Here is a 139,616-nt window from a genome sequence, read left to right as displayed (position 1 = left end):
ATGCAGCCCAGAAAGCCTAGTACAATAAAACTTGGGAAGGGCTAGTATGGAAACTTTAAAAGGAGTGGAGATAGGCTCCTTCGGGAAGAAGTGTAGGATATAAATTAAATAAATAAATGCAAATAGAAAGCCTTCCTTTATGCCTTCTTTCTTGGCCCGACCGGAGGGAGCATTGGTGCCAACAAATTCAGCAGCAAACCAAACAGAAACCTGCCAGTGCAAATGTTCATTTATATTCCCACCATAGAACCGCTCTGCAAATAACAGGCGTATGCTATCAGCACTTGCTATCTTGCTGACTGTTGGTAGTTGGTAGGATTGTTGTTGAGAATGCGCAGCTGTGCTTCTGACAAGGGAATAGACTGCAGAAACGGACACTTATCAACTGTTGCCAAGTTGTTAATATTCAGGTGACGGTTCTGCTGTGCGCTGGATAACATAGCGGCTCAGAAAGCTAAAATGAAGGGATCGGCGCATTGGCGAGATAGGGATAATCATGCTTTGAACACTTAGACACATGTCTAAAATACATTGCCTGTGGCCAAAAACTGAATAAAGACAAAATAGCAGAGAGTCACCATTTGTCCTGGAAACCACAGGGTGAATGGCAATTTTCTGTAGCGGCTGAGTATTTAACCCACCTCACAGCCTAACTAGACTATTTCTGAAACACCCTGGGGGAGAAGCTTACCATCACAGCAAACATTTACGGCGCAGACCACATTACATGATTGCATTTTCAGGGTCTGTTGTTGTACAACTTAGATTAGGAGTTCCAAAACTGGTCCATGAGATTAATTTCTTTGCTGCTCAATATGCCTGTGTTAAATACTGTTATTGATTTTCGATACTGTGTATCCTACACTGTATTTTATTATATTGCAATTTGAATTCTATGGAAGGCAAATTGTTACATGTTTCAAATTGCAGTACAGTAAAATACAATAAAAAGCACATACCACACAGCATATGACAATTGGTACAACCTGCAGAAAAATACAGTGGTACCTCGGGTTACATATGCTTCAGGTTACAGACGCTTCAGGTTACAGACTCTGCTAACCCAAAAATAGTATCTCGGGTTAAGAACTTTGCTTCAGGATGAGAACAGAAATCGCACGGTGGCAGCGGGAGGCACCATTAGCTATAGTGGTACCTCAGGTTAAGAACAGTTTAAGATTTAGAACGGACCTCCAGAATGAATCAAGTTCTTAACCCGAGGTACCACTGTATATAAAAACATATACATTGAACTGCATATGTTCATTGAACATTGAACATTAAAAAAATTCCCTAAACAGGGCTGCCTTCAGATGTCTTCTAAAGGTTACTTATCTCATTGGCTCGGGGGTTGCATAACTCCATGGCCTCCAATATTTCTCTGATGAAAATAGGAATGTCCTAAGGAAAAGTGGGACATTCTGGGATCAAATCAGAAACTAGGACGGCTTCTGTAAATCCGGGACTGTCCCTGGAAAATAGGGACACTTGGAGGGTCTGTTGTTGTTGTTTAGTCGTGTCCGACTCTTCGTGACCCCATGGACCAGAGCACGCCAGGCACTTCTGTCTTTCACTGCCTCCCGCAGTTTGGTCAGACTCATGCTGGTAGCTTCGAGAACACTGTCCAACCATCTCGTCCTCTGTCGTCCCCTTCTTCTCCTTGTGCCCTCCATCTTTCCCACATCAGGGTCTTTTCCAGGGAGTCTTCTCTTCTCATGAGGTGGCCAAAGTTTTGGAGCCTCAGCTTCACAATCTGTCCTTCCAGTAAGCACTCAGGGCTGATTTCGTTCAGAATGGAGAGGTTTGATCTTCTTGCAGTCCATGGGACTCTCAAGAGTCTCCTCCAGCACCATAACTCAAAAGCATCAATTCAGCCTTCTTTATGGCCCAGCTCTCACTTCCATACATCACTACTGGGAAGACCATGGCTTTAACTATACAGACCTTTGTTGGTAAGGTGATGTCTCTGCTTTTTAAGCATAGGGTCTGTACAGTATCACAAACCTATTATAACTGAGGAAACAACAGATTAAAGCAGGCAAAATATTATTCTAACGCACAAGAACAAATACTAAACAAGTTACCTCTGTTGCAATATCCCTCATATAAGGAGGGGGGGACAGAAATTAAGTAAATAAAGCAGGAAATTTCAGGACAAGACAGTAGATTTCTGTGACCGAGACCCACACTCAGTCATGCACAGGACCTTGATCTAAAATATACCTGCAGTTTCGAATAAAAAAGCACTTTGAGGACAGATAGGAATGGAGGGTGCAATTTCAGCAGGAAACTGCTGCCAGTTTAGAGACATAAAAATGCTTTTTTATTTTTTCAAAATAAAACTAGCCAGTCTGAGCATGCTTTTTTTTCTCTCCAAAAGCATGAATAACCCAACCCAAGTAAACCACAGCCATTAAAATTCATGATTAAATTTTCTGATGAGCTATTTTATTGGAGGGGGCAGCTACACACCAAACAACATAATGGCACAGTTCAGACGTATCATTAAAAGTTTGGTTTGATGTTCTATGCAACAGCTTCTGGTTTGTGTGCTTTCCCCTTCCTTCCTCTCCCCTGGCTCAGCCTTGAGATGGAGATTGGAAGTATCTGTTCCTATTTTTAAGCCAACCAGCAGTCCTTATGGCATCCGAACTTGGGGAACTGCAAGTTTAGAGAACAAGCCAGGATAATAAACCACAGATTCTGACACATTGTTGAACAATCCATAGCAGCTCCCTAAACAGATACCCAAGTAATGATGGTGAAACCGTAGGGGCTGACAACATAGGCTTTGACAAGAGTTAGCAGAACAACACAGCTCTGGTGGCTATAGGTAAAGGTAAAGGGACCCCTGACCATTAGGTCCAGTCGTAGACGATTCTGGGGTTGCGGCGCTCATCTCGCTTTATTGGCCAAGGGAGCTGGCATGCAGCTTCCGGGTCATGTGGCCAGCATGACTAAGCCGCTTCTGGCGAACCAGAGCAGCGCACAGAAACGCTGTTTACCTTCCCCGCCAGAGCGGTATCTATTTATCTACTTGCACTTTGACGTGCTTTCAAACTGCTAGGTTGGCAGGAGCAGAGACCGAGCAACGGAAGCTCACCCCGTCACGGGGATTCGAACCGCCAACCTTCTGATTGGCAAGTCCTAGGCTCTGTGGTTTAACTCACAGTGCCACAGCACAATAATAATCTCCATTGATTTCCAATAATCTTTAAAAATGCCAGTCCAAGTCCAGGGCAGCAAGTGCCCTTGGGCCTTATCCCTCCCCCCCTTTAGAGTAGGAGGGCACGAATAGGGGCTGGGCAGACCCCACGGCAGGGGAGTCCTTCTCCTGAGCAAGATTGTCTTCACCAGACCAGCTGTTTGTGTTGCAACTGACAAGCGCCATCCTCTGGTGTGTAAAATCCACACATCCCCCAGGAGTTTAGCTGGTTCCAAGGCTGCCTCTCTGCACTGGACAGGTGAGCGAGCTTTCAGTGTCCTCCTGCTTGGGCTCCTGCCTGCAGCTTACCTGTATCCTGGACCAGCCACGGACTACTCACTGGCTGCCACTCTCACACTCCACGGTCACTGGGACCTTGGGCAAATAGTAACTGACTTGGGCAAATAGTAACTGAGCTCCCATTGCTCGGTCCCTGCTCCTGCCAACCTAGCAGTTCGAAAGCACATCAAAGTGCAAGTAGATAAATAGGTACCGCTCCAGCGGGGAGGTAAACGGTGTTTCTGTGCGCTGCTCTGGTTCGCCAGAAGCAGCTTAGTCATGCTGGCCACATGACCTGGAATCTGTGGACAAACGCCGGCTCCCTCGGCCAATAAAGCAAGATGAGCTCCGCAACCCCAGAGTCGGTCACGACTGGACCTAACGGTCAGGGGTCCCTTTACCTTTACTACGTCCATGGAGAGACATCTATTAAACTGGCCAACACTGGCCTCTACCTGCTCTCAGCGCTCACCTTTGCTGGCCTCTGCTACTTCAATTACCACGATGTGGGCATCTCTAGGACCGTGGGCATGCTGTGGAGCCTCTGAGGCACAATACGTCATTCAACGATTGTTCACCGCTGCCTCTGCTTCGTTGTATTATTGCTGAGTCATTGAATGCAGGTATATTTTAGATCAAGGTCCTGTGCATGACTGAGTGTGGGTCTTAGTCACAAAAATCTACTGTCTTGTCCTGAAATTTCCTCCTTTATTTACTTAATTCTGTCCCCCCCCCCTTATAACATATGAGGGATATTGCAACAGAGGTAACTTGTTTAGTGTTTGTTCTTGTGCATTAGAATAATATTTTGCCTGCTTTAATCTGTTATTTCCTCAGTTATAATAGGTTTGTGATACTGTACAGACCCTTCAAGTGTCCCTATTTTCCAGGGATAGTCCCGGATCTACAGAAGCCGTCCCAGTTTCTGATTTGATCCCAGAATGTCCCACTTTTCCTTAGGACGTCCCTATTTTCATCAGAGAAATATTGGAGGGCATGGAGTTATGCAACCCCCGAGCCAATGAGATAAGTAATTATACAACCTTTAGAAGACATCTGAAGGCAGCCCTGTTTGAATGAGGGAGAAATAGCAACAGGGGGTCCCCTGTCAAAGGGCAGCTTGGTTTCAACAGTTGCAGCAGAACTGGTCTTGAATTCCAGTCACTTGGGGTTTTTTTGGTCCTAATATTGCAATGAGTGGATTGTGTACACAGCATCTTGCATGGTGCTCAGGCTGGGCCCTAAGCAATTGCTGTGCAAAAGGGAATTTTTTTTTTTGTTTAATTGATGCACAATAAAGAATTTACAGAATCCTTAAAAAAAAAAAAAAAGCCAGTCCAAGACATTTTGCTGCCTGAGGTGAAAAACAATATGATGTCCCCTCCTGATTCCACATACAAAAGCCTGGAAATGATTGGCAACATATCTGAGGCAGCAGTCACCTTACACTGATTAACGGTAGGGCCGGCCGTGATCCTTAAATTCCATTTAGAAACACCTCCTTTTAGGAGCAATACGACAGTACTTCGTTCTTGTAAAGTTTTGTTTTCAATACTCAGATTAATTTCACACGTAGTTAGAATATATTTGTATGCTGATTTAGCACAGATTCTCTTTCCCTCCAGCAAGGTCTACAATCGTTCAGGTTGTTACGAAGGAGACTTCACAGACACTTGCTGCGTCTGCACTTTTTCCAACCAAGTCATCATCTCTGAGCGGTAAATGCAGCCATCCTTACTGAAAATCTGAACCGCTAGTTATATGTGTGATGAAATTGCAACATAAGCAGTTTTGCCCACTTGCCTTCCTTCCAAACACACAAAGGCAAGCAGACAGCAAGGAGGGTTTGAGAGATAGAGAGAATGAAAATAAGTAAACCTGACTAATTTCTAAAGTTTCTGGGTTTATATCTGGCAGCCTTCAATGCAACCTCCCCCCCCCCCCGTTGTACCAAATCTATTTTATGAAGTTATATGTGCTTACATGTGCACAATGAGCTTTCATCAAACACAACACAGTAGATCTATAGGAGTGCGGCAAGTTGCAGCAGGTAAGAGAAAGCAGCAAAAATTTGGTACCTGCCTTTTGGGAGCAGAAGTGCCTTTCCCTTGTGACACACAACCTATAGAATCAAGATGCTGCTATTATTATTATTATTATTATTATTATTATTATTATTATTATTATACACCACCCATCTGACTAGATTGCCCCAGGCCCAGCCACTCTGGTCAGCTCCCAACAAAATACTTAAAACATGGTAAAACACCAACCAAGGAGGCGGGTGGCGCTGTGGGTTAAACCACAGAGCCTAGGACTTGCTGATCAGAAGGTTGGCGGTTCGAATCCCCACGACGGGGTGAGCTCCCGTTGCTCGGTCCCTGCTCCTGCCAACCTAGCAGTTCGAAAGCACGTCAAAGTGCAAGTAGATAAATAGGTACAGCTCCGGCGGGAAGGTAAACGGCGTTTCCGTGTGCTGCTCTGGTTCGCCAGAAGTGGCTTAGTCATGCTGGCCACATGACCCGGAAGCTGTACACCGGCTCCCTCGGCCAATAAAGCGAGATGAGTGCCGCAACCCCAGAGTCGGTCACAACTTGACATAATGGTCAGGGGTCCCTTTACCTTTTAAAACACCAACCATAAAAAAAACTTCCCTGAACAGAGCTGCTTTCAGATGTCTTCTAAAAGTCAGACAGTTCTTTATTTCCTTGACATCTGCTGGGAGGGCGTTCTACAGGGCGGGCACCACTACTGAGAAGGCCCTCTGCTTGGTTCCCTGTAACCTCAGGGTCCAGGCTGGTAATAATAATAAGAATCTCTCTCTCACACACTCACACACACACACACACACACACACACACACCTGTTCTGATATGGCAGAACCACAGATAGGATAGACTTAACACAAAAAAGGGACAGGTTTTGAATTTCTGCTTTGAAAGTTCAGCTGAGCCATAAATTCACCAGGTAGTCTTGGGCATGCAAGTATCTCTTGAGCTCAGTTAAATATTTTTAAAATTCTTCACAGTAAGGACTGTGGAATGAGTGAGATAAGGGGAAACCCAGCCAGATGGACGGGGTATAAATAATAAATTACTGCTACTACTACTACTACTGCTATTACTACTACTACTACTACTACTATTACTTATTATTGGAGATGCTGTCTACATTGATCAAAGTATCTGTGACACTTTAGATAAACCAAGTGCCCTCCTACCAATAATAATAGTGCCCAATTGAAATAAATAGGGGTTGGCAGATACGTTTCTGGTATATGTTCCTGCACACTGCCCCCACCTTAAGTTTTGCCTGACTGCACATTTGGTGGCTGCAGTTCAGCTAGTGGGAGGTTATTCATTTTGCTTTCCCATGGTTTTAGATGTATGCTTGGCTCTTGTGAACTTTTTAGGGTTGACCGTATCTTTAAATGCATAAAGGCATCGGCCATGTAGCAAACAGGAAGAAAACATTAGCAAAGTAAATAAAAGAGCTGTGATGCATCATATAGAATTACTGCCGCAGATTCCCCCTTACGAAGCTGAACAACAATTCAAGTTCTTCCATTAAAAAAAAAGAAATGAATTGGCGTAGTCGGTCATCACATGTACTGCTTCTAGTTTCTTGTTTAAACATTAAAATTATTCCCACCTACAAAGGCACCTTGCACAGTGAGTCCCTTTTTGACTTTCCAGCATGAGCAAATAGAAAAACAAATCATGAATGTGCTTCAAAACGTGTTAGGTGGGGTAATACTATAATGAATCTTCTGTGCATCAAAACAGCAACGTGACACCCTGGAAAATGCACACGATATTAATGTTGTGTTCTCTGGCGTTTTCGCCTTTCCATATGGGCGAACCACATGATGCCAACTGTTTTGCAACTTGATCTACCTTTACCTCTTGTACCTCTTTACCTCTAAAACAGATGAACCGGGTTTTCTGAATAAAATGTCTTATTCATTATTTATGAAATGGCTTACTGAGTTTCGGTCAAAAGATACCCGGCGTGTTGGAACAACAAGCGGAAAATAATGTGCTCAAACACTATTCGCGTGGCATTCCCAGAAAGATGCTTTCTGGTGTTTTGATTACCGTGTCCAGATGGCAACGGCTTTCGGCCGAGCTGACTTGATAGGGGTTGGGGGGTGAAACCCGTGACCAAGACGTGCTGTGAACCTCTGGAACAAGGTTGCGAAGCTCCCCATTAAAAAACCAACAACCCCCACCCCAAGCTATTAATAAACCATGCATTTGTTATTGAAATGTATTATTCAATTGGTTTGATGTTGTATGCTAAGAAAGATCGTGGATAATTGACACCAGAGAGGTGATTGTGATATGCAACTGGTCAGATAAGTCATGTTACTGATACTTCTCTCTGATTTGGCCAGGGGTTTGAGCAATTCTGACATGACATGATAGTATGTGCAAGGGGCAAATCCATCCATGGTGCCAAAAAATAAAATAAAATTCCAAGAATTAATGTGCATCAAGAAGATTGACGCATGTCCCTTTTCTGCATCTTTTTGCATGTACTTGTGTAAAGGTAAATGGACTCCTGACCGTTAGGTCCAGTTGTGACTGACTCTGGGGTTGCGGCACTCATCTCGCTTTATTGGTCGAGGGAGCTGGCGTACAGCTTCCAGGTCATGTGGCCAGCAGGACTAAGCCGCTTCTGGCGAACCAGAGCTGCACACGGAAATGCCGTTTACCTTCCCGCCAGAGCGGTACCTATTTATCTACTTGCACTTTGATGGGCTTTCAAACTGCTAGGTTGGCAGGAGCAGGGACCGAGCAACGGGAGCTTACCCCATTGCAGGGATTCAAACCGCCAACCTTCTGATCGGCAAGTCCTAGGCTCTGTGGTTTAACCCACAGCACCACCCACGTCCCATTGTACTTGTATACCTGCAGTTTAAAGACGTCTACCAAATAAGTATTATAATAAAAGCATTGCATCAAGTCAGTAGCCAGACTGTTAACTGGGGCCAGACAGCCTGAGGATATAAAACCGATTCTGGGCTGACTGCATTGGTTACCAACTGGTTTCTGGGCTCAGTTCAAAGTGGTGGTAGTTGGAGTTTGCTAAATATATTTCAAAAAGTGTGCAAAAAAAGAAACAGGCTGGTTGAAACACTCTACTGGTTGAAAGGATAAAGAAAACTTAAGGTTTATTACTCATAGCAAACAAAGCCATTCTAAGTATAGGTTTTACATGCAGCCAAGAAGTTGACATTAGCACATGCTAACTCGTTCTTGCACTGGCTTGAGCTGAGTAAATTTGAAGAGGAAGCAGGAAGTAAGTAAACGTCTGAAAGGAAGTAATCTACTTTTCCAACAAGTAGTTACAAAAAGAGAAGGGAAACCTTTCTGCCTATCACCCCACACTGATTCAGGTAACTTGAACCTCTCTTGGAGGTATTTTTTTGGAGGGGTAGCAATATTTTGTACGTTGCTTTGAGACATTTGGAGACGTTTTGTAAAAAGCAATGAACAAATATTATAAAAATAAGTCACGACGATAATAAGCATGCCACCCTTTTTAACACACTTTTGTGCTTTTTGGCAGACTGAAAGCTGTGTATTGCAGACAAAATTGTGCATCTTAGGAGAAATTCCCCCTAAAATGCCAATTTATTTTCACGAGGACTTCTTTAAAGAAATGGCAAACTGATCTGGAAACATGGAAGCCAGAATTTAAGACTGCAAAAATGAGAAACCGAGAGAAACTGAAATCGACAGATTTGGCTACCCCTAGGGCTAGAAGTAGGAACTGGGCAGGAAACTATTTGCATGAATCTGCTCCCCCCATAACTCTAACAGCTTCACACACAATAGTTCAGTCGGTAGCCCATGGGTTGTGGGTTCCTGCATTGCAGCAGATTCGACTAAATGACCTTTGTGGTCTCTTCCAAAACTACTATTCTATGATTGTTCTTCAGTCCACTGTTCTTTTGCTATAGTTCTGCCACACTGATCATCCTATCCTTAAACCTCTGTGAAAGTTTTCCATCATCCATGTACTATCTGTTTCGATTCACAAAGCTTGGAATGCCATTCATGTTCTAAAACTGACAACTACCCTTGGTGGATTTCAGCTTTAAAGTGACACATTGCGAAAACACACCAGCTGGTCACCCTTGTTGCTGCTGCTAGTGAAATAAACAAAAGGCTCTGGATCTGATTCATAGTACTGTAATCAAAAGATCAGTCCTCGGCTCATTACTATGACTGCTGCAGGGAGCAATCACAAGATCACATAGTTCATGGTTCTTCAGGGACACCATTTCAAATTTCACAGTGGGTGGGGCGTGATTCACAGTCGAGTTCAAAGGGCTCTTCTTGGAGACTTTCAAGTAAAAATGGCAAAAAGGCATATAGTAAAATGCTTGGGCGTTTAGTAAAATGCTCTTCTGAGGAATTTGTGCGTTTCTGTCTTGTGATGCCGTCCAAAATTCCAGTAAAGACAGTTGCAGATTATGATTAAGCAATTTATTTTGGAATCCAGGATACTGAAAATGACATTCAGAATGACCCAGAAAAGGATAAAAGCTGTCAGACTGAGAGTTTCCAATATAAGTTATTACTGTCAGGCATCAGTACTTACTAAAGTGGTACAGTGATAAGATAAACTGATGTTTCACTGCCAAGCAGAACAAATAAAAATCCAGAGGTAGTCCGGGTATGTATGCTTAAAATAGAAAAGTGATTTTGTTACAAGCTTTTTTTATTTTAAAAAAGGTAACTACAATAACAACAAATATAGCTTTAAAAAACTGCTTTGAGGGGTTTATGATGTTCAGCACCCCCATGCTGAAATCTGAAAAGGCATTCCTACAAGAACCAGTTCCCAGAAAGTAAAATACAGTTTCAGCACACCATTGACAGAAGCAATTAAATTATGTGTGGGATAACCGACCTCATATGACCAACATGCTTAAGTCTAATTAATGCATGAAGGGGTTAAGGCTTAACTAGGTCACACCCTCTCACTTGGGAGGGAGGTAATCATGTTTGTAAAGAAGTCTGAACTGATTGCTCCAAGTTCAGACCACATGGCTCTTACAAGCCATTCTTTCTTGTGTTCCTACACCAATCATTTAGGAACTTTCAAGACTGTAACTATGCCAAGTTCTACTACGTGTGCAGGTTTTTCTGAATGCTGTATGGAAAAGCACCTGAATCTGACCTTTGGAGGGTTTGCAAGTAAACCATTTTAACAGATGTCAAAGAGAAAAACAACTACCAGACTTTTAGAAGACATCTGAAGGCAGCCCTATTTAGGGAAGCTTTTAATGTTTAATAGACTATTGTATTTTAATACAGTGGTACCTCGGGTTAAGTACTTAATTCGTTCTGGAGGTCCGCACTTAACCTGAAACTGTTCTTAACCTGAAGCACCACTTTAGCTAATGGGGCCTCCTGCTGCTGCTGCGTGATTTCTGTTCTCATCCTGAAGCAAAGTTCTTAACCTGAAGCACTATTTCTGGGTTAGCGGAGTCTGTAACCTGAAGCGTATGTAACCTGAAGCGTATGTAACCCGAGGTGCCACTGTATTCTGTTGGAAGCCATCCAGAGTGGCTGGGGAAACCCAGCCAGATGGGCGGGGTATAAATAATAATAATAATAATAATAATAATAATAATAATAATAATAATTATTCCCAATATAAGGTCTTTTTCTGTGCCACGGGAAGGGGAGAACTTTGGAAGGAACTCAGAAGGGCATGTTTTAAAAGTCTAAGAGCCCATATTTCCATGCTTTACTTTTATGCATATTCTGTAATCTAAAATCTCTGCTGGAGTTCTCTCACCAAAAGAGTACTTTCCCCAAACTTGGATCTTGGAACCCAAGGAATTCATCCTTTTTGTATGCCTACTCTTTTCCTTGTTGGCAACATTATGTACTGGGTGTGCATGCCAAAGGGATATGTGTGTATGATCTATACTGAAAATATTTCCATAATTCTCATTAGGTGCAAAAAGTTGCAGTCATAAATACACCACTGGTTTTTGCCATATATTTGTGTGTGTACACAAAATTAATATATTTAACAGTTTTTCATAACATTTAACATGCAATCGTTGGTATCCAATGTTGTACCATTTAGTTGCTTCTACGAATGTTGTGCTGAAAGTCTTAGTTGACCAGAAATATAGGTGTTCTATGGGTGGAGTGTGTGGGATGGGTTAACATACACAGTAAAACAGAGGATATGGGGAGATATGTCCCCCTGCTTACTAAATGGCACTTCTGGTACCTGTGTTTCTTCCTGAGATTTGATCTGGACTCTGTACCAACCTTTCTCAACCTTGGGTCCCCATATGTTGGACTACAATCCCCATCATTCCTGAGCGCTTCTTCTGCTAGCCAGGGACGATGGGAGTTGTAGTCCAACAATATCTGGGCGCCCATGGTTGAGAAAGGCTGCTCTACACTGCCTAGATCAGGCTCCCTCAACCTCAGCCCTCCCGATATTTTGAGACTACAATTCCCCTCATCCCTGACCACTAGTCCTGCTAGCAAGGGATCATGGGAGTTGTAGGCCAAAAACATCTGCAGGGCTGAGGTTGAGGAAGCCTGGCCTAGAGATCTCTGCTTCTCTGTGTTAAATCTGGATTCCATTGTATTTCATTATAAACTGCACAGTGATGTTAATGAAGCCAAGCCACGCTTTGCTTTGGCCTCACAACCTGACAACATCCCTCTTTCTCTGTGTTATGTACTGAAGTTCTCACCCTGGGCCAGCAGGGGGATACTGTAGATAGTTTTCACTCAGGTCCACATATGTAAATAAGGGATTGAAAGTGACGTTCAGTGATTGGATAGTTACAGAAAGTTGTTGCAGTTGCATTGTACTGGAGCTCTATATAAGCAGGCTGGCTGAACCCTTCAGTTCAGTTCTGTTCTGGCCTGTGAATAAACAAGAGCTGTTTGAAGAATCGCTGTGTCATCTGATATGTTCACCCACAACTTAACACTATGGTAGCGAGGCTGCCCCTTTTGCATTTTGACTCAGCCCTGACTACACAGCATACAAATCGTACCTTTGTGGGCCACCACATTTGAGAGCTGGGCTTGGAATAGTTTCAGGCCACAGCATTAGTTGTATGAGTCAAATTTCCTGTCTGTTACCAGCCACTTGGGTGGGTAGCGCAATTGCGTGAAGAGAGGACAGCTGGGCAGGCATTGCAGCACAGCACAGCACACACATCTTCTGATATTTCTCAGAACAAACAGATTATAAAAGAAACTGAGAGGAGGCTCTAATAACAATGATAATTCTTCCCCCAACCCCAATCTGAAAGAGAGTGGCATATTGAAATATACTCGGAGTCGAGTGTGGATTTCATGCTCTTTATTCAGCTCATAGTAGTGAGGAATGAAAGTTCCCCCAAAATATCTGCTTTATATACATTATTTACACAATGGGTCACACATGATTGGCTAATTCTGGGATTCTCCTGTAGGCCAGTCAGGTTGCGGATTCACTTCCACCTGGAGTTGGATTGGGTGGCTCCTGCAGACCAATCAGACTGCTGCATTATGGACCCTATTGTTCTAGGACCAATCAGACTGCTGCATTCTGAATCCTATTGTTCTAGGACCAATCAGACTGCTGCTTTTAGGATCCTATTCAACTCAGTACATAACACCTATGCCTTGATATGCAGAGATCCACCATGGCCACATCTCCTACAGTTCTGTTATACCTTTCACAACTCTGCTACAAACCCTGAAGATATTCCCCCTGTGTCTTAATTTTCTCATTTCTAAGAGATCCAATAACTTAGACTTCTGCTCACAGATATCCAGTGAGCAAGGCCGGCCGTGTGAATAATGCCATTTCAGGTTTCTGATTCTCATTCTGGAACGTTTTTGCCAATATGTGAAAAACAGGCTATTTTAGGAGCCCTGGCTGTGTGCAGAACTTTTTTCAGACAGAACTTTCCAGAACTCAGTTCTGGCACCTCTCAGGTGGGCACCATTGCCATTATAAGAGAACCAGAAAAATAGAACTGGTTGTGTGGTTTGCTTTACATCTTGAATACCGCATAATGTCTAGTATAAGCGCAGCAAAAAAAAAAAAAAGGATTGCACAACTGTATTCTGTGCGCCTCCAGCACATGGTTGACATGTTCAGTCATAGGTCTGGGCTGTTTGGAGGTGTTGATTCATTTCGGTTTGATTGAGGTGAGGCAGTTACCACACTTGGGGGCTATTCCCTCTGAAATAAAAGGGCCATGCGAGTTTAAACATAGAGGCTGCTACCTCGCTTGTGGCGAGAAGAAGAAGAAGAAGAAGAAGAAGAAGAAGAAGAAGAAGAGGAGTTTGGATTTGATATCCCGCCTTTCACTCCCTTTAAGGAGTCTCAAAGCGGCTAACATTCTCCTTTCCCTTCCTCCCCCACAACAAACACTCTGTGAGGTGACTGGGGCTGAGAGACTTCAGAGAGGTGTGACTGGCCCAAGGTTACCCAGCAGCTGCATGTGGAGAAGCGGAGGCGCGAACCCGGTTCCCCAGATTACGAGTCTACCACTCTTAACCACTACACCACACTGGCTCGCTATTACTCGCTATTGTTAGTATTGTTGTTTGTGTTTTCTATTTTTCTTACCTTTTCCAGGCATCCATATTCTCGTACAGGGTTGTCAGACATGCAAACCTTAGCTTTCAAGTGTGATTTCTTCTGGCTAACTTTAAAGTATTGTCCTGCAACGTGAATGGTTTAAGCACTGTTATTAAATGTGCAAAGGTGGAGTCCCTAATTGAGAAGGAAAGTCTCCAGACTTATCTTACGGCAAGAAACCCATCATAAACCTTCCATCATTAAACTCCTTAACAATTATGGTTTTGGAGCATTGACTACGGGTTCTTCAAATGCTAGGGGTGTGTCTACAGCTCTGGCTTCAAGGTGCCCTTTAGCAGCAGTTGAGACCACTATTTAGGCCCCAATAGGCTTACCTATATGCTCTTGTTAATGGGTCCTTATGAGATAACCAATTTACTCTGTTGTTGTTGTTGTTTAGTCATTTAGTCGTGTCCGACTCTTCATGGCCCCATGGACCAGAGCACGCCAGGCACTCCTGTTTTCCACTGCCTCCCACAGTTTAGCCAAACTCATGCTGGTAGCTTCGAGAACACTGTCGAACCATTTCGTCCTCTGTCATCCCCTTCTCCTTGTGCCCTCCATCTTTCCCAACATCAGGGTCTTTCCCAGAGAGTCTTCTCTTCTCATGAGGTGGCCAAAGTATTGGAGCCTCAGCTTCAGGATCTGTCCTTCCAGTGAGCACTCTGGGCTGATTTCCTTCAGAATGGAGAGGTTTGATCTTCTTGCAGTCCATGGGACTCTCAAGAGTCTCCTCCAGCACTATAATTCAGAAGCACCAATTCTTTGGCGATCAGCCTTCTTTATGGAAGAAGCTATAGACCAAGTCAAAGAGAGACTGATTTAGGTATAGAAATTAGTGAAGAGCAACGGAATGCTATGTGACATGGAAAACTATCTTTCTCTGCCTCTACTTTGTTAAGAGAGTGAGTTCCTAAGGTGATGTAAAGATGGTGTCTGATTCCAGTTCAGATGCATTAGATAAACGATACTCTTCTTAAGGAGATGTAGTGAGAGAAGCATTTTTCTTCACACGTGGTGGCACTGCCCTCAAGTTAACCTTTATTGGTTTCAAGTGTTCCGGACCTTATCTAACATTACTCGACAATCTGTCTTTTATCTATCATTGAGGATGTGAGCGACAAAGTCATACAAAGATATCTGCTTGCGTTTTTCTTAGCATATGTCAGACATGAAATTGCTAAAAATTAGAAGGGAGCTTGAAGATTCTTCATATATTCCATTTAATACAATTTTAAATATATCTTAAGCAGAAAAGCTTACATAACCAAAACATTCTCCAGAAAAGTTTAATCAAGCAGGATTTATTTGTAGATGTTTGTTATATTTATAACAAGTTGTACCAATCCACATGTGCTCTACCTGTTTGGCAGGTCAGATTTAGGTGATCTGCCATTGAATTAAACCTTCTGTAATGTTCTTTATAAGGGACGCGGGTGGCGCTGTGGGTTAAACCACAGAGCCTAGGGCTTGCCGATCAGGAGGTTGGCGGTTTGAATCCCCGCGACGGGGTGAGCTCCCGTTGCTCAGTCCCTGCTCCTGCCCACCTAGCAGTTCGAAAGCACGAAGTGCAAGTAGATAAATAAGTACCGCTCCGGTGGGAAGGTAAACGGCGTTTCCGTGCACTGCTCTGGTTCGCCAGAAGCGGCTTAGTCATGCTGGCCACATGACCTGGAAGCTGTACGCCGGCTCCCTTGGCCAATAAAGCGAGATGAGCGCCGCAACCCCAAAGTCAGTCACGACTGGACCTAACGGTCAGGGGTCCCTTTACATTTAATGTTCTTGATATGTAAGATGAGACATTTTGCCATGCATTCTTCGCCTTGACTTCTGGGATATTGTTTATTATTGATCAATTGCTTTCTTTGTTCTTGCATTGTTAAAAAAAGAAGCAAACATTTCATGCCACTTAGTTTTTATGATGCCAGGGTATTTTTTTGGGGGGTGTTGGTGGTGGCGTCTCCCTCCTTAGGGATTTTCCCTGTAGATTTTTCTGCAGGGCCGGCCATATGATTAGACAAAGTGAGGTGGCTGCTCCAGATTATAGATGCTGGAGAGCTGTGACTGGAAGTGACCTGTTTAAGGACAGAACTCTGTATGCGCCACCTGGTATACATTTCACCCCCTTTCCTAGCTTGCATCTCACAGGTGCAGTAAAGGTCACTGTCCTGTTGTCAGTGCTGAAGTTAAGATTTGACTGCCATTTTAGTTGGCTTTTGTACATGGAATGGAGACGGATGACCTACTGTTATTTGCCTCAGGCAGCAACATTTTTTGGGCCGGTCTTTCCGTTTGGAAGCCCACCAGGCTATAAACAGCCCAGGCCTGTTCTTCTACTTGCTTTCCCCTGCAAAAGAGTCAAAACACAGCAGGAAAAGCCCCGCTGCCCTTCAGCAAGGTTGGAGCTTGTCTCCCCTTGTGAGTAGACAGCAACTGGAGAATATAAATCCCCACTCCATCAGATATTTAGAAATAACGGAAGCCCGCCATCTTGGCCATCTTCTCCCCCTTTCAGACGACTGTCTTTAAAGAAGTGGAGTTTGGATTTGATATCCCACTTTATCACTACCCGAAGGAGTCTCAAAGCGGCTAACATTCTCCTTTCCCTTCCTCCCCCACAACAAACACTCTGTGAGGTGAGTGGGGCTGAGAGACTTCAGAGAAGTGTGACTGGCCCAAGGTCACCCAGCAGCTGCATGTGGAGGAGCGGAGACGCGAACCCCGTTCACCAGATTACGAGTCTACTGCTCCTAACCACTACACCACACTGGCTCTCAGTGAAGCAGGATTGGATTGGATTGATCTTTATTACGGCCATTGGCCCGTCACACGACAGTTTCCCATACCACCATAATGTACTTGAACCTCCAAATTTAAAACTGCCAAAACTTACAAAAAACAGACAAGAACCAAAGCAAAACAACAGTGAAGCACGGTGATTTAAACGTTCGCAAAAGGATCTTGCAGGCTCTCATATATGAAACAGATAAATGCCACCACAGGAATTAAACTTGGAAAGTTAGGAGAGCTGTGGTAGAGCTTGCTTACATTTATGTGCACATTGTATGCTTACTTTGGTACCCAAAGACTCCTACTTGTACTTTGGTTTGAATAACAATATTCTGCAGCAAGGGAAATATAGTAGTATTTCTCTCAACAGGCCAAAGGTCTGCTGCTCATGGAGTGTAACACCCTGTGCTGAGGTTGTATTGAAGTATTTATTAGCTAACGATAAATAGCCTTAGGCAAAGAGTGAGGAAAAGGCTACCTTGTCCTCTTTAAAGGGAGATAAATGGTGGGCTGGAGATGAAGAGGCCAAAAGAACTAGCATTCTCTGCAGGTGTTTTGTTTAATTCCTTACAAATACCAATTGTCCTGGAAAGTCACAGTACCTTTTTTCACCCTTCAGTGTGAAATTTTATGAGGAGACACTTCCATTCCTTCTAGTCATTCACATTATGTTGAATGATACTGTACTGTTAATAGCTTAGTGAAGAAGAAGAAGAAGAAGAAGAAGAAGAAGAAGAAGAAGAAGAAATGAAACCTTTATGACTGTGCAAAAGATGTAGAAACGCAATCCGGCAACATGCCTGAATTTAAGGCAGTCAGTATTAGGCCATTAGTTAAGTTCACAAAGGGACGCAGGTGGCGCTATGGTCTAAACCACTGAGCCTCTTGGGCTTGCTGATCAGAAGGTCGGCGGTTCGAATCCCCGCAACGGGGTCAGCTCCCATTGCTTGGTCCCAGCTCCTGCCAACCTAGCCGTTCAAAAGCATGCCAAAAAGTGCAAGTAGATAAATAGGTACCACTCCAGCGGGAAGGTAAACGGCATTTCCGTGCGCTGCTCTGGTTCGCCAGAAGCGGCTTAGTCATGCTGGCCACATGACCCAGAAAAACTGTCTGCAGACACCAGCTCCCTCAGCCTGTAAAGCGAGATGAGCACTGCAACCCGAGTCGTTTGCAGCTGGACTTAACTGTCAGGGGTCCTTTACCTTTACCTGTTAAGTTCGCAAATGTTTCACTGCCCGTGGAGGCTGGTGCATTAGGGCAAAAAGAGCACTGTCCCATCAACTTCAGTCTGCCCTGCTGCCTGCCCTCTTACAACCCGTCCAGAGGGTGGCAGTGCCTGCTAGCTTCCTCCTAATGACTCTCAGTGTTGTGTTCTTGCAGAATTCAGCAGGGAGGAGGATGGGACAAAACTGGAATTAGTTGGCTGCTCCCATAATTGGTGCTGGCTACACCTGCTTCGACAAACCTAGACAGCATCTTAAAAAGCAGAGACATCACCTTGCCAACAAAGGCCCGTATAGTTAAAGCTACGGTTTTCCCAGTAGTGATGTATGGAAGTGAGAGCTGGACCATAAAGAAGGCTGATCGCTGAAGAACTGATGCTTCTGAATTATGGTGCTGGAGGAGACTCTTGAGAGTCCCATGGACTGCAAGAAGATCAAACCTCTCCATTCTGAAGGAAATCAGCCCTGAGTGCTCACTGGAAGGACAGATCCTGAAGCTGAGGCTCCAATACGTTGGCCACCTCATGAGAAGAGAAGACTCCCTGGAAAAGACCCTGATGTTGGGAAAGATGGAGGGCACAAAGAGAAGGGGCCGACAGAGGACGAGATGGTTGGACAGTGTTCTCGAAGCTACCAGCATGAGTCTGACCAAACTGCGGGAGGCAGTGGAGGACAGAAGTGCCTGGCGTTCTCTGGTCCATGGGGTCACGAAGAGTCGGACACGACTAAACGACTAAACAACAACACCTGCTTCTGTATTACAGTCCCAATGTGGGCAACATGTAGATACATAGGGCAAGGGGGGCAGGAAGATTGTGTTGGACATCTGGCAATAAGCCACTGGGAAGTGACCCTAGCTGTAGAACGGCCTGTCTTTACATGAGGAAGACTCTGTTTTGCTGTTTTCCATACAGTATAAAATACATAATTGGCAGGCATTTGGTTTGTTTACAGCACAATCCTATACATATCTGCTCAGAAGCAAGTTCATGGGGGCTTTCACCCAGGGAAATGGTTACGGGATTGCAGAGTTAATAACTTGGGGGCCGTTTATATAGTTGTTGCTTTTTTATTATTGTGTTCTTTTTGAGTGTTGTATGCCACTTTGAAAGTCGGGAAAGCTGCCTATAAATGTTTTAGACAAAGAAATAAAAAAGATTTTGGGTGCAGGCTGTCTGCACCAGAACTGTTCTGTCTCCTGTTTGCTTGGTGCCATCTGACAGAGAGGACTTTCGTATGCCAGCAGCTGTAAACTCAGGAATGTTTTAATACCCATCCAGGTTCCAGTTGCCTGCCAATTTCCAAGAGAGGACCACCAAAATGATCTAGCCCAACTAATAATTTCAGTATCAAATGAGTGGTTCCATCCCCAAGCCACAGAACACGTAACATTCAGGGGGAAAGGCTTCCATTAACTGTTCAATCGATGCCATTTAAAACACTGGATTTCTCCCCTGCCTCCCCAATTATTCAGCACATATAGCAACTTATAAGCTTGGAACCAGGGAACTGCCATTCTTTTGTGTGAACTTGTGTGTGTTTCTTTCCTTTGTGGAAAGTGACACAATGGCAACACAACCTGCTGCACTGTTAACCTGAGTTCAATGGTTCTTTCATCCTGCTAAGTGCGCATAGCCTTACATTTATATGGTGGAACACTCATAATTCTTTTAAAAAATGAAGCAAGGGGAAGAAAATATAGTTGAAATCTTTACACAACCAAGAAGCTCACTAGGCCAGTTGTCTATTTCTCTCTCAGCCTAACCTGTCACACAGGGTTACTGTGAGCCAGTTACATCCACTGCTGGAAGATAGCAATCTTCCTGCTGTCATTCTCACCTTGACCTCTGATACTATTGTAATGTGCGCTCAGGGAGGTTGTGAAGACGGTCAGGATACTTCAGCGAGTGGAAAATGTGGTCACTCACCAAATGAGGTGAGGCAGGTGGTTACTAGGGAACGGGGCCTTTTCAGTGGTGGCACCTCAGCTGTGAAAAGCCCTCCCCAGAGAAGGTTGTATAGCACTCAGATTGCAGACTTTGGGGCCCTAGTTAAAGAGCTTTTAAATTTTTTTCCCCTTTTTATTTTTAGTTACATGTTTTTAGTGTGCATTTAGTTCATTTGCATTGGTTGTGTTGGTTGCACTGTTAATTTTTAATAATGTTTTAGAATAATAGAATCATAGAGTTGGGAGGGAAAATGAAGGTCCTCTAAGCCAACCCCCTGCAATGAAGGAATCTCTTTTTTTTTTTAAAAAAAAAATATTTATTACTTTTCCAACAATTTAAACACTACAAAAAAAAGAACAATACAATACAATACAGAGACACTACATAACACTAACACATTAAACTAACAAAACAAAACAAAAACAGTTTAAAACACATCAAACAATTTCAATATCTTATCTTTCATTCACTTATTTCCACGACCTCCTCACACCTCCCTTTTTGTATTCCACTTCTGTTACTTGTTTCAGCAATTCCTTTCCATCTTCGTCTGTTTTCTATCCTATAGTTATCTTAACACATTCTAACCTTATTTTTTCCTTTAATATTCTATTAATCTATTTATACTTAATTCCTTATAACATTTCTACTAAAGCCATATAACTTCATTCCAACATTCTTCTAACATTCATTAATTTTACAGTATTTCTGTAGATAGTCTTTAAGGGAATCTCAACACACATTCCCTCATCCAATTTGAAACCAAACTGGACCTTGCTTAGCTTTGCAAATGTGCCAGCAGTTTTATTTCACTATATGTCCAGAGCAAGGCTTTTCCCCACAGCTGGAAGGCACCAGAACGTAGTTCCGGCATCTCAGGTGGGCGCCACTGCCATTCTAAGAGAACAAGAGAGGTGTTCACGGTGAATTCTGGCACCTCTTTCTCTAGAAAAACAGCACTGGTCAAGAGCAGTGTGGTATAATGGTTAGCGTCCAATCCCTACTTGGCCATGTTCACTAGGTGACAAAGGGCTGTTCATGGCCTCTCCATCGTTCCTACCTCACAGGGTTGTTGTTAGGATTAAATGGGGGGGGGGTAAATTATGCACACCACCTTGAACTGCTTGGATGGAAAGGTGGAATATACCGTATTTTTCGCTCTATAACACGCATCAGACCATAACACGCACATAGTTTTTAGAGGAAAACAAGAAAAAAAATATTCTAAACAAAATAGTGGATATATGATTTTTGTGGTTCATGCTGTGGCCACAGACATGGGATCTGACAGTGAGTTTGGAGTAGCCCAATGCAAAAATCCTGAGGATCCATGTGGATCCGTGCTTTGTAACCACGGAGGAGGGAAGGAAGGAGAACCATGGATCCTCTGCTCACGACTGCAGCAGATCCCCCCCGGCCACCCGCAGGCATTCGCTCCATAACACGCACAGACATTTCCCCTTACTTTCTAGGAGGAAAAAAGTGAGTGTTATGGTGCAAAAAATACGGTAAATGCAATAAATAAGTAAAGTAAAATAAGATTTATTTATACCATCTGTAAACTACCCAAGGAGCTATGAAGATGGGTGGTATAAAAGTCAGCTGTGGGTAAGGAGGAGGAGTATCAGGAAGGATGGACTAAATTTAATGATTATTTAGTTAAATATGTTAGGTTAAATTAATTGGAAACAGTTTGCAGATCCTTAATCGGCTTAGGATTTTATATAAGTTAAGTGATGAATTAATATGTTTAATTTCAAAATGAAAAGATCGAAGGATATTCAAGTTAATTTTATAAGAACTGTGATTTGGAAATGCATTGAAATTCAACCAAGGGGAAGCGAGGAAGTCACTTAACAATGTTAATAAGTGCGATTTGTGTGTTTGTTTATAATTTTGTGAAAACCAATAAAAATTTATTTGGAAAAAAAAGTCAGACGTGGGTAAACACAAGTACAAACGAACCATAGGTAACTGAAGTCGGGGACCCCGCCCTAGCGCACCTTCTTCTTCCCCCGCTCAGCGCGCCCTGCCCCGGGATTCCGCTGCGCCCTCCGCCCTCTCGCATCCTGCCTGCCGAAATCTCGCTCGCTTCCACGGCCGCAGCAACCACATCCTAACCCCACACCGCCTCTCACTCACTCACACGCTACCGACGTTAGCGCGCACACGTGTGCCCTCCCCTCACCCCGCTTCCTCGAGGGGTAGGAAGGCAACACGCGACGGAGACGGGGAAGCAAGCAAGCAGGCAGGCGGGCGGGCCTTGCCCTGTTCGGTTCCCCGGCCGTCGCGGGCGCCTCTCTCCGCCCTTCCCCTCAGCGAAACCGACGGGCGCTTCCCCTCCCGGGAGCGGGAAAGCGCTGGCCCGCCCGGCCTCCCTCAGGCTCCGCCTCAGAGCAGCGCCTCCAGGGGCGTTTCGGGCCGCCCTGGAGGCCGCGTCCCTCGCCTGGGGGCAAAAGGGGCGGCCCCGCGAGTGAGGGCGCTTGTTGTGTCAGCGCCCGCCCGCTAGTGAGGCGAGCGCGGCTTCTGAGGGAGCTTCATTTCCCGCCGAGGCGCAACAGGAGGCCGAGCGAGGGAAGACGCCGCTGCTGCCGCCTCACCTCCTTCTCCGTCGCCGTCGCCGTCGCCTCCTTCGTTTCCCGCCATGGCCGAGGCTCCTCAGCCCGTGGAGACGGACCCCGACTTCCAGCCGCTGCCTCGCCCGCGCTCCTGCACTTGGCCGCTGCCCCGCCCGGAGCTCGCGCCGCCCAGCCCGGGGCAGACCCCGGCTCCCACCCCGGCCAGGGCCGCTTCTCCGCCCCGCTGCGGGAGGGTGGCGGCGGCGGCGGCCCTGTGCGCCTCGCCCGGAGGAGACCTGCTCAGCCTGCTGGAGGCTGGCGGCGGAGAGGGCTTCGAGGCGGCCGCCGCCGCCGAGCTAGGCACCCCGGGAGGCTGCCTCTGCGGGGACTTCCCGTGCCTCCAGCACCCGCAGCAGCAGCAGCAGCACCCGCAGCAGCCGTCGGGGCCGGCCTTGGCGTCGGGGCCCCGCAAGAGCAGCTCGTCCCGGCGCAACGCCTGGGGCAACTTGTCCTACGCGGACCTCATCACCAAGGCCATCGAGAGCGCCCCGGAGAAGCGGCTCACGCTGTCCCAGATCTACGAGTGGATGGTCAAGAACGTGCCCTACTTCAAGGACAAGGGCGACAGCAACAGCTCCGCCGGGTGGAAGGTCAGCAGGCGCGCGGGCGGGGGAAAGAACGAGGCGGTTTTATTTATTTTTTTGCAAAAAAGTTTGCAAAGTTTGCTTTGGCGTGCAAGCAAGGGGAAAGTGGCCGGGCTCTGCAAGCTCTGCCTCCCTCCTCGACGGTCCGCGTTGATAGGGCAGCAAAGGGGAGGGTGAAGGTGAAGGAATTGCGGCAGGGTTTTGCCTCCCCTTTTCCTCGCCACCCCAGCAGACCCGGGAATTGCGTCGCCTTTTCCCTCTGCGCCACTTGCATCCCGACGCTTCGGGCATGCCCAGGCCGAGGGGGTTTGGGTTGCCCGTGTTTTCGATCTCTGTTCTGAACCCCCTGGCTCTGGGACGTGGGAGAATGCTAAGCACTCGGTGTATCCGAGTAGACGGCCGGTCCCCAGATAGTTTTCTGCCTTCCTGCCTTTGTCAAAGTTGGTGGAGCTGGATGTGTAACTCGGCGCACAGCTGGCTGCAAGTTCGAGCTGTGTCATTTCCTCTGGCAGATTTGAGAGGCCCTTAAAAGTGACGGTGATTCGATCCTACTTAGGGTAGAGTTTGGGGAGGCTCTGGGGCAGCTCAGGAGGAGGCAGCTTATTGCTCTGTTGGGCTAAAGCCATAGATAGCAGATTGAATGTGTGATGGGTCTCGATGTGTGAACAAATTCGAGGTTAGTACCCTGCTTTTGATTGATTTATTATAACTCTGTGCTGCTTTTCATTCAAATGAACACCAAAGCGGCTTCCAAACAACAACATGATAGAACATCACAAATACAGCACAACTCATATAGAATAATTAACAAATCGTCAGTAAAACAATTGCAATCTATAAAAAGCTGTTAACAAAACTAAAGCTAAACATCAGAATTAAAGCAAAAGTCATAGCACATGATTAACAAATCAATACGGCCTTTATAATATATAAAACAATATTAACAGGGTTAATAATACAGCAACCAAGAGATAAACTAAGTACTGCTAAGTTTATGTATAAACACTCTCCACACCCACATTACTAAGTTGGTCTCACTAAGACAGATGTATACAGCGGTACCTCGGGTTACAGAAGCTTCAGGTTACAGACACCGCTAACCCAGAAATAGTACCTTGGGTTAAGAACTTTGCTTCAGGATGAGAACAGAAATCGCATGGCAGCAGCGGGACGCCCCATTAGCTAAAGTGGTGCTTCAGGTTAAGAACAGTTTCAGGACCTCCGGAACAAATTAAGTACGTAACCAGAGGTACCACTGTATGCTGCTTTCCTGAAATCTGTTCTGATGGTAGCCATTGCCAGGAAATGCATGCTAATTTCTGCACAGCTTGCTTTGAGAGACTACACAGTAGTATAAATGAATAGGACAATTTCTGTCTGAAAAAGTCTAAACTTACTTTACTAAGGAAACAGTTGCCACACACTCATTTACTAATAACGTATCTCTGTGTAGGTATCCCCTGGTATAAAGTAAAACACGTTGGGATACTTAACCTTTTAATCTTCCTTACAGAGGAAGTTGCTGATTTATTTTGTGGCTGAATAGCATCTGTTGGACCCTGAACTGCTCATTGGCTAGTGAGGGATCTATTAAGGGGTTTCTTAGGGAAAATATTTTTGAACAGAGCACAGGTAGTTAAGTGGTTTTCTCTGGCATTTATTTATTGCCAAAATAGGGCAATCTAAATTAATACACTAAGCAAAATTACTGGAGATTGGCAATAGATGTCAGATAACTGTAAATAAAAAAGGATGCATATAACTGACCCAATATGCTAAGGATAAGTAATTGGCAATCTCTGTGCTAATCAGCTCTTGGTTTGTGTTGTGTGATCCTTTCACTTTCCAACCCCAGAAGGAAAGGAGGAATGTGAGTAACCTGCATTTTGGGCAATGAGATTTGGTAGCATTTCATTTGGAAGAGGGAAATGAAGTATTGGACTTTCCACCCCCTCCCCCACACTTCCAGAGGAAAAAAACGAAAACCCTAGTTGCTAATGAGGTGCTTTTCACTTGGTACCCCACATATGAAATTAATTATTGGCTGAGTTAATGCCACGACTGTTTAGCAGTGCATTAGCTAAGTTTTAAAAATCAACTTTCCATTTTCAGATAAGCTAACTGCATATGATTTACTTCTTTTTCTCCAGCAACAGTACTTAGAAATACAATAAATCCTGCCGAAGATTTTCTGTTTCAGTAAGAGGGAATAGGGAAGCTTTGAGAGAGTTCACAAGTGGATATTCAGTGGTCAATATTAAGCTACATATATCAACACTTCTGCGGTTTAATTTTTTTATGTGCAGAGCCCTGAATTTAATTTATTCATCTGTTATTTACCTTACATAACAATGCTGCAAGTATTTGATAGCCAGGTTGGTACATATGAATTTTCCCTTGTGGAAAAAATAGTTTTTACTGGCTTAGGATAAAATGTAGGTGTTTACCCAGGTAAATACTATCATATGGTAAAGCTAAGCAAGGCATTTGCTGCTGATTGCTACATAAGTCAGTGCTTCCTGTGCTGGTAGACTGCGTCTAATTAGGCACAAGTAATGGCCACACACTTTATTGATGCCAAACTAAAGCTGGACTTGGGCTGATTCTACACAATTTGCATTCTGCCATTTTCATCCTTGATGTGAAACCTGCCTTTGTCAAATTGTTGTAGTACACAGACTTAGAAATAATGATGCATTCAAAATAAAAGAAAGAAAGATTTGCGGCTTCTCTCTAGGAGCTTTAAATGCCTGTTTATTTTAATGAAAAATGGGAGTCTTAGGAAGCTATGCAACTTTACTAGACGGATACAAAAATACTTTGTAGTTTTTCTATTGTTTACAAGCATAATGAACCTCCTAACTTAGTTCACAGGAGCTCTGCTTGATGCCTCTAAGATACAGTGCACGTGTTTGCGTGATCATAAACAGCAATTGTTTTCTCCACTGATAGGTGCTTTTTTCCAATTTTTTAAATTGATTTTCCACATTTATAACAAATATAAAAGACACAAAACAAAACACATTACAATACCAAATGAAAAAAGAAATAAAAATAAAAGCACTTATTACTTCCAAAATCCAAATTAACTTTCATTGTTATCTGACTTCCTCAAATCCCCTCTAACTGAATTTCATTGTGACTCCTTTGTAACCGTTCTCCAAGATCATCTTTCTAATAAAATAACTCCTTCAATTTACTATCTTCATCTCTTTTCTTATTGGCTTAAATCCATATTAATATACAACATTCTTATTCTAATCCTAGGCCTATTTGATACTTTCAACTACCTTCTAATTATCTTATATTGCAATATTTAGCCAGATAATCTTTAAATTTCTTCCTACACTGATACGCTTTCAGCAAAGTAGATGTCCTTTGTAGTATTGTCTCATATTTGACCTGGAGTAGTCATTGAGATGGTTGCATTCCTTAGTTAGTCAGAGTAGAATTTGCCCCTTTTTATGATTTTTGATTAGTCATGTACTGGATTGCTTTTCTAATGAGAGCACTGCCCTATCGCTTCCATCAGCTGCTTGCACTTTTATTGTATCACCTGTGGTGTCATCAGTTGAACTTGCCTCGGTTATTTTTCTATTGATGGCAGGTGCCCCCCTAACCATCTGCCTTATATGCCTGTAAGCAGGCACCAACCCATACCTTAATGTGCCCCCCCCCCCGCCCGGAAGTTAACATTTAAAATTTGCATTTGTTTTAGATTTCTGTTAAGCAGTTCCCCACACTTATTTTAAGAAGATTTTGTATACTTTTTTGTTAAGTTCTGCAGTTGTAAAGGGAGGTGGAGAAAGGAATGCTAAAACACATTTGGTTATATACTGTACAGTATATTTTGTGGCATTTTAAAAAGTTAATACAGTGGTACCTCGGGTTAAGTACTTTAGGTCCGTTCTTAACCTGAAACTGTTCTTAACCTGAAGCACCACTTTAGCTAATGGAGCCTCCTGCTGCTGCTGCACCGCCGGAGCACGATTTCTGTTCTCATCCTGAAGCAAAGTTCTTAACCCGAGGTACTATTTCTGGGTTAGCGGAGTCTGTAACCTGAAGCGTATGTAACCCAAGGTACCACTGTAGATGGGATAAGCTTCTGTGGGCCAGAGCCAAAAACAATAACAATAACACATCCCAATGAGAACTGTCTGCTTATACTGTCATACTGTTTGTGAGTTATCTGCACCAGTTGAATCTTGTCAGGAAGTACAGTGATTGAAATCTGCATAGTACTTTTGGTGATTTTACTTACTAAAGTCTAGTCTTAGCAATCCTCTGTGCTTGTGTATCTGAAGAAGTGTGCATGAACACGAACGCTTATACCCAGAACTAACTTAGTTGGTCTCTAAGGTGCTACTGGACAATTTTTTAAATTTATTATGTCTTTTACCATTAGTCAAAAACAATTCTCCATTCCTAGTGGCATTTATTTGAATTCTGGTTAAGTATATCCTAGTAATCTAGTTTTACTTGTTTCTCTGGACAGAAAAATGAGGCAGGATTATAACTGGTTGCCAAAACAGGACTATCAATACCTGAATATTAGTTTTAGGTATTTCTTATTTTTTTTCTCTAAATGGAAGGGAGGTTGTGCAATAAAATCTGTTACTCTCCAGTAATGAGGGCTCCTGACATCACCCTTAAGGAATTGATTCTGTTGCCCAAAAATTTCCATTTTCTCAGTGTTTAGTGGACAGTATGATCCTCCCCTCCCCACAACATTAGAGGCCGAGTTCTCTTCTTTGGTGACTCTTAAGCACACTGACATTTCTCTATTATTTTTTTGAAAGGGGCTAAACATCAGGAAAAGCTACCCTTTTTCATAACCACTATTTGAAAAGAAAAGGGTCCCATTGCTAGAACACACACCGCCCTGGTTATTATGATTTTTAATGGCAATATGGTTGCTGCCAGCCTGGCAGCAATGCTGTTTTGGGAGCCCATAAATGTGTTTGGCAGGTGCTAGCCATAAATCTTAACTGGGCCAGCTGTCTCTGGTTGCCCAACACAAAGTGAAAGTCCTCTTCCGTTCTCTGTGTGTCTCTTCCCACATACACACGACAAATAACTTTAAAAGGCGGAAGAATCTCTCACTTTATAGTGGACAGGAGACACAGACCCTTCTTGTCCTGCGAGTATTCTGACAAACTATTTTTATTTATTTAATAGGTTTTATGGAGAACTTGCAGGAAGGGAGGAGTCAGTCTCTCGCTTCACATCAGGCTTTGGAGACACCTCAAAGTGCTGAGGATCTTCCATTGATTCCAAGTGTCTTTAAATCCCAGTGTGAAGTGAGCAATGAATCCCTTTTCTCATCTGCATGTTTTTCTGCACATGCCAGAGGCATATACATAAGAAAGTGCTCTGCTGATAATTCCTTTGTCTGCAAACTGGGTTTCCTGGTTGCTTTTTGACGCTTTGCCTATATCTCTCATTAGAGTGGAAGAAGTGACAGCTGCTCACAGGAAACAAGGACTTGGCAGTGATTTGGCAGCATTGTTTTCCCCACCCCAAAGTAGAATCAAAGCAATACATTTATACTCCTTCAAACTGTCTTCTTGTATGGGAAAACATTTGTTGTTGTTGTTGTTGTTGTTGTTTCTTCTTTAAAAATTGCTGTGCAAACACGTCTTGTACCAGGAACAGAAAAGTAAGCTGCCCAGTGTTGTTATTCCTATACTGAAGATGAGGGTGAGGCTTAGAGATACTGTCAGTGTTGTAGGTTGGGCATAGTTCATTGTTATCTCCATATTGCAGGCTTGGCTAGTGGGAGGAGGTGTTGAGGGAGTGAGTAGTTTACAAGAACCTTGAATTGTAGTCCGTTAGTGGTCCCTGCATTTCAGGCTGCTGAGAGGGGATGAGATTGATAGCGGGTTTCTAATTAGGGTTTGAATAACTGATATCTACTTCATCTGTACTAGAGAAATACAATTGCACAGTAAGGTAAAGGTAAAGGGACCCCTGACCATTAGGTCCAGTTGTGGCCGACTCTGGGGTTGCGGCCCTCATCTTGCTTTATTGGCCGAGGGAGCCGGCATACAGCTTCCGGGTCATGTGGCCAGCATGACTAAGCCACTTCTGACGAACCAGAGCAGCACACGGAAACGCCGTTTACCTTCCCGCCGGAGCGGTACCTATTTATCTACTTGCACTTTGACATGCTTTCGAACTGCTAGGTTGGCAGGAGCTGGGACTGAGCAACAGGAGGTCACCCCGTCGCGGGGATTCGGACCGCCGACCTTCTGATCAGCAAGTCCTAGGCTCTGTGGTTTAACCCACAGCGCCACCTGCGTCCCATTACAATTGCACAGTACACCTGTGCTATTAACATTAGCAGAAGTTGTGGTGGGGATGTGCTGCTCACCCCCAGGTGTGTCAGTGTGGCTGGCACAATGCGAATACAGGCGCAGGAGTGCCAGATGGGCTTCACCAGCATGCTTGCACCACACTGACCTCACCACTTTATTTATTTTGCCTCTCCTGCACTCTGTCCCAGTATATAGCAGCAACTCGGCTGGAGGGAGGTCAGGTGAGTGGTACAGCTCTACCACACCTTCCTCTATGGTTTATTAAGATGCAGATAGAGCAGTTGCATAACAGGATATGCAGATGTCATGTGAACACGTTTTGCTAAGTGCTCATTGCATAGTCACATTCGAAATAAACTATACAGCAGTAGAAGATGTATCACACAACTCATACCCCAGGTTGTGGGAAGGGCTGCCTCCTTTGCTGGATCAGGCCTCCCCCCCCAACTTGAAAGCAAGATATTGACTGAAGGCAGATGCCTTGTACTCCTTTAACTTGCATGGAGATGTGCTGTGCACATGCTGCTCTTGGAGAAACTGATGGGAGATGACATTAATTTAGAAAGAGGAGGGCATATGGCACCCTGCTTTTTCCATCTCTGCATCTAGAAGGCTTTGGAAAGAGGAGGTTCTGGAAAGGGCAACCAAAATGAACAAGGGGATGAAGGAGCTCTGCTAAGAGGAAAGTTTTAACAACATTTGGGGCTGTAATGTTTACAGAAAAGGCAAAGAGACCTAAGAGAGGTGTATAAAATTGTGGAGGAAGTGGACAGAGAAAAATTGTTCTCCCTGTCTCATAACACTAGAACTTGGGGACGTCTGGTGAAGTTGAATGTTGGAACTTTCAGGACAAAGAAAAGTATAGAATCATCGAGTTGGAAAGGGACCCGAGGGTCATCTAGTCCAACCCCCTGCAATGCAGGAATCTCAATTAGATCATACATGACAGGTGGCCATCCAACCTCTTCTTAAAAACCTCCATGGGAGGAGAGTCCGCCACCTCTTGTGGGAGTCAGTTCCACAGTTGAACAGCTCTTGCTGTCAGAAAGTTATTCCTGATGCTTAGCCAGAATCTCCTTTCTTGTACACTAACTTGAATCCATCGGTTTGGGTCCTAGCCTCCAGAGTGGGAGAGAACAAGTACTTTTTTTCACAAGGGACGTACTTAAATTATGGAATTTGCTCCCGCTAGACATAGAGATTGCTGCCCGTGTGGATAGCTTTAAAAGAGGATTACTGTACACAAATACATCAAGGATAAGACTGTCTGTGGAAACCAGACAGGATGGCTGTGTTCTGTCTCCACCGTTGGAGGCTGGATACCACAATCTGAATTCCCCAGGTGGGAAGAATGCTGTTGCACACAGATTCTGGGCTTCCATAGTCCTAGTCTAGGGATTCTGGACTTAGATGGGCCTTTGGCACGACCAGCAGGCTCTTCTTACGTTCTTACTTGTGTGGTTGCCATTGGTGGTGACTACAAAATGACTCACAACCAAGGCCAACCAAAATTTAGGGAACTTGGTCTACCCACATTACATTGAGGTGGGATATTTATAGTGTAGGATTTAGTACAAAGATAGCGCCAAGAGGAGGGGGTAGTGTAGGGAGTTTTAAGATTTAAAAGCAGAATCTTAGTCAGTTTGAAGAGTTTACTAAGAATGTTCTGGTAAATTGCTTAGCCCTCTGTTGGCAGCTTGTTTGATTTCTGTGCATGTGTGCATGCTTGGGAGCGTGCGCAATGGAGGAATAGACTGCTTTGCCAGTCTTCCCACCAACCCTCTTACTCTTCCTGTGTGGAATTCCATGCACTTCCCTGCAGGCAGTTCTTTGTTGCCTGTGGCTACAAGGCTAATGCTGGCTTACGCACAAGGCTGGAATAAGGAATGTGTTATTAAATACCCACTTTCCTTCTAGATATGAAAAACAGATGAAAAGCAAAGAAGTGTTTGTTTCTGATTTCAGAAGCAAGTAACAGTGTGATGCTTCTTCATTTTAATATAAGTTGTACATCTCTAGAGTTTAATTTTCTTAGACTGCTTTCCAAAGTTACTTTACATCCTCTTTATCGACATTGTAAAAACCACAGAACATTGAATAGGTCTAAAGCTACAAAATAGAGGAATGTTTTCAACTATAATAATAATAATAATAATAATAATAATAATAATAATAATAATAATAATACAGGGATAGTGTTTCTGTATTATTTGCTGTCGTGTTCAAGAATTGCAGTCTTGTTTAGGAAACTGCTCTTTATCTGGAAATCATGATGGAGGGTGTTAATTAGAATGAGGACACAAATGTGATTTTGACACCTGTCTGCTGCTGCACAACTTGAAAAGCTGCAGTGCTAATAGTAGCTTTCATTCTGTGTCATAATGGGTAGAACTGAAGTCAACAACCCAATTCAGGGGCCTTAAATGGGGACAACATAGTTCAGTATGTTCAAGAGACCTTAGAATTTCCCCCCTGCTAATTTCTTTCCCGAATTATCTCCCAGCTTTCTGTAGAAGAGGGTTTAAAACTTTTATCAGTCTAAACTGTAGAGAAAATCTTGAATGGTGTTTTCTGCTTATCTTGATGGCCCTAAATATTCCTGTGACACTGGCTGTTCACTTCTATATGTCCTCTTGTGCAACAGCAGTTAAGTGGGTGGCCTTGAGCAAATCACTGCCTGATATGTCTTGCAGGGATAGTGTTGGGGGTAAAACGAGAGAATCTTGTGTGTACCTTCCTGAACATGTTGTAGGAAAGTTTTCGAACACGTGGTCAACAAATAAATAACAGTGGTTTGTGGGGTGATGAACTGCGTCAGCCTTCAGGCAATGATCTAATCATTTCCAGTTGATGGTGATCTTGTTCTGTATGACATCTTTCTGGTTTTGCCCCGTAGGTTCTTGCAGAGCTCTTCAGCCAGTTATGCAGTACTGATGCAATTGCAAAGGCGAGCACTATTTTATATACACACAAACACACACAAAAACTGAAGAGGTTGTGAACTGGAATGAATACTAATGTCAGCATCCAATAATTGTTCAGAGGCAATTTTTAAACTGTTTTCTTTTTTATTCTTTTTATCAATTGGGAAGTTTTTAATATTTAATGCTGTATTGTTTTTAACACTTGATTGGAAGCCGCCCAGAGTGGCTGGGGAAACTCAGCCAGATGGGCGGGGTATAAATAATAAATTAATAATAATAATATTATCATTTAGTAGACTTAAGTTCTGCCTTTCCTCCATCACGGAACTCAAGATGGCATACATGGGATTCTGGGGTTGTTTCTCATCCAGACCCAGACTTGCTTAGCTTAAGTAAGATGGCTGCATCCTGTGCCCTCAGACCATTTCCTGATTCTGCCTCCACCTTCCCCATTCTGTTTCCTCTGACTGTTCCTCATTTCCCACATGCTACCTACGACTGTAGTGATGCTACCTTTATGTGCCTCCTCAGCAGTTTAGAGCCATTCAGGATAGTTCCACTGCACTGTTTCTAGGGGGGTATATTGCAGTTCTGTGACAACTGCATGTGGTTTCCCTCTTTTCCCTTTCCTGGCTCTGGAGCCAAGTGAGGATTCCCAGGTAAAATCCTCCCTCTATAGTGTGGGCAGGTAGTCCCTCCCCCATCTGGCCTGGTCTCCTTGGCAACGCTTCCCCCAGGTGGGATTGGACAGCTGACTGAGGTAGGCGGAGACCTCCAGGTATCCCACCTGAGGGAAGGCGAAGCCAAGCCTATGCTGATGGAGCCACTCCAGATCCAGGGGCTGCGCGCGTCCACGCAAAGGGCGCCCCCCATTTTTATGCAGGGAGCGGTCATTGCAGTTCTGTGACAACTGCATGTGGTTTTCCTCTTTTCCCTCTCCTGGCTCTAGATATCTGCCAGCCCACGGATGCAGAGTGTCAGAGCCCAGGCACTTGTTGAGCACACGGTGGCAATAGCACTGCTTCTCTGAATAGGAAGAAGGGTCAAGATGGGCATTCAGGTATTGCTGGGTGTGGGGAGAGAGAGAAGAAAATGCATTGTGCCACTTGGCTGCTTTCCTTCAAAGGGCTGGTAACTGCACAATTGTTAAAGTGGATTCTTTAAATAAGGTTAAATGTTTGTACTTTAACCAGCCGTGCTAAAGAAATCCTGCAAATCTGATATCCCTACTATGCATTTCTTTACAAGATCACAATCTGCTTTTTATTGTGTGTGTGTGTGTGTGTTTTTTTTTTGGGGGGGGTTGTCTCCTGTTCTGGGCTGGGGGATTTACTGACAAATATATTCTGATTTGACCCTTGAATAGCTTCTCAGATCCCCAGATGTCCATATTTCTTCTTTGGCATGGTGGGGAGCGTTATTGATCTACCTCTAATTACGGTATATTTTAATGGTAAAATAATGAGAGGAAATCACCTGCCCTCACCTCCACGGGAAAAGAAACTGATATTGAGATAATTATATAGGCCTTTTCAAGGGTCAAATCAGAGGCTATTTGTTACTTATCTGATCTGAATCATCAGGAAGCAGTAAAACCGGCTGAACCTTTCAATGAGATTAGAAGGGACCTTTGTGGACTGGAACTTACTTATGAGTAGACATCATAGAAGGGCCTTGGCTAGGAGAAGAATGTTGGTTGGTGATGTAACAGCATTTTAAATGCTTTGTGAACCCTCCATTTAAATTCCACATCCAGGTAATTTTAGAAAAGCAACTCCTCAGCTTCAGCGAAGAGTTCTAGTACAGAAACTCCTCATGACATTTAAAACATTTCCTCAGTGCAATTAAGCGGTGCTACAAGGAAACTAATCAATGTAGAACACTCCCATTCATTTTGCTCCTCCCTAATAACCAGGTTAGGGACGCGGGTGGCGCTGTGGGTAAAAGCCTCAGCGCCTAGGGCTTGCCGATCGAAAGGTCGGCGGTTCGAATCCCCACGGCGGGGTGCGCTCCCGTTGCTCGGTCCCAGCGCAGTTCGAAAGCACTCCTGGGTGCAAGTAGATAAATAGGGACCGCTTACTAGCGGGAAGGTAAACGGTGTTTCCGTGTGCGGCTCTGGCTCGCCAGAGCAGCGATGTCACGCTGGCCACGTGACCCGGAAGTGTCTCCGGACAGCGCTGGCCCCCGGCCTCTTGAGTGAGATGGGCGCACAACCCTAGAGTCTGTCAAGACTGGCCCGTATGGGCAGGGGTACCTTTACCTTTACCTTAATAACCAGGTTAAATGCAAAGTAAAGACTTGACATAGATATATTTTGAAATTTGTGATTTTAATTGATGTTGGCACAGGGCTATAGACATATAGATACATGGGGTGCTCCAGGTAAGAGACCTGAAAGGTTTGGGGTGGAGCACTGGTGAAGATCCCACAGGAGGACTCAGACAGAAATGGAAGCAGGACCACAAATATAACACAGAATGGTATACAAAGGTTCAAGCTGGGGTGCCCATCTGGAAGAGGCTGGAAGGGACATTCATGGGAGCAGCAAGGAGCCAGGCAGACAAGGAAACTGGAAGTCTGGGAGGAAAACAAGTGGGGAAACCAAAGGATAGATGGCTGGGCTGACTGGTCTTCTAAGACAGTGTTTCCCAACCTTGTGCCTCCAGCTGTTTTTGAACTACAACTCCCATCATCCCTGACTAGCAAGACCAGTGGCAAGGGATGATGGGAATTGTAGTCCAAAAACAGCTGGAGGCACAAGGTTGGGAAACACTGTTCTAAGAGACCAGTCTAGATAGAGAAAGGCTAGATGGATAGATATAGAATTTGGCTGGTACAATTAAGGAGAACCAATAAGTTGTCTGTCTTGGATAGAGCTCTTAGGAGGACACACTGCTTGTTTTTCTTCACTCTGCAATTTCACATAGCTTATCATAAGGGGTAACCTTTTAACAAATAGGAGCCTCCTAGTTTGAGTGGTGGAAGATCTTGATAACTACACAGAGAAGTGGACCACATCCACACTACATGTTTAAAGCACTATTGTGCCACTTTAACTGTCATGGCTTCCCCCAAAGAATTCTGTGGTTTGGTGAGGGTGCTGAGAGTAGGAACGAAACATGCATTTTCCTCACAGAACTACAATTCTTATAGTTCCCTGGGAAGGAGGATTGACTGTTATACAACTTACGGAATTGTAGCCCTAAAAGGGGAACTTAATTTATTTTATTAACGCAATTTATTAGGTACCAGTTGATTGTAATAACACCTCTAAGCGGTTTACGATAAGTATTAAGAATATTAATGAAAACTATTAAAAATATGTGGAGAGCATTAAAATTGTAGAGATTAAAACATGCCAGAAACTATGCATCTGGATAGGGTTGCCTTTTAAAAATGCTTTAAGCAGGCGCTGAAAAGACATATGTCAATAGGCAGGGAGTTCCACAGTCTTGTTGCTGCCAGACTAAAAGTTTGATCTTACAACTGCAAACACGTTTTACGTGGCACCTCTTCCACAGATTGCAGCAGTTGAATGGGCACGTAGGGAGTAAGACAAATAAGCTGGCCCCACACTCTTAATAACACCTTGAACTTTGCGCAGTAACAAATCAGGAACCAAAATGCAGAAAATAAAAATGAATTGATACAAATCAGCAACCGGTGCACATCTCTTAGTAGAGGTGTTATATGTTGGCAAGGTCTCATCCTGTCAGCAATCGTGCTACAGCATCCTGCACTAACTGCTGTTTCTGGGTCAAGCACAAGAGAAGCCACTCAGGGAGGGTATTGCAAGTATGCAGTACAGTGCCTGAGCCACAGTGGTCAAGCTCTCCCAGTCCAGGAATAGTCGTTGTGCAGGCACAGCTAGTAAAATATGTTTTTAGTCACCGAGGCTACCTGGGCCTGCAGTTACAAAGCTGCATCCAGTTGCACCCTCAGATTGCATGCTTGCTCCTTCAGGGGGAGTGCCAAGCGTAGGAAGCTCCCAGAATTCCTTGGGAGAAACCATGACTGTTAAATAGGTATAATAGTGTTTTAAATGCCTGGTGAGGCTGTGCTTTTGGAAATGGATAGTTGTGGTTTCCAAGTAATTACAGTGGTACCTCTAGATGCGAACGCGATCCATTCTGGAGCCCCGTTCGCATCTAGAAGCAAACGTAACCAGCGGCGGCACATCTGCACACAAGCGTGTTGCTTTTTGCCGCTTCTGCACATGCACGTGACGACATTTTGAGCATCTGTGCATGCGCAAGCGGCGAAACCCGGAAGTAACACACTCCGTTGCTTCCGGGTTGCCATGGAGCGCAACTCGAACGTGCTCATCCCGAAGCACATTCAACCCGAGGTATGACTGTACCGGATCATGGCATGGTGGAAACATCTCGTCCATGTCAGTTGTTTTCTTGTGCAAAGTAAAACTCCAATGCAGGATATTAATGTACAGTTGTACCTTGGGTTACAGACGCTTCAGGTTTCGTTTTTTCGGGTTACGGACCGCCGAAACCTGGAAGTACCGGAATGGGTTACTTCCGGGTTTTGGCGGTTGCACATGCGCAGAAGCGCTAAAGTGCGTGTGTGCAGAAGCGCCGAATTGCAACCTGCACGTGCGCAGACATGGGTTGCAATCGCTGCGGGTTGCGTGCATCCCGCACGGATCACGTTCGCAACCCTAGTGTCCATTGTATATGGAAGTTAACCTGTTCTTCATCTGTAAAGATTCCTTGTGTGGTTTACCTTGGATCAATAACAAGTAGGACAGTCCCTTTTCTCAGGCTTGCAGTCTAACATGCATGAAAAAAGGGATGAAGAGGAAAACAAGCAAACTCATGTGCCAGCTCTTAAAGCTGCAAAGTTCTTATAACAACCAGCTTGATAGAAAACAATTGTAGAAGAGGAGCAAAATGGATATGATTTCTCAGCAGAGCTGGTTGAGTGGCCTTGCTTCCTGTCTCTCCCTCTGTTGCAGCCTTAAAAAGTCAAGATTTTTCTGTGTATGGTCATTCATTGGCAGAAAATTACTTATGTCTTACCCGCTGATTAAGTTAGTTGGGATGAATGTATAATAGGAATGCATGTACAGATTAAGGAGACAAATATTCTCATCTGTCCACCTACCACTGGCATAGAAATGATCTGCCATTTAGATTAATTTTGGCAAAAGTAGATATACTTAAAAAAACAACAACCATTTGGCATGATTTTGGGGTGATCTGGGGACATTGGCTAGTAGAACATACTTTAGCTGTATTCTTTCTCTGATTCTCTTACTGCATTCCCAGGATTAAGTTGCCGTAATATTAATTGCATGCAAAGAGATGGTTTCTATAGGGCTCGTAATGAGAATATCTGCACAGGGCACATGCCATAGAGCAGCTGTGCTTTTCCAAAACTCTCTGTATCTACAGATCACAGTGCTTCTGCCCTTAGTTTGTGCTAGTGCCAGGAGAGTTAAAAAGTTATTTAGAAGTGTGGGGAAAGGATGCAGTGTTGGCATGAGGTCTTCTACGCCATGCACAGTATTTTTCCGTGTATAAGATGACCCCTATTTTTTTAAACCCAAAATTAAGAAATTAAGTTGTTTATCTTTTTTGGGGGGCGGGTAACTTCCGCCAGTCGCTCACCCGCCTGCCCACCACTGCTGATCGCTTGGCACAGCCACTGCTGATTGCACACCTCACTGCAGCCGCCAATTGTCTGCCCACGCACTTGCCGCAGCCGCAGCCAATTGCCAGCAGGCCTTGCCGCAGCCACCAATGCCCTGCCCAATCACCGCTGCCAATCTCCTGCTTGCTGCTGCCATTAATCATGCATCACCTACCCCTCTGCAATCACTATGCATCTATAAGAAGACACCCAATTTTTGCCTAATTTTTTAAAGCAAAAAGCATCGTCTTATACATGGAAAAATACGATAATTCTTGCTTGTGGGGGAAGGAGCGGCTCTTTCCATGCTTCCACTTTTATACCATTACTCAATTTTGTGCCACTATTTTAAAAACTTGGATCATTTTGTCACAGTCAGGAATAGCAGAGGGCAAAAAGAAGAGTGGTATCAGGAAAAGTAGTACAGCGTTATCCTTGGTCCTCAGCAGATGCTGCTCACACTTCTTCAGATTTTCCCCTGCAGTCACAAAAGTTAGATAAAAAGACTGAAATCCAAACCTTAGATTTCCAGGAAAGCATATTCTTTGCAAGGTTTTACCCAAGCAGAACTGCCTAGTTTGTTGTTGCCTACAATTGCAAGAATGCATTGATTCTACATACCCATTGTGACAGTAATGGTTTTAAAGAGTAGCTGTTGATATGCACTTCCAGTGCTAGGAAGAAACCACCAAGAATAGTGTTGAATATATTTTATGTGTTTCCACACACTGGGATGTTCAACAGAATTGAAAGGCACTATCAGACGATGCTGGTTTGCACCTGAAAATGTCACAGTTTGCTTAGGCAATGAACATCTAGGCCCTGTTCCTTATCTCCGAGCTACACAGGGTGTGTCTCATAAGAAGGCAGCTCAGTCTACACCGCATCCTGAGACCTGCCACTCTTTGTTCTGATTAGCTCACAATTCACCACCATTTCCGGTTTCATGCTGAAAATGCTGCGCCTCATTAATGAGGTATTTCTGCCATTCGTATGGATGGAAATACCTCCTTTTCTTCGCCATTGTTTCCTTTATTAACTGATTATTTTAGTACATTTGTCTCTGTAAGCCAAGGGTGGACAGCTTTTTTGCTCCTGAGGAGGTGGGGGTAAGCAAGAGGCACGTGCTGGCAGTGGGGGCTGGGTGGGCAGAACATGAGCTGCCTCTCTTGCCCCCCTCAATTATCTCTTGTGCACCCCTTAAATAAAACTATCCACTTGTTTTCCCACCCCCATCTTGGTACATGGGAGATTTAAGGATCCCTTCCCTTTGGCACCACAATTGCTCCATGCCTCCCTGCTGACAGGTTCATAATGTTGGGAACAGCGAAGGAGCCTTCGAATGGCATGGGGGTCAGAATCAGAAGGGAGAGGTTTCATCAGAAGTTGGCCACTGGCTCATTGTGGCCTGTGGGTTGTATGTATGGGCTGTAAGGAGAAGCTGGATCTGACCACTTAATGATCCAGATGACCTGGTATTCACAATTTCTCGTTGAAGTTACCCTGCTATGGCACACTGTGTCTTATATTAGTGGGTGGGTGCTTGCAATAGTGATATTAACATGGTTATAAAATAAACAAATTGAAAAGTCCAAAACCTGCCAGTCCTGGGTAGTGGCAAAAATAAATGTGTACATATGGATAGAAACAAGAATGAAAAATTCCAAAAGCAAAAGGAGCGCTTGCATTGGAACCCACACCAAGCAGATATTAACAAGCTTACTGTGTCCCTTTGTGGCTGGAAAATAACCTTGGCTAAGGTCTCACTATTCCTCCATAGTGGTTTGGGGGATTTCTGTTCTGAATTTGCTTCATTAAATTCAAAGCTCCCAAAATTCAAAATGAGTAATTATCATATACCTAAAATGAACAAATTACCCCAAAACACAATAAGAAAATTATCCAAAACTTTTGACATCGAAGAGCAAATTAAAAGTGTCAGAGCTTAAATGCTAGAGCTCGCTCATGAATATTTTTGTGATTGTAAGTAAAGCCCATTTCTTTTTGAAAATGTTGAAAATATGCAGCCTTCATCACAGTTCATAGTTCCACTTTGAAGGAATCCTTCCAAATATAGGAAGATTCCTTAAGCACAACTGCAAAGCTGGAAAGCACTGCACCTTGCCCCCACTATTCCCCCACAATCTTGGCTGGTACTCAGAGATGGACAGCAACAAACAGTGTTAGAAACTCAGATATGAAAGCTAGGAGCTGAATGGCACCTTAAACCCAGGTTATGGGTGCAACAAGGGAATGTCTAGGCGTGCTTTTTTAATAACAAGAATACAAAACTGAAAATGAATGAACTGCAGCTAAAACATTGTGTTCATTTTTCACATGGTCTAGTCCTTCCCCTGCCCACCCCCCTAATATTCTTAAGGGGGTCTCTTCTCCAGTCTTCAGAGTGTAGCTGGAAGTGAGGAGGCAGAAAAAAGTCCTCTTTTCCTTCCACTCTGCAGTTTTAATCTGAAATCTTAGGTGCAGTATTGCACCCAGAGCTCAGAAACTGCTTGCACTAGTGAAATCCCCTGTTGCAAAATGCGCCTAGAACAATGGGAGTTTCGAACACTGGCAACAAGGTGCAGGTTAAAAGCAACCTCAGGAGGAGGCGAAGGGGGCATTGGGACGTGGAGGAAAATCGCCACCTTTCAGCAATAGCTCTCTAGCGGGAGGCTCCAGCACGGAGGCAAAGCACTGCAGACAAAACTGGTGAGTGGTTGTAACAGGGAGTACAACCCACAGATTCCTGGACAATCCAGTGTTGGAGACCCCACACTGCCCCTTTCCACTGTGGTCCAGGGGATCCAGCTTTGTCTCTGGTTCTGTCCTGCTCACCTGCCCTCTGCATCTGCTGTGCTGCCCGTCCCTTCAAATCTCTCCCTACCTGCTTAACTGGTGGTGTCCCCAGGCATTCCTTTCTCACCTTTGCAGCAAGGATACAGTGAAAGATGGTTGGAGCACTGGTTGAATACACCTTGCATTGGCCAATGCCTCAAGGAACAGCAGGCACTCCAGGCCATGTCTCAATGAACTCAAGAGTACTGCCTGTGTGGGAGTGGGGCGTGTGTGTGTCGCTCCATGCAACTCTGCACTTGACCTGCAAATTTTCCAAGTCTGGATCCTTATGTAGCACAACCCACACATAAGAGGAGGCTTTCAGTTCTGTTGTGTTCTTACGTTCTGTATTTTTGCTGCTTTTCTACTTTATTGAGTGTACTGTTCTTTTCTCCCCTCCTTATCTGCCCTGAGAGCATCGTGGTGTGGTTGTGCATTCCAGTGCTTTGTTTCCCCACAAACCGATTTGTAGTAGCTTTTTTTAGAAAAAGAAGCAAACAAACAATAAACTCATTCTGGACAAACAAAGCAGCGCAGGAGCTTTGAGAGTTACTGTACCTTTAATTAAAGCTTTTGGCTTGCAGGTCCGCCAGTTCTATTGTTTCCTGCTCAGCCTGGCTAGGGAAATAGTGATTGATTGCTGATTAATTAGCCTACTTGGGGGTGGGAGTGGGGTTAAGTACAGTACTGATTTCCTTGTATTTCTTAATTGATTTAAAAGCAAAATAGCATGATTTCACTCTAAAAGAAAATAATAATAATAAAAAACCAGCATTTAAACCCTTCCAAGAGGGAACAGAAGCTGACTAATGGGCTATTAATTGCTATTCTTCCATATTTGTTGAACAGAAATAAATAAAACTGGCAGAATTTGCAGGAGGACACCTTTTAAATTTGCAGTGCAGGGGAACTTTCCAGATCAGGACTGATGTTTAAACATTATAGGAGGCTCTTAGAAGTGGGGAAGCACATTGCTAGACAATATAGTATCATATTAAGGGCTATGTGGAACCAGTTTTTGAGTGTAGACCTTTATATGTCAACTGAAGCAAATATCAGAGTTAATGCAGCAGGTGGATATAGGATTGCATCTTTGATTGTGTTTCTTGCAGATAGAGGAACAGCAAAAGCTCAGCGACACTAAAAGGCCCTACAGTCAAACAGTGTACGCCCAAGCTTTCTCTTAGACATAAGGGACAAGGTGCTTTATAGCAATGGGCTCGTGCAGCCCTGTTTTGCAAAGTTTCTTCCACTTTTAAAATGATTAGCATGCTAATGTTTTCCCTTCTTAAGATAGCTTCCTCCTTAAGTTCATTGAATGTGTTGAAAACATGCTTTTCTTTTCCAGTATGAATTGAAGTAAGAGTCTTTGTTTGACTGCAAGTAGCAAGGCAAACTGATTCAGTTATTTTTACACTTTCCTGTAAAAACAGCATCTGTGAGTGCACCACAATGGGTCGTGATGTATTTCCTCTACCAGGATGGAAAATAAGCCATTTATTATTTCAGCTCTGACTTGCTGGGAACCTTTTGACCCTCAGGCCTTTAAAAGCAAAATAATAGGGGATACTAGAACAGCAACTTGGTTGCCAAGTGAGGGGTTACCTGCTGCTTGTAGTGGGCTACAAACAAGATACTTCTGATTTCTGAAAGGTTGTCCTGACCATCAAATTAAATGACCTCTGTGCAGATTTACTGTACTATAGATAGGCAGGGACGTCATTATAATGTATTTGTTCTTGAAAAGGGTCTTAAGGTAATTTGAAGACTAAGAATCGGACTAGGGAAATGTATGTAACAGTGGAGGAGCTTCTGGGGGAAGGGAATAGGAAGCCTAGTTATAATCACTCTGCTGGTTTAAACAGGTACCACTTTAAGGGAACGGTCCAAACCCAAGATGCTCCAGGATGAGTGAGTTAGGATGCGGCAGATCTCTGGCTCAGCTGTCCAGATCCCAGCAGAACCAGACCATGCCAACTTTAAGTACCACATCCCAGCTAAGCCAGGGCTCATCTGGGTGAGCCCAGAAGAGAGGTGTAATCCTTGAAAAATCAGCAGTCCAGGGAAGGGGTTAGGCAGGGAGGACTTGTGCTGAATCGCATTTCCTTTCAGCGCAGTCATGTGACCTGGCAACCTGGCAGAACTTGCCTTTATCTTAAAGCCTTGTTTTCTTTATGCCAGGCTTAGGCCAGCTCAGCTGGCAGTAGTCACACTCTTGAACAGGGGTCATTTATGCTGCCTTAATTTATTTAGAGGACACGGGTGGCGCTGTGGGTTAAACCACAGAGCCTAGGACTTGCTGCTCAGAAGGTCGGCCGTTCGAATCCCCGCGACGGGGTGACCTCCCGTTGCTCAGTCCCTGCTTTTGCCAACCTAGCAGTTTGAAAGCACCTCAAAAAGTGCAAGTAGATAAATAGGTAGCGCTCCGGCTGGAAGGTAAACAGCGTTTCCGTTTGCTGCTCTGGTTCGCCAGAAGCAGCTTAGTCATGCTGGCCACATGACCTGGAAGCTGTACGCCGGCTCCCTTGGCCAATAAAGCGAGATGAGCGCCGCAACCCCAGAGTCGGTCACGACTGGTCAGGGGTCCCTTTACCTTTACTAATTTATTTATGGTTGTTCTTATGTACCTGAGCTGCAGTGAGCGCTCAAAATAAAAATATAACTTGTCAATTGCTTTGTAGTTCAGGTCCTTTATAATATTTTCCGCTTCACCAAGGGTAATAAAATATGCATGAAATAAAGACAGTAAGTATATATGATCACTACTCAGATTTCAGTCTTTTCAATCTGTGAGGAAATGGAGCAGGATGCCTTATTTATTCAACAGGAGGTTGTCTCATTAGCCTTGGAAAAATCCTGCAAGAATTGGAGGATTGACTTTAGTGTTCTGGCCAAACTTTCATTGAGTAATTACCGACTGACTTCTAAAATTAACCTAAAATTCTAGCCAAAGAAAGCTCAGCTTTGTTTTCTTTCTCATTAAGTGTTAACAATGGCTGCTGATTTCCACTATGGAAGCAAGCAACAAGTTCAAAGCTGGTTTTCAGGAAGAAACATCTTTACTCCTGTCAGATTCTGTGAATGCAAACACACTTCTGTCTTTCTTTATACTGCAGTTTGGTAGAATGAATAGCATTAGTAGTGTAAGTTTGGGTTCTGCAAATGAAGGTTCAATTCCCATCTCAGTTCCCATCATTCCATACTGTTCGCCATACTTCAAGTTCAAAACATCTGGCGGGCACCAAATTTGGGAAAATAGAAAGTCTATGATATCTCTTGAACTAGCCTACCTCATACTTTTATCGACAAGATAAGGTAATACAATGTGAATTAGCCTTGAGCATCTAGGATAGAAGGGACACGGTGGCGCTGTGGGTTAAACAACAGAGCCTAGGATTTGCCGATCAGAAGGTCGGCAGTTCGAATCCCCGCAACGGAGTGAGCTCCCGTTGCTCGGTCCCTGCTCCTGCCAACCTAGAAGTTTGAAAGCATGTCAAAGTGCAAGTAGATAAATAGGTACCGCTTCAGCGGGAAGGTAAATGGCATTTCCTCGCGCTGCTCTGGTTCGCCAGAAGTGGCTTAGCCATGGTGGCCATATGACCCGGAAGCTGTACGCCAGCTCCCTCGGCCAATAAAGCGAGATGAGCACCGCAACCCCAGAATCGTCCACGACTGGACCTAATGGTCAGGGGTCCCTTTACCTTTATCTAGGATAGAAGGAAAGGAAGTTGAAACTAAGAAATTTCCCATTATATTCTGCTGACATCAGCTGCAGGGAGAAATAGCATCCAGAAGGATTGAACTCTCCCATCAGCTGATGAGTGGAGGTTTTATAAGGATAAGCTGATGAGCCGTGTTAAATCCTGTTGTTTTGGCTTCACACACCAACTCCCTGTTGTGAACTTGTGGGGTGCAGACAACACAGAATTGAACCCCACCTATCAACTAATGTCATCTGCCCATCAGAGTAATGTCAGCTGTCTGGCAGGTGGGCATGGTTTTGGGAAAATGAGCTGACACCCCCCCCCCCCCCCCGGTTTACATGAATATAAAAGGAAATCTGCATGACTTCCTTTTGTCCTACCATTGATGCTCAGGATCAGAACAGTAGTTGAAAACGTACTTGGAAAGAGTAGAATGACTTTTATGACCTAGTTTTACTCAAGTGTGAAGACTTGAGTGTAAGGCATTATATGGCATTAGAATGATAATTCTGGTGTATTCTGTGGACATATATGACAAATCCAAGGTACATATCTGCACCTTGAGAGTGTTGCCATCTCCGTGAGAAAAGCACAAAGGGCTTTCATTGCTTATGAATTGCTTCTTGCCTTCTTCTGATGACCTTTGGTCTAGTTTGGAGATACTAGAAGAAGCAAGTATAATGCACCTGCTGTCCTAACTCAGTGGTTCTCAACTTGTGGGATGTTGTTGGACTACAACTCCGGTCATCCCTGACCACTGGTCATGCTGGCTAGGAATGATGGGAGTTGTAGTCCAACAACATCTGAGGAACCACAGGTTGAGTACCACTCCCTTCTGGTTGACCTGTTCATCTCTTCCCTCAAATGACTGTGACACAGATGTTCTGCTACAAAACTAACGTCACAATCCTATGTAGGTTGACTCATTAGTAAATCCCATTGAAATTGTAATATATACAGTACAGTACTTACTTTGCATCAAACCTTAATTGATCTTTCTACTTTGACACATAAAATACATCATTTACAGCTTAGTAAGAATATAACCGGGACGCGGGTGGCGCTGTGGGTAAAAGCCTCAGCGCCTAGGGCTTGCCGATCGAAAGGTCGGCGGTTCGAATCCCTGTGGCGGGGTGCGCTCCTGCTGCTCGGTCCCAGCGCCTGCCAACCTAGCAGTTCGAAAGCACCCCCGGGTGCAAGTAGATAAATAGGGACCGCTTACTGGCGGGAAGGTAAACGGCGTTCCGTGTGCTGCGCTGGCTCGCCAGATGCAGCTTTGTCATGCTGGCCACGTGACCCGGAAGTGTCTCCGGACAGCGCTGGCCCCCGGCCTCTTGAGTGAGATGGGCGCACAACCCCAGAGTCTGTCAAGACTGGCCCGTACGGGCAGGGGTACCTTTACCTTTACCTTTAAGAATATAAAGTGATATTCTTTCACATATTTCTGAAATTTAAACCCATAAATGCCATAGTTTTATAAGCACAGTTCCCCTGTGGGTCTTGGTTAGAGCTTTCAGATTGTTCCTCAGAGGCTTTTGCACCCAGAACATTTTTTTCAGAGTTAGATAGGCTTGCCTTATGTCAGGAAAATTCCTGACATGTCCTGGTTTTCAGGTGCAGAAATGGGATTTTTGTAGAACTGTCAGGGAACCCCTGGATGTATGGCAACGTGATGGAAAAAACAGCAAAAACCAGGTTTGTACCCAAAAAGCAATTCAATTGCTTACCAATTTTGGTTTCTTCTTCTACTACTACTACTACTACTACTACTACTACTACTACTACTAAAAAAAGCTCAACAATCTTGGTGGCTTCCTAAAACTTTGGGGGTGTCAGGAATTTTAGTTTTTGAAATGTGGCAACCCTAGGTTTAGCCTACCTTTGTATCTTCCAGCAAGGCAGGGTAGTAACTAGTTGCTGTTTTTCAGGGTGCCTCTGTCACAGTCACTTGAGGGAAGAGGTGAAAATATAAATCGCAAGGGAGGGGCCAGGTCAAAACATAACAGATGCAGGATGCTGTTTATCTCCAGTCTAGATCAAAGGTCACCAGAAGGCAGAGCAGTACAGTGGTACCTCGGGTTACATACGCTTCAGGTTACAGACGCTTCAGGTTACAGACTCCGCTAACCCAGAAATAGTACCTCGGGTTAAGAACTTTGCTTCAGGATGAGATCAGAAACTGCGCGGCGGTGGCACGGCAGCAGCAGGAGGCCCCATTAGCTAAAGTGCTTCAGGTTAAGAACAGTTTCAGGTTAAGAACGGACCTCCGGAACGAATTAAGTACTTAACCCAAGGTACCACTGTAATTCACAATCCGTTCAGGCTCTATATGCTCCCCACATGAAGAAGGGTACAGAGTACAGAAATGCATCTTGAATTTGTGGGTTGTATACGTCAGAATTATCATTCTCTAATGCCATGGATTATCTTACAAAAACAAATCTTTTAAATCATTGCATTTATTCTAAAAGAGAATAACTCACAAGAGGTTTTTTTGTTCCCCCAAATTTCTAATTTTCATTTGAGAAAAGTCTTTAAAAACGAAATTTCCTCCCCTGAAATTTTCCATTTTTAAAAATGTTGTTTTTTTGCCCAGACCCCTCCATCTTCTCCCCCTTCCCCATTTTTTACCTCACTCATCAAAAAATATTTTTAAATTTAAGGCCTAGCATTTCCCCCTCCCAAGTAACTTACTAGACTGAGCTGTCAGATGACTATGTTTGCTAAAGCAGTGCCGTGTTATCTTTTCTGACTGTTTTACACTCAGGTTTTAGGGAATTTTTAGTAGCTTAATTGCGAAGCTAACTAAGACATTCAGAAAGGTCATGTAGGAATGCAGAAGTAGGATTGCCTTGTTAAATGCTTCCCTCATATTAAAAAACCCAAAAACCAATTCACTGTCTATGTGATGGCCAAACTTGGCCCTCCAGCTGTTTTGGGACTACAATTCCCATCACCCCCGACCACTGGTCCTGTTAGCTAGGGATGATGGGAGTTGTAGTCCCAAAACCGCTGGAGGGCCAAGTTTAGCCTTTTGTTAAGCTGATAGGGGGGGCCTCCTGTTCCTTAGTCCTGAAGCAGCTTGTGAATGACACTAAGGGGACATATCATTTAGGAGCAGAAACCAACTGCATTACAGAAAGCATACAATTCACGAAGGAAATATGTTCTGTATATGTTCAGGGACTCACTGCCCTTGAGTCCATTTTTGAAAAATTCCATTAACCTTGGAAAAACTCTGCACATACTCAGGAGCCCTCATCCATATAATTATTGTAATTGATCTCTCTTTGTTGTAAAAAACCTTGTAATGTTTGACTGGTCAGATAAACCTATTTTTTGCTCTACTTTCTCCTGCTTGCAACTTTGTATTACATGTAGGTTATTATAAAAAATTTTAAGGACTGTATTCCGCATGGTTTGAAATCCAGTGTGTTATTGATCTTAAGACTCAAAGAATAGGCAAAGAAAATACAAGAATGGAAAAAAATAGTTCAAGAAATTGGTAATGGTAACTTTGAAAGCTAAAATGTTAGCTTCTGTAGGGGGGTTACTAGTACAATTCACGAGACTACAGTTCTGTTATTTGCTTATATTATATATGCAAGAGTAATATACATGGTTGGCTGAACAAGGTGAACGTTAGGGTCTTTGACATGCAACAGGAAGCAGATGGAAGATAATTAATGGCCTGTTTAAAGGGTGAGTGACTTTGGAACACCTGTTTTCCTAATTTTAAACCTATTTTGTACAGATTGCCACAGATCTCATTGTTGCCTTAACACTGCGTGTGTGTGTGTGTGTGTGTGTGTGTGTGTGTGATGGCAGAATTAAGTGGTTTGCTGTTTTATCTGAAGTTTACAAATTTAGTGGAAACAAGTACTCAAATAGTGCTTTCATTTTTCCTTAAAATAGTGGAGAAGCCCACTGGAATATACCCTACCAGTGGCTCCTGTGATCACCTCTGTCAGTAGGCTAAAAGATGGCATCTATCCTTAACTTTGACCACTGGAAGGAGCGTAGAGAAAATAAACATTATGGTGCACCTGTAGCAGCAAAATCGGGTGGCTTTATCTGTCCCACCTGCAGTATAACATTTCTCTCCCCTATCAGTCTCTACAGCCACAGCCGGCGCTGTAATTCTCCAATGGTTTGACTTTATCCCTGAAGATATACTCCTCTATTGTCTCTGGAGACAGATGGATGGCAGAACACACACACACACACACACACACACACCCTTCACCTCATTGGTGTGAAAAGGGAAATGGTGTCCCTGAAGTCAACTATTTTGTACTGGTTATCAGTGAAGTTAACTCTCTAGTCTAGGCAACCAGCCAGCTACCTGCCACCCTTGGCTTTCCTCAGTGCAGCACCAGGTGTCCCCTGGCACCTCTTGCACCTTCATTTTGATCTAATGCCACCTTTGCAAAAAGAAGAGGTCTGGCAGGCAGGCTGGTGCATGTGTGAGCTCAAAGACTCAACCATAAAATGCAGTGCATTGTGTCCTTCGGAATAACTCTCTAGTTGCTGTCGTTTGGCCCCTAATCCTGCACATTTGTCTGCCTGCTCTGGGAGTTGAAGAGCTTTCAATCAACTCTCAGAAAGAGAAATAAATACAGTGGTGCCTCGCAAGATGAAATTAATTTGTTCCGCGAGTATTGTCATCTTGTGATTTTTTTCGTCTTGCGAAGCACGGTGTCAGGAAAGTTTTGGAAAAGCTTCAAAAATCACCAAAGTCTTTAAAAACCTCAAAAAAGGCTACCACACCGCGTTCTATAAGTTGCTCCTCGAAGTCAAGTCGCAACTGTATTAACGGTGTTAAGAAAAAGGAAACAAACTTGCAAGACGTTTCCGTCTTGCGAAGCAAGCCCATAGGGAAAATCGTCTTGCGAAGCAGCTCAAAAAACAAAAAACACTTTCGTCTAGCGAGTTTTTTGTCTTGTGAGGCATTCGTCTTGCGAGGTACCACTGTAAAGTGTCTGTGAGTGGGGATGGATGGTGCCAGGGCCCTTGGTCACTTCATGAGACTTCTGTTTTCATGTCAGATGTCGAATGATCTGAAACTAGCTGCTAATGTTACAAACTGTGGTTTATTTTTAAAAAAACCAAATAAATCTGGTTTATTGCAGGCTTAAGCTCTGCTTTTGTAAGCTGCCTGTATCTTATCTTTTTTTGTAGAGGTGCTCTGACCTGCTTTGCCCATGCCCACTTTTGGAGGCTGCCATCATCTTCAAAAGGGTCGCCCGCTCCTCCTCCTAGACCAGGGTTCCAGACTTGGGTCTCCAGCTGTTTTTGGACTACAGTTCCCATCATCCCTAACTACTGCCCCTGCTAGCTAGGGATGATGGGAGTTGTAGTCCAAAAACAGCTGGAGGCCCGGGTTTGGGAAACCCTGCTCTAGATTATGCAGGGTTTTCCAAACTGTTTTCTTCACTTGCCCATGGACAAGAGGAGCTTCTGCCTGGCAAGATGTTGTGTGTGTCTTGCTTACATGCTAAGAGTGCTCCACATGTTTAATCTTACTTTAGGAAGACTCCCAGTGAAAGAGGTTTAGAGCATCTTTTCCTGTTGACAAACACGCAGTACTTTTAATAGAAAAATAAGCTGGTTTCTACAGCTTGCACTTCTGGTGTACTGTTACCTCCTTTTTAAGGGGCACAGACCATCTGAACTTCTAGTGTGCCTATCTACTGAGCCTACATGTAAGCTTAATAACAGCAACTTCAAAGTCTATTTCTTTTCATCCTCTGAAGGACTTCGTTTTTAGGAAATGGCCCATCAGTCAGTGACTGAACTTGGATTTTAAACAGTGTCTCCATATTCCTCCTAATTTGGAAAAAGCTGTTCATCTTTCCAACTCCTTGGCCATGCAAAATTGGTAGATAATACTAGTTCACAAATCTTTTGTGACCATGACTGTTCCTGTGTCCTGGTATAGTTTTCTGTTTTCCAAAAGTTTGATTGTTCTTTCTCATATGGTACTAAAACCTGATAGCATCCAGTTTATCATACATAAAGTATTAAATTGTCTTGTTGTGTTGTTGACACAATAACTTATGGATATCACTACAGCTACTAGCAATGATTGTTGGCGCTGTTGATCAATTTGCAGAAAAACTCATGGAAAACAGCTGATATTCCTAGATTGGTTAAGATGTTTGTGTGCAACGTGGGCTCAAAACTGCTTGATGCTGGGAGTCAACCACAGGCAATAAAAGACACTGTACTGTGCTTAGAAAATTTGGACATGGTCACTACTGATTAGAGCATTGGGCTAGAGCATGGGTAGGCAAACTAAGGCCTGGGGGCCGGATCCGGCCCAGTCACCTTCTAAATCCGGCGCGCGGACGGTCCGGGAATCAGCGTGTTTTTACACTAGTAGAATGTGTCCTTTTATTTAAAATGCATCTCTGGATTATTTGTGGGGCACAGGAATTCGTTCATTTCCCCCCCTTCAAAATATAGTCCGGCCCCCCCACAAGGTCTGAGGGACAGTGGACCGGCCCCCTGCTGAAACAGTTTGCTGACTCCTGAGCTAGAGTCAGGCTAATAACTTGTGAGTTCTCTAGAACAGGCATAGGCGACCTCAGCCTTCCATATATTTTTGGGACTACAATTCCCATCATCCCTGACCACTGGTCCTGTTAGCTAGGGATCATGGGAGTTGTAGTCCCAAAACATCTGGAGGGCCGAGGTTGCTTATGCCTGCTCTAGAATCTTTCATGTCCACTGAGGTGTATTACATTACAAAGCAAGAGTGCCTGCTAAGGATTTCTCCATTAGTTGAGACCATTGCTTTTTTCTGCGGGGATGTATGGTACGCATACCCCTAAACATTTTGTGACTCTTTGTACTTCTGTCCATTTACTGTACTTATTTTTACTGATTTGAACTATAAAATGGTGATTTTCTTGAGTCAAAATGAGAGTACCCCTAAATATTTTTTTTTAGGAGTGAAAAAGCACTGGTTGAGACCTTAGCTAATCTGTTAGCACAGTCTTTACTTGTGTGTAGATGTAGGATTGAAGCCTTTGTTTGTGCTCTTGCATTATAGGTCTACCTGAGGGTTAGATCCTAGTCTAATATTGTTTACTGAAATCCCAGCAGGATCTTAGCTGGTCTACTGAGGGCTGCAGACTGCCTTCTGTCCACCCCAGTGGAAAAAATTGATACTACTAATTTCCTTTTGGCTGCCTGGAAAGAAATTGTGGCTAGGCAGACAATAACTTGAAGGAACAAAAATAAACATTTTGAAGCAGAAAATGTATTGCCTGCCAAATGATTTTATTATTATTACAAAGAAGTGAAAACTGGAGGAAATCTTTTTTAAAAAATGAAAAAGGCCACAAATAACTTTTTAAAAAGCAGAATTGTACTCTTAAAGCAGGCTTCCTCAAACCTCAGCCCTCCAGATGTTTTTGAGACTACAATTCCCATCATCCCTGACCACTGGTCTTGCTAGCTAGGGATCATGGGAGTTGTAGGCCAAAAAAACATCTGGAGGGCCGAGGTTGAGGAAGCCTGTCTTAAACCTTGATGCACTGGTGGGGTGTCATATTTTAAAATAAGCAGGTTAAAAGTATTGATAATGTGCTGTTTTATCAGCAATGAAATAAACACTTTGTGTAAAATAACAGTTAGAAACTACTAATGCCGTATAGAATTATATAGTCTTGTATACACTGCATTGATAAATTCCTAGAGGCAACTTGCAAGCCTTTTGATCTTGGTTGCTGCCTATCCCATTCATATACTTTAAGCTAGTTTTTGTGGTACTGCAGGAAGCCTTCAAAGTCAGCTCTGAGCTCCGTGGAGGATGGGTGGGATAAAAATGAAGCAGACGCTGTCTTTCTCATTATAGTATGTGTAGTGTAGTGTGTGTGTGTGTGTGTGTGTGTGTCGCACTTGGGGTTAGTAGTACAGTACTGGAATTTTTTGAGAACAACTCATCCTGTGACGGGAAGGGACGACGGGGGAGTTAGTGTGAAGAAGGGTGCCTCTTCCAGTGTCATTTCCAGTGTGTCATGCCAGTTTTAGCGTGCCTCCATTGAAAACAATGGAGCTTCTTGGCCCACGGCCCATCAGAAAGGACTGCTGCATTCCTGTTTTATGACTCTGGCGTTGCAGGAAATACTGAATAGCAACAAAGCCTGGGCTAAAGTAGTCTAAGATGTTTTATTTGTCAATGTTAGAAAGGACAGAGTTCTTCTACAAGTGGCATTTTCAAAGTGTTTACATAGGCTAGGATGATAATCAGACGCCAAACTTCTGTAGCCCTGTGTAACCACTGGCTTCCTTGATCCCTGATCCTCTTAATACCTGCAGTTTTAGTATGCTGCTCATTGTAAATGTAAATATCATGAAAAGGTAAACTTGGTTTGTGTGTTTAGTGTGTAAACTGGTGAGGGGTGTGTTATAGAGCGGGTGATGTACAGTATTTCACAAGCTGCACTAGCTTCCCGTCCTTTTTCAGGCAAGTTTGGAAGTGACTGTGTTTCACCTATAAAATCCGTGATAGCTCAGAGATCTCTCATCCCAAAGAAGAGAAGGCCTTTGATAAAATCAGTTGACACCACTTTATTGACTGCTCTCCGTATTGCTTGTCTGAATAATAAGAACATGTCGTAGTGGGTAATTGTGGAATTCCCTCTGCGTAGAAATCCTGTATCTTCCAGAAGCATCTTAGAGTTGTGGGTGGTGTTTAGCTACTGGATAGAGTTAAGTAAAGAGATCTGTGAATCATACGAGTTTAATTGATCAGTTTGTTAATTTGGCATAAGAGTAAAAAAAATTCTAAAGCAAGAACTATACTTGCAGATGTGTATAGTAGGCATCACCTTAGAAGAGACATTCCCTCAAGAGGGAGAGGATGGAGAATCCCTCTTTAAGATATACGGTATATGTTGCCCAATTAATCAGGGGTACCTTAAGGGACGCGGGTGGCGCTGCGGGTTAAACCACAGAGCCTAGAACTTGCCAATCAGAAGGTTGGCAGTTCGAATCCCTGCGACGGGGTGAGCTCCCGTTGCTCAGTCCCTGCTCCTGCCAACCTAGCTGTTCGAAAGCACGTCAAAGTGCAAGTAGATAAATAGGTACCGCTCCAGCGGGGAAGGTAAACGGCGTTTCCATGCGCTGCTCTGGTTCGCCAGAAGCGGCTTAGTCATGCTGGCCACATGACCCGGAAGCTGTACGCCGGCTCCCTCGGCCAGTAAAGCGAGATGAGCGCCGCAACCCCAGAGTCAGTCACGACTGGACCTAATGGTCAGGGGTCCCTTTACCTTTACCATCAGACTGAGTTGCTTTAAATAGTTCTTTTTCTTAAAAAAGAAAAGTGAACTAACATTGCAGTGTTACTTACTGAGAACAGTCATAGTGGGTTTGTTACAATATTTTATACCATTCATTTCCAGGTATGATTTTCTTTCTAAATGGCTTGGGTCATTTGAGTCTCCCCATGCTTGATAACCTCTGGGTATCATGTTGCACTTTCCAGTGTTCCACTTTTTGCAGGAGGTGAAATATTGTGTGGTGCAGAGTGAGATTTTTCCAGAGGAAGCTCTTCTACCAAGAGGCCCACTTACAAATTATCTCTGGGAGTGTGGATAACTGTTTTGCACAGAGTCAGGCCATTAGTATTCTCTACACCAACATTCATTCTCCAGCCTGGTGCTCTCTAGAAGTTTTGGGCAGCCACTGCCATGAATCCTAACCATTGACTATGCAAGCTAGGGCAGGTTGGAGTTGCTGTCCAAAACACCTGGACAACACCAGCAGTTCTGCCAACCTAGCAGTTCGGAAGCACGTCAAGTGCAAGTAGATAAATAGGTACCGCTCTGGCGGGAAGGTAAACGGCATTTCCGTGCGCTGCTCTGGTTTGCCATAAGCGGCTTAGTCATGCTGGCCACATGACCCGAAAGCGGTTCACTGGCTCCCTCGGCCAGTAAAGCGAGATGAGCGCCACAACCCCAGAGTCGTCCACGACTGGACCTAATGGTCAGGGGTCCCTTTACCTTTACCTTATAGACTAACAGCAAGAGACTTTCCCAGCCCTATCTGGAAATGCCAGGGATTGAACTTGGAACCTTCTGCATGGCAATGCTGTGTGCTACCTCTGAGCAATGGGCCCCTTTTCTCTATCGTTCCACACCAAGTTATAAAACTTCAGTACTGCTGAGCTTTCAATTTTTAGCTTTGTTTGCTTTTACTCCTTTTTTAAAAGCCTTTTTATGTTATATAGCTTGAGCTTTGGTTTAAAAAAAAAAAAACTTCCGCAATGCAATCCAATAAATGTATAATTGGAAGTAAGTCCCATTGAGCTCAATGTGTTTTTCTCCCAAGTAAGTTGGTTTAGAAATGGCAACCTTAGCTACTTCCTGGTATTAAATAAATTTCCATTGCTACTTTTTAATTCTCCAAGGCCTTTTGTTTTATTTTAAATCTATTTTCTCCAAGGCCTTTTGTTTTATTTTAAATCTATTTTCATTTTCATTTGAAGTGCCTGGGTAGAAAAAACACTGCAGACATTTTAAAAATGAAATAAAAACTGTAGAATAGAGCTTTCCAAACTTATCATATTGGTGACACACTTTTTAGACGTGCATCATTTCACAGTAATTCAGTTTTACTAACTCCTTTCCAGCCTCGGGAGGAGAGCAGGGATTGTTCTCGTGACACACCTGCACACTGCAGCCGACACACTAACATGTCGCCACACACAGTTTGGAAAGCTCTGCTGTAGAACCTCTCCTGACAATGCAATGTCAGTATAAAGGTAAAGGTAAAGGTACCCCTGCCCGTACGGGCCAGTCGTGTCCGACTCTAGGGTTGTGCGCCCATCTCACTTAAGAGGCCGGGGGCCAGCGCTGTCCGGAGACACTTCCGGGTCACGTGGCCAGCGTGACGAAGCTGCTCTGGCGAGCCAGCACCAGCGCAGCACACGGAAACGCCGTTTACCTTCCCGCTATAAAGCAGTACCTATTTATCTACTTGCACTTAAGAGTGCTTTTGAACTGCTAGGTGGGCAGGAGCTGGGACTGAAAGACGGGAGCTCACCCCGCCGCGGGGATTCGAACCGCCGACCATACGATCGGCAAGTCCTAGGCACTGAGGTTTTACCCACAGCGCCACAGAATAAACAAACCTCCCTACAGTTCTGTTCTCTTGTAATTTCCTATTGCTCCAAATACTACTATAAATAGGACAGAATAATAAAGAATGAGGTAGGTGTTCAACTAATCAGAGATGCAGTTCATAACTGACTTTAAAAGTATTAGACTAATTAGAGGGGTGCTCTTTTAAAGGCATTCTTGGAAACCTTAATTAATGAATGGCCACCTGTGTCCAAAATCTTAATTTTCTTAACTTCGGAGTACCTTTCTGAAAACTTTTTACTGTGCCCTATACATAGTAAATAACAAAGTGAAAGTTTCTAAAATGTGTGTTACAAAGTCAGTATATCCAGTCTAACCCGGAATTAACAAAACTGACAACAAAGCCTGTGGTTCAGTTCGTCAATTAGAATTATTCCAAAACAATACAAAAGGATGACTAAAATGGAAAATGAGTATGCCTGCCTTCTCAGACATTAAAACTTGTTGTTAGCTGGATAACTTCCACCACCCCTAAAAATGACTCACAGTCCTAATACTAATTCTTCTTTGATACGTTATTTGAACATAAATGCTAATATCAAGCTTTGTACTTGATAGTGTATATATTGAACAGTTAAAGTCCCATTATCCCTTTTAAGATCCACATTGAATGACAACATATCGCACAGGTGGAGAACTTAATAACCTTCCAGATGTTGCTAGACTACAGCAGTCAGTCTTTTTGGGCCGCTGGTTATCTGGCTAGGGATGAAGAGCGTTGGAATGCAGCACATCTGGAGGGCCAGAGGTTGCCTCTCCCTTCTTGAATTGTCGTTAATCCCATATCTTCCAAGGTGATTTCCTACCTTCTTCATTGCTGCATTAGCAATAGCAGACCATTCTCTGTAGTAGTTTGCTGCAGCTGTAGGCCATATCTTTTTTCATATATTTCTTTTCTGTTTTTGTTTTTTTAAAAAAAGATATTTATTAGAATTTTACAAAAAGAAAAAAGAAAAATACAAAATAAAAATAGTTAAAAAACAATTCTATCTTTCAATCACTTATCTTTCATTTGCTTGTTTCCTGGACCTCCTCACACCTCCCTTTTTGTATTCCCGTTCAATTTGTTAGTTCAGCAAATCCTTCCCCTCTTTGTTCATCCTAATCTTTAATCTTAAAATAATGTAACATTAAATTTTTGCCTGTTAATAGTCCATTTTTTCCTACTCCTTATAGCGTTATAGCTAAAAACCACATAACTTTTCATCCAACATCATTCTAACATTCATTAATTTTACAATGTATCTGTAGGTAGTCTTTAAATTTCTTCCAATCTTCTTCCACCGACTCTTCTCCCTGGTGTTTCTTTTCTGTTTTTGAGGCAACATTTGTTCATTTCATTTCTTCCCAACTGCCTAGACACCCTTGGCGCAGGAGCCTGACATGAGAAAGTGCTGATTTTGGGATGGGAAGGCAACATTACACCCACAGAGAGCTATGACAGCTGCCACCTCCGTCTATATGAGGAACACAATACTCTTGCCCTCTTTGCTTGTGGTTCACCAAGGGGGAGAAGTGCGACAGATACGTCACTTCATCTGTCTGCTTTTACCAAACATTACCAGGAGACATGAAGTGGTGGCAGCCAGGTTTTTTTTACGTAATGTGTAGTTTGGCCAAAAGTGATTTATGGTACGGTAAGCCTGAGTTTTCTCTCCCTTGGTTGTGTAGTTGCCCGCTGAGCCACATTGAGGCCAAAGTAAATGCACTTAACTCCCATCCAAAGGCATTGCACTGCTTAGGTTAAGCCGAATGCCCTCTTCTCTACTTGAAATGACATACTGGAGTATTCCTTATAATGTTTGACTTTGTGTCTGAGGTAATGGAAAGGTTGAGGACACTGTGCCTTATTGATTTATCTGTCCTATAACTGTGTCTGGGGAATAAGCTTCTTCTTGGCTGTTGGAATATTTTGATACCTGGTGATCATATTTTTTTTAAAATCACTAGTCCATGAAATAAGTAGATTAGCTGCTGGTTTCCTTAAGACTTGAAAGTAAAAGTAAAATTACAGTAAAAGTAAACCCATTGTTCATACTATAAGTGTATTCTACACACAAAATTAATTATACAATTAAAATTCAAGTAACTTTTACTCAGAGTAGACCCCTTGAAATTAATGAACATGATGAAGTGTTTGTCCACATGTTGTCTTTCCCCCGGATTGCTCCTTGTTCCGATCTAAAAAGCAGATTTTCCCTTGGAAAGGAATGGGGAAAACCACTGGGATCCATGCTTTCTAGGTATGGCACAAGTGGAATTATGGATGAGCCCATATTCATTGATTTCAGTAGGTCTACTCTTGAGTAGAACTTACTCAAATACCACCCCAAGTTCTCTGTCTAATACACAGTTGCCTGCTTACATGTTTTGGGGGAGCAGGGAAATTCTTTTGGTGGCTGTGTGGTTGGACAGATAAGTCTGGAGAGATTAGGATGGCAGGGGCAGCGGATAATAGCATTTGGATCCTGGAGCCACATGGAACCAATGTGTGCACCTGCCAAAGCGTTTCCAGCTGAAGTTCACAAAATTTGGAGCCCAAATTACTAACCACTGCAAAGCTTTTTTTAAAAAATGGATGAATTTGTTATACACACTGGAAAGAAGACACTGGCCAATGGAATTAGTCACGAGATTCACAAGTAAATTCAAACTGTGCTATTGCAAGGATGAGCCTAGGGCATTGCTAGGTACTTAAAGCACTCTGGGCACAGGGCCATGACACATCTGCTAATGTATATGCACAGATGTCTTTGGGTAGACATCTAAGGTGGTGGATGGCAGGAGATCTGGGCTCCAGTGCAAAAGACCCACGGCTTGGCCATGCCCCAGCAACTCCCCTGGATGAGCCAACCTCAGGCCAGGGGCAGAGACAAGAAACTCTGGCTTCCATTTTAGATTAGCTGCAGTTTGGGGTTGTGTCCGAATCCCAAACTGTAGTTCATCTTAGTTGCAGTTTGAAACAAGCCAACTTCGTGAGCAACAGCTGAGCTATGCTTTCAGCCCCTTCCATAGTGGGGAGTGCAGGGTAAGCCTGAGGCTTGCCTAGGTTCATTCTTGTAATGCTACAGCAAAGTAGTCTCCTAGGTGTTGTTGGCACCAGCCAGAATGGCCAGGGGACCAAGGATGGTGGAAGCTGCAGGTCAACAAAATCTGGAGGGTCGCAGATTAGCCATTCCTGTGCGAAACAGTGGCTTAGTGTTGCATCCGAAACAGCTCTTTGAGTCCCCCCCCCCCTCCTTGAAGTAAAACTTGAACTTATTTTCAGAATAGGCAGTTAAATGTTTAAAATCCGGCACTTTTCACTACAAGCAGAATCTTTCTAGACACAAAGCAGCTGACAAATGCCGGCCTCTAAATCCTGTGACTGTACTCACTCGTCCAACTGTTGAGTTTCAATGTTTTACGGTGTAGTGTTGTCATGTCTGCTTTTGGCAAAGCTTAATAGACACAACATGTTTGACTAGGCTACAATTTTTTTTCAATATTTACCCCCTCTTTCACACTCCCCCCCCCCCCCCGCAAAGTAGTAAATTATCCTTACTTTAATCTCTCCTGGCTGCGTGAAAAACAGGAATTTATGTAACAGGCACTCTGCTACAAACCTTTTCCTGTTTGGAACTTTGTTGTTGTCGTTGGCAGAATTTGGAGATGGCTTTGCTACTCCATGAGTGACCTTGAATGTCCTCGGTATAAGAATACTAGATTGTAACTTTTCTGATGACTAAGGAAGTCTGAAGCTTCTTTCTGTAAAATCCTAAACGCTTCCATGAACAGATAGGTTTGAAGTTCTGTGTAGACATGTATGCGCACGAGAACTCTTGTTTTCATCATAAACACTTAACGCTCTGGAGTAAGTATGCAAAATTTTAAAACAGCACTCTTATTTATTTTTAATCAGTGGGTCTTACTGCTTTCTTGTGAATTCTTTTCGGGTAGAATAGCAGTGGCCTTAATTCTGAGCAAGCAGCCAAGATAACACGTTAAACTCCAAAGAGTTTTCCAGGCCTCATGGTATATGCATCCTGGATATTCTACAGCACTTTCCTAAGCCGTGGCTCCTTCAGGTGTTTTAGACTACAGTTCCCATCATTCCTGCCTGTTGGCTATGCTGCCTAGACTGATGGGTGTTGGAGTTCAACAGCATCTGGACTCCAGGTCAGCTGCTCCTTTTCTAAGGGACAAACTAGACATGCTGATCAATCTGCACATCTTAAGAACATGTTTGCACCTTTGCATATAAAGCAATAATGGGGGTGTGTGTGTGTATTTCTCACACATGAAGAAGCATGTAGGCATGTGAACTGAACCCTGATCCCTCCCTCTTCCTTACCTTGCGGCGTTCTGTTGCTTTTACAGTGGTACCTCGGGTTAAGTACTTAATTCATTCCGGAGGTCCGTTCTTAACCTGAAACTGTTCTTAACCTGAAGCACCACTTTAGCTAATGGGGCCTCCTGCTGCCGCCACGCCGCTGGAGCCCGATTTCTGTTCTTATCCTGAAGCAAAGTTCTTAACCTGAAGCACTATTTCTGGGTTAGCGGCGTGTGTAACCTGAAGCGTATGTAACCCGAGGTACCACTGTAATCAGATTTCCCCCAATTGAGCTCCAATGACAGCAATAATAAAACTGCTAAAACCAACTACCGTATTTTTCGCCCTATAGGTCGCACTTTTTCCCCTCCAAAAATGAAGGGGAAATCTGGGTGCGTCCTATGGGGCGAATGCAGGCTTTCGCTGAAGCCTGGAGAGCGAGAGGCGTCGGTGCGCACCGACCCCTCTCGCTCTCCAGGCTTCAGGAAGACATCCACAGCCTAGGCAGCCCTGCGGGAGTTCCCTCAGGGCTGTCTAGGCTGCGGATAGTAGTCTGCTTCCCGGAGCGCCGGGCGCCCTGAAAGCAGAGCGCCCGGCGCTTCTGGAACACCTCCACAGCCTAGGCAGCCCTGCAGGAGTTCCCCGCAGGGCTCCCCACGCTGCGGATAGCAGCCTGCTGCCCGGCGGGTGGGGCGCCCTGAAGCAGAGCGCCCGGCGCTTCTGGAACACCTCCACAGCCTAGGCAGCCCTGCAGGAGTTCCCCGCAGGGCTCCCCACGCTGCGGATAGCAGCCTGCTGCCCGGCGGGTGGGGCGCCCTGAAGCAGAGCGCCCGGCGCTTCTGGAACACCTCCACAGCCTAGGCAGCCCTGCAGGAGTTCCCCGCAGGGCTCCCCACGCTGCGGATAGCAGCCTGCTGCCCGGCGGGTGGGGCGCCCTGAAGCAGAGCGCCCCTCACGCCCGGCAGACATCGGCCAGCCCCACAAGCTCGGGGACAGCAGGGAGGCGCAGCGCCGCCATCGTGCTGTTCCTCGACCTGGTTCAGTTTCCCCAACCTGCTTTTGGGGGGGAAATAAAGGAAAAAAAGTTCCCCATTATTTCCCCCCCAAAAAACTAGGTGCGTCCTATGGGACGGAGCATCCTATGGGACGAAAAATACGGTAACTGTAGTTGGAGGAAGGTAGGAAAGGGGCTTGGGGTTGCTCCCCTTCCCAGGGAACTCCTTTTTGTGGGCAAAGCATGCACCGCCACACACATACCTGCTTCATATGCAAACACGCTTAAGATACCCATCTATTTTGATCCTTAACCTATGTGTTTTGCAGTTTGAACTTTAGTAAAAACAAAGGTACTGTTTGTTTGTTTTTGTTATCAGACAGGATATACATTTTATAAACAAAGTTTTCTCTAGCTGCTTACAGGCAGAGAAACACAATTATAGAAAAAACCATGCATAACCGTAACATTTTAAATGCAGAATAAAAAGCACCAAAAATAAAACATAGCAGCATCAAAACTTTCCAATCTTGGACACTAAAAAGATAATTACCCTTAATATCTTTTAAAGTTCATAAGCTTCAAAAATAAAAATGTTTTCACCTGGCTCTATAAACACAAAAGTGTCAGGTAAGCCTCTCTAGGAAGAGCAGTCCATAACTGGAGCTCCACTACTGAAAAGGCTCACTTCAAATCTGGGTTGGTAGGTCCAGGAGGAGGTGATCCTTTAGGTAACCTGATCCTATGCTGTCAGTTGCTTCTAGAGGTTGGGCCCAAAAAGTGTCACTGAATCAGAGCAGATGTGGCTTAAGATGAGAACACTGGATGCTTGCTTCACTGCTTTTGCTTGGGAGCGAACACCTCCGACTCAATATCCTTCCCTACCTCTTAAGGTCGCATATGCCTAAGTCTTCTTCCTGGATGGGTTGACTTCCAGCAGGTGGATTATTCATGGGAGGACCTGCTGGATGTGATCATCATGATCCTGTACAAGTATATATTGTTGTTGTTGTTTAGTCGTTTAGTCGTGTCCGACTCTTCGTGACCCCATGGACCAGAGCACGCCAGGCACCTCTGTCCTCCACTACCTCCCGCAGTTTGGTCAAACTCATGCTGGTAACCTCAAACACTATCCAACCATCTCGTCCTCTGTCGCCCCCTTCTCCTTGTGCCCTCCATCTTTCCCAGCATCAGTGTCTTCTCCAGGGAGTCTTCTCTTCTCATGAGGTGGCCAAAGTATTGGAGCCTCAGCTTCACGATCTGTCCTTCCAGTGAGCACTCAGGGCTGATTTCCTTAAGAATGGATGCGTTTGATCTTCTTGCAGTCCATGGGACTCTCAAGAGTCTTCTCCAGCACCATAATTCAAAAGCATCAATTCTTCGGCGATCACAAGTATATATAGTCCTCCACTAATAGTTTTTGCCACTAGTACTTTTTGAAGCAGGCATTCACAGCTCATCATGGAGCTTGTTCTCCAACTATGCTCATGCAAGAAGAGTGTTTGGCCAGCAGTGTCTATTGATGAAGAGCTTGATGCCCAGACTCTTGGATACTTGTGCTATTTTTCAGTGGTAGTTAAATCTTGTATTCATTGGCTGTTCCTTTGGGATACAGTTGCTGCTTAACGCAGGTGCTTTTTGCTGAGGTATATGCAATCTGTGGTTTTTGCCATCAATGCTCTTGTGTCTTGGACTCCCAGTTCAGAGGCACTGTGAGGTCTTCACCCTATTTCTCATGGGAATCTGCTTCCATGCTTGTTGTGCAGGATGTGTTGTCCTTGTTGTACAGCTGCCTTGCTTTCATTTCAGCATTTCCTTTTATATTGCAAGGATGTGCCTTTATGTTCTTCCTGTATTACTTCTTCTTTCTCTATTCTTCACTCGGTGGTTTCATGGTACACGCTGCCTTTGAAGAATAAATAACAATAATAGTAAATAAACAAGTAACACAATTTACAATAGGAAGAGTAGGGTGGGTCCTTAAAAAAGTCTCTGGTGCCAAAGGCCAGGGCAAAGAGGTGTGTCTTCATCATATTACAAAGCTTACACAATGAGATTTGGGGCCGAGGTTGTTTAGGGCTTTAAACACTAATGTGGGTACCTTGAAATGCTACCAGACAGGTGTGAGGTTGGGTCTTCAGGCCAGGGCTATAGTTGCATGGACTCCTTGCAATATTGTGGGTCTAGTGATTAGTGTTCTTATCCATTTTTTCATGTTGATACTGAGGGTTAAGCACATCTGTCGTCTTAGTATTTCTCCTCTATACTGCCTACAAAATCATCAATTTGATGGAAATAGGTATACTAAGCAGAGACTTATCAAACAGGGCAAAGATGGCTGCAATACACATTTGTCTGTCCTCCATTAACACATACCACAGGAGAAGTTCGCAACACTCTGTTCAGCAGGCCAGGGGCCTCTGGAATGCATGCACACCCCACCAAGCTTTTAACGAAATAATAATGAGATTAAGCTTCCTGGCACACCTAAAGCTTGGCTTCACCGAGACCTAAAGAAGGAAAACACCAAGTCCACTGGCCCTTGCACTCATTAAGGTCAAGAACTTCCTCCCAAAGGGTGTTCACACATCTTTGCACTTGGTTCCCATGGCAGGAATGAGAAAGTCGCCCTAGCACTGTCAATACATTTTCCTTCCTTTGTTTTAGGGGGAAATATCCTCCCACATATTGCCGAGCCTAGAACAGGAATCTCCAGCTAGAACTCTTTCCTCCCCCAGTTTCCCCTCACCTCCTCAATGTGCGTTATTTTTCATTGGTTTTGAAAGGATTCCAAGGGAGTTTGTAGCTTGTCAATGCTTGTGTTTCCTGTTTCACTGCATTCACCCGGGAATATTTTGCATGATGCGAGGCTCAGGAGGGGACCTTGGTCTTCCCTTCATCCCCCTTCACTGCTTTTTGTGTGTGCTTTTTGACAACAATCTACACCTTGTTATATAAGAGCCAGGGTGTCTATAAAGAACAATCCAAACACCTCTGTGTCCTGGTGGAAAGGACGGCAGTCCAGATTCAAATCAGACCCCTAAGGAAGAGGCACCATCTGCCCTCTTGGCCGTGGGAGAGATTGTATTTGTGCTTTGGTTCCTATCTCTAATTCTGCTTCCTTTCTTGCCTCTCTTAACTTGCCAAGCAAGTTAGCTACGCAATTTCAGGCAAAACATCACTTGTATTTGACTCCCTTCTCTAAGCCAGTGTAGCTTTCTGCAAGTCTGTCTGCCATCTATAATTGTCCCATATTCTTATATTTCACTAGCTCCTCTCTCCAGCTTTCGTTGATCTCTCACATTTTGCTCTATCTCTCAGCCATCCTCATCTCCTTCCTGTCCTCTTTATTGACTCGACTGAACAATTGCCAGACAATTCCCAATGATCTGTATATTTTTGGTAATAAACCACAAATTCAGTTTTTCTAAACTCTGTTGTTCCAGTGCTAATTTTCTCTCTTGGAAAGCAAAGGTTTGGGGCATGTTTCACTGCTACTCTTGGTTAGCAATCCCAACACTTATTCCTTGGGTAGCAGTATACTGACTTTGTCCTTGTTTGTTGTCTATTTTAATCAACTGAAAATTTACTTTTTTGACATTGTTTGGAACCCCTTTTAATTGGTATGGGGAAACTTGATCAGTGGAGCTGCAAATTAAGGATCCTTTTTAAAGGCCATTTGCTTATCTTTATATAAAATGCATCGAGGTGTTTTTTTAAAAAAAAACTTATGGGGTCCCTTGCAACTCTACAGTTCTATGATTATAATTTGTGTAAAGTTCATTATTCATATAAGGTGTTAGTAAATTCACTCATACTGTGTGCTTTACAGCAGTTTTTCTGAGGCACTTGCTCTGAAATTCATTATTGCTTACTTGTACACTATGACTTTTGAGAATAATGGCTTGGATAAAGGGGTTACCATTTGTTGGGCCAACATTTAGCACTTTAAGCTCTCTGAACAAAATAATGAAATGGTGTGCATGCTCAGACTTTGGTTTGCTCTGAGAACAGCCTGGGATGATTGGACAGATATTATTATTGGATTACAGATTTTTCTTGAGGTGGCTTTGAGGTTAGGGTTTAAAAATCTTTAAGAACAATACAGCAGTGGTAAATAGAACACCTTTCCTTGAATTATATTTCAAGGTAAAGAACAGGTAACTTTCTTTAAAAGTCCGTTTTGGCAATGGTAGACACACATTTCCACAATACTGGATCCTGGCACAAATAAAGTATAAGAAGTTGTTAGGCATTCAAATTCCAAGGATAGATAGAAACAGCTAATGAGGTTGAAAAACAGATGACCCTGGGGGTCCCTTCCAACTCTACAATCCTGTGAAAACATTTCTATGCGTACAAACCTTAAACAGGGAATGGTTCACAGCAGAGATGTTGGAAGTCTTTCCCCCATTTTACTTAAAAACAATGGGTATTAGGAAGATTAAGGTTTTTTTATGTACGTAAATTTGTTTTTTTCTTTAATTTTCTTTTTGTAGTATGAGATTGTAAATTCTTTGTATAAGTGTGTGTCAGAGCTGCCCAAGGTCCCAGCTGACAAAGGACCAACGCCAGTTCGTTGTTATATACAAAAGTCTTTATTGAAGTTCAGATTCGCTTTCACAGCCGCGGCGCGCAGCTCTACGTCTCAAACTCTAGACCGCCGAAGCTCCGTCTGAATCTTCTCCCCCCAGACACCAGTTTAAGACTCTAGCCTTGCTCCACCTCTTCCTTTGCTCTTTCCTCCTCTGGTTCCGCCTGTCTGCTGGGGTCTTGCCCTTCCTAGACTCTTCTGACGCTGAGTCCCCTGAGTCTTCCCCCTGCCTCCGGCGGGCTTTAGGACCTGGTTCCCAATCCGGGTTTTCTGCTGTCCCGTGCACCTGTACATTCGAACTTGGCGCGCGCGCCCAGCCGGCCACCTTCCTCCTGACCGTTACACTGCTCCTGTCACTGCTTCCCCCTTCGGGGAGGCTAGCTGGACCTGACCTCCCCTCCGTTCCCCCACTCTCCGATGGAGGCGTGGTCAGCCCTGACTCATCTTCTCTTCCTGCTGGAGGAGACGCTGGCCCTGACACATGGGACTCTTCCCCCCCACTACGCTCTGGTGGGGAAGCTGGTCCTGATCTCCCGCTGCTGCTTTGGGAGTCCCCGCTGGCCCCTTGCTTCTGGTGCGTCCCCCCCTGGGACCCCCCTTGCCCTGACCATCAGCGCCCCCTTCTGGGAATCTTCTGATTCGCTGGAGAAGCTCATGGAATCTCTCGGGTCACTGTCATACTCCCCTACGCTGCCCTCAGATTCTTCCCCTTCGCTCTCCATTTCCTCTCTCCCCTGTGCCTCTGCTCCTGAGCCCCTGACAGTGTGTAATTTAAATTAATAAAGATTTATATATATATATATATATGGATGGAATCCAATGTACTACTAAAGGCAATCATTCCGGCAGTGCAAAGATGTCTCCTTGTACAATGGAACACTCTCCTCCCCCTGATGCCCCCAATCTATTCTACTTCAGATTTGGAGAGCACAATGGGGGAAGAAGGGTGGAAACCCATTGTACAAGCAGAAATTCTTGCATTGACTGGACCTATTAGTAGAATACTGCCCCAAAAGAGCAATTGTGTCTACTACGTGGCGATAAGTGAACTCTTGCATTGGGAAATGGGATTTCAGTAGTTTTCATGCATTTGATGAAATGTCTTTCTAATTGAAGAAAAATACCGGAGATAAGTGTGACTCACCTTTTTCCTTGCAACTTTTTTCTCCTTCCCAGAATTCAATTCGTCACAACCTCTCACTGCACAGCAAGTTTATCAGAGTACAGAACGAAGGAACAGGAAAAAGCTCTTGGTGGATGCTCAATCCAGAAGGAGGCAAAAGTGGCAAGTCGCCCAGGAGAAGGGCTGCATCCATGGACAACAGCAGCAAGTTTGCCAAAAGCAGAGGTAGAGCTGCAAAGAAAAAAGCAGCTCTTCAGGCAGGTCAAGAGGGAAATTGTGACAGTCCAGGCACACAGTTCTCAAAATGGCCCGCAAGCCCCAGCTCTCACAGCAATGATGACTTTGATAATAACTGGAGCACTTTTAGACCTAGAACCAGCTCTAATGCTAGTACAATCAGTGGGAGGCTTTCTCCAATTGTTCCAGAACAAGATGACCTTGGAGAAGGAGATGTACACGCCATGGTCTACCCTCCATCCACAACCAAAATGGCTTCAACTCTCCCAAGCCTTTCTGAGATGAGTAGTTCAGAAAACATGGAGAACCTCCTGGATAACCTCAATCTTTTGTCTCCTAACACATCCCTGACGGGATCAACCCAGTCCCCACCCACTACCATGATGCAGCAGTCTCCTGGTTATTCATATACTTCATCCAACACAAGTATAGGTTCGCCCAGTGCAGACTACAGGAAATACAGTTATGCTCAGCCCAGCATGAACTCCTTGTCGCAGATACCTATGCAAGCTCTTCAAGATAGTAAACCAAGCTATGGAAACCTCAGCCAATACAACTGCCCTGTAGGACTTCTGAAGGAGTTGCTTACTTCTGACTCACCTCCACACAATGAGATCTTGGCATCAGTAGATACTCATGTTTCCCAGCCTAGTGGCCGAGTGCTGGGACAGAATGTACTGATGGCCACTAACTCGGCAATATCACCCTATGGCAGCCAACAGGCCCATAACAAACTAATTTCCCCCGGTGCCCACCCACACCAGGGACATGTCCAACAAACACCAGCAGTTAACAGCCATACCTTGTCTCTCACACTTAGCACTGTGTCTCACGCATCGAGTTTAAATCGTTCCTCCGCCGCGAAAAACTCAGTACAAGTGCCTATGAGCCACCCTATGCAGATGAACAGCATAAACCCTTATACCACTGTGAACAGCTGCAATGGCTATGGAAGACTGGGAATTGTCTCTTTCCATCAGGAGAAGCTTCCCAGTGACTTAGATGACATGTCGATTGAACGATTGGACTGTGATATGGAGTCAATAATTCGGAATGAGCTCATGGATGGGGAAACATTAGATTTTAACTTTGACAGTGTGTTGCCTAACCAAAGCTTGTCGCATGGCGTAAAGACAACAACACACAGCTGGGTTTCGGGATAAGGTTGGAAGGTTGGTTCTCGTTTATTTATACATACATGGTTATCAGTTCCTGACTCTAAAAGGATGCTCCTGCCGGTGTATGGCAGGACAGAATTCAGGAGGTGTGACTTCTTCGGTTATAATATTGTGCTAATGGGAGAAGCTATGCATACTGTAGGGACACGGGTGGTGCTGTGGGTTAAACCACAGAGCCTAGGACTTGCCGATCAGAAGGTCAGCGGTTTGAATCCCCGCGACGGGGTGAGCTCCCGTTGCTCGGTCCCTGCTCCTGCCAACCTAGCAGTTCAAAAGCACATCAAAGTGCAAGTAGATAAAAAGGTACCGCTCTGGCGGGAAGGTAAACGGCGTTTCCATGTGCTCCTCTGGGTCGCCAGAAGGGGCTTAGTCATGGTGGCCACATGACCTGGAAGCTGTACGCCGGCTCCCTCAGCCAGTAAAGCGAGATGAGCGCCGCAACCCCAGAGTCGGCCACGACTGGACTGAATGGTCAGGGGTCCCTTTACCTTTTATGCATACTGTACCCTTCTCTGTAATGAAGGTGCAGTGAGGCGGAATGAGAAGTTTTCTAGTGCTATTTCTTTCCATGGGAAAAAAAATCCCTTTCATGAGTTCATTAGTTACAGTAAGCGGGTGGCAAGATTGGTAGTGTCAAAACCTTCATTTTCATTTACTAAACAGAAGTAAAATAAACATGCTAAATCTCTAGGGCATCAGAAAAATTATCTGCAAACTGATAAATTTCCACTGTGAATTACCCTAACTGCCATAGAAGAAACATTTCCAATTCAAAATGGGAATGAAATGGGAAGCTAATATACACCAAAGATAATAAGCAATAATTTGTAGTGTTAGGGATAAGTTCTAGAAGGGAACATTTGACACAGTGCTTTACCTTGTTCAAAGATGGGGTATGATTTTATAAAACAAAGAAAAGTGTTTTTGAAGAGTAATTAAGAGATGAAATGCTGATTCATGTGATATGATCATAGCTTCTGGACACACAAAAAAGATTCAGGGAAGTTATTGAAACTGGAAATCAGAGATAGCCATAGTAGAGTTGTGAAGGCAAAGGTCTTATTTAGATTACAGTGTCTTGCTCTTTATTCTTAACTTTTTAAAAATGAAAAAATGAAATGGGCTGTTCTACACAAGCTGATTCATGAAATCAGCTTGTGTAGAACAAGCTACCACCTTAGGTCAAACCCCACAGTTTGTAGGTGTCCAAGAGATAAACTACAATTTGTGAGGCTGGTCACTATGTCAAAGGAGGAGGTTTTTCAAAGGGCATCATATCGGGTGGCAAATTGTCATGTAACTCAGTTTAAATTTGTGCTCTTTAAAATCTGAGACTATTATGCTAAGAGTGAACGTACACCAATCACTCTGAGGTATGAATTCCTCAATGTTCTCAATTAAAGTTTGTGACCCCAAAGCACCTCAATTTACAATTGAGTCATACTTTATATCAGTAGAGTATAAAAGAGAAGTATGAAGTGTGGGCGTTGAAATGTAAAGATGCTCAAAGCTAAGACATGCATTGACTATCATTTGGGAATTAAAAGCTTGCAAATGTGCCTGCAGTCATGCATTAAGGTGTTCACCCGGGAATGGTCCTTTCCAGGAAAGTCCTTTAAAAGACCAACAAATTCTACAACATTTTATTTAACTTGGATTTGCCAATATTATACTGAAATTGGCTCACATTTATAAAACACTGATGTGTTCCATAAAGCAGTGGACTCTTTGTTTCTTGGTTCTCTTAGGTATTTGGATACCACTATATGCATTCTTGTCTTGCATGCTGAATGTTTTTCTTTCCTTTCCATCATTGTGTATTTTCTTTCCATTATCCTAGGCTGCAATTTAAAGTACTTCAGACATCTCTGACCGCAGGAAGTGAACAAGGAAGTCCAAAGATGTCCTTCAACCTCTTTGCTTTTTCTTTTTGTATTTTATTTTCTCTTGTCAGACTTGGCAGCAGATACATTTTTCCTGTACAGGATGTTTGCAAGATACTTGCATATTATTTGCTGCTATTGGTAAGAAACGTGCCATTGGAAATGTCTTTATTTGGAAGTGCCAAACTCACTACAGTGTCGTAGGAACGAAGAAAATACTTGTGCATCATGTTTTGCATTGACCCAAGAAAAGGTTAAAGCTTTTAATACTGTGATAGTTTTAAACCCTCATAACTTTCATCCCATATATCTTTTGATCTGATGAACTCATAGAGGGCTGCAAACAGCCGGATTAACTGCCTTAAGTGTATTAAAATTGCACATTTTGTATGAGAACACATCGTGGAATATGATCTAACCAAAGTTGTTGGCCATTTGGACTTCCAAATCAGAGATTGAAAGCTTTGCTTTGTCGCCTATGTGTTTGATTATGTAGATTTATTGTGGGGCTGACTTCCTGATTGATTTCAATTTTATTGATCAACTTGAATTTTTGTAATAGGCATATAGATATTTTTCTTACATCTCTACTTTGTTATATGAGCTCCTTAAAAACTTGCAGAATCCAAGATGCCTAATAACATTCATAACATTTTGTATACAGTATTTTAACTAGATTAGGGGGGATTTATATTAGCACTGTGTAATATTTCTAAAGAGAAGACATTTAGGTGTAATTTTTGGTGGGAGGTGGTTTCCTGGCACAAAGGTGATCTCTTGGTCTATAAATGTAGAAAACTTCTATTTCTTATAATTAACACTGACTACCCCCAAGTGTTAAGTGTTGTTAAATGGTTTGTATATTCATATACTCATTTTTGTATTTATTTTACTAGAGTTTTATAATGTTTGTAACTCCAGGAGCAAAAACTTCTCAGCTTAACGTCGCTCTAGCAAATCCATTTTTAGTTTCACTTGTTCTTAATTGTAGGGTCTGCCATTTCTTTTTCCATTGCCTCCTCTTCTTATTTATTCAAAGAGCCAGAAGCTGCTTTAAATTACATTATGGTATAAGACCACATCTTGCAGGAAAGAACCTCAGCGACTAACTTTGCAGTCTCAAATCATAGAAATAACAATCGCTTTAGGTGGTGTTTTTCCTCAGAGCCTTCACAGTTTACTCTCTTTGAAGGGGGTTTAGGAGAGCAAGTTTACAACATAGAGGCGAGCAATTATATAGAGTATAAAAAATTGTGAGCTATCGCTTTGGTGGCTCCTTGGCATACCAACGTCATTGGGTTTATCAACCACCTTTCGTTGGTCAGAGAAGATGGGAGCTGGAGCCCTGTAACACCTAGCCAGCCACTGTGTCCCTGTTTCAGAATTAGATAAGTTTTGTGGAATACTTTGATGTTTTTTAAGAGAGTGAGGGGTGATGAGCATGTGCCATAAACCATCCATGTGGAGGTTAGGGTACAGAGTCCCCAAGGTGCCTTTCAACATGTTTACTGGGTGGCGCTGTGCTGTGGGTTAAACCACAGAGCTTAGGACTTGCCGATCAGAAGATCGGCGGTTCGAATCCCCGTGACGGGGTGAGCTCCCGTTGCTCTGTCCCAGCTCCTGCCAACCTAGCAGTTCGAAAGCACGTCAAAGTGCAAGTAGATAAATAGGTACCGCTCTGGCGGGAAGGTAAATGGCATTTCCGTGCGCTGCTCTGGTTCGCCAGAAGCGGCTTAGTCATGCTGGCCACATAACCCGGAAGCTGTACGCAAGCTCCCTCGGCCAATAAAGCGAGATGAGCGCCGCAACCACAGAGTCGTCTGTGACTGGACCTAATGGTCAGTGGTCAAAACCAGCTTTTGGCCAGGAAGCATGTGTTTCCTTGTCCTTAGCCTCTCTCAGCTTCTTTTCCCCAAGGAACGCCATTGAGACTTAGTGTCCCTTCAAAACATTTAATATATCATATAATATATACCTGGGAGGGGAGTGGGGAGGTCAATGAAAAGACATTCCTGAGCTTAGTTAAACATTCATCCGTCTCATCCAGTCTTCAGCTCAGTTTCCCCTACACACAGTTTAGCATATCCCTGAAAGCAGAAAGGCCGTACTTAGCACATTGGGCACCCAAAATGCTAAGAGTTTGCTGGATCAGGCCAGTGGCCCAACTAACTCAGCATCCTGTTCTCTCAGTGGCCAACCAGTTCTTTATGAGAAGCCTGAAGGTGGGACCTGGGTACAACAGTGCTCTCCCCACACTTGCAATTCCCAATTACGTAGCCTAGTAAAGCTGCTAAGTAGTTTCTAGGGAATCAAAACATTAACGAAGGGGTGGTATAATGCAACAAATCATGTAACCGCGGATTGAATATGCTTCTCGATAGATCTTAATTTCTATAGTACTTTAGATTTAAAAATGTAAACGATGGCTTTGTGGACTGTGTGGATCTTTAATATATACCAAGCAGCCTTGTTTGGGGCTTTTCACACCTCTGTTAGTCTGTGAGAAATGTATTCTGCAACAGAATCTGCTCTAATTCTGTAATATATTGTTTGTGTGTTATATTAATTACCTGCATTACTGAGACCTTGGCTTAGATAAACTGACAAAAGTTGACTAAAATGGTAATCAGATGTATTCTTGAATGCTGACAGTTCAACAGAGCACCCCTAAGGAAAAGGAGAAAAGATGATTAAAGTGGACCAGTTCTTTTACAGTCTTACAGCACAGTTCTGCACAAATCTGCTTGGAGGTACTTCTTTGGGACTTACTTCCATGGCGGTGCGTGCGAGGATTGCAACCTTAAGTTTGCACTTGATCAGTAACTGGATTGGTGTTATTTTGTTAAAATATTTTCAGTTCGCATTATGAAATGTTCAGGCTTGTTAATTTAAAATTAATTTTTAAGTAAGGTAAATTTTCTTTTGTATTTTATAATTACTAAAAGTAATACTGTGGTTCATGCAAGCAAAAAATAAATAAATATGTAATTCTGCATTAAAATGGGACTTTTGTTATAGAGGGGCATCTCTCCCCCACTTTCTACATAAGCAGCACTGCTGACATGAAAATACTTTGCATGCTGTTTGTGTGAATTGTAAGAACATGGAGGATTGTCTATGCTGCAGAATTTCGTTTGGATATTTGTAGGGGGGGAGGGAGTGCCTGATGTTTGGAAAAACATAAAATAATCCTTTGTACAAAGCCATAAATGTGTATATATATTGCTTTAATTGTGTTGTCTTTCATATGAAGACTTGTATGCTGATAAAGGATTCTGCGTCTTTGTTACTTGTGCAAACCCTTCTAATTTATCTCTACTGCAATTCTGTGAGGTGGCTTATTTTTGTATGGTGTCTTGGGCATCTTTCATTAGCAAAGTGACCTAATTTATTTTATAAAGATATAGGTAATTCATATTTTTGTTTGTATATGCGTAGCTGAAGTTAAGGGGCGAGGGACTTGCCAAAGGCTATGCTGTAAGTCAATACTACTTTATTTTTCAGCCCAAGATCTCCCACATTTCAATCCAACATTGCATTCACTGAAGCAAACTTAAGATCGTGTTCCTCTTTCTCTCACGATCCTCCACACTTCTTTCCTTTTTCTCTATATGAGACATTTAGTACCCCAAAGCAAAGGTCTGGAAATCTGTAGAAATCTAGATTGTAAACTGTACATCTGTGCCACTGTGAGTTAACTCAGCTGGCATGATGTATTCCACATGTGAAATCTAGATATGCCTTGTTTTTGGATGCCTTTATTTCAGAAAGCTCCACCACTCAAGCCAGCAGGAACTATTGTTGGACTTAGAAAAATGAAATCACTGAAGAGAAACAAGCCACACAATTCAGATGCGACAGGCCACTCCAACATACCATAGTTTGCATATGAAAGTGCCACAAGCTATAGCTCCTTCCCTGCTCCTTTTGAATGTTCGGCTGCAGAGGAGACTACCTCGCTTCTTAAACCAGTTTCCTATGACATCCACTATTAAAAATCTGCTTAAATTATAGCAGGCATAGGCAAACTCGGCCCTTCAGATGTTTTGGGACTACAACTCCCATCATCTCTAGCTAACAGGACCAGCGGTCAGGGATGATGGGAGCTGTAGTCCCAAAACATATGGAGGGCCGAGTTTGCCTATGCCTGCATTAGAGTTTAAGAAACTAGGAAGTCTCTGTATAAAGACGAGGAGAGAAGTTGGAGGCAGCCGAGCTTGTGATAATTTGCTAGTGTGCAAAATATGGTTGTTGGGAGTAGTTTGTTATGGCAACAACAAGGCCATATGGTTCAGTACCTCTCAACGTATTCTGGATTCTGTTCTTCAGAATAGTGTTTTGCTGCTATTCATGTTGAGGTATTGGGGAAGCAAGCTAGGTAGGAGCACGTTTGGGTGATTCCACACGGCTGGCGTTTTCACAAAGGGAAACCAGCTGTGTGCATGCAGTGGGGTAGCAAGCAGACAGCTAAGCTGAGCAGAGACACAAGCAACGCTTGCCGACACAAATTCCATGGAATGGGAAGCTACCTTTTTATGAGTACGAAAAATATATAATAGTGTTCCTTGACAGCTTGAAATCTGAGATGACTCAACTTACATTTAAATGTACAGTGGTACGCTTCAGGTTACAGACTCCACTAACCCAGAAATAGTACCTTGGGTTAAGAACTTTGCTTCAGGATGAGAACAGAAATCGTGCTGCGGCAGCAGCGGGAGGCCCCATTAGCTAAAGTGGTGCTTCAGGTTAAGTACAATTTCAGGTTAAGAACGGACCTCCGGAACAAATTAAGTACTTAACCCGAGGTACCACTGTATCCATTTGTGTGTTCTTTGAGCTCAGGTAGCTCAGAAACTGAATACAACCATCTCACATTCACGTTTTGACATTTTAAAAGAGATTATTGAACACTACAGAATCGGCCCTAATCCTCAAAAGCTAACTTTAAAAAGAGGTCTGCACCTTAGTTTAAAACCTGAAGGTATTTGCATCCTCGGGGAGCTCATTCCACAACAGCCAAGCAGCAATGGAAATATGCTCTGCTCTGTCCTGCAGCTGATCTACCTTATGGGATTCCCCCCTTGCCAGTTTAAGGAAAGAGAGATCCACAGAGAAGATTCTCCACAGTGTGCATGTCCCAGTCTCTGCATGGTTTTAAAAGACAAAAGCAGCACCCTCAGGCATGAAAAAAACCTTGTGCAGCTGTTGAAAGAGTGTTTTGATATTTCTGTTAGGGAAAGGGCTAAGGAATTCTGCAGCAACTAAGCTGTTGAACAGCCTGTGTAATAAGTTAGTTGTCCAGCCTAGCCATTGCTGGAATGCCTGACAGAGACAAGATCCTTGTTTTCCAGGAGCAAATATAGTCATTTTTAGTGTACCTACCGATAGCTGAGTTCAGTAGCGATTGCCAGCAGGCTCCCTGCTCTAACGGAGTAACCTTTGCTTCATTAATAAAAGGCGAAGTTGCCTCTCAAAGAGCGCTTGGATTTCAAGCTGCCCCCCCCCCATTGCATTCAGCTTCAGCCTGACAAAATAGTAGCTCGCTTCAACTACTCTGTTTAATCTTTGTCTGAAGAAGAGCTCTCTGTGCGGCTAAAGCTTCTCAAACTGAAACCACCCCAATAAAAATGGAAAGTCCAGTGAGAGCCTTTTTCTCTCTCTTACAGCAGACGAAGTGAAAACCTTTCAATCGCAAGTGTGACACACATAAACGTGCCTTGAACAGGAAAATGCAGAACGAAACAACACAAAGCTTCAAGTCCCCATTTACAGGCCAGCCAATTCTGGGGAACAAGATTATGTGCTATGTTATGCTCTTTGGCACGCTGCTTAGCTTAATAAAAGAGAACATCAGCCAGCCGTTCTCAATCTGAATGATCCCCTTAAAGAAATGCAAAAGCTACATATTCTGCAAAATAGGCAGGAATGCAGTGATTTTCGGCCAGGGGTCAGCAGACTATTTCAGCAGGGGGCCGGTCCACTGTCCCTCAGACCTTGTGGGGGGCCAGACTATATTTTTTGGGGGGAAATGAACGAATTCCTATGCCCCACAAATAACCCAGAGATGCATTTTAAATAAAAGCACACATTCTACTCATGTGAAACACGCTGATTCCTGGACCGTCCGCAGGCCAGATTTAGAAGGCGATTGGGCCAGATCCAGCCCCTGGGCCTTAGTTTGCCTACCCATGTTTTAGGCCCACTGTTTACACAGCGTAGGAGTTTACTGTGTGCGAGAGGATATTTTATAAACTGCTAGGGGGTGAATTGACTATACTTTTCCAACAAGCATTCTGCCACCTACAAAAGCTCTGTGTAATGAGCACTAAATAGAATTTAACAAGGAAATGCTATTCTTCAGGGTGGTGAAGAATCTCTTATTAAATTCACTCTTAGTAGGTTGTGATTACACAAGACACCTCTATGCATCTTTCTCTAACCCACTGCCTCTATGCCTTTCCTTCATACATTTTCCCCTATACTTCTAGCTCTTCCACCTCCCCTTCCCTGAGATTTGCCTATCTCAGAGTCAATAATACTACAGGTGATGATGAAGTTCACACCTACAAAATGGCATTCTTAAGCAGGACATTTTGAATTCAAAGAAAAAGCAGCTGGGGCCCTTGAACTGAAATGTGTTCCAATATTTCAGTAGTTTTGTGCATTAAATTTCTCCTCCACTCCAGCTATTTGAGGTCAACGGAGTGGCTTCCATGGACAAATAGGTTTTCAATAGCACAACTAAGCTGCCTACGTGTTCCCTCAGAGGGCAACTCCATCTAGAACAGGCAAGATCCCCCAAATTCTCTTGTGTTATTATTTATTAAGTCCCTTTCACATCCATCCCAAGGCGACACACAAAATCGAATAAGAACAGCTTTAAAAATTTACAAATGCACAGGTTGCTCAGAAGCACCGCCCCCTTTTCTCCCTTCAGTAAATACTGTACATGCAAAAAATAGACAAAATCTGACCAAAAAGCCTGATAGAGCACTATACATGTGCAAGCCTTAAGAATGGGAACTTGAAAGTTCTACGCTGCAGCTTGTCATTAGCAAGGCTTAGCTATGAGCCCAGGTCTGTGTGGTCCCTGCAAGTCACACCTGGGCCTGCCATGTCCTGCAAATCAGACCACAAAGTACAAGGCAGCAACCACTTCCTGGTCACACATCACATTAAACCATAGTTTAACCCAAGCTATGGTTTAATGTGAACAAACAGCATGCTAGTGCATATTGCTCAAAAGTTATTGCTCCACTCTTCCTGTTCCTGCCACACTGCTCAGAAATAGGCGAGAGTATGGCTTGTCATGACGTTCAACCCTGGACTTGTGGTCTGGAGAGAAACCACAAGCTCAAATTTGAATGTTGCCACTCGTCAGGGACCTGTTTCCCGACAATTCAGCATCAGTAAGAAAGGAGGAGCAGAACTTTTCTACAGCATGTAAGTGGCATGCTGAATATTCACATTAAATCACAGTGCTTTTTAACTTATGGTTTTAAGAAAAAATCAAAAGGTGGCAGGCAAACTGGACCATTGTCCATACCTTGCTATTTTGTTTGGTCTCTGGGTGTGGCTGTTATCGATTCTTTGGCTTGGAGAGGTGGCTTCCTCTGAGCATTTTTATCTAACCAGTAGCAGAGCGTTCTCTGCTGGCGCCCGGGACAGGAAAAACCACCAGAGAGACTCCCGTCCACTGGAGCTAAGCGGGGCCACGCTGCGCCGCCTGCCCAGCCAGCTGACTTGGCCGGCAGTGCCCTTCAAGCCCAAGACTGCTTTGCAAGGCTTGCAAAAAACGGGACAGGGCTTGCCGAGTGCCGTGAGCTGTTGTGTCTTTCTCAAGGCACCCACCAGCTGGAGAGCAGTGTGAGAAGCATGCAACAGTCACAGCAGAGCAGGGCATCGTGAGGAAAGCGTCGCCCCCAAAAAACTGCACTTGGGGCAACGGCTCCCCTGCTACACCTCTGTATCCAACTATAATCTCTGATAAATATTTATAAAAATAATTCCAAGGTAATATCCACATTACGCGGATATGGACGTGGATATGGACAGGGACGCGGGTGGTGCTGTGGGTTAAACCACAGAGCCTAGGACTTGCCGATCAGAAGGTCAGCAGTTCAAATCCCCGTGACGGGGTGAGCTCCCGTTGCTCGGTCCCTGCTCCTGCCAACCTAGCAGTTCGAAAGCACGTCAAAGTGCAAGTAGACAAATAGGTACTGCTCCGGCGGGAAGGTAAACGGCGTTTCCATGTACTGTTCTGCTTCGCCAGAAGCGGCTTAGTCATGCTGGCCACATGACCCAGAAGCTGTACGCTGGCTCCCTCGGCCAGTAAAGCGAGATGAGTGCCGCAACCCCAGAGTCGGCCACGACTGGACCTAATGGTCAGGGGTCCCTTTACCTTTACCTAATATCCACATGCAGTTGGTTCTGCAAGGGACCCAGCATGTGGCCAGCTTTCATGGACAATGCATACAGCAAACGTGGGCATTCTACGTTTTGTTTCAGCCACTTGTTCCTGCCTGAAGGGCTGAGTAGGGAGAAACTTTTCCATTTCCCGCTCTTCCACTGTTACTGCATGTGTATTTAAATTAAGACACTTTCAAGGTGAAGAGAGAGCCAGAAGGGGCAAAGAACTGCACTCAGGAGCAGAGGGGAGGAAACAACAATAGGCAAGGGACCTAGCGAGTTGACCTTAGTTTTACCTTTCAGCCGAAAAGCATGATGGGCGCTCCCCATGTCAACAGCCTGCTGGTATCATCTCAAAGTGACTTTTGTTTTCATGAGGTTTAAAGGAACAATGACCTCATTTCTCCACTCACACCCTCTGCTGCACTAAAAGAGCTGTTTACAGAGCTCGGCAAGTCCTGGGGTGTGCATTAAATGCAAACATATACAATCTGTATCACACCAGCCCTGTCTGATGGCCTACCTGGTTTCTGCAGTCTGTCTGGGAGAGCAAAACCAGGACAGGAGATTGACAACTGCCTGGCAAGTCACATAATAGCTAGCCGATGGGCTGCTTTTGCCTCGATGGGTCTCACACACAGAGTGGGACCAATTCACTGTATCAATTACCTATGGGCACAGAATCCTAGGTTTGGAAGGAGTCCCACAGACCATGTGGCCCAGTCCCCTGTCTTATAGGCTAGCAGATTACTTTGTTTTCCCCTCAAATCCTCCCAAAAAGGATACGCAGAACTGCTATATTGAAAGGTCCTAATGGTTTCCATCATGGGGAGGGAAGCCAAGGCCCTCCAGACGCTATTGGACTCTGGCTCCCCTCAACTCTAGCCAAATGATCAATGGTCAGGAATGATGGATGTTGTAGTCCAACAATATCAGGAGGACCACAGTTTCCCTACCCCCTTGGTTCACATAGACCAGTGTTTCCCAAACTTGGGTCTCCAGCTGCTCTTGGACGACAGCTCCCGTCTCCCCTAGCTAGCAGAACCAGTGGCCAAGGATGATGGGAACTGTAGTTGGAGACCCAAGTTTAGGAAACACACAGAAGCATATTCTCGCTGCTTCTTTCCCTGTCTTGACCCTTCACCCCATCTTCCATTTCCATGATTAAAAATTGTCAATATACAGCTGCCTCTCTCTGAACACCTAGGCTCTTCCATCTTTCTCCATGGTCTCTTCACCACCGCCACTCAACCCTAGTGGCTATTATGATGAACGGAACCATTTGTCAGATCGTTAAACTTAGTAGCCCCCCTTTAGCTTCTGGGGTTGCCACTTTTTTTCTGAACAGTTAGCTAGCTGGTGAAGTCTTTCCTCAGATATAACTAAAGGATGATTCACCTGCTAAATCAGAGGATCAGGGCCAGAAAGTGGGGGGGGGGGAGGGAAATGCCACCTCCTATCTAAGCACCCTTTTAACTTAAAGACCTTTGTTTTCTTGCAAGTGAGTCAGCACTACTGTCACGGTGATGACTCATGAGCCACGCACATGACCCATCTGGGGCAACCGGGAAATCTTTGCTTCCATCTCGACTCCAAAGTTCGTTGGCTAAATTAAATAACAAGCTTTGGCTTTCACACCTTGCCAGTGTCCAGTGAGTGAGTCTCCTTCTGGCAGCTCAGGTTAGTTTTAGAACACATCTATTTGTATCTCAGTTTCAAGCCCCTTAAGTTAATAACGCAAAATATATCAGCCATTGTTTTCTTTTGTTATTTAGGAATGTGGCTTTATTAGTTAACTGTGCATAAGGACTTCTTACTGATTTCTCGGAAATGTATCTCATTATATTCTCCTGTTTTGTTTTAATAGAAATAAACCTATCGCTTCCTGCTTTACCAGGGTGATGGAACACAAAAAAGCTGACCCCCCATTTTTAAATAAAATAAAAGCCAGCAGTTCTCTACATCTCCCACCAGCCTTTGGTTCCTTAAGTCAGACACCAGCAAGAAAGAGAAACATGGCAAATTTTTAAATTAGCATAGTTGGAGATGAATTTTAGGTGGTATTCTAAGTGAGGTCCTTAATAAGGATGCAAAGTGGAAGAAGCGTGCCAGACAATGTAATTCAGTGGTTCCCAAACCTTTTTGAGCCTTCACTCACTTGGGTCCATAAATTCATCCTCAGTGCCCCCTGCCCTACCCTATAAAAAGCACTACCCAGAACAGCAGTTTGCACTAAGGAAAATAACAATACAGTAACATCCAGTACTTTGGCCACCTCATGAGAAGAGAAGACTCCCTGGAGAAGACACTGATGCTGGGAAAGATGGAGGGCACAAGGAGAAGGGGACGACAGAGGACGAGATGGTTGGATAGTGTTTTCAAGGTTACCAGCATGAGTTTGACCAAACTGCGGGAGGTAGTGGAGGACAGAGGTGCCTGGCGTGCTCTGGTCCATGGGGTCACGAAGAGTCGGACACGACTAAACGACTAAACAACAACAACAACAACATTCAAAACAGCAACCATTGATTTCACAGTAATTGCACCTATCCCTTCAACTACCACAGATGTTCGGTAACTAATTTATAATAAAATCAACAGCTATTATCAATAATTGGCTATCTTGTGACTTGTGAGAACACAGAATCAAAAGTGACCAACGGAAATAGCTTTAAAAGTGATAAAAGCAGCAAAACTTTAAATATGAAGTGAGGGAAGTATTTTGCTCTAGACTCTAACATAAAGGTAAAGGTAAAGGGACCCCTGACTGTTAGGTTCAGTCGCGGACGACTCTGGGGTTGCGGTGCTCATCTCGCTTTATTGGCTAAGGGAGCCGGCGTACAGCTTCCGGGTCATGTGGCCAGCATGACTAAGTCACTTCTGGCGAACCAGAGCAGTGCACGGAAACGCCATTTACCTTCCCACCAGAGTGGTACCTATTTATCTACTTGTAGTTTGACATGCTTTCGAACTGCTAGGTTGGCAGGAGCAAGGACCGAGCAACGGGAGCTCACCCCGTCCCGCTGACCTTCTGATCGGCAAGCCCTAGGCTCAGTGGTTTAGGCCACAGCGCCACCCGCGTCCCAGACTCTAACATGGTCAATTGTAAATAAGTGATCAATGCACTTATTTACTCATCTGCAATGTCCCCCTGCTGCCCGCTTACCTCTATTCTGCCCCCCCCCAAGAGTGGTACTGTCCAGTTCAGGAACTATTGCTGTAATCTGTCCTCTTTTGCCACACACAGCAATTACTGGTGGATTGTATTTCTATGCCACTTTACATTCAAGTGAAACCTATAGCAGCTTATGAACAATGAAGAGCAACAAGAGCAAAATAACAGAACCTCATAATCACAGCACAGGTTATATAATATAATTAGATGGGAGACTCCTGGATTGCCAGTAGTATCTGTGAAAAGGATTTAGGGATCTTAGTGGACCACAAGCTTAACATGAGTCAACGGTTTGATGCAGCAGCCAAAATGTCTAATGCTATTCTAGGCTGCATCAACAGAAGTAAAGTGTCCAGATCAAGGGAAGCAAAAGTACAGTGGTACCTTGGATTAAGAACTTAATTCGTTCTGGAGGTCCGTTCTTAACCTGAAACTGTTCTTAACCTGGGGTACCACTTTAGCTAATGGGGTCTCCCACTGCCGCCACGCTGCCAGAGCACGATTTCTGTTCTCATCCTGAAGCAAAGTTCTTAACCCAAGGTAATATTTCTGGGTTAGCGGAGTCCGTAACCTGAAGCATCTGTAACCTGAGGTACCACTGTACTGTTCTATTCTGCCTTGGTCAGACCACACCTGGAAAACTGTGTCCAGTTTTGGGCGCCACAATTTAAGAAGGATATTGACAAGCGGGAACGTGTGCAGAGGAGGGCAACCAAGATGATCAAGGGTCTGGAAACCAAGCCTTATGAGGAACGGTTGAGGGAATTGAGTATGTTTAGCCTGGAAAAGAGAAGAATGCGAGGAGACGTGATAGCCATCTTCCAATATCTAAGGCAGATGGAGCAAGCTTGATTTTTCCTGCTCCAGAGGCTAGGACTCGAACCAATGGCTTCAAGTTTCAAGGAAGGAAATTCTGACTATACATCAGGAAGAATTTTTTTAATGGTAAGAGCTGTTCAACAGAGGAACAGACTCCCGTGAGAGGTGGCGGATTCTCCTTCCTTGGAGATTTTAAAGCAGAGGTTGGCTGCCTGCCGTGGATAGAATCATAGAGTTGGAAGAGACCACAAGGGCCATCGAGTCCAACCCCCTGCCAAGCAGGAAACCCCATCAGAGCACTCCTGACATATGGTTGTCAAGCCTCTGCTTAAAGACCTCCAAAGAAGGAGACACCACCACACTCCTTGGCAGCAAATTCCACTGTCGAACAGCTCTTACTGTCAGGAAGTTCTTCCTAATATTTAGGTGGAATCTTCTTTCTTGTAGTTTGGATCCATTGCTCCGTGTCCGCTTCTCTGGAGCAGCAGAAAACAACCTTTCTCCCTCCTCTATGTGACATCCTTTTATATATTTGAACATGGCTATCATATCACCCCTTAACCTCCTCTTGAGATTCCTGCATAGCAGGGGGCTGGACTCGATGACCCCTGGGATCCCTTCCAACACGACAATTCTATGATTCTATGAATGGCAGCTTGCATTCCGAAAGGAGCGTCATTGTCGCGCTAGGTGGCACATTTTCTGGGCACACAAAACGCTCAGAGTTTCGCCATTCCAAGGAAGGGGAGGAATGTGGGGAAAAGATCAAGCTGGGTTTGTTTTGGAGGGGGTGGGGAAGGGAAGTGAACAAAAAAATAAGGGGGAAAGGGAGAAGGAGCTAGACTGCAGGAGGAAGGATCCTGAGTATACCAACCCAGCATTTCTAATAGCCACAAAGGTGTCTTAAACAGAGTTAAAGCAGAGGACGGCCAGTCAGTTACATTAGCCTCTCCTGCGCTCAGGCTGCAACAAGGTTTTCCTGTGAATAAAGATTCCTTCCTGGCCATTTAGCCGGCCTCGACCAAAGAGTCTTTTGTGTCCTTGCCCTTCAGAGCTCGCACAGCAGTGCCTGCCTTTGGCGGGCAGTGGGTAGCCAATTCTGTAAGCTGGAGGGCAGCTGCTCGGGCAAAAACAATGGCCCCATTGAGCCCCCTCCTGGGGGCAGAAACGCCACCCAGACCTGGATGGGCCGCCTGATGCCAGGCAGGGTAGGCGCAGCCCTGGTTGGCCGGGCAATCTTTAGAATTTTTCTGAGCGACTTCCCCCTATTAAAAAGGGAAAGCAAGCTGTTTGCGCGGATCAAAACTGCTGCAAAATAGATAACTTTGCATGCAAGAACTGCAGAAGGCAGGCAGGCAGGCCCAACTATTAAGCATTCCATACCAGAGAGGGAGGCTGCAGTCCATGCCAGAGTGTCTTGGGGCTGCGTTAAACATTACGTGGAAACAGATGTTCTACACATAACGTCTCTCTGCCGCTGTCGGGTTCTCACTTAAGCTTTTGTGGCGAGATGTTTTGAATTTGATCTCACCCCCACCCCCCAAACAAGCATGCCTGGTGTGGCTAAGCAATTTGGTCAGTCTCAAGCAACCACAATCCAATTGGCTGTTGATTTGGGAAGAGCAGAGCTATGACCAATCTGCAAAGTATGCAACTCCTGGAGACTCTCGCTTTGATCTATTTTTGACTGCACTTTATTTTTCATGGGAGCTGAATAAAATCCCCCCCAAGGGGAGGCATTGCTTTTATTACAAAATGTGACCCTCTTTTTTATTTTCTGGGCAATCACATTTTCAACAACATTCTGATTCCCTAAAGCTGATCTGGAGTTGTGAGTTTTTAACTCCACTGGGCCTGAGGAGATCGCCCACTTAGAATAGCCCCTGCACTGTTTAGTTGATGCGCAAGTTCTGCTCTTAATTGTGGTTCTTAAAGCCATAGTTTTCCCAGTAGTGATGTATGGAAGTGAGAGCTGGACCATAAAGAAGGCTGATCGCCGAAGAATTGATGCTTTTGAATTATAGTGCTGGAGGAGACTCTTGAGAGTCCCATGGACTGCAAGAAGATCAAACCTATCCATTCTGAAGGAAATCAGCCCTGAGTGTTCACTGGAAGGAGCTGAGGCTCCAAGACTTTGGCCACCTCATGAGAAGAGAAGACTCCCTGGAAAAGACACTGATGTTGGGGAAGATGGAGGGCACAAGGAGAAGGGGATGACAGAGGACAAGATGGTTTGACCAAACTGCGGGAGGCAGTGGAAGACAGGAGTGCCTGGCGTGCTCTGGTCCATGGAGTCACGAAGAGTCGGACATGACTAAACGACTAAACAACAACAATGAATGACAAGCGTAGATCATAGAACTGTAGTGTTGGAAGGGGCCATGAGGATCATCTAGTCCAACCCCCTGCGATGCAGGAATTTTTCACTCCGCAATTAAGAGTCTCATGCTTTATCCTGGAATCATAGAATTGCAGTGTTTCCCCTGCTGAAGACACTCAGGCTGCAAACATACAATACATTTGATGATGCACACTCACAGCACCCATCTAGCCCAAGAAACCTGGGAATCAGTAAGTGGCTCATGTGGCGGCAAAGGTGGGGTATTGCTGATCTCCCACAGTACATTGCTGGTGCTTACTGGAAGGAGAGGGGTGAGGCGGGAGCAGCCTAGGTATCTAATGGCTGGGACGTTGGATTGACTCCACAGCCCAGTCCTGAGCTCCCTGTGCCTCAAGAGCAGCGGTGATGCATCTATGCTGCTGTACTGGCTGCTACTGCTAGGAACTGTAGTTCATCCCACTACAATTCCCAACACCCTAAACAAACTATGGTCCCCAGGATTATTTGGGGGGAAGCAATGCACTTTAAAAGGGACGTGGGTGGCGCTGTGGGTTAAACCACAGAGCCTAGGGCTTGCTGATCAGAAGGTCGGCGGTTCGAATCCCCGCGACGGGGTGAGGTCCCGATGCTCAGTCCCTGCTCCTGCCAACCTAGCAGTTTGAAAGCACACCAGTGCAAGTAGAAAAATAGGTACAGCTCCGGCGGGAAGGTAAACCATGTTTCTGTGCGCTGCTCTGGTTTGCCAGAAGCGGCTTAGTCATGCTGGCCACATGACCCGGAAGCTGTCCGCCGGCTCCCTCGGCCAATAAAGTGAGATGAGCGCCACAACCCCAGAGTCGTCCGCGACTGGACCCAACGGTCAGGGGTCCCTTTACCTTTAGTAATGACCAGACCTCCAGAATGGACTATGGTTGTAAGTAGAGGTTCCACTGTACAGGAGAGGAGGAGGCAACCCTCTTCATATCAGACTGCAGGTAAGGTATCCATGCATGTTAGGGGAAAGCCAAGCTAGCACAGGGAACCAGGCAGAGGGCCTTCTCGGTAGTGGCACCCGCCCTGAGGAACGCCCTCCCACCAGATGTCAAAGAGAACAACAACTACCAGACTTTTAGAAGACATCTGAAGGCAGCCCTGTTTAGGGAAGCTTTTAATGTTTGATGTATTACTGTATTTTAATATTTGGTTGGAAGCTGCCTAGAGTGGCTGGGGAAGCCCAGACAGATGGGCAGGGTATAAATTATTATTATTATTATTATTATTATTATTATTATTGCAGCACTGTTTGGGAGGGATATCATTAGGGCACCCACATCTTTAATAGCTGTGTAAAAGCAGGAATTTCTGTAGGTACAGCTTGTCATGCAACTATATTAAAGGTGCTGGAGTCCTGTCTTCTTTTGCATTTGGCTACCCTAGCTGCTCCCTTGTACAGCACAAACTCTGCTGTTAATGGTTTTATAAATACTGTTTGATTTCCATGTTAATTTTAACCGTCTGTTTTATGTCCTAAGTGTGTGGGTCACAATGTACAGGCTTCTCCCCCCCCCCATTCTTTCCATATTATATCCGTACTTTTAAAAATTTGCATGTGAGCAAAATGAGGCAATCTGAAAACCCTAACAATAGCAAATATATTAAATAAACTAATAATGATTATGATTAGGTATTTATACTACTATTACTTTTAATTGTGTCTTCCAAAGGGCCGGTTAAAGAAAGATAGATACTCCCTCAAATCATTTATAATCCTTAATAATAACAATAAATTCTGCTATGTTTGGAATATTGTGTTGTTTTTTTCCTGGCATATCACAACCTTGGGACGCGGGTGGCACTGTGGGTAAAAGCCTCAGCGCCTAGGGCTTGCCGATCGAAAGGTCGGCGGTTCGAATCCCCACAGCGGGGTGCGCTCCCGCTGCTCGGTCCCAGCGCCTGCCAACCTAGCAGTTCGAAAGCACCCCCGGGTGCAAGTAGATAAATAGGGACCGCTTACTGGCGGGAAGGTAAACGGCGTTTCCGTGTGCGGCTCTGGCTCACCAGATGCAGCTTTGTCACGCTGACCACGTGACCCGGAAGTGTCTGCGGACAGCGCTGGCCCCCGGCCTCTTGAGTGAGATGGGCGCACAACCCTAGAGTCTGTCAAGACTGGCCCGTACGGGTAGGGGTACCTTTACCTTTACCTTTTATCACAACCTTGGAGTTGAATGTGCTTGGAATCACTGCCACTCCCTGGTTCTCTAACTCACAACTGCTATCATTTTTTAAGAATCCTTGCTTCTTCCAAAGGCGTGCAGAGGTAAAAAGCAAACTCTTTTCTCCTTATTTAATCACCCTCATTTTGTGCCCATCAGCTAGCGGTTAAAAGCCAAATGACCCAACACAGTGCTTGATTTGCTTTTCTGCTATTTTAGGGATTCTGCGCATTCCATCCTTAGGTGTCGCCAGGTCATGGAAAGTAGGTTACTATTCCAGTCTATTGCGAGATCACTGTTAGGTTGTGTAAGTGTGTTTGTGTGTGTATCAAGTGTGGGGAATTTCTGGCCTCCTTCATGACGGTAAACTACAGTTCCCATCATCCCTGTAGTTTAGCCACATCTGCAGGGGGGAAATGTTCCTCACAACTGGTCTATCAGCAGGTACTAAGGCTACAGTCTTACACCCCGAGGATCCAGGAATTAGAAGGGACTCAAACAAGCAGCCTACCCGCCCCAAACTCACAACAATTAAGAGACAATGGAGTGTACCCAGGGGTCAGCAAACTTTTTCAGCAGGGGGCCGGTCCACTGTCCCTCAGACCTTGTGGGGGGCCGGACTATATTTTGAAATTTTTTTAAAAATGAGTGAATTCCTATGCCCCAAAAATAACTCAGAGATGCGGCCTAGGACCCACGTACCTACGGGACCGCCTCTCCCGGTATGCCCCGCAGAGGACCTTAAGGTCCACAAATGACAACATTTTGGAGATCCCAGGTCGCAAAGTGGTTAGACTGGTCTCAACTAGGGTCAGGGCCTTTTCAGTACTGGCCCCGATTTGGTGGAACACTCTGTCACATGAGACTAGGGCCCTGTGGGACTTGACATCTTTCCGAAGGGGCCTGCAAGACAGAGCTGTTTTGCCTGGCCTTTGGTTTGGACTCAGTCTGAATCTTATGTTTCCCTCCCCTTATGGTCTTGATTTATTGGCTACTTTTAAAATGAGGCTGCATTTTAAATTGCATTTTAACCTGTATTTTTATTTTTTTTTAATTTTTCCCCTATTATGTTTTTACTGTGATTTTATTGGTGTTAGCTGCCCTGAGCCTGACTCTGGCCAGTGTGGGCAGGGTATAAATAAATAACAACCCGCATTCAGAACCCGCAGCAGCGCATCTGTGCAAGCGCAAAGTGCGATTTGGTCTTCTGCGCATGCACGACCGCCGAAACCTGGAAGTAACCCGTTCCGGTACTTCTGGGTTTCGGCGGTCCGTAACCCGAGAAAACGCAACCTGAAGCGTCTGTAACCCGAGTTATGACTGTATATTGCAGCAGGCCCCAGGCCCTGCCCACCAGTCAACTTTAGATCTGGCTCACAGAGCCAAGAAGATTCGGATGCAAATAAGTCACAGGAATATTACAAAAAAAGAGAGCCACCCTGAAGACACACCCACTCATTCAGCACTCAGCACATCTCTTCATCCGTAAAATTATCACTTCGGCAAAACTCTGGAACATTAAACAACAATTAAATCAAATCCAACAAGTGAAAAGCCAAAAAAACAAACAAACCACCCTTCCATCATTTCCTCCCAATCGCTCACCTGGGCAAGACAAACACCTTCTCCCATCTCTCACTATTAGGGGAAAGTGCATGTTAAAATGCAAATACAGTGGTGCCTTGGGTTAAGTACGTAATTCATTCCGGAGGTCTGTTCTTAACCTGAAGCACCACTTTAGCTAATGGGGCCTCCTGCTGCTGCTGCGCCGCCGCTGCACGATTTCTGTTCTCATCCTGAAGCAAAGCTCTTAACCAGAGGTAAGCTCTTAACCAGAGGTAACCAGATTTCTGGGTTAGTGGAGTCTGTAACCTGAAGCGTCTGTAACCTGAAGCGTATGTAACCCGAGGTACCACTGTACTTGTCAAAATAATGTACAAAAATGCACAATACAGTGGTGACTCGCAAGACGAAAATAATCCGTTCCGCGAGTCTCTTCGTCTAGCGGTTTTTTCGTCTTGCGAAGCAACCCTATTAGCGGATTAGTGCTATTAGCGGTTTAGCGGCTTAGCGGCTATTAAAGGCTTAGCGGCTTAGCGGCTAAAAGGCTATTAGCGGCTTAGCGGATTAGTGCTATTAGCGGTTTAGCGGCTTAGCGGCTATTAAAGGCTTAGCGGCTTAGCGGCTAAAAGGCTATTAGCAGCTTAGCGGATTAGAAAAAGGGGGGGGGAGCGAAAAAAATCGCAAAACTCGCAAGACGTTTTCGTCTTGCGAAGCAAGCCCATAGGGAAATTCATCTTGCGAAGTGAATCGAAAAACGGAAAACCCTTTCGTCTAGTGGGTTTTTCATCTTGCGAGGCATTCGTCTTCCGGGGCACCACTGTATTGGGGGAAATTGCTTGCAAAAAACGTGTGGATTACGATAGATGCCTCTACTCTCCAGTCCTCGTTGTTTAGCCTGCCTACCGCATCTCAGTTTTGTATTCTTTTTGACATTTAGGCTGCAATCCCAACCACATTTATAGGGAGTACACACCATTGAGCACAGTGGGACAATCCATTCCTAGTCTTATACCGTTAGCATAATTTACGTATCCTCCCTGGGCAGTGATGATGGGACATATTGTGATTTATATGGAAACTGTTGGGTTTGGTTTGTATTTTTCAATGTTTTATTCATTGTTTATGACTACATTTGTTATGCTGCAGTTACATATATATTTTTTCTATGTTGCCAGCTGTCCGAATTGTAGATTGGTGGCATCCAAATTATGGGTGCATGTATGAAATAGGCTTTCCTAGAACCTTAGCATATGAAGGTCAAAATGCAGATATAGACATAAAATAAGATGCACCAAAGGCACCTCCCATAAGGATTGTGCAAGGAATGAAACTCATTATTTTTGTTGAGCAAGAGTTCCTGAAATGTGCACACAGCTTCTTTAGTGCTGAATAAATAGCGAGTCATAAAATAAAACCATAGAACTTTGTTGCTCATTCTTTCAAGAACTGGCTGTGTTTTAATGAACATGGCTTCTGAACAGGTGTGTGTTCTAACAGTGCTTTGCACAATAATATTTATAACATTTATACAGGGCTTCGGAAAGCATGATAATGTTCCATCTTAGGAATGTTTATTCAGAATTAAGTCCCACTATGTTCAGAAGGGGGATGCAGGTGGCGCTGTGGGTAAAACCTCAGTGCCTAGGACTTGCCGATCGTATGGTCGGCGGTTCGAATCCCCGCGGCGGGGTGAGCTCCCATCCTTCGGTCCCAACTCCTGCCCACCTAGCAGTTCGAAAGCACCCCTAAGTGCAAGTAGATAAATAGGTACCGCTTTCTAGCGGGAAGGTAAACGGCGTTTCCGTGCGCTGTGCTGGTGCTGGCTCGCCAGAGCAGCTTTGTCACGCTGGCCACGTGACCCGGAAGTGTCTGTGGACAGCGCTGGCTCCCGGCCTCTTAAGCGAGATGAGCACGCAACCCCAGAGTCGGTCACTACTGGCCCGTACGGGCAGGGGTACCTTTACCTTTATGTTCAGAAGAGTTTACAGAAGGGTCATTGTACTTATATGCTACCTTTCCTCTCAACCAAGTCTAGGGTTGCAGCCACTGGTTGGTGGAGCTGGAAGAAATAATAACCACAATGCTTGAAAAGTCCATTTTTTAAAGGAACAAATTCAAGTTCATCCTGTCCTAAAAGAAAACCGTTCCAGTAGTTCACATTTCTCCTTTCACAAAACAAGATGAACTTTTTTTTTTAGATCATAAAATTTTTTGTCCTTGGTAAAATAGTAATAAGAATAAGAATAACCAGCATTTAGAATGTTAGAAGCTGTGGTGATGAAGTGTAGGATCCAAAAGTAAATCAGGGCCACACGCCAGTAATAAGATGTCGGACATACAGAATATCAGCAGGTGATGCTTTCACCATAATTGTCTTTTCGTACTAGAAAATGCTTATCCTTTTTAATTTGTGCCAGTCACACAGGTGTTAAAAGCAAAATGTGTTTATTTGCTTTGCCCCTGTTCCTCTCACTGCAAGCTGCTCCTGTTGGAAGAGAGCAGGGAAGATACAGGAAATTCTTCACACGTGTTCTTTCTGATTAATTACCAACAGTGATGAAACGACTAAATGTCCTTTGAACCAGCAGCACCTCCATATCTGCCTAATAAGCCTTAGAACGTTGCCTACACAGTTTGCTTTGTTATTATTATAAATTAAATTTGCTTTATTATTTATTAAAAGGTAAAGGTACCCCTGCCCGTACGGGCCAGTCTTGCCAGACTCTAGGGTTGTGCGCTCATCTCACTCTGTAGGCCGGGAGCCAGTGCTGTCCGCAGACACTTCCGGGTCACGTGGCCAGCGTGACATCGCTGCTCTGGCAAGCCAGCGCAGCACACGGAACACCGTTTACCTTTCCGCTAGTAAGCGGTCCCTATTTATCTACTTGCACCCGAAGGTGCTTTCGAACTGCTAGGTTGGCAGGCGCTGGGACCGAACGACAGGAGTGCACCCCGCCGCAGGGATTCGAACCGCCGACCTTTCGATCGGCAAGTCCTAGGTGCTGAGGCTTTAACCCACAGCGCCACCTGCGTCCCTTGCTTATTATTTATTATTATAAATTAAATCTGCTTTCCAACTTTCTTTACAATGTCTGCTCGACTTACTTTTTTAAACAAATGACAGCTGAGTTCAGGTCCCCTGCTTGGAGGAACGCAACCTATTCGCCAAGTGGTTGTTGCCTGTCATAAGGCAAAGTGTGCATAAAAATGTATATTAATTGTGGGGGGAAATAATTTTTTGGGAAAATATGAATATTGGGGAAATATGAATATTGGGGAAATGGATATAATCAGCAAAACTGCATACTTTTATGTTTATCAGGAGAAAAAAATCACACTACAATACTGATGAATTTTCAGTAAGGCTCTAAAAACAAGAAGCCCAAAACTTATGTGGGAATGTGGGGAACTGAGAGAAACAGGAGAGAACAATTTTGTCCATCACTACTTAAATCATAGCAGAGGACTTTAATGTTGTGCCTCTTCCTGTTTTTCCCCAGTTGTGATGTATGGAAGTGAGAGCTGGACCATAAAGAAGGCTGGTCGCCGAAGAATTGATGCTTTTGAATTCTGGTGCTGGAGGAGACTCTTGAGAGTCCCATGGACTGCAAGAAGATCAAACCTCTCCATTCTGAAGGAAATCAGCCCTGAGTGCTCACTGGAAGGACAGATCCTGAAGCTGAGGCTCCAAGACTTTGGCGCCCTCATGAGAAGACTCCCTGGAAAAGACCCTGATGTTGGGAAAGATGGAGGGCACAAGGAGAAGGGGACGACAGAGGACGAGATGGTTGGACAGTGTTCTCGAAGATACCAGCATGAGTTTGACTAAACTGTGGGAGGCAGTGGAAGACAGGAGTGCCTGGCGTGCTCTGGTCCAGGGGGTCACGAAGAGTCGGACACGACTAAACAACAACAACCTTCCCATTTGGAGCGATGGAGAGGAATTCCCTTGCGCCAAGACTCGGGACAGCTCCCCTCATTTAGGAGATGCACTGCCTACTTCTGCCCCTCTCCCCAAGAGTTACACTTTGAGCAACTCCACCTTTTCGTTCTCTCCCTCACCAAATATGGCTCATGCTACAACCACTTTCCACAGGAACACAAACACGGACACGCAAGGGTTGCGTTGGGACAGCCCTATTGTAGTCAGGAGGAAATCCTAGTGTCAAACGTAGTCAGAGCACATTTTGAAAAAGTGCACTTATGATTTCGTATCTCGTTTCTGAATGCGGAAACCTTTTCGGCGCTGCATGAAAGGCACAGAAATAGAATGAAAAGCTGTGCTGCTTTGGTATGATTAGTCCTGAATCACAGGCCCTGCCCCTGAGGCCCTCAGGCACCAGAAAATTCCCTTCCAACGGGTCACAGCTTTCCTGGTTTTACTTTAACCACTTCCTCGCTGGCGGATGAAGTCAGCTTTCATGAAGCAAGAAAGAAACAGGTTTATTATTTGTCGTCAGTGCCAGGTAGGGAAACCCTGGGCACAACAAGGAAGGGATTCCAGTTGTAGGCCAGTTGTAGCACAGTGGTACAGCAGCTGCCTTGCATGCAGAAGGGCCCAGGTCAGGGGTCAGCAATGTGCGGCCCATGGGCTGGATGTGTCCCACGAAGTCCGTCTTACCGGCCCACAAGCTCCCCTTGAACCGAGCTGCTCGCTTGGCGAGTCCCCCACGCGCTGCGCTAAACTGGCGGGGACTCGCCAAGTGGCGTCGGAAATCACATCTGCACAGATACCGGAAATTGCATCTGCACATGTCCGGACGCCAAAAATCGCTTCTGCGCCAGTCCGGCCCACGAACGATCTCCGTGAGAGTGATCCAGTCCATGGCTGGTAAACCTTGCCAACCCCTGCCCTAGGTTCCATCTTTGCCATCTCTAGGGAGACTGAGAAATACCATTGCCAATCAGTTGTCAGGAGCTGGAGTCAGGTGAAGGTCAGCAATAAAAAAACACTGGCGTCCCTGAAGCTAACTTCAATTTTGTGTCTCTTTGCAGCAAATATATACTTTTTTGTGTATTCTGCAATACACAAAATAACACTTGTCTTGATGCATCACCATCTAACCCCCCCACCCAATCAAATCGGAACAAATGCTCAGTAAGTAGGCAACATCATCAAACTTGTTTTTTATAAGATATTTATTAAGATTTTTTAAAGAAATACATAAAAACACATAAAAAATAAAACAATACAAAACATAAAGCAAAGAGAATAAAGAAAACATAAAAATCCCTTTAAAGTTCTGAATTTCTTAACCCTGTTTCTTGGCTTCCCCACACCTCCCTTCCTTGTGTTCCTGTTTACCATCAAGTTCAGCAAATTCCTACTTCCAAATCTCGTTATCTATTAAAATATTTTAGTAAATCTGATTTCCAAACTTTCATCCCTATTACATTCCTTATTGCATCCTCATAACTTATTCACTAATGCCATATTATTTTGTATCTCACATCATTTTAACATTCATGGATTTTACAATGTGTCTGCAAGTAGTCTTTAAATTTCTTCCAGTCCTTTTCCACCAAGTCTTCTGCCTGATCTCGGATTCTGCCAGTCATTTCTGCCATCTCCATATAGTCAATTACTTGCATCTGCCATTCTTCCACGGTGGGTAGATCTTGCGTCTTCCAATGCTTTGCGATAAGTATTCTTGCTGCTGCTGGGCAACATCATCAAACTTGAACTCATCAGCATGGATGCTCAACAAACAACTTGTCTGCAAGCGACCGCAGCATTACCATGAAGCAACATGAACTCCAGACACCAGAGGCGGCACCATTTTCCAGGCTCCAAAACCGACCTCCATTTGCTATTTAGAGTAGGTGGCTCGGAATGGTAGTGTTTTGTTTAGACGTGCCAGACATGTAAAATCTTAGCCGGGTGGTTCCTGGACAACCACCACCGTGAGAGAATATATTTACTCTTCGACATCAGTTCCAGAAGAGGAGATTTCTTTATCTCCCGAGTCCCGCTTTATTCTGCCTTCCTTTTCTTGGTTATCGGGAACAGACGGGCTATTTTGGGGAGCTTACATTTGTGGCTTGCAATACCTTGCCTTTTTGGTGGATTGCTCAGTGAATTATATCAACAAGAATGATATACTGTAAAATCAAACTGCCAAAGGCTGCCTTGTTTGGTCTGGCTGCCTTTTCTCAAGGATTATGAGGCTGCAGTGCTTTGATACGGCAGTTCAGGAGCGTGAGGGCTGCCTTTCTGATCCAGTCCAGTCTTCTGTTATCTACAGCGACCCGTCTGATGCCTCTGTGAAGCTCACGAGCGGAACATGAAGGTGATGACCACCTTCTGATCTCTCTTTGTCCCCAACATATGCCAGTATTCTTCAGAGCCAATGCCCCTCCTGTAGAGGAACATTCCATATGGATGTCATAACGAATACCTGTCGTCCGACACAAATCCATGGAGGATAAAGATTAATCCAGTTTTAAAGCCATCTAAGCCAAAGGCTGTCGCTGCATCTTGTGACAGCAAATTCGATAGGTTTAATTGTACCTTGTATAACGAAGGACTTTCTTTGGCCTGTCCTTAATGCAAGCAGAGGTCAGCCTCATTATGTGAACCCATATGCTACAAAGACAGAGGAAATGGTGTTCTTTCTCCCTCTCCTCTTCCCGCACCATTCATATTATTACAATAATATTTTGTATTGATTTATTTTTACAATAATAAAGTGTAGTGTGCCTGTTCATGGAAGTGAGAGCTGGACCATAAAGAAAGCTGATTGCCGAAGAATTGATGCTTTTGAATTATGGTGCTGGAGGAGACTCTTGAGAGTCCCATGGACTGCAAGAAGATCAAACCGATCCATTCTGAAGGAAATCAGCCCTGAGTGCTCACTGGAAGGACAGATCCTGAAGCTGAGGCTCCAAGACTTTGGCCACCTCATGAGAAGAGAAGACTCCCTGGAAAAGACCCTGATGTTGGGAAAGATGGAGGGCACAAGGAGAAGGGGATGACAGAGGACGAAATGGTTGGACAGTGTTCTCGAAGCTACCAGCATGAGTTTGACCAAACTGCGGGAGGCAGTGGAAGACAGGAGTGCCTGATGTGCTCTGGTCCATGGGGTCACATAGAGTTGTACACAACTAAACGACTAAACAACAAAAGTGTGCCTGTTCAAGGTTCCAGCCAGCCATAACTTCCAGCCAGCCATAACTTTCTTTAAGGATATTCCATTGTTTTCCATCTCCAAAACACAAACACTTCCTCCACCCAAATAGCCAGTCGGAAATTTATGTCCCGTAATAATGCATAATCCTCATTGGAGTCTAATCACACGGCAAGCCCCTGGGCCAGCTCAAAAGGTTTAGCTGCCTGAGGTGACGGACAAGGTAACACCCTCCCCATTCTACATACAGCATCTGCCCAGGTGGGGAGCAACATCCTCCACTATACATGAAGGCATCAGGCTAGCATGGAAGCATAGGAGAGCAAGTTTAAGTGACCCAGGGGGAAGGATGAGGCCTGCTGCCTGAGGTTGCTACCTCACTCTGCCTAATGGTAGGGCTGGCCCTGGCAAGCTCCCTGCCTCTGCTTGTTGGAGTTGGGCGGTATCTGGTTTTCAACATTGTGATATATCAGTAGCTAAATACACTGATACCGTATTTTTCGCTCTATAAGACGCACCCGACCATAAGATGCACCAAGTTTTAGAGGAGGAGAACAAGAAAAAAAATATTCTCTCCCTCTCTGCTCAGCGCCTCTCCAGCAAAGCGGCAGGAGAAGCGGAGCCCCTTCCATTTCTCCTCCCGCTTCGCTGAAGGGGCGCTGAGCAGAGAGGGAAAACTGTGCAACGCCTCTCCAGCGAAGCGAAGCCAGGAGAGCAAGAGGGATCGGCGCGCACCAATCCCTCATGCTCTCCTTGCTTCAGCGAAAGCTGTGCAGCCTGCATTCGCTCCATAAGACGCACACACATTTCCCCTTAACTTTTTAGGAGGGGAAAAGTGTGTCTTATAGAGCGAAAAATACAGTATATCACAGTCTGAAATGTATCAGCCAAGTCTGTGGAGATTGTTTTTGTTAATGTAGAATTAACTCCAACTTTGAGTTGTGCGATTACTGTGCGGCACTGGGACATCTGCCGACTTTTGCATGTGGCCCCCAGAAGGTTGCTCAGAGGGAAATAGGGCCCTCAGGCTGAAAAAGAATCTGCCCCTCTGCCCCTCAGCGTGATGTCCATCTGCATTCGTCAGCTAGAGAAACAGAGCGAGGAGACAGGCTCGATTGCAGACAGAAGTGTTTGTGCAGGAACGTTGCTCCAACGTGAACCAGCCTTAAATTGTGCTTACCAGCTTTTAGCCGCATTTTCCCTGAGTGTGTGAGGGAAGCTACACAGCAATGCACACACCGCAGTGCGTGTGCCAATGTGTCATCAGCATAGTGCAGCCAGTGCACATAAGAATCTGCTCCTGGGAAATTGTTTTCCCAGGCGCTTGCCTGAGTGATCAAAGACGTGTGCCAGCAAGTCGAGAGACAGTTTGCCTTAGGACTGCTAAGTGATTTTTGTTTTGTTTTGTATTGAAGCCCATTTCTTGGGTTGTTCTCCGACCGAATGCGCTTCTTGCACATTTTTGTCGCATAGGATGTGGAGGGTTGGAAGGTAATACGAAACGACTGTACTGTATATACGCTATGGAAAAACACACTGTATTTCCTGAATAACCAGTCTGCTCACATGGATCCAGCAAAACGCTGACGCATGAGCTTTGGTATGTAGGTCAGGATAGCAGATGAATATTCAACATCTGCAGCACTTAGTTATAAATGATACTTTTAAAAAATGGGCTTATGCTGTTTCAAATTCTTCTCTTCACCCATTCCCTTGGGTCCCAGAATGTACATTTTATGGAGTTGGTACTTTGCTGTTTTGGGTTTAATCCCTGGGAGAAGTATTAGGAATTTTACTCCAGCAGCATCGTTCATATTTCCTATGCCACACGTTCGTCACTGCTCTTCGATTCGGTTGTGCTTAATTAGAATTTGATTACTTTATTTCTGAAGGGGGCAGGACTGCATTTGCCGCATAGATTCAGTCTCTCTCTGTGCCCAGCCATCGCTTCAGGTGGGTTCATTCCTTCTCCCTTACTTAAGAAGTGCTGATTCACAACCAGATGCTTAACACGTTTACTCATCAACAGTTAAGTCCCACTGACTGTAAGCGAGACTTACTTTTCAAGGATGCGTGCTTAGGATCAAAGCCCTGGGACTGAGATGATCTGGCAGTCGTGGTTTGATGAAAGTACGAAGGCTGCCAATTTGTGAAGCCTGGACTAAGCCCAAGGGAAGAGATAATAAGGCTGGCAAAAGGGAATGTCATACTTTGTGCCAAAGAGATTCTGATTAAAACAAACACTCTGCCGATTTATGTACCGTATTTTTTGCTCTATAACACGCACCCGACCATAACACGCACGTAGTTTTTAGAGGAGGAAAATCCGCAGGCATGCCACCCGTAGGCATTCCCTCCATAACACTCACAGACATTTCCCCTTACTTTTTAGGAGGAAAAAAGTGAGTGTTATGGTGCAAAAAATACGGTATATGTGCATGTATCTTATGAGATGTATAAATATTATACTGTAAAGTGTTGTATTATTATTATTATTATTATTATTATTATTATTACTATTACTATTACCACCATTTGTATAGCGCCCTTCATTTGAAGATCACAGGGCAGTTCACAACAAAAAAATACAGAATGAGAATACAAAATACATAATAATAAACAAAACAAAACCAACAATCCTCCCACAAACACATTTTCAAAGTCATAGAAGGTTAACCTGCCAACCAATTGGTGGAAGAGAAACATTTTTGCCTGGCGCCTAAAGATATGTAATGAAGGCCCCAGGCGAGTCTCCCTTGGGGCGAGCATTCCATGAACTGGAGCCACCGCAGAAAAGGCCAATTTTCATATAGCCATGCTCCAGACCTTTTGCAGAGGAGGCACATGGAGAATGTGGTGGAAACAGGGCCACGTGTCAGGAGCCACAACAGTTGTGCACTTCCCAAATCCATGTTCCACCCAAGGGTCCATTGATGAACTCCAGAGGCCTCCAGATCTCCCCCTTGCTATTGCTGCCTCTTCACCTGTTCTTGACTACAAAGCAGTAGCAAGATGGGCCCAGGTCAGCTTGGAAATGGACCAGCTGCCAGGTTAAATTTGGTGAGATGTATTCCCACCAATAGGGACGCGGGTGGTGCTGTGGGTTAAACCACAGAGCCTAGGACTTGCCAATCAGAAGGTTGGTGGTTCGGATCCCCGCAACGGGGTGAGCTCCCGTTGCTCAGTACCGGCTCCTGCCAACCTAGCAGTTTGAAAGCACATCAAGTGCAAATAGATAAATAGGTACCACTCTGGCGGGAAGGTAAACAGTGTTTCCGTGCGCTGCTCTGGTTCGCCAGAAGCGGCTTAGTCATGCTGGCCACATGACCCGGAAGCTGTACGCTGGCTCCCTCGGCCAATAAAGTGAGATGAGCGCCGCAACCCCAGAGTCAGCCACGACTGGACCTAATGGTCAGGGGTCCCTTTACCTTTACTTTATTCCCACCAATTAGTCCCAGAGAGTCTCCTTGCAGTTGCATTTGGACTAACTACACTTCTAAACAATCTTTCAAGCAGTACACTGCAGCAGTAGAATTTGGAGCACTGATAACTATGGCCAACCTACCTCTGCCGAAGACAGACTGTGGTTGTTGCACCAGCTGAAGGAAGTCGTCCTGTGCCACATAACCCAATTGGGCCTTTCGTGTTAAATGTACATCGCCTGACACATCCAAGTTGCAAACCCAATCTTTTAGGCAGGAAGAGGGCATCTGACCCGTGGGACAGATTGTAGGGTGGGTTTTGATGTGTTAGGAGAGGATATATTAATTGCAATTTATCCCTCCAAGCCACCCACATGTGTGGGTTCAACAGAGTTTCAAAATGCCATGCTTGGCAGCAAAATTAAAAGCACTAGAATTAGGCTATAATTTTATTTATTTATTTTTTTGAGCAAGCTGCCTTTCTGCTTTTTACCCCACTTAACAAAGAATCAGGCTAGGTTTAAAAATATTTGCTTACTTTATAATCCTGCATTGGTTCACAGCAACAATAGCAGTAAAACTATGCAGGCAAAATACTTCTGTTTATCGTATAACCAGCTTCAGACTGGAGCAAGAGGAGGCATGTCTGCATCCAACACTGCTGAAAAGAAGAGAGGAACATGAAGTACTATATGCTCCTTCCTCTCCAGGAGAGGAGGGGAAATGACATCACACAGAGCCCTCTCTACCAACTGTATTTCTATGGTCTGAGTATCTGCCTATAAGCAAGACAGCTCTGTGGACTTAAGCTCTTCTCATGCTAACTAGCAAGAATATGCATTTGTTAGGTTTGGCTGCTAATCTCCCACACAGATGTGGTTCCCCAGTCTCCCCTTTCCTTCTGGGTCTCTCCTTGCTACTCTTCCTTTCCAGAGTGACTTCCCTTCAGTCACCTGAATGGATCTTCCTTCCTGGGAAATTTGTGGCTTTTTCATCCAGTATGCCAGCGTGGGGAACCTGTAGTCTACCGGATATTGCTGGACTACAGATCCCTTCATCCCTGACCATGCTGGCTGAGGCTGATAGGAGCAGGAGTCCAACAAGCTCTGGAGAGCTATTCCCCATCGCTACTGTATGCTGACAAAGTTTTAATCTGGTCCCCCCTAAATTTGCTCCCTCTTCCTGGGTATACGGTGACTAACAGTACTGCCAGCAGTGAAGGGGCTTCAAGGGATGTACAGTGGTACCTTGGGTTACAGACGCTTCAGGTTACAGATTCCGCTAATGCAGAAATAGTACCTCAGGTTAAGAACTTTGCTTCAGGATGAGAACAGAAATCGCGTGGCAGCAGCAGGAGGCCCCATTAGCTAAAATGGTGCTTCAGGTTAAGAACAATTTCAGGTTAAGAACGGACCTCCAGAACGAATTAAGTTCTTAACCCGAGGTACCACTGTACTGCAAAGAACAAGAGCCCCAAACATTGGAGGAAGTCAGTATAAAAAAGGAACTACCTGTGTGTGGCATTGTAGACAGATCTCTAGGAGGTCTGGTTGATGATGATGATTTTACATTCAGTGGTACCTCAGGTTACATACGCTTCAGGTTACATACGTCGCTAACCCAGATATAGTGCTTCAGGTTAAGAACTTTGCTTCAGGATGAGAACAGAAATTGTGCTCCGGCGGCGCAGCAGCAGGAGGAGGCCCCATAAACTAAAGTGGTTCTTCAGGTTAAGAACAGTTTCAGGTTAAGAACAGACCTCCAGAATGAATTAAGTACTTAACCTGAGGTACCACTGTACTTAAGAATCAGTTTTCAAGTATGAAAAGGTAAGCTAACCTGAGGAGAGCACACTGCCAACAAGACTGAATCGTGCACCCAAAGCAATGTTTTTCAAGAGCAACCATTGTAGATGGTATGGCTGCTGTCCTCTCTGGAAGGACACCAGTTTCCCCACCCCTGTAACAAGTGATGGTCTTGACCGGGCATAGGCAAACTTGGCCCTCTAGATGTTTTGGGACTACAACTCCCATCATCCCTAGCTAACAGGACCAGTGGTCAGGGATGATGGGAGTTGTAGTCCCAAAACATCTAGAGGGCCGAGTTTGCCTGCCTGGTCTTGACAGACCAAGGGGTGGCCAATGGACCACTTCTATCACCCTTGGGTGGCTGGGGCTGATGTGGGTTGGGGTCTCGCAACATCTAGAGACCACCATGTTTGATACTCTTGCTCTAGGCTCTTTTCATAAATAAACGGATTGGAGGAAATAGGAAAGGAGCCTGATCCCAATGCCCTACTGAACATGGGCTGGAAATGTGGTAGCCCCCGGTAATGATACACTGGGCAAAAGACTTTGGATATAATATACAGCTTAAAGAATAGGTATGGTTGTGGAATGAAAAGATAAAATTTACAACCTCTAATGCTTTGAAAGAGAATATGATGAAAATGATGTATAGATGGTATATTACACCAGTGAAATTAGCTAAAAAGCATAAGACAAATAATAAATGTTGGAAATGTAAAGAAAAAGAAGGAACATTTTATCACATGTGGTGGGAATGTAAGAAAGTAAGTAACTTCTGGGAAATGATATAAAATGAGATGAAAAAGATGTTGAAATATACATTCTTAAAAAAACAGAAGCATTTTTACTTGGTAATGTAGGCCAAGACATTAATAGACAAGATGTTAAACTGTTCTTATATGCAACAACAGCGGCAAGAGTATTGTTAGCCCAGAAATGGAAGCAAGAAGAAATTCCGACGAAAGAAGAATGGCAGACGGAATTAATGGACTATGCAGAATTGGACAAAATGACAGGAAGGAATCGAAACCTGCAGGACCAGAGATTTACAGAAGATTGGAAGAAGTATATGAATTATTTGAAGAGCAACTGTTATCAACAAATTACGCTAGTAGGACTCCAAGAAGTTTTGTAAGGAGAAATATACGAAGTGCTACAAAGTAGAAAAAGATAGAGATACTGGTTATGAGTTTGAATGGTAATAGGGAAAGTAAGAAATGCATACTAAGAGATTAGATTGGAAAATTTTCAAACAGGACTGATGGAAGTCAAAAAATTTGAATAAGATGTAAAAGTATGTTTAATTACTGTTGAAAATGATATGTTAAAAAACTAATAAAAATTTATATATATATAAAAAGGAAATGTGGTAGCTCCAGAGGTGCTTACCATCGTACAACCTTTTTGCTCTGAATTAGTCACAAGCTCATGGGGGGAAAACAGGCCACTTGGGCTTCTCCTGGGACTCAGTGGGTTAATCCTGTGGGTGAATTGCAGGTGCTCAACTCTGGAACAACACAAGCCTGCACATGTATCCAGCAGCGCACTGTTATTGCTTCCATCTCATATCAGGTAACTCATTCTTAACAAGGTGGCTATTACTGTAATTGCTTAATATATCCTCTCTCATTATAATCTTAGGTGACTTAACTACATGCTCTGCTGACACATGGCGAAAGGAAACAACCTTTCTTCTTTTAAAGCTCTTGGGAAGGTTCAATTTTGTAAAAATCTACAATTATGAACTTTTTGCAGTGACCCAGGTAGAGCTAGGGGGGTGGCAGCGGAGTGTGAAAGCAGGGAGAAGATTTGGGTGAGAAATTCAGGTTGACAAAGTGATTTTTAGAATAAAACTCTGAAGCACGCTAGAAATTTGCAGGGCTGATATTGTGCCAAAGCACAGTAAGAAGAGAATCTGGAGAAGTTGCTTTCAACTCTTGCTTTGCTTTTATTTATTTCTCTCTCTTTTAACAAACAAGTATCTATCTCTAGTTAACTTGCGGGGGGAAATCTTAGATGTAATCTAGCCGTATCTTTCAAAACATTTGGAGTAGTTTGGCTTGCTGGCCTTTATTTATCTTACAAATATATAAACTACTTCACAGCCTAAGGCCCTGAAAGGAGCACACAAGAGACAAAATGAATTCCTACAAACTCTAAAACAAATAGAAGCATGGAGGCAAACTCTTAAAAAAACAACCCAAAATCGTTCCTAGAGATGTACAGGTAATGTTCCATAAACGACTGGGTCACACCTTGGGTAAAGCCTTCTCAAACAAAAGCATCTTCAGGAGGCAACAAAACAATAATACCAGGCACTCGTCTAGCTAATAGCTGATTCCAGAGGGCTGGTATGGCAACACTAAAAGCCTGGTTTCATGTACAAATTAAGCACACCTCTTGGGCATGTGGTACCTTCAGCAGGGCCTCATCTGAGATGCACAGAAATACACAAGGTGAGCTGCTCCCTTTGGTAACCTGCTCCTAAGTGGCTTAGTGTCCAGTCAGCTTTGTGAATGCCTGCCTTTGTTTCCTCCTCGCATTTAGAGGGGAGAGGGCTTTCCAATGTACCCTGGAAGATTCACACTACACTGGCAACAAATCCCAAAAATGGTGCACCCTGAAGCATTTTTGTAACTGGAATAAATGACGAAAACATAACGCTTCTACACACATCTGTCTGGTTTATTCTTCATATAAGTTTTGGTTACTTACGTATCTTATTTTTCTATATATAGTATCAGAGTGAAAAGAAGCTATGTAGCCCATGTATTTGAGATAAAGGTAAAGGGACCCCTGACCATTAGGTCAAGTCCTGACCGACTCTGGGGTTGCAGTCATCTCGCTTTATTGGCCGAGGGAGCGTTTGTCTGCAGACAGCTTCCAAGTCATGTGGCCAGCATGACTAAGCCGCTTCTGGAGAACCAGAGCAGCGCACGGAAACACCGTTTACCTTCTCGCCGGAGTGGTACCTATTTATCTACTTGCACTTTGATGTGCTTTCAAACTGCTAGGTTGGCAGGAGCAGGACCGAGCAACGGGAGCTCACCCCATCGCAGGGATTTGAACCGTCAACCTTCTGGTCGGCAAGTCCTCTGTGGTTTAACCATTTACACCATGGCAAATTCCTTGGAAGCTGGTTATTGAATTGTTTAAAGCATATTTAGATACCCCCCTCCAAGAATCTTGGGAACTGTAATTTACCACCATCAAGCTACAATTCCCAGCACCCTTAACAAAGCACAGTTCCCAGGATTCTTTGGGGGGGGGGGTGTACTTTAAATGCATGATGTGCACACAGCCTCTAATAGATGGCCACCGCATCACTGTGATAGCCTGAATAACATTAACAACTTGATCTTACGCCTGCTTACAGGTGAAACGCGGAAAATTAGAATATCGTGGAAAAGTTCATTTATTTCAGTAATTCAACGTAAAAGGTGAAACTAATATATGAGATAGACTCATGACATGCAAAGCGAGATATGTCAAGCCTTTATTTGTTATCATTGTGATGATTATGGGGTACAGCTGATGAAAACCCCAAATTAACAATCTCAGAAAATTAGAATATTGTGAAAAGGTGCAGTAGCTAGTCAATCCCTAACACTTGCAATGGGTTCCTGAGCCTTTAGATGGTCTCTCAGTCTGGTCCAGTCGGAAGCACAATCATGGAGAAGGCTGCTGACCTGACAGTTGTGCAGAAAGCCATCATTGAGACCCTCCATAAGGGTCTCAATATTCTAATTTTCCGAGTTTCACCTGTACTTGGAAGTTAAATCCCAAGAGTACTCAAAGCAGTTCTGTGCCTACTTATGCAGGGATAAGCCTCATTGAACTCAGTGAGGCTACTTCCAAAAAAATGAAGCACACTAAAAAGCTTTCTGGCTATTTTTGAAGTAATAGCTTGGTGCCGTTCACATCCCTGACCTCTGACGCCTCTGATGCCAACACCAATATCTCCTCCGGTATGTTCTGCTTTGGATCTGTTCTTGAGAAATGATTGCTAATAGTATGCATGCAAATTTTCCAGTCTTTAACCACTTTAGAATACAATGAGGGTGGCTGGATATAGCTTGCTTTTCTAGCAGCAAGCGAATTGCCTTATTGCTCATTTCCCGTACAGTTAGTCACAGTGATGTGTCAAAACCATTCCACCGTGGCTAAATATTAACTCATGTGGAACCCGACAAATTCATAAACATTTGTTAAGAAAGGAGAAAGAATACTGAGCCAAGCAGCCACCCGTCTGAACTGTAGACCAATGGAGAACAATGACAGCAGTGGGGAGAAGTTGAAAAAGGAGAGGTTGACCCCACACAATATGTGCAGTGATCAATGGAGCAGGACTACGGGAAGGGAGATCACGACTGTTTCGGAGTAACTCAGAGCCAATGATGAGATAAGTGTGGGCTAGCATTTGTTGTTGTTTAGTCGTTTAGTCATGTCCAACTCTTCTTGACCCCATGGACCAGAGCAGGCCAGGCCCTCCTGTCTTCCACTGCCTCCCGCGGTTTGGTCAAACTCATGCTGGTAGCTTCGAGAACACTGTCCAACCATCTCGTCCTCCGTCGTCCCCTTCTCCTTGTGCCTTCCATCTTTTCCAACATCAGTGTTTTCCAGGGAGTCTTCTCTTCTCATGAGGTGGCCAAAGTATTGGAGCCTCAGCTTCAGGATCTGTCCTTCCAGTGAGCACTCAGGGCTGATTTCCTTCAGAATGGATAGGTTTGATCTTCTTGCAGTCCATGGGACTCTCAAGAGTCTCCTCCAGCACCAGAATTCAAAAGCATCAGTTCTTCAGCGATCAGCCTTCTTTATGGTCCAGCTCTCACTTCCATGTGGGATAGCATAGCAATCAGAAAAGCAAAATTCTCCCTAACAGAGCTGAGTATGAAATAGCTCAGGCAGACACCTTCCCCTTCTGCAGTGGAAATAAATCCTGTACTTTTTCCAAGGGGTGACAGCAGGTGTTGTTTGGGGAGGGGGCAGGTGTTCTGGAAGCTTAAGAAAATGTTTTTTTGGGGTTCCTCAACAGGCAGGCTCTGCATCCTGAGCTGTTTTTGAAATTATGCCAGTTCCCCCCCCAGAAAACACACCTGAAAACACAAATGTGTTGAAGGTTGGGTGTAAGAAAGCACCAATTTCCATTCCGCCCAGTATGTATCACATGCAGCGCTCTTTTCTTTCTGCTGCAGCTCAGCTTCAGGAATTTCCCCCCACAATTAATGGTCTCTCTGATACTGTCTGCAGGGTTTTGCCATGTCCTTTGGCTAGTACAATAAAGCTTATCTACATCTACGTCATTAATGGCATCATTAATAACATGATCAGTATGTTATTCCACAACATTTGTTTCAATGCAAATGAAATGGAGTGCAAATTGGCGGCGGGGGCAGACGGACACATCATTAATGACATATCTTTATGTATCATTTGTGGACTGAAAATAACAACAGCAGCAGATACTGACTGTAGTCGCTAGACTGATTTCCGTTCCAGACATGAGACTTACCAGCGAACAACAGCAGTTCTCGCTCCTGTTTTCATTGGAATTCTATGACACCCCAAGATGAATGTGTGGGGTGATAAGCAAGGAAGCAAGCAAACAGTGTTGTATCCCATAACGGCTTTGCACTACAGTAGTGGAAAATACTTTGGCTCTCACACAGTGGCGCACCAAATTTTTCTTTTGCTGATCCAACCTACCCACTGCAGCCCTCTGGATCCCTCCAAAACACTATGAGATACATAGCTGTCAACTTACAGATTTGAAAATAAGGGACCAGCAGCCTTGAAAATAAGGGACCAGCAGCCAAAATAAGGGACCTGCAGCCTCACCTGTTCCAGGCACTCCAGTCTTCCTGTCCTCCTGCAGTCTGGTCAAACTCATGCTGGGTAGCTTCGAGAACACTGTCCAACCAACTTTGTAACCAGAGGTTCAACTGAATAGAATCTGAATCACATGCACCACAAGGCCTATGCAGCCTCAACTTAAGATGGCTCCCCGGCCTGGCTTTGAACTGCAAAGTTTGCAGCAGCATGTGCAACAATATGGCGTCCAGCATTCAAAAACCCCCTAGGCTTGCATTAACTAGTCACACACAAGGCATGCAAGCTCCACCCCCCAGTCATTCTTAGAGTCCTTATTGGGTGAGCAACACAGCCAAGCAACACAGTTGGAGCCTCCCTCCTCCCTGGCCGGCAGGGAGGGAGGGAGAGGAGCTGCTTCCTTTGAAATTTAAGCAACATCATTTAAGGGACATCCATCAATAAGGGACAGCAGCAGGACATGGCGCTGGAATAAGGGACTGTCCCTTCAAATAAGGGACACTTAACAGCTATGATGAGATATGATGTGGAAGACAATAGTTAGGTAGGAGGAAGAGGTGAAAATTGAGAGCCTTGCCTGAGGAGGTGCAAAACCTAGCACAAAGCCACGATTGGACGCATTGTGGTACACCTGTTGTTTACATTTATGCATTTGCTGCAGGAAATGCAACTGCTGCTGTGTAAACTACGCGAGACACACTCAGCTCCTACTTTATAGATTTTAGTTGATTGGGAATAATGAAGGATTACACACACATGGTGATCCTGGAAGGGGACTTTAACTTCAGTCAGGACACGGGTGGCGCTGTGGGTTAAACCACAGAGCATAGGGCTTGCCGATCAGAAGGTCGGCAGTTCAAATCCCCACAACGGGGTGAGCTCCCGTTGCTCGGTCCCTGCTCCTGCCAACCTAGCAGTTTGAAAGCACATCAAACTGCAAGTAGATAAATAGGTACCGCTGCAGCGGGAAGGTAAATGGCGTTTCCGTGCGCTGCTCTGGTTCGCCAGAAGCGGCTTAGTCATGCTGGCCACATGACCCTGAAGCTGTACGCTGGCTCCCTCGGCCTATAAAGCGAGATGAGCGCCGCAACCCCAGAGTTGTCTGCGACTGGACCTAATGGTCAGGGGTCACTTTACCTTTACAGCATAGTCAAGCTCAGAGTTAATTATTCCTTAATACTGCTTACGTGCTTTGTTTTATATACCAAGCATCAGGGCAGGAAAACAGTTACAGTACTGTGGCAGAACTGTGTCACCTGAATATTTGCATGTTCGGCTCCTACAATCACAGATGCAAATTAGAGACCTCATTTTATCAGTAAGTATACACTGAAAAAACAGATTTTCTTTTCCTGACTTGACCGTTAGCACACTATGGTTAGGGAATATGCACACACATCACAAAAAACAACCACCACCAACCCAAAGGGAGATGGAAACATGAGGAGATATTAGAATTCAGACCCTCCCTCCCTCCGCCCTCGTGCAACAGCCAGTAGCAATAAAAAGCAGGCAGTAAACATTACAGCAACAACTAGAACAATTTTTGGTTTCTCTTGCTTTCCCTAGTCTTAAATTCTGCTTGACTGATTTCTGCACCTGTTTGCAGAAACATGTTTCTGCACATGTTTCTGAATGGGCACATGTTTGCAACCACGTCCATCTCATATACACATTTTTTTGCAGCCAGTTTTATCTAATGCAAAGCATTTTTGTATGCGCTTCCCCTAATTTTTGCTTTGCTTTTTTTTTGGGTTGGAGAACTGTGTCACGCAATTCAAAGAAATGTGACTTTCAAAGGAAGTATGAATCAGGTAGGTTCACGTTAAAATTCAAACCGAAAGAATCTCACCCCATCCCAACCTTCATTTTCAAGAATATCTGAAAGCCTGCTCAACATCACCACCTCCATTTGAACCACACTTAATGGCTCAATAAAGGGTATCTCAACTTGTGGCTGCATATTGAAATTTGCATATATGGACTGGGGCTTTTGTGTCTTCTCCTTTTGTCAGCAACTTTGGCTAACCGACATCCTCCCCTCGCAAAACGCATACACAGAGGAGAGCTTTAGAAATATCCTCCAATGCAAAGGAAGGCACTTTTATCGGGAACAGAGAAGTGAAAAGCCCCTTTGCAAGTGTTTTGAATCACATCCCAGGCCTCCATTTTTGTGGTTGCTAACCCTTCAATTGTGTGGTGGCGGCGCGGTAGCCACGGGAGGCCCCACTAGCTAAAGTGGTACCTCAGGTTAAGAACAGTTTCAGGTTAAGAACGGACCTCCAGAACAAAGTGAGAAGTATGGAAGTGAGAGCTGGATCATAAAGAAGGCTGATCGCCGAAGAATTGATGCTTTTGAATTATGGTGCTGGAGGAGACTCTTGAGAGTCCCATGGACTGCAAGAAGATCAAACCTCTCCATTCTGAAGGAAATCAGCCCTGAGTGCTCACTGGAAGGACAGATCCTGAAGCTGAGGCTCCAGTACTTTGGCCACCTCATGAGAAGAGAAGACTCCCTGGAAAAGACCCTGATGTTGGGAAAGATGGAGGGCACAAGGAGAAGGGGACGACAGAGGACGAGATGGTGGGACAGTGTTCTCGAGCTACAAACATGAGTCTGACCAAACTGCGGGAGGCAGTGGAAGACAGGAGTGCCTGGCCTGCTCTGGTCCATGGGGTCACGAAGAGTCGGACACGACTAAATGACTAAAGAACAACAAACACTTCAACCATAGCTCTATTCAAGAGTTTGAAGAATGCATGTGGGAATGAACTATGGATGGGCTGTGGCATGCCAGCTGCGCCCCACTAGTGTTCCTATCAATTCCCCCCCTCAATGCCCCCACAAACTTCCCGCATTGAACAGGAAAGGAAGAAGCGAGGTCCTTTTTACATTTGGTTGGATGTCCTCAGAATCTTCTCCATGGATGGGAATCCTGGATTCTAAGTGCATTCAGCTGACTATGTGAAGCATTCTCTGTTAGACCTTAGGTTTCCATTTTCAGAGGTTATGGGATGAATCTGGTAGCGGGGAGGTTGGGCAAAGTTCTGGCATGTCCTCTCACCATACTTCAAATGCCAAGATGGGATTCATCAATCCCAACGAAAGAACAATGGCAAGAAAAACTGATGAGCTATGCGAAATTGGTAAAGTTGACATATAAATTAAAGTGGTACCTCGGGTTACAGACGCTTCAGGTTACAGACTTCGCTAATGCAGAAAAAGTACCTTGGGTTAAGAACTTTGCTTCAGGTTGAGAACAGAAATTGTGTGGCGGTGGCGCGGTGGCCACAGGAGGCCCCATTAGCTAAAGCAGTACCTCAGGTTAAGAACAGTTTCAGGTTAAGTACAGACCTCCGGAACGAATTAAGTACTTAACCCGAGGTACCACCGTACGTGAGGAGGACAACCATGACTTCAAGGAAGAATGGGAACTTTTTACAAACTATCTAAAAAGACAACAAAATGATTTGGACTCCTTGGCAGGTTTTGAATGAACACCCACAAATTTATTAGCAGAATATATGATAGATAAGGCAATGATATGTACAATTTATAACATGCAGAGAATAATATGTGTAAACAAATCAGAGAGGGGAGCTGAGGGAAGTCCTTGGAGGGAGAGGGGGGATGGGAGGGAATAAAAAAGGGGGGGTGTAATTGGTTATATTGATTGATAATTTGTCTTGTTAAAATTGTTTAATAAAAATATATTTAAAAAGACACAAAATGGGATTCATCAAAAAAAGGGAGGAGGAAGACATGATGGCCCATAAGGAGGAGGGAAATCTCAAAGCCACAGTGTTATAATGCCATTATTAGGAGGACCTAATATGTCATAAAGCCATGAGAAAGTTTTTAAGTTCTCCAAAACTTCTCAGGCAAGCTATTGAACAAAACAGAAGCAGAGAGGGAAGGAGAGAAGAGAAAGAAGGGGGGGGGAGGTTTTACTCCTGAGTCTGCAATTCTTATGTATGTATGTAAAAAGGTAAAGGGACCCCTGACCATTAGGTCCAGTCATGGCCGACTCTGGGGTTGCAGTGCTCATCTCGCTTTATTGGCCGAGGGAGCCGGCGTACAGCTTCCGGGTCTTGTGGCCAGCATGGTGAACCAGAGCAGCACACAGAAACGCTGTTTACCTTCCCGCTGGAGTGGTACCTATTTATCTACTTGCACTTTGACGTGCTTTCGAACTGCTAGGTTGGCAGGAGCAGGGACCGAGCAACAGGAGCTCACTCCGTCGCAGGGATTCAAACCGCCGACCTTCTGATCGGCAAGTCCTAGGCTCTGTGGTTTAACCCACAGCGCCACCTGCGTCCCTCTTATGTATGCATGCTTCATTAAATTCATGCTCCTCCAGATTGATTGGTGGGGTTTCACAACAGGCCTCCATTACCTAATAACCAAGGTCTGTGGGTTGTGGCTACCCCTCCCGGCTCATCATAAGAAAGATGAGGAAGCTGTGGCTCCAAGAGGTTTATGAACATTGGTGCTTGCTGGTGCTGAAGGGAGTGGTGGGGGAGCCCAGCAAAATCTGGAGGGCTGCAGATTTCCCCCATCACTGCTGTAAGGGCTCATTGAAGGAAGACTCTGGGCTGGCCCATTCACACCACAGTCCAGGTCTATCTTGTTCAGGGCTGAGAAGACTGGAACATCGGCGGTTGCCATTATGGGTGGAATGGGGAGCTGGTCATAGTGGTATCTATTTTCCTGTCCAGTGTACATCAGAAATTAATTCTACCGGTTAATTTTTTTGCAGCCAGAAACGAAAGCCTATGACAGAGCCTTGGGAGATGGAGGAGGGTTGGGGGAAGGGGAAACAGAAACTGCATTTCCTCATACAAGTGGTTGTGAAACTCAAACCACACTTCTGCAGAAAACGAGAAAAGGCAAAGTCTAGGCTTACAGAGAAAGACTGAACCACGAGCAGAAACTCAGGCCAATAAAAAGAATGCAATAGGGTTGACTTTGATTTTTATTTGATCTTATTTATTTTTTTAAGCAGTCTGCCTTTTTCAAATATGAGACAGAAATTTGTGTCATGAAAATTGCTCCCCTTGCCCTAAAGGTAAAAGGTAAAGGTACCCCTGCCCATACGGGCCAGTCTTGACAGACTCTAGGGTTGTGCGCCCATCTCACTCAAGAGGCCAGGGGTCAGCGCTGTCCGGAGACACTTCCGGGTCACGTGGCCAGCGTGACAAAGCTGCATCTGGCGAGCCAGCGCAGCACACGGAACGCCGTTTACCTTCCCGCCAGTAAGCGGTCCCTATTTATCTACTTGCACCCGGGGGTGCTTTAGAACTGCTAGGTTGGCAGGCGCTGGGACCGAGCAGCGGGAGCGCACCCTGCTGCGGGGATTCGAGCCGCCGACCTTTCGATCGGCAAGCCCTAGGCGCTGAGGCTTTTACCCACAGCGCCACCCGCGTCCCTTAGCGCCACCCGCGTCCCTTCCCCTTGCCCTACCCTGTCCCAAAGCTGCTGTTTAGTCCTAGGAAAGAAATTTCCATTGGTAGTAATATAAACTTTTCTTCCCCATCAAAAAGCTGTGGGGGGCGGGAAACCCCCTAAACCCTAGCAATTAATAAATGGTACAATTCTGATTGAGATATGGATTAAAATACCAGCTACAGAGCTTTTCCAGACAGGGAATCCCAGGGCTGACTTATGCAAACCAGCCTGGCTGGCCTGGTGAAGAGCAAATCTGTTAACATGACAAAAGGTGTCAATGGGACATCAGACAAATCCTTTGGCTTGGGGAGACAGATGTTGCCAAGGTGATGGGGGGCGGTGTTTGAAGGGACAGGAGAAGAGAGCTTTTGAGCAAGGCGTTCTGGGAAGAAGAAGGGAGAGAAAAGAATGGGCTCCATCCTGGGCAGGCTGGCTGAAGGTTGGCTGGGTGAGATGCCTATCCTTTGGCCTGGGGAGACAGATGTTGCCAAGGTGATGGGGGGCGGTGTTTGAAGGGACAGGAGAAGAGCGCTCTTGAGCAACGTGTTCTGGGAAGAAGGGAGAGAAAAGACTGGGCTCCATCTTGGGCAGGCTGGCTGAAGGTTGGCTGGGTGAGATGCCTTGGATTCCATGGCTGCACTGCTGTGGGGGACAAGCCCCTCTTGAAATGACCTTGCTGTAAGATCTGGACTCCCTCCATGCAGAGTGAAGGTGTAAATAGGTGAAGAAACCATATTTCTTAAAGCTACCACAATCTCCACCATGTCTCAATTCTCCAAAGGAACACAGACCCCAGATGAGTGCCTGGAACCCCCCTGGGATCTTGCTATCGTTCAGCAGGGAGTGGGGGTGGCACCCAACTTTTGTAACAGAATATACACACACTAAAGAGTGCATTAAAATTCACGTATTAGTGAAAATAGCATTCAAAAATGTGTTATATTAGGGGAACGTGTTTTGCAAAAAGGTGGATATTAGGCTGCTGTTACTGAGCACCCGGTCAGGGTAACAATATCTGACAGCATCCCAAAGAAGTGAGGGCCTTCTCCTCACCTGCAATCAACCTCTTATTTATAAGGAGTGTATGTTTAAATGAAGGCAAGCATTTAGAAAGGTAACGTCACACAGCCTAAAGGGGTAAAGTACATTCTACCCTCTCGTTTTGCTGTTGCACATGTGTAGGCCGGACCTGAGACCTTGTTCATGTTTCTGCAGTAGTTTGATTGGCAGCTGCTCTCCACACAGTGATGTAACTGGGCACAGCGTCTGACCCCCCCCCCCCGGCAGCTGCAGCTGGCTGGTTTCTGTTACTGGCAGTGATGCTTTAGAAACTTGCCAACACGTTATAGTTCCTCAAAATGACTTCGCTTTAGGCTGGTGCAAAGCTGATTCAGATCAGCATACACTTTAACTCCCCCAAACACTGAATGTCATTTGAGAATCCTTTATTTTCAGCCAATTTGAAGCTGGACACCATCAGTAAAGGCAAAACAAAAAACATGTTTGCTGGAATATGCTCTCTCTTTTTAAATAAGCCACAGGAATCCATGTTACATTCAGTGGTTCACAGCTACACCTTACCAGATGTTTTAAAGGCAGCTCATATAAAAAAAAGTTGTGGGTGAACATATCAGATGACACAGCGATTCTTCAAACAGCTCTTGTTTATTCACAGGCCAGAACAGAACTGAACTGAAGGGTTCAGCCAGCCTGCTTATATAGAGCTCCACTACAATGCAACTGTAACCACTTTTTGTAACTATCCAATCACTGAACGTCACTTTCAATCCCTTATTTGCATATGTGGACCTGAGTGAAAACTATCTACAGTATCCCCCTGCTGTCCCAGGGTGAGAACTTCAGTATATAACATTTTGGATTTCAGAAAACTGAATTTGACAGATTAAAAATAACGTCATTGCCTACTTCCCACAGATGTTGCCTCTTGAACTGGGTCTGTGTGACAGCGAGACCAAATTATTGGGGGACAGGAGGCATTATATTGTTATGTGCACCCTGAAACTTGAAGTGCTGCAGATAGTTACCCAGATGAGGTAATGTCAGGGGTGGGCCCTGGAAATTCTTTTCTAACTGCCCCATGTGTTTCTGGTTGAGTAATGAATTCAGGGATAATTGAACGGAGGGAGCTATCTGGGTGAGATATTAATTTGGGGAAATAAATTTATTTAAGATTACTTTACCTAGAGATAATCTGGGAGCGAATGAATGGGGTAATTAAAGGCGAATTTAATTGATTTGGAGCAGGATATGCTGGCAGATAAATTAGTGGAAAATTAACTGAAGAACAGATTTGCGATGACCTAGGGTGGAGTGAAAAGTGATATGAGGGATTGATCTGGGTCGATTTGGATGCAAAATGAGTTGGCTGGTCGCCTGTGACATTTAAATTGTAAATTTGCATAAATTATGCATAATTCTGCATAAATTAGCATATGCCTATTTTATGTAAATTTATGTCTCTGTGCCTCAGATGTTTTAAGTATGTAGCAACAACCCCGGCAACACGGATTTGGTCTCTTTTGGAACAAGGGGACTGACATTTTGTAATATTTGCATTTCTTTACAGGCTCACAACTTAACACCTCAAAAGACAGCCTGAAATCTTCAAGAGCTCCAGCTAGCTCTCTGGCCCTCACTCTGCACCACTTGAATCTAAAACATCATCAAAACCTCTTTGATGACTCATATCCTGCACTGCACGGGGAGGCAGAAGAAACCCATGACCCCTTCCAGAAGAATTCTCTACACATTTTCTTGTAGCTCAAATTAAAATGCTCTAACAAGTGGCATCTAAAACCATCTACCACCTAGATTGCCCAGCAGGTTTCAGGACATCAGTCCTGTCTCCTAGAACCAAGAACCATGGAATCCCTAAGTTCATTAAGTCCAAAGCTCAGCCCTATCTCAATATTCTTCACAACAGTCTTTGGAAGGCATGAAACTGCCTCACGCCATGGGTCACCAACATGGTGCTTGTGGGCACACATTCACTCACAGAGGTCTTCCATGATCACCTGCAGCACCCCATCTCTCCCGCTGTCCCCACACCTGCTGAAATTAGGCTTGAGAGAAACCATTTATTTCAGCCATTAGTTATAATATATTGGTGATATAATAGGAATCTAGCCCTATCATTGGTGATAGAATAGGAATCTAGTCCTGGCCATTGTGCTGCACGAAGGAATGAAAAAAGCTGGGTCGTAGCTGTTTTCCATTCTATGTGGCCATGGGTGGGACATTTTAACCCCCTTCTATTGCCCAAATAGGGACACGGGTGGCGCTGTGGGTTAAACCACAGAGGCTAGGACTTGCTGATCAGAAGGTCGGCGGTTCGAATCCCCGCCACGGGGTGAGCTCCCGTTGCTCGGTCCCTGCTCCTGCCAACCTAGCAGTTCGAAAGCACGTCAAAGTGCAAGTAGATAAATAGGTACCACTCTAGCGGGAAGGTAAACGGCGTTTCTGTGCGCTGCTCTGGTTCGCCAGAAGCGGCTTAGTCATGCTGGCCACATGACTGTACGCTGGCTCCCTCAGCCAATAAAGCGAGATGAGCTCCGCAACCCCAGTCGGCCACGACTGGACCTAATGGTCAGGGGTCCCTTTACCCCTTTACCTTTTTATTGCCCAAATGGATGTGACTTTTCAGGGCTCTGCCATGCTGAAGAGAGGGACCTGCCTCTTGTTTTGTGTTTTCCTCCCTCCCTCCAAGCCCGGAGTGGGGAGGTCTGCAGCTTCCTCCCCACAGGCTTCCTCCCCCCATTATGGGGGCGGATATGTGTTGTCTGCCTTCACAGAGTGCATCTGCCACTGTTTTTTCTGGCAGGCTTCCAGATCCAAAATAAGGCCAGAGATACACACATCTTAGGATAACATCGAAATCTTGGAACTCTGTCAGGAATAATATTCCAGAACATCAACGGTGCATGCCCTTAATGGGGAAACTTGTATGAGATCCAATTCCAACAGTAATTAACATACTGTGCTCTGCGGGAAATGTATTAATTAATTCACAGCAGCTGTTGGAGGTGTGGCAGGAATTGTGCAGATTACACACACCCTTGCTGCCTAGAAAGGCAATGGTGGGGGCTGCAAGAAGCCAGTATTGCTGTCATGGGAACATGCCTTACTATGAGTGAGAACAATGGTCCATTTAGTTCTGTATCATCTGCCCTGGTTGCCAGTGGCACTCCACGGTTTTAGGCAGGAGTCTCTCCCAACCCTAGAGATGCCAGGATTTGAACCTGGGACCTTCTACATGCAAGGCAGATGTTCTAACACTGAGCTACAGTGCCCCTCCTTCTCCCTGATCTTTGTCTCTTACCAAGCAGCCTAGCCTTTGGGCTCCCTTATAGAGAGAAGACCTTTAGTACTTCTTAGACCATGTGCATGCTGGGTAGAATCATAGAATCATAGAGTTGGAAGAGACCACAAGGGCCATCGAGTCCAACCCCCTGCCCAGCAGGAAACAGCATCAGAGCACTCCTGACATATGGTTGTCAAGCCTCTGCTTAAAGACCTCCAAAGAAGGAGACTCCACCACACTCCTTGGCAGCAAATTCCACTGTCGAACAGCTCTTACTGTCAGGAAGTTCTTCCTAATGTTTAGGTGGAACCTTCTTTCTTGTAGTTTGGATCCATTGGAATCCTATTGCAATTTATCTGCTGCTTGTATATAGGATTGGAGGGAGAAATTTGTTTCGGGTTGCATTTAAACACAAACCTACCGTATTTTTCGCTCCATAGGACGCACTTTTCCCCTCTTAAAAACTAAGGGGAAAAGTCTGTGCGTCCTATGGAGCGAATGCAGGGGGGAGGCAGGCAGGAAAAGCCCCCAAGAGCCGCACACAGGCTTCGTGCGGCTCTTACGGGCTTTTCCCCAGGAGGGAGAAGGGACTGACGCGGCCAGTCAGTCCCTTCTCCCTCCTCATAGAAAAGCCCGCAGGAGCCGCGCGCTCCTTAAAGGGTGAGCGGCTCCTACGGGATTTTGCGGGAGGTGGGGGAATTGCCATAGCTGCGTGCAGCCTCTCCAACCGGGAGAGGCTGCGCAAGGCTAAAGAGGAAGCCAAGGCAGCGAGCGGGATGGATCCTGCTCGCTGCCTTGGCTTCTTTGCTCTTTGGGGCGGGGGGGGGGACATATTTTTTAAAATTGATTTCCCCCTCTAAAAACTAGGTGCGTCTTGTGGTCTGGTGTGTCCTATAGAGCGAAAAATACGGTACTTAAATCACACTTTCTGAAACAGTAAGAAAAACGAAACACAGACATCCTTTGAAATCAGCATTTCTCTAAATTTTGCAGCGCAGTTCTCCAGTCAATTAACAAGCACAAGAATAAAGGGTCCATATCAATGTATTCATGAAAATATACAAAATGCGAGATATTTGAGGAAACTGCATGATAGGCAAAATTGCAAGTCTATCCAAAGAAATTCACTGATAGGTTTTCACGAGTCCTTTAAAAACAAAAAGCAATTGCAAGCTGATGTGAAAACGTGGAGGTGAAAAAATGTTATTAGAAAAACGAGAGACGGGAAACGACAGATTCATCCATTTCTACTTATATGTTGCATCTATTTTGTTTACCAACAGCCTGATAAAGTAGCAGCAGGAGCGAGGACTCAGTGATCCCCATCTGACCTCTTCTTTACAAAAGGCCACAGAGTAGATTTAGAGGAAAGCTGTTTCGGTGTAATCTCCCATTACACACCTTTTCCTATGCTAGTGAAGTAGACAACATGGTGACCTCAGAGCTTTCAGTCTACCGTGTTGTACGGAAGCGACTCACATATGTTTTCCACATCGAGAGAAGGTGAGAGAGAGAGAGAGAGAGCGCCCATGGGGGGGGGGGAGAAAACACCCTACGGTGACTTTTTCGAAGTTCCTCCTTCACCTCCTCAATCCTCTTGAGTATTTGCCTCTGCCTGACTGCTCACCACAACCAAAATCCCAGCAACAACTGCAGCGATGTGAACAGATTTGAATTTTGCTTTAACCTAGATCTTAAAAGGCAGTCACTCTCCATCAGAAATCTTGAAGCACGTAAACCTAGACCGGCTTCTTCATCCTCTCTGTAACAGCAGAAAATATACTTCAGAGATGGATAATGTCTAACTGGCATCTGAGGCCCTTTTCAATGTGCCGTGAGCACAATTTGTGAGAGGAAGACAGCAGAGGCCACATTGCAAGTGCGATGTGCCAGCACCATGTCTCATAATGTCCAGTTGCGCCCCCAACTGCACAGATGCTGCTCACAAAGCCTAGCATTTCAAGCGTGCGAATGGCTTCCACGGTTAGGAACATCAGTTCCCAACTGGCTACCATTCCATGGCCATCTATGGAGAGCAGCCTTAGCTCCTGAATGGTTGGAGCAGTTGCTCTGCAGCCCATGCAGTGTCTTGGGGGTGATCTGGGGGGGGGGGGTGCATGCATGCAGACTGAAGGAAAGACTTGCTCCCTCTGGACTCCATCTAGGCTCTTTAAGGTATGGTTACCAGACGTCCCTGTTTCCTGGGGACAGTCCCCGGATTTACAAATCTGTCCCCGGAATGTCCCCGGATTTCATTTAATGCCCCGGAATCATCTTTTAAGTGTTGTAGATTGATTAGTAGGGAATGAATGTTGCGTGATTGGTTCAACGGCACAAGACACATCATATGGGGACTTCCGGCAAGGCAAAATGGCGGGCGCCACGGCAGCGAGCAGCTCCTGAAGCCAGCCAGAGCCAACTGCGCTACCAGGCTGGCTCCAGGCTGCTGAGACCGCTGCTGCCGCCACCAAGGGGAAACTGGGGACACCCGGCACGTCAACTGGGGAAACCGCTGACCCCCCGCCCCGCGACCCAAATCGAGCTGGGAGTGAGAGTGCCTGGCCACACAGCTGACTGCCCAGTGGTGCTCCGGGACCAGTAAAACCCCAGAGCCGACGCAAGGAAAGGAGAAGGAGAAGGGAGAGAGAGAAAGAGAAAGGAGAAAAAAGAGGGGAGCCCCGACCTTGCCACTGAGAAGTAGAGGTAGGAGAGTACCAGGAGGGCAAGGACACATGCCCGAGTCCAGGCCCAACCCGAGCCTACTCCATGGCGGCTAGCGCTCCAAGAAAGCAGGCTGTTGCCCAGAGGAAGGCCACGCGGCAGAGGAGACCACAAAAGAGAAGATATTACTTCTTAATTTTTTTAAAAAAATTAACTTTTTTTCTCTCTTAAATAAAAAAGTGCCCCTGGATTATTTGGGGGAAAATCTGGTAACCTTCCTTTAAGGCAGCCCAGGCCACAGTTCAACTATTCCTCCCTCCCTTGCCTTTCCCTCTGGTTAGTTTGCATCTCTTGCTCACATTCTTAAATCACATTCATAACAAATTCTTGCTACATTTGTGTGAGCCTCACGCGGACTGTGACCTCTTTAGTCCCAGTGATGCTGGCAGCGTTTCTGCTGCACCAACCAGGAATGTGCATTTAATGTGCAAATGAATCGACAGCCAAAAAGCTCCACAGTGATTCAACGGTGTCCCTATCATGGAAAGGAATACGTAGAGAGCCACAAACCGTGTTTTAGCAGTTGAGAGGTCCTCCACAAACATCTCCTGCCACCCCACCCCTGCCCCACACAACTGGTCTGTAAGGAAGTGAAGAATGTTAGGGAGGAACTTTTTCTTCAGACTCACAGACTCATTCAAGCGATGTGACTTGTCAACACAAATGGACTTTGGTGCCTGTTACAGCCTGGAAGCCTGTGCAGCTTTTAATAGAACTTCCTAAGGCAGCTGGTTGTGTCAAAAGTGCAGAGAACAAAGCGCTGAGTCTGAAGCAAAGAGGCACAATTGAGCAAAGATTCTTTTTCAAAGCCATACAATATTTCGGACCTTTATTCCAAGTCATTTTTTTTCTACACCACAATCCATTCTAGTGTTTTTCGCCGCTTTCAAAATCCCATTATTTTCAGACAGTGGACTCTTTTATAGAAAAAGCTTCCAGCATCTACAAAGCCCAGCATCTACAAACACCAGGCCAGCTAGGTGTTTATTAATTGTCCAGATAACAAACCCCTAAAAAGAGAATGTTTAACCGGTGTCCCATTGAAATTATCGGGGGGAAATGATGTGCTGTCCTACTCTGGCCTGATTAATAATTTCTGTGCAGCTGCTGAGTTCACAAAACAAATAATATTGATCTGCTAAAAGGTAACAAAGGTCCTTATAGTTAAAGCTATGGTTTTCCCAGTAGTGATGTATGGAAGTGAGAGCTGGACCATAAAGAAGGCTGATCACCGAAGAATGGATGCTTTTGAATTATGGTGCTGGAGGAGACTCTTGAGAGTCCCATGGACTGCAAGAAGATCAAACCTATCCATTCTGAAGGAAATCAGCCCTGAGTGCTCACTGGAAGGACAGATCGTGAAGCTGAGGCTCCAATACTTTGGCCACCTCATGAGAAGAAAAGACTCCCTGGAAAAGGCCCTGATGTTGGGAAAGATGGAGGGCACAAGGAGAAGGGGACGACAGAGGACGAGATGGTTGGACAGTGTTGTCGAAGCTACCAACATTAGTTTGACTAAACTGCGGGAGGCAGTGGAAGACAGGAGTGCCTGGCGTGCTGTGGTCCATGGGGTCACGAAGAGTCGGACACAACTAAACGACTAAACAACAACAACAACAAAAGGTAACACCTTTGTGTACCTTGAATCTGCACTGAGAGTACAAATGGGCTTAGTTAGCACTAGACCTTCTGTTGCAAGAGGATCCTAGAAGATGCTTGACCATGCCAAATCTGTGTATGGCATCAAATTCAAAGTGTTGGTTGTGTGTGTGTGTGTGTGTGTGTGTGTGTGTGTGTGTGTTGGAGATGCTGTTGGGGAAAAGTGTGGAAAAGGCCAAAGGTAATACCAGGTTAGTCTTGTATACTTGAAATGTTAGCAGAAAGAAAAGCGAATGGCTGAAATATCCAGACCTATAGCAGAGTACTTGCTTCACGAAAGACCTTCTAGGAGCACAATGTGCTAGAGGCAGACGTCATCTTAAGAAAAGCAATCCAGGTATATCGACGGCACACTCATGCACTGGTCTAAGCTCACTAATTTTCTTCAAGTGGTTCCTGATGAGCTTCATTGGAACTCCACTGTCCTACTGAATATCACGTGAAAACCACTGATTTAAACCACCAAGCAAAAACCAACCGAGTTAAAACAAGGCGCTGTTTGTACACCAGAAATTTCATAAAGCACCTTGCACGCCAATGACTTCATCAAGCACAATGATTTGCAGCTAAATAGAGTCTTCTTGCTACCTAAAATATTTTTTTTCTTTAAAAAAGTACACTTAAAAACATAACAATAAATTATTCTTTGTTTAGAAAATGTGTCAGATTATATCAGAGTGGCCGTTAGGGCATAATTACACCCACGACAACTTATAAATTACATTTCTGTTTCAAAATACAGATTTCTCTTTGCCCTGCTCCAAACACATGCAAAGACCATGAGCAAATTGGCTTACAAGGCAAAAGTGCAGAACTTAATATTTATTGATTTATTAAAGCATTTATACCATAATGGTAATTAAAATATTCAGACAGTTTATGGGGGGGCAGCTTTATCATTTCTTCAAGGTAACATCCCATGATTTGGTTCAGTTTAGTTTATTATATGTTTGTCTTACCAAGTTCTGTTCTGTTACTGGGTTATATGGACAAAATTCAATACTAAAAAAAAATAAAAGACAACCATAGCGATCCTAAAAACTAGATAAAAACAAGGTATAAACAAAAGTATGCCATCGCAAATAAAACTGAGAATTGAAAATTAAGAGGCAAGGGTCCAGAAAAGCTTGGGTAAACATATATGTTTTTAATAAGCATTTAAAGGTCTCTACTGTCACCACCTCATGAATTACCCAAAGAAGGGCATTCCACAGAGTGGGCACTTTTGCCTAGCAGGTTTCCACATCATCACCGAGTCACAATTCGCTGGTCAAGGAATGACCAGCAGGGTCTCATCTGAAGGTCTTAAAAGACCTGCCAGGTATGTGCTTGGGATAGTCTGAGGCAGTCTGTCAGGTGTTCTGCTCCCAAGTTGTCTGGGTTTTAAATGTCAACAACAAAACCTTGAACTTGACTTGATAGCTAATGGTCAGCTAGTGCAGGCCATTTAACACATTTTTGCTGTGTTGAATAGTGTGGGTTTCTGCCTCCCTCCCTCAAAATGAATGTTAATGTTGTCCGGCCGCTGGAAGCTGTAATAAATATTCATATATTTGGGTTATTGCTTGGAGCCAATTGCAGAACATAGATAGCAGGAGGGATACAACCAAAGCTTGAGAAGTGACCCAAGTAAGTTCAATGGATTCTTCTGCATTGCCTTTGGAAGCTAGAGGTTGTGCCTCAAGAGCTAGGCCTGTTCTTGACCCCCAGTCACAAACCCAGGTGAAATATACGTATATAAACACATGCTTTATTATGAGACAGATAGATAAAACATCAAAAGGCAAATACAGTTTGGGATCAGGATAGCTAAGGGATCATCTCACCCTTTATATACCTAATCAGTCATTATGGACCTCAGGATAGCTCAGTTGGTATAGAACGAGACTCTGCATCTAGGGGTGGTGGGTTTGAGCATTGCAATTGTTGCACATTGCAGGGGGTTGACCCTCAGGGTACACTTCAACTCTACCATTCTATAGCACTATGTATGAGAGTGCTCCTGCAGACGCCATCTTATCAGGAGGTGTGTTCCACACAATGCGGGACAGGGCCTTTAGTGTTGTGGCCCCTACCCTTTGGAATTCCCTTTCGTTAAATATTAGATAAGTCCCATTTCTGCCGCTTTTTCAGCACCTACTGAATACATTCCTTTTAACAAGCCTTTTAAAGTAGAGTGGCAGCACTCACCCGCCTTCCCACCCCTCCCACTCAGGAACTGGCATTAACGCTTGGTGTTTGGAAGACAGATGACCATCACTGGCCTACCTGTGTCCAGGGCAGCTGTTTATCAGCTCCACCTGGTAGGCAGGCTGAGACCCTACCTGCCCGCAGACTGTCTCGCCAGAGTGGCGCATGCTCTAGTTATCTCCCGCTTGGACTACTGCAATGCGCTCTATGTGAGGCTACCTTTGAAGGTGACCCGGAAACTACAACTAATCCAGAATGCGGCAGCTAGACTGGTGACAGGGAGCGGCCGCTGAGACCATATAACACCAGTCTTGAAAGACCTACACTGGCTCCCAGTACGTTTCTGAGCACAATTCAAAGTGTCGGTGTTGACCTTTAAAGCCCTAAACGACCTCGGTCCAGTATACCTGAAGGAGCGTCTCCACCTCCATCGTTCTGCCCGGACACTGAGGTCCAGCGCCGAGGGCCTTCTGGCGGTTCCCTCTCTGCAAGAAGCCAAGTTACAGGGAACCAGGCAGAGGGCCTTCTCAGTAGTGGCGTCCGCCCTGTGGAACGCCCTCCCACCAGATGTCAAAGAGAAAAATAACTACCAAACTTTTAGAAGACATCTGAAGGCAGCCCTGTTTAGGGAAGCTTTTAATGTTTAATAGGTTATTGTATTTTAGTGTTCTGTTGGAAGCCGCCCAGAGAATATTATTATTATTATTATATACCTGCATGACTCCACCAGCTGCTACTTTCGGGCCTGATGTGGAAAGCTTAGATTTGCTATCCTACGTCTGAGCAGCTGCATTGACACCTGTGGCATTGCTTGACACTGTCTGCATAAATGGGAAGGCATTTATTATTGGGGGAATGAGGGCAATGGTTTTATACTGGCAAAGAATTCCTGACGCTTCTGGGATTTGTCCTTCAGAAACACGTTGGTTCCTTGGGCTGTAACGGTGTCTGCAAACTGCAGAGCAGCCACTGAGGGGACGGAACCTATACTGTTAACTTTTAAAATGCTAACATTTGTGCTATGCCGAAAGAGAAAAAACAAATGTGGGCTTAGTCTGTGTTTAAAGATACCAGGTCTCTCTGGTATGATAAGTATATCTGATGCATATCTATGGACGCAGCGTGATGAAATGGAAAATAAAAGATTTGCAGGTCAAAAAAAACATTGGAGGCACAGCCGCATTCCTCATATTTCCACACCCTTTCCTCTTCTAAACCAGTCAAGAGAAATACCATAGTAAACCTAATGATAACAAAATAAAATAGATAGGTAGGCTACTTAATTTTTCTTATAATTTTCTTTTTAAAAATAATAATAATAATAATTATTATTATTAAACACATGAATTGCAAATATATATTCCAGAAGGCACAAAATCATTGTGTTGCGATGGATCTAGACTCGTGACATTTCAGAATATCCTGGCTATGTTTGTGGCAGTTGTTTGTTCTACACAGCTTCTAGGCCAGGGGTCAGCAAACTTTTTTAGCAGGGGGCCGGTCCACTGTCGTTCAGACCTTGTGGGGGCAGGACTATATTGCGGGGGGGGGGGGGGGGGGAATGAACGAATTCCTATGCCCCACAAATAACCCAGAGATGCATTTTAAACAAAAGCACACATTCTACTCGTGTAAAAACACCAGGCAGGCCCCACAAATAACCTTATATTATTATCTCATGTTGTAATATCTACTGCTGAGTATTTTTTGTCAGCCTGTTACGATTATTTTCTTGCTGTAATATTTTTCCATATAATCTATTATATAGTGTCCAGTCTTCTTTTTAGATTTTTATCTTTATGATAAGTGGGTTCATTGTAGAAGACCTCCTAATCCTGTAATTGCACAAGCTGAATTTGCCAGTATACGATTGAATCCCACTCAAAAATGGAAGCACCATCATTCTCCAAGGCAATGTGAGCACCTAAGAGTCTTGTGGAAGGCTTAAACTCTCACTGACTGGAACTGTATACTTGAAGGAGGTGGCATCCGGGCCGAGCTGTCATGTTTCCTTACTAGCTTGCCTGTACTTCTCAAAAACAGTTGCAAGATCAGACAAAACTGGAGGCAGACCAATGGCCCAGAGCCAGGTTTATAGGCTGTAATTTAGTGAAATTGACTGTGAGACTTGGCTGCACACATGTGAATGTTTAAATGCTGGTTTGCTGGGTGTTTTTTGTTTGTTTGTTTGTTTTTAAGAAATTGCATTGTGTCTGTAAACACAGCAAGCAAAGTTTTCTACCTTCAAAAGCATTATATAAATAAAAATAAAAATAAAATCTTATAGGGAAGCCTAATGCTGGATTCTGGAACTTGTCAAGGTCTCTCAGGCATTTAATCTTAGCATGCAATTTAACATGTGATTTTAGTATTGTTTTTAAACAAGTCAGTTTTATGTTGTATTTTGTATGTAACTTGTTTTTAAGGTTTGCTTTTATTGGGTTTTTTAAAAAATGAATTGTGTATTTTTTTAATGAATTGCATAGTATTTTGTAAACCACTTGGAGATCTTGGGTTATATTAAACTAAATAAACCCAATAATGCAAGGATTTTGCTTGTGCAATGAAAGTTCCCCTCCCTCTGCTCTTTCTATGTGCTCCCTGCCCTCTCCCCAAATCTAACTCAGCAGTAGATATTACAACGTGACATAATAATATAAGGTAATATATTAGTAGAGTAAGAAAACACAGTTGGAAAGAGAGTTGAAGGAAAACCCAGAACAAATTTAGGAGACAACCTGTTAGGTTGTGGGTGAACATATCAGACGACACAGCGATTCTTCAAACAGCTCTTGTTTATTCCAAGGCCAGAACAGAACTGAACTGAGGAGCTCAGTCAGCCTGCTTATATAGAGCTCCAGAACAACGTAACTGTAGCAACTTTCTAAAACTATCCAATCACTGAACGTCACTTTCGATCCTTCATTTGCATACAAACTATCCAATCACTGAACGTCACTTTCGATCCTTCATTTGCATAACTATCTACAGTATCCCCCTGCTGGCCCAGGGTGAGAACTTCAGTACATAACACAACCAGAGGAGCGAAGGGAGTTCTCCTTGCACATCCAAAAGTCCTTCTGCAAGCAGAGCTATCTAGTAGAATACCCCCTTTTGTTTGAATAAGCATCATATACATTTTGAATATAATAAATAAAAACCCCTGGAATATGTGGAGATGAGAGGGCCTCCCAGGGCCGGCCCACCCATGAGGGGAGGAGGCGGCAAGGTGAGGCAACTGCTTCGGGGGGCAAGATCCACAGGGGTGGCATTGCCAGAAGCAATGGGGGAAATTAAAAAGGTTCCTAGGTTGGAGGTGTCCTTCCCAGAAACCCAAAAGGATACAGGGTCCAAGTGAAGTGAGAGGTCCTTGTTGAAATACAAATGCTTATAGAATCATAGAATCATAGGGACAGCCTCAAAAATAAAGAGGAGGCTGCAAAGAACCACACCCAAAGCAATGTTTTTTATATGCTTCCAGATTGCACACATGATTTCTATTCACCATTCACAGCAATCTTAATAGATGCCATCATCCTGAACCAATAAAAAAATTGGCTCTTCAGATCAGTCCTCATTATAATACCTTGTGATTACATATAAACCATTTTTCAGTTTCTTTCCTTATTAAGACTTTGATTTCCCTAATCATCAAATGCCTTCCCATACAGTGGTACCTCGGGTTAAGTACTTAATGCGTTCCGGAGGTCCGTACTTAACCTGAAACTGTTCTTAACCTGAAGCACCACTTTAGCTAATGGGGCCTCCCGCTGCCGCCGCCGGAGCACGATTTCTGTTCTCATCCTGAAGCAAAGTACTTAACCTGAAGCACTATTTCTGGGTTAGCGGAGTCTGTGACCTGAAGCGTATGTAACCCGAGGTACCACTGTATCCTCTTTCATCTGTCTACAGAACAATTCAAGATTAATCACAATTGCCATGCCCAACCGATTCTCTTTCCAGGCATACAATGGCCACCATAGATTCTAACAGTTTATTCTTTCCAGTGTTCTGGAACGAACATTTGCCACATACAGTACCTAATAGAGGCTAGTTCTGTACAGTGGTGCCTCGCAAGACGAAATTAATTCGTTCCGCAAGTTTTTTCTTCTTGCGAGTTTTTCGTCTTGCGATGCACGGTTTCCCATAGGAATGCATTGAAAATCAATTAATGCGTTCCTATGGAAACCGACTTCAGACCAGGTCCGGGGACAGTCTGTCCCCCGACCTCTTTTGAAGGCTGGGGGGGGGGACAAGGGCTTTTCTTCCCACCCCCAGCATTTTTAAAAACCCCGGGACAGCGGAGGACTTCTTCGCTGTCCGGGGCGATCTTAAAATGCTGGCAGGCGGCATTTTAAGATCGCCCCGGGACAGCGGAGGACATCTCCACTGTCCGGGGCGATTTAAAAGCCCCTGGGAAGGCAGGCAGGGGGGACAAAGACTTTTGCCCCCCGCCAGCCTTCAGAAGAGGTCCTGGACCTCTTCTGAAGGCGGGCGGGGGGCAAAAGTCTTTGCTCTCCCCCCCCCCGCCTGCCTTCAAAAGCCCTCCGGGACAGCGGAGAAACGCGCTGCGTTTCTCCGCTCTCCCGGGAAGGCAGGCAGGGGGGAGCAAAGACTTTCGCCCCCCGCCCGCCTTCAGAAGAGGTCCAGGACCTCTTCTAAAGGTGGGCGGGGGGCGAAAGTCTTTGCTCCCCCCGCCTGCCTTCAAAAGCCGTCCGGGACAGCGGAGAAACGCGCCACCCGGGGCGATTTTAAACCCGCTGTCCTGGGTTTTTTTAAATGCTAGTGCCGCCCGGCAGCATTTTAAAATCGCCCGGACAGCGGAGAAGTCCCCCGCTGTCCCGGGGTTTTTAAAAAACATCTCCGCCCCCCGCCAGGCTTCGGAAGGCTGCTCCGAAGCCTGGCAGCGGGAGGAGGTCTCCGCCCCCCCCCCCCGCCAGGCTTCGGAGCAGCCTTCCAAAGCCTGGCGCGGGGAGAAGGTCTCTCCGCCCCCCCGCCAGGCTTCGGAGCAGCCTTCCAAAGCCTGGCGGCGGGAGGAGGTCCGAGGACAGTGGGGAAGACGCGCTGCGCTTCCCCGCTGTCCCGGAGATTTCCCTATGGGCTTTCGTCTTGCGAAGGAAGCCCATAGGGAAATTCGTTTTGCGAAGCGCCTCCAAAACGGAAAACCCTTTCGTCTAGCGGGTTTTCCGTCTTGTGAGGCGTTCGTCTTGCGGGGCACCACTGTACTGTAAAAGTTAGGCAGGCACGGGCCTTTCCAGTTTAGCTAGCTAGGCCATAGGCTCAAAAGAAAATGGATCATCAAAATGATGCAGTTTTATGAAATTTTTGTTTTCTCTATCACAGATCTGCCACTGCCTTGGCAGTCCCCTGCCCAGGCCTCCTCTATAGTGACCTCTTGGCCAATAGGAGGTGCTGCTGGTCTGCCATCTTTGTTCCTAATGTAGATCTTTATTCCCCCCCCCCCTTGTTCCTCATGTAGATCTTCACTCACCCCTTCTTCCCTGGCGGGTAGGGGCACCATTTTGTGGTTCGCCTCAGGTGCCAAAATGTCTTGGGCAGGCCCTGGTGCCTCCCTCATCAAAAGAAATGCTCACGGGGCTATGATGGATAGGACTGTCCTTCCTGAGGTCTGTGGTTACTTCTTACTTCACTGGCAAATGTAATCAAGGTGCAGGAACCATAAAGATGTGAAGTCCCTCCTAATTTAGTAAAGGTAAAGGTAAAGGTACCCCTGCCCGTACGGGCCAGTCTTGCCAGACTCTAGGGTTGTGCGCTCATCTCACTCTATAGGCCGGGAGCCAGCGCTGTCCGCAGACACTTCCGGGTCACGTGGCCAGCGTGACAAAGCTGCTCTGGCGAGCCAGCGCAGCACACGGAAACGCCGTTTACCTTCCCGCTGGTAAGCGGTCCCTATTTATCTACTTGCACTTAAGGGTGCTTTCGAACTGCTAGGTTGGCAGGCGCTTGGACCGAGCAACGGGAGCGCACCCCGCCGCGGGGATTCGAACTGCCGACCATGCGATCAGCAAGCCCTAGGCGCTGAGGCTTTAACCCACAGCGCCACCCGCGTCCCCCTAATTTAGTAGGTTTCTCCAAATCAGCAACTGCCTCTCTCCCAATATACCAGGACAAAGTGGACAGCTAAAATTAAACTGGCAAAGAGAGTGAAATCAGCAGAGCCTAAATGAAGAGATGGTCTTTGGAAAAAATGATAGCTTAATAAGCTACTTAACTAATAGGATACAGTACTCAAAATGTAAACAGTACCTAAAAGCAGTTAAGTAGTTTGCAGAGGTGGAAAAGGAACACACATTTCAAAGCGGGTAATTAGCCCAGCTTAAAGCACATAGCTTACAGTAACCCGGGAGGCGAATCAGCCAAGGAGTGTGTGAAAATCAAACGGCAAACAGAGCAGAATGCTATTGACACCACTTTCAGTGCAACACCGACTCACTAATATTCAGTTGAACAAAAATCATAAGCGTTTCAGATCTTGTTTTAGTACAGCTGTCATATATTTTCCTTTTAGAAGTTTTACACCCGCAAGAGAGGCAGGGCAGACACTGAATGGGTTCAGCGCCCCCATCACTGCAGGCAACGACCATTATAGGCAAGTCCAATTGACACGTGACCATGCCCCCCGGAAAAGGGGGCAAAATGGGCTTGTATGTGCTCTGCCAGTACGTGCGGAGGTCAAGAACACAACTCCCTGCAAAATGGTCACTGGCTGTACAAGAAGAAAACAACAACACTATTTAATGTCTGCCACCAGTGATTCTTCAAACAGCTCTTGTTTATTCACAGGCCAGGACAGAACTGAACTGAAGGGTTCAGCCAGCCTGCTTATATAGAGCTCCAGTACAATCTAACTGTAACAACTTTCTGTAACTATCCAATCACTGAACGTCACTTTCGATCCCTTATTTGCATATGTGGACCTGAACTATCTACAGTATCCCCCTGCTGGCCCAGCGTGAGAACTTCAGTACATAACAGGGGAAACAATATTTATTTGGGGGAAAGGGTGACAGATATTTCTTAGGAACTAAAGGGTGACAACTTTTATCCTGTGGCTCTTCGCAGTCTATTTAGAGCATGGGTAGGAAAACTAAGCAGATCTGGCCCAATCGCCTTCTAAATCCAGCCCGCGGACAGTCCGGGAATCAGCGTGTTTTTACATGAGTAGAATGTGTCCTTTCATTTAAAATGCATCTCTGGGTTATTTGTGGGGCATAGGAATTTGTTCACCCCCCAAAATAATAAAATAGTCCAGCCCCCCACAAGGTCTGAGGGACAGGGGACAGGCCCCCTGCTGAAAAAGTTTGCTGACCCCTGCTTTAGAGAATGGTGTTTAGCTGGTTCCCTGTGAAATACCACCGTCCCCTACACAACCCAATGACTTTTAACTAGCATTGATGCCAGACTACTTGATGCCAGACGCTTTGAAAATCTCACTGGTTCTTGCTTCTTCAACTGGGGTGGGGGCAGTGAGTGTACATTATCCTGTTTATCTGGCATCCGTACTCTTCCACTGCATTCCAGGCATGCCAAAATGCTAGTTTATTATGGCTTATACAAGACTTAGTAGCTGTGGGCCTGTTAAACCAAGCAAGATAGCCACGGACCTCAGGTGGCCATGATAGGAAAGGAATGAAGGGAGAAGGCCGATATTAACGAAGGCAGTTTAGCTAGAATGCTGTCTAAATTGTTTATTTATCAAGTTTTTGGATAACAAAATATATAATGGATAAATATGTCCTGTGTGTGTGTGTGTGTGTGTGTGCGCGCGTGCGCGCGCACACGCACACACACACACGCACACACACACACACACAAACAAACACACAGTTTTTGGTTGAAGAACTGCATTGCAAAATTTGGAGAATTTGGCCAGATAACAATATGTATCATCTCAGCAAAGGAAGCTAGCCTGGATTATATTTTAACACTTGCTGGATCCAGGGGTTAAGAAGGATCTCGCATACAGCCTACTTCCTCCCCATCACAACTCACAACACTATGAAATGCAGGAGGAATTTCGTCCAAGGAGGACTGACCAGTGTTTACTGATAGTTTATTGGATGTGTGTCCTACACAGCTACTCCAAAAGGCATTCTAGGATCAAAAAAGCCTTTGGTATTTATTGTCTTTTCGGTGCCTAGCGAAGGTCTTCCCTTTTCAACAAGCCCTTTAAGCGGAGATATTTATCTCGTTCTGCAACTTGTCTTGGATTTTAAAAAAGGAAAAAATCGGAAACTCAGACATGAGATCTTAAAAGTTAGCAAGCCCTGTCCTATAATTAAACAAAAGCAAGCCGTGTCTAAGCCACATTTTGCAAGAGACCAGGTTTTGGTTCGCTAAGATACCTGCAATGCAAAGCCTCTCTTTCAGATTATAGAGCTCTTTTCATCAGCAGAACCCGATTTAGGGGTGGGGAGGCCTAAAAAAGCTTTTCCTGCTCAGGAACTGAGGAGAGATTAACAACTGCTGGCAGAAATATAAAAATATAGGTGCCTGCAGAAGCCACAACAGCTGGGGCAGACAAAGACAATTGCTAGATTCACACACATCCCTCCCTTATGCTCTAAACCTTCTACTGAGGTTGGCAAGCGTGCTAAGGGAACAAGGATCCCTTAGTGCTGATTCACGTGATCCCTGGGCTTGTGGTGGCTGTGTTACATTTCTGTGCGCTATGAGTGGTGGCTTGGCCTTCAACTGCAACCCCGTAATTATCTTGGTTAATTTTACTCACAGTCCTTACCAAATAAAATTCCACCTTGTCTCTTGTCAAAGCAGAGTGCTGCTGTTTCTGAGAATGATTAAGGGAATGCAGTATGCCACGGGAACAGCTGTTTTGGAGATAGGCCGCCATCGCCTCCAAGGCTGCAGATGTGTGCTCCCTTGCTCGGAAGTGGGCTTCGCTGAACTCTGCGGAGCTTGCTTCTGAGTAAACATGCCCAGGCTCACAGCAGCACCAAGGCTGCAGCTATAACAGTGGCTTCTCATGCTGCTGATGGGCACTTTTCTGTTTACTCTGGAGGGCAGCCAAGGGGATAACACAGCTATACCAGCTCCTCTGGGCCCAGGAGACTTGCAGAAGGATCTTGCTGCCCAGAGATGGGTGCCTAAGGGTGCTGACAGGTTGGGGGGCTGTCGGGAAGAACAAGCTGAGAGGTGGGCGAGAGCTTTCCTCCTTTTTGTTTTACGGAGTCGGAATGGGTTGAGCTGAGATGATTCTTTTATAGTTGCTTCAGGTTGTGATGGGCTCCAGTTAGGTCAGATTCTGTCTCTTATAATAACAATTAATAATAATTTTATTATTTATACCCCACCCATCTGGCTGGGTTGCCCCAGCCACTTGTGGTTAAGAGGGTTTCAGTGGACATCAGAGAGGGAAAGGAGAAGAAGTCTGTGTGTTGCGTGGAGAACTTTGATGTTCTGGATTCAGGCTCCAGAATGCGTTGGTAATGGGGTCATGTAGTCCTCCCTTGACAGAGCTCTCAGAAGAAAACTACATGTATGTTTCTTAGCACAATTCAAAGTGTTGGTGCTAACCTTTAAAGCCCTAAACTGCCTCGGCCCAGTATACCTGAAGGAGCGTCTCCACCCCCATCATTCTGCCCGGACACTGAGGTCCAGCGCTGAGGGCCTTCTGGCGGTTCCCTCGCTGCAAGAAGCCAAGTTACAGAGAACCAGGCAGAGGGCCTTCTCAGTAGTGGCACCCGCCCTATGGAACACCCTCCCACCCGATGCCAAAGAGAAGAACAACTACCAGACTTTTAGAAGACATCTAAAGGCAGCCCTGTTTAGGGAAGCTTTTAATGTTTAACAGACCACTGTATTTTAATACTTTGTTGGAAACCGCCCAGAGAGGCTAGGGAAACCCAGCCAGATGGGCGGGGTATAATTAATAATTATTAATAATAATAGTAATTTTTAATGGCAAATATGTGAATGCATTTAACATGTGTAGGGTCCCCCCCCCCAAAAAAATAAAAGCTGCAGGTTAGACCACATACCTCACCATAGTCCTGATGAAAATCCTCTCAATATTGGCATTAACCCCCATGTGAAAAATAGACATTGCTCCGGGATGTTTCATAGAGAGAATTCTTTCAGCAGGTGAAACTTGCTGAAATTGCTCTTCCACGCAGCTATTAAACAGACAGGGCCCTGCCTTCTTTTTCCTCTGACTACCATAGCTTTTTGCTTCCACTGGTGAATTTAAATATCTAGGGGGACGAATTCAGGTTGAAATAACATCAACAGCGCACTGTATTTTAATTTCAAACAATACGTTGATGTTTCTCTCTGTGTGTATTTGGGCAAGGATACTGAGCAAGACCATTTAATTACAGGCTGAAGTTGCAACCTTAGGGACACTTACTATTCGGTAAGACCCATTTAATGCTTCTAAGCAAGACCGGGTGATCCTTTCCAGAAAAACATCCATAACGTGAGAGTTTTTGCTGTGAGGAAACTGCAGCGTTTGAGTAGTCGGAGAGCACAGAATGGGAGAATGAGATCATCCCAGGTGTCTTCAGTGGATTATACTAAGAACTTAAGAACATAAGGATTGCCGGCTTGATCAGGTCAACGGTCCATCTAGCTCAACATCCTCACAGTGGCAAACTAAGAAGCCTGCAGGACAGCATAATTGTATCATGTCTGTCCTTGGTTCCCAATATCAAGGCCAGAAATATATAGAGAGCGCATGATGTTTTGTGACATATCTATGCCTGATCTCTCGTGGCCCTTGCCTTACATATAAAAGTTTTAACTCAGTTCCTCCAATCCAACCGGGAGACCTGTGTATTGAAGCCGGACTGCACATGAATCTCCCAGGCTGAAAAGTCCAGTGCCATCATGTACCACATTTACATTGTTTTGAACAGAACTATCTATCTGTTTGAGGGACGCGGGTGGCGCTGTGGGTAAAAGCCTCAGCGCCTAGGGCTTGCCAATCGAAAGGTCGGCGGTTCGAATCCCCGCGGCGGGGTGCGCTCCCGTTGCTCGGTCCCTGCTCCTGCCAACCTAGCAGTTCGGAAGCACCTCCAAGTGCAAGTAGATAAATAGGGACCGCTTACTGGCGGGAAGGTAAACGGCGTTTCCGTGTGTGGCTCTGGCTCGCCAGAGCAGTGATGTCACGCTGGCCACGTGACCTGGAAGTGTCTCCGGACAGTGCTGGCCCCCGGCCTCTTAAGTGAGATGGGCGCACAACCCTAGAGTCTGTCAAGACTGGCCCGTACGGGCAGGGGTACCTTTACCTTTATCTATCTGTTTGGGGTTGTTTTGGGGGGTGGGCGTGGGAGGAGAGGCCTAAATCAAACCTTCCATTTCCCTCTCTCACCTGGATAAGCGACGTATGAGTGGCAGGCAGTCTCCCAGTCCAGACTTTTCAACCCTGGGAAAAGTGAACTGCCCCTTTGCCCACACATTTCCCAGCGTCGGATTTTGGCAAATGCACTGGGCCCAAGGTCGTTAATTCCATTGTAAGAAATGATAGGTGCAAGCGTTGTGTTTTAACACATGCACATTAGGGGAACAAGTTTACTACAATGGCAATGGCAATACAAGAACATTTTGATTTCAATGTTTAAAGTCCATTACTTCATTTTTTAAAGTATACATCTTTATCTACCATTTAAATCCCTTTAATAGCCCGGCCAAAGTCTGCCATCGTGAGGCTTGCAGCTATCTTTAGAGCATGGGTAGGCAAACTAAGGCCCGGGGGCCAGATCCAGCCCAATTGCCTTCTAAATCCGGCCCGCGGACAGTTCGGAAATCAGCATGTTTTTACATGAGTAGAATGTGTCCTTTTATTTAAAATGCATCTCTGGGTTATTTGTGGGGCATAAGAATTCGTTCATTTTTTTCTTCAAAATATAGTCCGGCCCCCCACAAGGCCTGAGGGACAGTGGACCGGCCCCCTGCTGAAAAAGTTTGCTGACCCCTGCTTTAGAGCTCCCTAGGCCCTACGTAGCAACTAATGCCAGCGGCCACGAAGGCCCATTTGGTGAAATCCAAAAATGCTTACGCCAGCACTCTTCCCCTCATGAACTTCAACTTTCCAATAGCTTGGGTGAGAAGTTACACTTGCCCCCTCGCTCCCTGAAGCTTTTAAAAGTAACATCGGTGTCGCAGCTAATGAGGCAGTAGAAGGCAAGCTGTGGTATATTCATGGCTGCTAATTACTCCATTCCCGGGAGCCTAATCAAAGAATTGTGCATTCAGTTGCTGTCTAGTCAGCACCAGCCACCTGCGATTTCTGACACACCTGAGCTCTCAGCTCAGTGGCCCATGATTCCAAATTAATCCGTCCCCATTACTAAAGGATAGAAGACGAAGGCGCCAAGCAACCGTGAAATGGTGCTTTGCTAAAAGAGCAAAGAACAAACAAGCTGAGCAATACTCCGCAGTCAACTGTCTGTGCAGAATCATATCTATATATTTATTGACACATCTATTTTTATATATTCCCCCCCTCTCCAGCCTTCTCCATTGTTTCTCTCAGTCCCCATTCCACTCACCCCGTTCTGCTTCCTCCCAGTTGCAGGCAGGCTGGATTTGGCTGGCGGGCCATAGGTCAGGGCTTCCCCATCTTTTTCCAGGCCTAGGGACACATTTGGAAATATAATAAACTGTCAAGGGCGCCACAAAATACCCATTTCACATAAAACAGGTGATGCTCAGACGCACATATATACACACTGAGAAAATAGGCAAAAATCAAGACTGAATTACTGCAATGTGCTCTATGTGGGGCTTCCCTCGCGCTTCATCTGAACTGGTGGCCGATTTGCTACTGAGCCAGGTCCAAGGCATTACTATTGGTATAACGGTAAAGGGAACCCTGACCGTTAGGTCCAGTTGTGACCGACTCTGGGGTTGCGGTGCTCATCTCGCTTTACTGGCCAAGGAAGCTGGCGTTTGTCCGCATCCGCAGACAGTTTTTCCGGGTCATGTGGCCAGCATGACTAAGCCGCTTCTGGCGAACCAGAGCAGCGCACGGAAACGCCGTTTACCTTCCCGCCGGAGCGGTACCTATTTATCTACTTGCACTTTGATGTGCTTTCAAACTGCTAGGTTGGCAGGAGCAGGGACCGAGCAACAGGAGCTCACCCCGTCGCGGGAATTCGAACCGCCGACCTTCTGATCAGCAAGTCCTAGTTTCTGTGGTTTAACCCGCAGCGCCACCCGCATCCCACTATTGGTATATAAAGCCCTTATAAGTTGGGATCAATTTGCCTATGAGACTGCCTTCCCCTACACGTGTGCCCATGCAACAACTTCGATCGGCAGAACTGGAATTACTACAGTTGCCACATAATGCCTGTTCCACATTTTTAAGAACACAACCGTTTAGTGTGGCACCGTCTACTCTCGGGAACTCCCTGCCTATTGAGATCAAGCAGGTGTTTCCCTATATTCCTTTTTAAAACATTCCTGTTTAAACAAGCCTACCCAGATGCTTAGAAACTTTAGGTCCTTTTAATCGGTTTTAGCATCTTAACGTTTGTAGGTTTCAAAGCAGGGTAGTATTTTGTTCTTCTCGATTTTACCGCTTCATCTTTTGTAAACCGCTTTGCTTTTTTTTTTTTTTTTACAATCAGGCAGTGTATAAATGGCTCAGTCGGCAGAGCATGAGATTCAATCTCAGGGACGTGGGTTTGAGCCCCACCTTGGGCAAAAGTTTCCTGCGCTGCAGGGGGCTGGACTAGATGACCCTTGGGACCCTTTCCAACACAACGTTCTAAATTTTATGAAATAAAGTAAATATGACTATACTTATAGGAAATAAGAAAACTCTAAGAAACTCTAGACCAACGGTTGCCATTAATTTGATTTTGAATTGATTTTAGAATGAATTTGTTATGTACTGAAGTTCTCACCCTGGGCCAGCAGGGGGATACTGTAGATAGTTATGCAAATAAGGGATTGAAAGTGACGTTCAGTGATTGGATAGTTTTAGAAAATTGTTACAGTTACGTTGTACTGGAGCTCTATATAAGCAGGCTGACTGAACCTTTCAGTTCAGTTCTGTTCTGGCCTGTGAATAAACAAGAGCTGTTGAAGAATCGCTGTGTCATCTGATATGTTTACTCACAACCTAACAGAATTGATTTTAGAATGCATTTCAATTAATTGATTGTGATTTTATGTAAATGGTGTTACTTTTATTGTTGTTAGCCACTCTGAGCCCGGCTTCGGTTGGGGAGGTCAGGATATACATAAAATTTTATTATTATTAATTATTATTATTATTGAATGCCACCCTCAAACAGACAATGCCTCCCAACCAAGCAGCCCCCTGCAAAACATACATATGCACACACACACACACATATACATATGAGAAAAAAGCAAGGACCCTGATAGGTTTGAAGAGCATCTTAGGGCACTATGGTGAAAGGCAGGAACAAGGATTGAACTGCTGCTTGCCCAGCGCTACACCAAACCCTGGCAAGGCTGAAGTGCGGGAGAAGGCAGACAAACCTCTGCAGGCAAGATGGTACTGATGCTGTTGCCAGGCCTCAACAACCATCACTGTCCCCTAAGATGGAGGAGGAAGCAGGTGGGTGCATCAATACTGGTTTCCACCCACTCTTTCTTCTGGTGTTGCTGCTGCACCTATGGCAGGTGAGCACACCGCTTCTCCTTCACCTCACAATAAGTTAGGAGGGAGTGGCAGGCTGGCCCAGGTCTGCCCACTTCCTGCACCTTGGCACCTGCCGCCTGAGGTAACTGCCAGGGGACCAAGTAAAGTGGTCATTTCAGGCTGCAGGTGCCAAAAGATGGGAAGTGGACAGGGCCGTGTGGGTCGCATGACTTACCTTGGGCACCCCCAAGCTAGCCTGCTTCCCTCGCGTTTAATCTAGACGCAGCTAACTTAATGCACCACTCATATTTTTTGTGCCTATGGCAGCCATCTTGTGCCGGAATGCTTGTACCCATATGAGTGCTGGCAGCTTATTTTAAGAAAGAAAGGGAAAAAACCACCCACCCTTAAATTTTCTTTTTTGAACAACCACCAGAACTTGTATCTTTAACCGTAGGTATTCAACCTTTTGAATTATGGTGTTGGAGGAGACTCTTGAGAGTCCCATGGACTGCAAGAAGATCAAACCTGTCCATTCTGAAGGAAATCAGCCCTGAGTGCTCACTGGAAGGACAGATCGTGAAGCTGAGGCTCCAATACTTCGGCCACCTCATGAGAAGAGAAGACTCCCTGGAAAAGACCCTGATGCTGGGAAAGGTGGAGGGCACAAGGAGAAGGGGATGACAGAGGACGAGATGGTGGGACAGTGTTCTCGAAGCTACCAGCATGAGTTTGACCAAACTGCGGGAGGCAGTGGAAGACAGGAGGGCCTGGAGTGCTCTGGTCCATGGGGTCACGAAGAGCCGGACACGACTAAACAACATTCAACCGCAGTATTAAGCAGTCTTGCCAGACATTAACGGGTAGGCCCTGAGAAAGCGGATTTACGCCTTGTCTACCATCAGGAGCATCTATGGCTCACTGACAAGGGCTAAGTGCAGCACCGTCCGGATAAAAATGTAATCTCAAGAGAAAATGAAGGTGTTGGTACCAGCTGAGCTGCTGAATAATTGGCTTTTAAGCTGTGTAAGATATAAGAATAAGCACATTTGTTTACTTCCAAGGGAGCCAGTATTATCCAGGCGTGCCTCAGCAGGCCCCTCTCCACTGAGGGCATGACAAAACACTGAATTGGAGGAGGGTATCTTGAGTTAGCCAGGAAAGGGTTTTTCTGTGCTACTGGCCAACTTGCGAATGTCATGCTTGCTATGTTTGTTGGCTCCAAGAAGCAGAGCACATGGATATAAGGAAGGCACAGGAGTCTTTTCTTTCTATCTCTGTAAGGAAAAGCACCTCCAGGAGGTGGAGGGTTTGCAAGAGGAGTGTCTGGGGAGAAGGATGTTTCACCCTTTCCCTGCCAGCCGCTTTCCCACTCCAAATCACCCCACCAAAGCTGCTCTGCACACCAACCCATAGCTGTCAATTGTCCCTTATTTGGCGGGAAAGTCCCTTATCCCAGCGCTGTGTCCCGCTGCTGTCCCTTAAATTTCCCGGGTTTCCCGGGTTTCAAAGGAAGCAGCTCCTCTCCCTCCCTCCGGGCCAGCCAGGAGGGAGGGAGGCTCCAACTGTGTTGCTTGGCTGCGTTGCTCACCCAATAAGGAGTCTAAGAACGACTGGGGGGTGGAGCTTGCATGCCTTGTGCCGATCAAATCGGCCGTGTTGCCTGGGGACTTGCCTTTGTTCAGCGCTTCCCAGCGGAGAGGTGACGGTGGTTTTCCTTGCTGCATCCCCTTTGCCGGGTTGCTGCGCTGTGGAAACCACCGCTTGAGGCTTCGTTTGGCTGCTGGCTGGGCTTTCTGCCTTTGGCTC

General features: G+C 44.9%; 1 protein-coding gene and 1 long non-coding RNA gene across 2 annotated transcripts; one reads left to right on the top strand and one right to left on the bottom strand.

The window, feature by feature from the left end:
* Nucleotides 1–22,219: 22,219 nt before the first annotated feature.
* On the top strand, nt 22,220–71,422 carry FOXO1 (forkhead box O1). Its single transcript, XM_028722118.2, has 3 exons — nt 22,220–23,289; nt 66,939–68,294; nt 70,141–71,422. Exons 1-2 carry the CDS (start codon nt 22,726–22,728, stop codon nt 68,283–68,285), a joined length of 1,911 nt encoding a protein of 636 aa, XP_028577951.2. The 5' UTR covers nt 22,220–22,725; the 3' UTR covers nt 68,286–68,294; nt 70,141–71,422.
* On the bottom strand, nt 62,564–139,296 carry LOC114593614 (uncharacterized). The gene is made up of 3 exons (XR_003705749.2): nt 135,739–139,296; nt 66,907–67,116; nt 62,564–63,074 (listed from the first exon to the last, which is right to left on the bottom strand). It is a non-coding gene; the product is annotated as an uncharacterized LOC114593614 (long non-coding RNA).
* Between the last annotated feature and the right edge of the window lie 320 nt (nt 139,297–139,616).

Source organism: Podarcis muralis, chromosome 3, assembly GCF_964188315.1.
Source record: "Podarcis muralis chromosome 3, rPodMur119.hap1.1, whole genome shotgun sequence".
Classification (NCBI taxonomy): Eukaryota; Metazoa; Chordata; class Lepidosauria; order Squamata; family Lacertidae; genus Podarcis; species Podarcis muralis.
The sequence above is the reverse complement of the archived record's forward strand: the minus strand, read 5'-3'. Positions and strand labels throughout refer to the sequence as shown.

Excerpts from the sequence above, each read along its gene's own strand:
- FOXO1 (XM_028722118.2), top strand. The coding sequence starts at position 22,726 with ATGGCCGAGGCTCCTCAGCCCGTGGAGACGGACCCCGACTTCCAGCCG. Across the intron at positions 23,290-66,938 it reads ACAGCTCCGCCGGGTGGAAG|AATTCAATTCGTCACAACCT; the intron begins GTCAGCAGGCGC and ends TCTCCTTCCCAG.